Source organism: Leopardus geoffroyi, chromosome B4 (genome assembly GCF_018350155.1).
Source record: "Leopardus geoffroyi isolate Oge1 chromosome B4, O.geoffroyi_Oge1_pat1.0, whole genome shotgun sequence".
Classification (NCBI taxonomy): Eukaryota; Metazoa; Chordata; class Mammalia; order Carnivora; family Felidae; genus Leopardus; species Leopardus geoffroyi.
Window position 1 is genome coordinate 44429189 of NC_059341.1, and position 129067 is coordinate 44558255.

Here is a 129067-nt window from a genome sequence, read left to right on the forward strand (position 1 = left end):
GCATGTGGATGATCATTACTTTGAACTGGTTATCAGGTAGGTGGCTTATCTCCGTGTTATGTCCATCTTCTTCTGAGATTTTATCTTTTTTTTCATTTGGAACGTATTTCTCTATCTCCTCGTTTTGTTTGACTGCTTCTTTCTGTATATAGGTAGGATTAATCCAAAGCATTCATCAATGATGCCAAATCATGTAAAATTCACTAATGTCTTCTGAAGTTGGAGGTACTTATATCTATTATTCCTGTATTGATACACACTTAACTTTTAAATTAAACAATTTATATTCTCCTTTGTGACACGTAGACACATGGGTTCCCATTTTTGGTGTTTAACTGTAATGAAATCTATGCCTAGCAGTATAAAAAACACCACGCGCAAAATGACTCAAAATAATCTGGGTAATTAGAGTTTACTTTTTATGATATCAAGTATCTAACTATTTCTAATAATGGCAAACCAGGTGACCTAGGTACAACGGATGAACTGATATGAAAATATCTTTGGAATATGATGGCAAGGTGAATTATTTTCAAGGACTCTTTTTAAAATAACTTCATTTATTTTGAGGGCAAGAGAGGGAGAGAGAGAAAAGAGGGAGAGGCAGAGAGAGGGAGAGACAAAATCTCAAGCAGGCTCCATGCTGTCAGTGCAGAGCCTGATGTGATGTGAGGCTCAGTGTCATGATCCAGGAGATAATGAACTGAGCCAAAATCAGGAGTCAGACACTAAACCGACTCAGCCACCCAGGTGCCCCTAGAGATTTATCTCCACCTTACACCCATTAATTACCAGAACACAAAATTTTCATATTAGTAAATTTGGGACAAGAGATTCTGGATACACAGCTCAGTCCTTTCTGCATTATGGGAGCCAAAGTAAGGAGCCCAATATGTACAATCCTATGCATAATCTCACAAGGTAGACACAGAGAAAATTACCAATTTGATTTTGATATCCCTGACTTCTGTGTGATTCTTTCTATTCTCAATTTATTCTTAATGATCATCTCCCTAATAATGTTCCATATTTATATATCTCCAGTGGTGTTGGTGGATCCCCTAACCCAAGCTCATAAATAATTTCCATGGCTTCTGATGGGTATAGGTAATATTTTTTGCACTGTTTTATGCATGTATGTAGAAATGTAAAAAATGCTTTGGGAGAAAACTGGGAGGGGTTCTACATCAGAATATATTTAGCAGTGTCTCTTATTTTTCTCCATTCTTTATGATAGCAGATGCATATGTGTGGATGGGATACTCCAACAATGGAAGGGAAAGGACATTTCAATCCCTTCTTCACCTTGGACACTGTAGGATCTCCAAATCTACTAATCAAACAGGCTATAGTGTCACAGCTTGAAAATCCCCTTCAAATTCTTCAAATCCAAAGGAGACAGTCTTTACATATGTCCAAATAACAGACTTTGTGAGGAGTCTGGGGTTCTTGGCTGATAAGGGAAAAAACAGTAATTGCGACTTGATTTCAAACTATGAAACACATATAGGGAAGAAATTACTCTAGTGTCCATACATGATGTGTCTTGAATTTCTCACCTTTTTGGATGCAGATGTCTTTGGTGTATATGGTCAAAATGGTTGTCAGATTACATTTCTGATGTCCTGCTATTTCACTGGGGGAAGGAAGAAGACAGAGCATCAGTTTTCTTGGAAAATGTCCTTTAGTGAATATTGGGAAAAGCACAGTACGAAGAGATCACAGACAGGAAGAACTTAATGGACTTAGGCTTTATTTCAAGGATCTATAGGCATCATATTGTTTATTTTTATTTATTCCTAGATAAGTTGTTACAATTAAGATCATCATGTCACAGGTGATGACACAAAAGCATCAAGCTCTTAAGCCAAAACGACTGAGATCTAGTGAACACTCATGGGCCAAGAGGTACTGTTCAAATACTCTTCAAGTAACTCTGAATATGACACTATTTCTTCCATAATTTCTAGCAGAGGAAACTGAACCAGAGCAGTTACATAACTGAGCCCCAGGACTACAAGTGTGCACTTAGAAATTTCATGAAGTGACCGCGTTCACTGCCAATGTCCTTACTTTACACCTTTATGCTTATACCTTATTTGAAAGTTGATCAAGGACCGTGGTGAAAGCACCTATACCATTATGTCTCTCATTGTAGAAAACTGCTTTATGAGGATTTTCAGCACAGAAGAAAAAGACCCAGTTGGGAAGTTAAGAAAGTACTAAATTTTTAATCCATTTCCCCATCATTAACTTTTGCCAACATATCTTTTAGAAACTACCCATTTTTTATTTTACAAACTTATCTAAATCAAGCAATATAAAAAAAAAACATTCCTATGGCTATAATGGTAGATTAGATTATATTCAGTGAATCTACATTTCTTCCCTCTGACAACTTTGAAAAGAGTATACTCTACAGACAACCATGAGAAGTAGGCCCATGTGACTTGTTTTCACAATATAATGTAAGGATGTGATCACTTGTTTTCACAATGTAATGTGAGTGGGAATGTGATAGCTCATGACTTCAGAGACCAGGCACTAAGAGACACATTTCTGCTAGCTGTTATCTCTGCTATAAAATCATAGACCAGGCAGCCCGGTCTTCTCAAAATGAAATCTATACAGGGATCTGAGCTGAACGTGTATGCAGTCCGGAGTAAGGTCCAGCCTCGATCAGCTATAACATGTAGTCTGGAGTCAAGTCCAGCCTTGATGAGTTAGAACATAGCCAAACCACAAACAGGTAAATGAAAAATTAATGTGTAATTTTCAATGTCATTGCAAACTTGGGTACTATGAAACACAACTTTAGTAATTAGTTACAGTTCCCATTAACAACTATATTCAATTCAGTTTGAATAGTCATATAATTTTTCTAGAAGACTATGGGGATTATGTACAGAGAATATAAAGAATATGTTGGGCGCCTGGGTGGCGCAGTCGGTTAAGCGTCCGACTTCAGCCAGGTCACGATCTCGCGGTCCGTGAGTTCGAGCCCCGCGTCGGGCTCTGGGCTGATGGCTCAGAGCCTGGAGCCTGTTTTCGATTCTGTGTCTCCCTCTCTCTCTGCCCCTCCCCCGTTCATGCTCTGTCTCTCTCTGTCCCAAAAATAAAAATAAAAACGTTGAAAAAAAATTAAAAAAAAAAAAAAGAATATGTCTATCATCACAGATATAAGTATATGTGATGTATGAATTCGGTTTGCATGTAATAATAGAGTTTAATCTCTTTCCCTCTTATAATTGAATTAGGGTAGAAATATCTCTGAATCATCATCAGTTTACTCAAGTTAGTCTTGAATTCTGGCAATAACTAAACGTTTGACCCACACTAATTTTGGTAGATTTTAATTTTTTGTTTTCTCTATTATTAACATTTCATTTTTTTTTTTTTTGCCTCAAAGTATTTTTTAGCAGGGTTGTAAAGACTGACAGAGGTGTGTGCATTAAAACATTAAAAAAATAAATCTTTTCCAAAATATTTGAATCCATGTAAGGAAAACAACAAATAAGACACCGGTTATTATCCAACTAGAAAGCAATCTCTACCTCAAAATGAGTTTAACCTTTGAGAGTGTAGTACCAAGAGAGATTTGGAGAGTACACTTTGGTTCCATCATCGGAGGAAGTGGGCCCATCTGAATGGCTCTTATACAACAACCCTGTGGTTGTTCCATGATAACCCCGAGGGGCCGTTCATTTAGTCCTCTCAGTTCCAAATCCACCCTCTGTGCCCTGTTCTCAGATAATAGTGGAAGATCCTATCCATTTTCTCTCTTGTCATCTCACATGAAGTTGACTTTTGTCAGTTAAAGACAATGGAGAGACAGTGCAGCAGAAAGGGATCTTCTTCCTGGCTTCATGGTGCTGTCTCTCCTTTGGCCGCCATGGCTTGGTTGCCGGTTGCAGTCTTGCAGGAAGTCACGTGTTTTCGTCCTCCAGCAAGTTCTTGTAGGCAATCTGTCAGTTTCCTGTCTTCTGGTCTTTCCTCCTGATGCTGTGACAGGGAGCTCTTCCTGTTTGCCAGTCACAGCCTGAGATCCTTCCTCACCAAGTTCACCCGTGGAGTGTGGAGCTGATCTGTCCCAGGCCAGTCCAGTGAGCCTGTCATCCGTGAAGCTGTGTGTAGCCACATCGTCTTCAATGACATCTGAATCCCATCTTCAGAGAGTAGATCTGGCTTCAGTGATCTGTCCTTTAATTCTAGGATATTCTTTGTAATTTTCTTTAACGAGTATCCTTTCCTCTTAGTAAGCTTTCTCTTATAAGTAGATAATTGTTTACTTCAAGTGTCCCCTTCTTTCTGTCTCCTGACTCATTTCTGACTGATAACCTCGTCACCCTGGGTAGTTCAATCCTCATTTGAGGTCCATTAAGGGTTAGGACAAATTTATTACCTTGGAAATACAAATGGAATTATTCACTTTGTTGAGAATTTTTACAATAATATCATGATTTGTAATATATATGTATATATATATATTTACAGACATATACATATAATTAATGTTACTAAATAGCAAAAGCGTAAGAAAAAAATAATATATACCTCAGTATATATTTTTTACATTAATATAATTAAATTTGAAAAACAGTTCTATACCACAAAGAATGAAACCTCAGGTAAACGTTGGACTTTGGGTGATATATATGCATTGATACGGATTCATCCTTGATAAAAAATGAAACGTTCTAGTGAATGATGGTGATAATGGAAGACCCCATGCACGTGTGCAGACAGGGGCAATAGAGGGTTCTCTGGAACTTCCTCTTAGTTTTGTTATGAATCTAAAATTACACTAAAAAACATTATCTTCAAAATGTGCAATGAAAACAATTGTATGGCTGTTGACGTAATGAGTGATGGATTCCTTATCAATGGTGAAACAGCATTACACCAAAATGAGGTAACTAAAATGCCTGGTGCTTACAAACACATCGTCTTCTTACTGAGCACGGTTCAAAATAAAAGTTTTTTGTATCAAAACTGATATATGGACAATTCTTGTCAATCTCTGAAGATACTGACAACCTGAAATACAGAGAATTAAATCTCATTAATCTTACCATAAGATTACTTATATCTCTCACTATGTACCACAGTATTTTGATGAATAAACCATCCATTTTGACTCATACTTATATATCTCAATTTCAAGGTTTCCCATACCATTTTTCTCTGGAAAACCTTCAACTACTGTGTTTATCTGATTGTTCAAAAAATTGCTGTTTTTGTTTCTAAGAACAATTCTTGTGAGGCATAAAATAAAAAGTTATCATGGGACTTACACTTCGGAAGAAAATGTTAATGCTTTTGGCTGCACAGATGAACTACGATTGCTTCTCTGGGAGACTCTAATCCATGTAGTAGTAGAGATTAAATTCAACAAAAACTGTGAGAAAATAAAATTTATTGGGAGTCAAATACAAGCTCTTATACTCATTTGAATTCTGTAATAACACAAAAAATTCATCCTTTCTTCCTTTAGACACTTTCAAATTATAATACAATGTTACACAGTGGACACGAAAGTATAAAATTACCTTAGTAGGACTAAGTGAAGAGGACAAACTGACCGTGAAAACAATTTCAGAGTTTAGAAAATGGATCAAAGTTTAGTAACTTATGAAATATGGAAAGTGGAGATTCAAGTCAGATGCACATTTGTCATCTTCTCGCCTAGGATGCTCCCGTGTCTCCCCACCTGCCTACCCCTGGCTCAGTGATAAGAAGACTGAAGGTGTTACAACTGGAAGAAACTGAAAAGAGCAAGGGTGCTGGTGCCACAGGGGGACACCTGATCAGCACTGGGGATGGGGACGGGTACCCATTGAATTTCAGCTCCAAGTGCTGATATCTCTCAGTAATGACAAAGAAAACCCATACTTGTGCTGGTCAGAGGTTGAGGTGTTTGTGTCAAGCACTGTGACCCCCATAAATATAATGGAAAGATACTGGATGTGAGAAAGAATCGGAAGAGTTGACATTGGCTCTCTAACACTCTTAGCTTATGGAATAAATAGACACACATGGAGAGGAGACCAAGAGGAACCCAGGAGAAAGTAAGAGCACAAGGACACTTGGGAACTGAGAGTAAAGGTCTGAACAGTCCCCTCCCGCATTCACACACAGGCACTGAGGTCACACTGCAGAACGTGGAAGCTGTACTGACCTGCAGTGTTTGAACACATCCTTTCTTAAAAAAACAAACAAACAAACAAAAAACTAGTAATTAACATCAAGGCTTCAAAGTCACAAGGTCATAAATGTAAGCAATAAGAACACCGAAAAATTGAAGAAAACTATCAGCAAACAGACTTCAGTGGAGAAGATGCTGCCATAAAATTTTTACAACAAAAAAACATAGTAAATCTAGGAGAAATGAAACAGAATGCATATATACTAAGATGTATTTTAAGAAGTGTCTACATAAAAAGTTAAAAAATGTGAAGCGAAATTGGAAAATATCTTCCAACAAAGGGAAAGCATACGTCATAGAAACTTCTAATGGGGTAAATGTTGCACATATTAGAAAAAAGATTGAAAAGTCCTACTTATAAAGATATGTAAACTATACAGAAAACTTAGTTGAAATAATTACAGGAGCATGTGATGGCAGTATATTAGCAAGTAGGAAATATCAATAGACAAATAAAAGTATATGAAGGAATCACAGAGAATCTGAGTGAACAAATACATACCTGAAATGGAAAATTCACTAAATTGTCTACAGAAAATCTGGGATGCGATAGAAAAGAACTGATGACATTGGAGGGGTAACAAAATTTATTTATATCTTAGGTTGAGACAGAAAAAAGAGAAGAATTTACAGAATTCAGAGACTTTCAAAACAGTGTCAGGAAAGCCACTTTCAGGCTAAGTAGAACGTGAGAAGAAAAGAGGCAGAAAACAAAAAACCAGGACAACAATCGTAAGGTACGACGAATGAACAGCTTACTAATATCATTTAAAATATTTATAGACACCGGAGATGTAGCAACTGCTAACAAAATAAGCACGTACAAATCCACGTCTCATGACATCATAATGAAATGACCAAAGAACACTGGCAAATACAGACAAAGAAATAGTCTTGAGGGAACAGAGTGGATTGTGAAGTGACTTAAGTCAGTGTGAAACTCAGGGATGGGTGACACGTCTTCCACCTCCATCAGCCTTACACCACATTATCTACCACAGAATCCATACCCCTGCCCTGCACAATAGTTCCAACTGCAACAGGATACAAGCAGCAAGATGAAGGAAAAGAAAGACACAGATCTTAAATCCCCCATGGAAACAATCCCTTAAAAATATCCAGATACAAACCCACGTATAATCGGTCTAATCAGGTTTGATAAGGAGGCCAGAATGATTCAATAGGGAAACAATGGACCTTTTCAAAGGGTGTTTGGAAACTGACTACCCACATGCAGAAGAATGAAGTTGGATGTTTACATTTACACTGTATACTAAAATTAACTCCAAATGAACTAAAGACATCAATGTAAGATGTAAAACTATAAAGTTCCTCAAAGAAAGAAGGGGGGATATTAAACAGCATTGTATTTGGCAATGATTTCTTGGCTATGCCACCAAAACCACAGAGCCAAGAGGAAAAGTCCATTGTAGATAAGTGGGCAATATCAACCTGAAACATTTCTGTGCATTAAACGGCATGATCAGCAATGAAAATACAGAGTGGAAAAAAAACACTTACAAATCATATATCAAACAAGGGAAACATATCTAAAATACATAAGGAATCTACAAGTCAGTAATGACTACAGCAAACACCAGAAACACAATTAAAAAATAGGTAAAGAAATGAAATACACAATGTTCCAAAGAATATCTACAAATGGTAAAAATCATATGAAAAGATGCTCAATATAGCTAATGAGTAGAGAAATGCAAATCAAATTCACGATGAGTTATCACCTTATACTCATTGTGATGGATGCAACATACACACACACACACACACACACACACACAAACACACACACGTGTCGGGGCACCTGGGTGGCTCAGTTGGTAAAGTCCGAATCTTGGTTTTGGTTGAGGTCATGATCTCACAGTTTGTGGGTTTAGCCCTGCATCGGGCTTTTGTTGATGGCGTGGATCCGGTTTCAGATGCTCTCTCTCTCCCTCCTTCGGCACCTCCCCTGCTTGCTCTCTCTATCTCTCTCTCAAAATAAATAAATAAACATTTCTTAAAAATGTGTCAGTGAGGAGGTCGAAAAGGAGGAAACTCACACACGGTTGTTGGGAATGTAAATTGGTCAGCCCCTATGAAGACGTGTATGGAGCTTCTTCAAAAATTAAAAATACAATTACCACATGAATCAGCAATCCGAAATGTAGGAAACTATCTAAAAGAATTGAAAGCAAGATCTCAAAGATATACATACATCCGTGTTCACTGCAGCATTATTCCTTAGAGCCATGGGGTAGAAGCCACCCAAATTTCCACTAAGGGATGAATGGAGAAAGAAAGCGTGGTATACACATAACACTGTAGTATTATTCAGCTGTAAAAAGGAAGGAAATCCTATCACCTACTACAGTATGGATGAAACTCCAGGACATTATGCTAAGTGAAATAAGCCAGTCATACATACGAAGTAAAAAATAAAACTGTATGATTCCACTTATATGAAGTATCCAAAGTAGTAAAAGTGATAGACAGAGCAAGTAGAAGAGTGATTGCTCAGGGTTGAGGGGAAAGAGGAGAAGGGGAATTATTGTTCAGTGAGTTGAGTTCCAGTTCTACAAGGTGAAATTTCTAGATATCTTTTGGGCAACAATGTGATAGTTAACACTCCTAACATGTGTGCTTACGCTGGTTAAGATGCATGATCTAGTGAAATGCAATGTAAGATGTGAGACTGTATGATTCCCACTATATGACCATCTGGAAAAAACAAAATTATGGAGACAGTAAAGAGATCAGTGGTTGACAGGGTTTAGGGGGAAGGAAGAATGGATAAGTGGAGCACAGAGCATTTTGAAGGACAGGAAACTATTCTGTGTAACTCCATACGTGTCGTTATATATTTTTGCAAACATTTAAAATTCATAACATCAAGAGTAAACCTGACAGTAAACAATGGACTTTGGGTGATAAAGAGGTGTCAGTACAGGTTTATCAGTTGTAGCAAGTGAACCGCCCACGGAGGGATTTTGAAAATGCGAGAGTCTACGAACTGCTTGTGCCTTGACACACAGACAGTAGGGGAATGCAGAAAACCTCTGTGCTATGTCTGAGTTTTGCTATGAAACTGAAACTTCTCTAACAAAGTAGTCTATTTTTTCAACATGGGTAATCTGGTAAATGTTGTTTTGTTGTGTTTTGGTTTTTTTGCAACAGCTTAAGAATAACATGAAAGGCAAGCCAGCAAAAATAGGTGATCATAGCAAGAGAAAGAGAAAAACAACTCATTATATTTAGGAAAATAACAATATGATTAATAGATAAGTTTCACCAGGAAAATACTTAAAAAAACAAAACAACAACAACAACAACAAAACCAACTCCCCGCACACACACATAAAAACCCAAAACAAAAGAAAACAAAGCTAAAAGACCTGTCAAACAAGAATTATAATTCAGCAGTGCTGTCTTTCAGAAAGAAAAGATGCCTAAAGACCCCACATCGAACACAAAACTTAACCATTTTTCTTAGTACACTTGCCTTTCAGAAATGTTCTTCAAGCTAAAAGTAACTGATGTAGATGGTAATGCATACCCACAAGGAGGAATAGAGATCAGCAGAAACGATAGATGTGTCAGTAAATTTCAAAACCTGTGCATTTTTCTCTCTGAATTATGTTGAGAAAGAAGATTATCAAGGCCATTCTTATAACACCGTAAGGTCGGATGAATACCATATGCCTTATATTTTTTAGCAGTTACGAATATTTGTGTTGCAAAGTCACCACGAATGCTTCATTTCAGGTCTCTAATGTGACATCATGAAAGCGGAGAAGGTACGTTGACGAGTAACTGGTGTTCAGTAACCAGGGCTAGCTGGTCTCATTACAACGTGGGTAGAGGGATGGATTTCCCGTTCTCTCTGAAAGCAGATTGTTCCTAGGAAAGCTTTCCGAAGCTTAAATGGTGTAAAGTGAAAAGCAAATAACATTGATTTACATGGAAAAATGATTGAGCGTTTCCTGATATAAAAAACAACCACCCCCAAAAAACCCATAACACATATAACCTCCTTAGGCTCTCTGACACCTCAAGACACGCCTTGTGAGTGGCGTGTCTTGAGATGAAGCACACACACTCAAAAATACAGTTTCAACCTATGCTTGATACTGATATACAGAGTATACAGTTTCTGAGAAATGAACTTGACAGGACGAATCTTGCTGCTTGGGGTGTGAGCTGACACTAAACAGTAAAACTAGCCCTGAACACAATTTTCACTTTTCGCCTTTTGTCCTAAACACAAAAATCCCCTTCAGATTTCTGTTGTTCAGCAAAAACTGGTATTAGTGTAGGGCTTTCAGAGAAGCAAAGTGAGGTAATCCAAATTTTTGGAAAGTTGAGGCATACCTATAATAGGTGGTGGAAAGGAGCTTGTTAGTGCTAATTTAATATATTTTATCGGAAATTAGTCAGGATTCATGGGGCGTAGGTGACAATCAGTTAATTGTATATGTGTAAAGAGTGCCATGAGCAAGATGGAGACTAGGAGGTCATAATGCTCATCTGCCCACAAAATCAGTCAGAACAGTAACTAAACAACTTCAAACTAAAAACAGCTCAGGGAAAGCTCTAGACAACAAAGAAACACCAAAAATCTGGTGCCGATCAAAAATCCAGGATGGTCCCATGGAAAGCAAAGGAATCATTTGGCCTGCATCACCCAACCCTGCAGCTGAGAGCCACTTGGCACCTGGAGGAATCCCCTCATGGAGAGTCACCTCATGGAAAGAAGGGGAGCAGGAGAACCCACTAAGCTTCAACTATGGGGATGTCTGCAGCTTTTGCAACAGAAGGGGCCCATCCATTCTAATCCCAGTTGTTGGAGCAGCCCAGAGTGTGCCCTCTACACCTCCTCCCAGAGGCTGGAGGTGTTGCTATGATGAGACTTGCCTTCAAGGGCTCCAATTCTGCTCTTAGGGATTGGTGGCCATAGCACGTCGTGTATACAAGACTAGAACTGCGTCTGGTTTTTGCCCACTCTTGGTCCCAGGTTAGGGCATTGTGTCACATTACTGGGGCTGTTTCCTGAGACCTGACCCCAGATCCTAAGGTATGCATTAACTGCCACTATGGGTGCAGATATTTGCTGCCTTGAACCCCACTCACCACGTTCCATTTAATGACCCTGTGTCTTCATTGCAAAGGATGCTCTTGCTATTTGGAACCCCAAAACCTCCCAGGCCTAGACTCTGAACCGCCATAGCTAACACCTGAAGACTTTTCTCCACCTACGGTAGCTTAAGGCTCTGACCCTTCATTGGTAGGCCAAGTCACCACTGCCTTGAGTCTCTTCTCTCCGGTCCAGCTGTAGGGCTCTGAATCCTCATTGCTGCTGCTACACAGCTACATCCCCAGACACACTTTCAGCTTCCACACTAAAGCCTTAGCTGTCATTGGATACCAAGAATCTACAGGTCTGTGTCCAGATCCCTGGGTCCTGACACATGGCTTTCACAAGCCACCACTGGATCATGCTGCTGCTATCTTGGAACTGCCACTTGGGAAAGATGGAAACGTGGACTCCCCATCCCCAGCATATGCTACTACCACACACTGCCCATCGCCCCAGTCACCAATGAACCTTGTCATCCAGGGCCTATGTACTTGCTACAATCCTCTGCTCGCCAGAGTCGCAATGGTGAGCCCCTGAGACACAGGTACAGTTTGCGTGGAATATCTACACATGTCTCTAACCGAGACCCCAGTGCCACAGCTACAACAAATGAACCTATGCATCAAAAGCCAGTTTCTTTGGTAGTTCCATCTGTGCCTGATCTTGGGCAACAGATCCAATACTGCTATGAAGGGTCTGCGGTCAGCTTGCCATACCAGACCCCAAAAAGGATCATCTCACAAGATCTTCTTCCTGTAGAAAGCAGGAGACAATGGGATGACATTCTGAAAGTGGTCAAAGGGGAAAAAAAAAAATCAACCAAGAATGCCTTACTCAGCAAATTGTCATTCAGAAATGAAGAAGAAATAAAGACTTTCCTGGCATCCTAGAAGATGGTGTATCAAAGTTTCAACTCTTGCCACTGATGGCAGTCAGGGGAAAGCAGCAGCATGACTCCAGTGGTGGTTTGTAAAGCCATGTGGCAGAAGAAATTAGACGTGCCCTACAGAAATGCTAAAAGGAATTCATTCAATTCGAAACAAAAAGACAAAAATTGGTAACATTAAAATATATAACAAATAGAAAATCATTGGTATAGGCAAAAGGAAAAAGACCCTTGACTTTGGTGTAGGTAATGATTTCAGGGATAAGTCAGTAAAATCACAGCAAATCTAAAAGAGAAAAGAGGGACTGCATTAAACTAGAGACCTTCTGCCCAGCAAAGGAAAGAATCAAATAGTTGAGAGATCATGGAGATAAGAGAAGAAAATATCTGTAAACCAATATCAGATAAAGGACTAATATCCAATATATATAAAGAACTCATACAACAGAATAAAAACAAAGAGAGAAATCCAATGTAAAAAATGGGCTAAGTGCCTCAGTATACATGTTTTTGAAGACACACAAATGGCCAATAAGTACATGAAAGTTGTTCAATATCAAGAATCATGGATATGCAATCCTTTGGGATTGCATTTCCTCCAGTCCTTTGGAGGAAATGTAAATTGGTTCTGCCCCAGTGGAAAATAGTACGTCATTCTTACATATGTGTTTACAGGAAGTGATCAATGGGGCACCTGGGTGGCTCACTCGGGAGAGTGTTCAACTTCAGCTCAGGTCATGATCTCCTTGTTCATATGAATGAGCCCCACATTGGGCTCTGTGCTGAAAGCTCAGACCTATAGCTTCCTTTAGATTCTGTGTCTCCCTCTCTCTCTGCCCCTCCAGACCTCAAAAATAATAAACATTAAAATTTTTTTCAAAATAAACAGAGTAAGCCATCAGCATCTCAAAGGTATAGCTGTACACCCATGCTCATTGCAACATTATTTGCAATAGCCAAGAAATGGAAGGAGCCTGAGTATCTGGCAACTGGCATAAAGTTAAAGAGGGTGATATATATACACGTACAAACACACAGACACACACATACACTCACAGTGAAATATTATCTAGCCAGGTGAAAGAAGGAAATCTTGCCATTTGGAACAAATGGATGGACCTTGAAGGCATTATGGTAAGGGACGAAAATCACACAGAAATAGACAAATATTGTATTGTCTTTCGCATGAAATCTGATAGACTGAACTGGTAAAAACAAAGATTAGAGTGCATTTATCAAGGACTGTGAGTTGGGGGTTTTTGAAGATGTTTAAGAATACAAATTTACAGGAATCCTGGGTGGTTTAGTCGGTTAAGCATCCGACTTCGGTTCAGGTCACGATCTCATGGTTTCTGAGTTTGAGCCCCACGTCGGGTTCTGTGCTGACAGCTTAGAGCCTAGAGCCTGCTTCAGATTCTGTGTCTCCCTCTCTCTCTGACCTTCCACCGCTCATGTCTGTCTCTCTCCCTCTTTCTCAAAAAATAAACATTGAATTTTTTTTAAAAAGGAATACAAATTTATAGCTAATAGATAATTTTTGGAGGTGTAATGTACAACATATGATTACAGACAACATTGCTGTATTATACACTTCAAAGTTGCTAAGACTAATTCTTAGCTTCTCTCAACACATACAAAAAATGATAAATATGTGACATGAAACAGTGTTATCTAACATGGCCATAGTAATCATATGGCAATACATAACTTTATCAAATGAACAGATTGTCAGCATTAAATGTATGAAATGTGAGATGCCAACATCATCTCCACAAAAACAAACAAAAGATAGATTTGTAATACCTACAACAATTGCTAAGGAAATAACTTAAGAATATACTAAAGACAACATTAGAGGAAGTAAAATGGAACACTAATATAGCATATGTTCAATACAAAAGATGTGAGGTAAAGTGGAAGAGGAAAACAAGACATAAGTATAGAACAAATAGCAAATGGGATACCTAAATCCAAATATCCCAGTAATTATACTCATGTGAATTAAATAAATATTCCAATTATAAGATAGAAAGTGTCATCCTGAATAAGAGAGTAATATCCGTCTATATACTGTCTGTAACAGACACACTGTACATTCAGACACAAAGAGGTGAAAATAAAGGGATAACAAAAAGTACACCCTACTACCAGTAAGCGAAGATGTGAGCAGAAATGGCTGTTCGAATATCAAAGCAGCTGTTAAAACAAGAAACTTTAATAGAAAATAAAAGAAACATTTCCAGATGTTAAGCCTGTCAATATAAGAGGAAGATCAAACAATTATACATTATTTACCTAAGAACAGAACCCTTAAACACAGGAAATAGAAACTGACAGAATTGGAAGGGTAAATAAACAATTCAATGAGTATAGCTGAAGACTGAAATCTCTTCCTTCAGTAAGTAAGACCAGCTTGTCACAAAAGCGGGAGGACTGTAGAAGACTGTCAAAACAGTGGAACCAGCTTGACTTAATTAACATATATAGAAAGCGTTCTAGGTCATCCATAGGGATCAAAAAGTTTAAGGATGGAAGCATGGAAATATTCAAAGTGTTTCCTCTGAAGACAAGGAAACAAATGAGAAGAAACAATGGAAAGACATCTGGGAAATTTCCTAACATGTGGAAAGTGAGAGACTTCTGAAACTTGTACAGTTCAAAGACGAAATCTTGGAAAGTATCTTGTACTGGATGAGAGAAATTACCTTGTACTGGATGATAGTAAACTGAAAATACACCAAAGCTTTTAGGATGAAGCTAAAGTAGTGTTTACAGACAATGGGTACCTTTGTCAATCACACACAAAGGAAGAATGTTATCAGTGAGCCATCTCAATTGCTTCCCTCTCAAGCAGCTATAAGAGAGGAGCCAGGTAAGGTTATAGAAGGAAGAAATGACACACACACATTTAGCTAAAAGCTGATCGTGAAGAATGTATAGTAGAATAACTCAAAGCAGCCCCAAATGGCCAACACCCAAATATCCAAGAGCATCTGCAATAGAATGGGCGAATGCAAGGTAGAACAATCCGACAACAGAACAGCAAAGAGATGTGGACCATTGACAACTACATGCGGCTACATATGGATGAACCACACAAGTTTGGCTTCGCCTGAAAATGCTAAACATAAAATATGCATACTCTATGATTCTATTTCTATAAACTGTTTTTAAAAGGCAGATATGAAGTTGGTAGGGACATTTCACAGTGTTGGTAATACTCATTTTCTCATTCCACGCAGTGGTGACACTGAAAACTCGGCCATCTGTTGGCACGTGTACCATGTGACCCATCTGTATGTGCCTTGTACCACAGTAAAAGTATCAGAGGACGATATTATGAAGAAATGCGAATATATTTAAAACTAGACGGAATATTGGGAAAAACCCTACCAAATACAACGTGTGAACCAAAAGAAATAGATATAAAAATATCAGAAGTGTCTTAAAATTTCTAATACAGGGGGCGCCTGGGTGGCTCAGGCTGTTAAGCATCCGACTTGGGCTGAGGTCGCGATCTCGCGGGTGCGTGAGTTCGAGCCCTGCGTCGGGCTCTGTGCTGACAACTCAGAGCCTGGAGCCTGTTTCCGATTCGGTGTCTCCCTCTCTCTGTGCCCCTCCCCCGTTCATGCTCTGTCTCTCTCTGTCTCAAAAATAAATAAACGTTAAAATATTTTAAAAAATATAAAATTTCTAACAATTTTTTCTGTAATTCAGAAAATTTTTCACAGTCAGAAAGTATTTAGATGTTTATGAATAAAAAAAATGTAATGCCAGTTTAAAAAGCAAAAAGAAATCATTGTAGGGTCAGAAAAGGAGGCTAATGAAATATGTGTCATATACATTTTGATGGGAATACTCAAAAAAGAAGGAAATTACATATCAGGACAATCATAAGTAGATTTATTGAAGTAGTGCCCTGTTGTATTTACATTTGAAATGCCATAAATAATCTGAATTTATCACATTAGCATGAAGATCAATTGATGTGATTTCCGTGATATAGAAGGTAAATGATAAAACTAATATTTCTTTTTATGTTTAAAAAACCTTTCTAAAGGGGTTCCTGGGCGGTTCATTGGTTGAGTGTCCAACTCTTGATTTGGGCTCAGGTCATGATGTCAGGGTTTGTGAGTTTGAGCTCCGCATTGGGTTCTGCACTGACAGAGCAGAACCTGCTGGGAAGTTATTCTGTCTCCATCTCTCTCTCTCTCTCTCTCTCTCTCTCTCTCTCTCTGTCTCTGTCTCTCTCTCTCTGTCCCTCTCCCATGCACGTTCTCTGTCACACAAAATAAATAAATAAAAAATAAACATTAAATAAAACCTTTAGAAAGATAGAAATGAATAGGAAACATCCATGCAACGATCCTGAATAGGTAGCATAACTCTGAAAATGAACTTGAATAAATTCACAGTTTAAAAAAGGACAATTTTGTGGGCACCAGGGTAGATCAGTCATTTGTGCCTCTGACTCTTGATTACTGCTCATGGTTCCTGAGATGGAGCCCTAAGTCAGGCTCTGTGCTGACACCATGGACCCTGCTTGGGATTCTCTGCCTCTCCCTCTCTCCCTGCCGCTCCCTCTGCTGGCGTTCTCACTCTCTCAGAATAAATTAAGAAACATTTAAAATAAAAAGGACGATTTTTAAAATACAAAACAGACATAAAAATACATAAGAACATTAATTAAACAGATGAGAAAGGGCAACATTTGTACCCACACAATACGAAATGCACAATTGCACAAAAATGCAAAGTCATTCAGTGGAGAAAGTAGAGTCTTTTCAACAAATGTTCTGGAAACAATGGACTATCAAATATGATTAATGATTATATACTTTATACTACACTAAAGTGCTCAAAATTCATCACACATAAAAAAGTTCCAATGTTTTATTAAAAACGCATGACCTACAGTTGGCCAGAGATTTGATAGAGCACCAAAACCACGATCCATAGAAGAAGATATTGCTGAAGCGTAGTTCGTCAAGATAATATCTGCTCTTGGGGCGCCTGGGTGGCACAGTCGGTTAAGCGTCCGACTTCAGCCAGGTCACGATCTCGCGGTCCGTGAGTTCGAGCCCCGCGTCGGGCTCTGGGCTGACGGCTCAGAGCCTGGAGCCTGTTTCCGATTCTGTGTCTCCCTCTCTCTCTGCCCCTCCCCCATTCATGCTCTGTCTCTCTCTGTCCCAAAAATAAATAAACGTTGAAAAAAAAAAAAAAAAAAAAGATAATATCTGCTCTTGGAAGAGAAAAGAGAGTCATAAACTTGTGAAGAAACATTTAGAAACCATACATCTAATAAAAGACTTGCCGCCAGGGTACATAAAGAATTCTCAAAATACAATGAAACAAAAGTAAAACTATTAGCAAAATATTTCAATAGATACGTCACAAAACACCTTGTATAGATGGCAAGTGAGTACAGGAAAATAGGTCCAACACTATTCATCTTAGGAGCATTCAAATGAAAGCCACCGCAGACCAGACTTTCTGTTCTGGAAAGATGGAATGGATAGACTTTTCCCTACTCCTGCCACCAATACAGCTACAATCCCTGAGCGTTACACATAAGATGACATAAGATTCAGAAAGCTAATGAGAAAGCTGACAGATCCCAGCCCTGGAGACCCGAGGAATGACGTGGTGGTGAACTCCCCGCAATTTCCCTCTACCTCACGTAGACTGGTGTCAGAGAGCCTAGCAAACCACAGACATCAACAGGTACACACCCAAGTCTCCAAAATATTTTTTCTCTCTGGTCAAAATAACAGAAAAAAAGGCGTGCTAGGAAGACAGAAAATTTTAGACACGAACTGCGTGATTCTAATAAAAAAAAAAAAAACACTGTTTTTTTATTAAAAAATAAAAAAATAAAAGGCATTGACTATCCACCAAAAAAATCAACAGGCACGCAGGGGGAAATCAAGACATTCTCTGATAAAGGAAAACCGAGAAAATGTATCACCACCAGACCTGCTCTGACAGAACTCCTAAACAGAAAAATTGGTAAAAGAAGGCCTCTTGAATCATCAGGAAGAAAATGAGAACAAAAGAAAGAATAAAACTCTCATTAGGTCTAATGGACTTTCCTTCACTGGGTTTTCTAAATTGTTTGATATTTGAAGCAAAATTATCAGTTGAAGCAAAATTGTAACATCCATGTGATTCTCAATGTAAGTAGAGAAATACTTAGGGCACTTATAGTATAAATAGGACACGGTAAGGGTCCATAGAGGCAAATAAGTCTCTGTGTTTTACTCAAACTGCCGTGAGTTGTGATGGGCTGTATAGACTGTGATCTATGAATATACAATTATCTGTATAAAGATATATAATATCTATATTCTTTATATAAAGGAGATTAGATCATGTGTGTACCTATATACAACTTTAGGTATATGAAGTTGTTTATGAAGAAAAGACCTACTTTGCTATATGATGCTCTGTCAATAAGATCATAATTTAGAAAAATATAACCTTCACTTTTATCTCACAGCATCAGAAATATAGCATCACTAAAAATAATTTCTAATTGGATCATAAACCATAATTAAAACCATAAAGCATCCTTAAAACCATAAAGAAATACAGAAAAAGGTAAATCAAGGAAAGTAATAAAGGAAATCATATTCATGAAATTTGGCTAACTTCTGAAATAGATCCCTAATAATCATGTTAAGACACAAAACGCTAAGTAGGACCATGGGAACATTAAAATTCTGATCATTAAAAGACTCCAATATGAAAGCAAAAATGCATGTCACAAGTATTTGCATCTTAAAATCTCAAAAAGAGCTCGTATCTAAAATATGACAGCGACTTTTAAGAAGAGAAAAGAAGACACTGCCCTGGAGAAATGGGCAAGAGACACAACCCAGCATTTCTTATCCCATAAAACAGAATCGCCTTAAGCTTTACAACCCAGGTAAATGGCATTGTTTATAACCATCAGAACTTACTAATTAATTTTATGGAGTTTGGGATCAAAGGATGATTTGCTATAATGTACATTTACACAATAAAATAGAAAAATGTAGAGATAATTCAATATATTGAAATATACACATATCCATGACTGTACAAGTTCATACTAATGGTTACAAGGTAGTGTAGTATGAACATATGTAAATACAATTATGGTATATTTATACACTTTTATTTTATTATGAAACCCATAACATTTATATAACATAAATATACTATGTAATATGTCGCTATGTGTAATCAATGATTTTAAATATGATAGGTGGAGGAAGACAAAGAAAAGACTTTTCCTAACATAATTATTCATAATACCCACATGCGAAAAAGGAACTAAATTTCTGAGAATGGTTTTTAAAATCTCATATTCATAGGAGAGCAGTGAAAATTCTCAAACTATAGACAAATGTGTTAATATAGATGGATTACAAGTAGCACCTGGGAGAGAAGGGAGACACACATAAAAATGCACCCTGAATGATTCCATTGATATACAGCCCCAAAAGAAGCAGAGATATTTCATAAAATGAAAATGGGCAGGCCTCATAAAGGCTTTAAACTTCTGTCTCATGATGTAATTTAGAATTGTGTGATTCTAAGTCTATTGTAATCAATGTGCACAATCATACGCCTAGTTTCCCTGATGTGTTGTAAAATGAAATAGTAAAGTTAATTTCAGACAAAAGAGCATTTCCAGAAGAACAGGTTTCTATGAAAAGCAAGAACTGGAAATTATCAAATGTACATTCAAGGTATAAAAGTATAAATAATGTGTCAGAAAGTCAAACCATGGGATATTAAAGACTTTAAAAGAAATAAACTACAAATACATATAAAACTATTGATGAATTCTGGAAGCATAATATTAACTGACAAGCTTTAAAAAATTTTTTTTAATGTTTATTTATTTCTGAGAGACAAAGAGAGAGCATGAGCAGGGGAGAAGCAGAGAGAACAGGGAACTCAGAATCTGAAACAGGCTTCTGGCTCTGAGCTGTCAGCCTGACAGAGCTTGATCTGGGACTCGAACTCACCAACCTGAGATCATGACCTGAGTAGAAGTCAGATGTTTAATAGACTGAGCCATCCAGGCGCCCCATTAACTAACAAGCTTTTAATAGAATCTGGAAACATTTGAAAACTTACCTTGTCCTCTTCATCATCATAGTAGAGCAGGTTAGAGTTCTTAGAAGCACAGGTCGTCAAACTCTCATTCCACGATTTTCCCTCAGTGCTAATGTAATAGCAATTGTTGGAATACGTAAACCACTCTTTCGGACAATGACAACAGAGACACGCTGGAGAGAGATTGTGAGATATTATCCAAAAAGCTTTGAATATTACAAAATGAAACTTTACATAGTGTATATGGATACACATATGTGTACATAACATTCGTAGACCCTCACAAGCTGGTAAAATTAAAACAAAACACACACACACACACACACACACTCAGAGAACAGTCAGGCTTTCATCCCCTAATTTATGTCCCCATATAAAGCAACCAGAAAAATGTCCATCAATACATGTCCTGAGAGTCACTGAACAAAATCAGCTTTATGGAATGATTTATCTTTTATCATGTTATAGGAGGAGGAAATGTGAAGCAATTGGTAACAATGGCTATGGTGATTTTCAATGAGTATTTCTTCATATTGTTGTCTAAGAAGTAATACTCTCCTATCATCATTATTACCTACCTTAAGACAGAAATAGAAAGACACTAAACTAATAGTAGAATTTTGCAAGGGATATTGTACCTTTCTGGATCATTGTTTCCAGGGATGTTTTGTTCTGCTCTGGTCCTTCAGTAGCTAGAACATTAAAGCAATTCTCAAAAAACATAATATTAAATAAAATAAATCATAATAAGTTGAGTTTCTTAGTTTAACATTGGGTGTGCTATTTTACCAGACAAATTTAATAAAGTAATGAACATGGGGGGGAAACAATTCAAAAGCTTAAAGAACGAAACCTCACCATCTCTTACAATATTTGGTTTAAGCAATCTCAAGAATTAATGCATATTTCACCATAAAGTCTCTTGTGTGAGTTGCCTTTGAGTTATTAAATACAAATATATGTTTAATTCTCCCTGTATTTATTCTCTTATTTCTACTTTAGATAACCTCTAAATGATCATTCCACACTTAGAGCACACATGCATTAAAATGAGATAATAAATTCAAAGTGCTATACAATATGTCGAGAAACTAATAATCAGTAAAGTGAAAAATTCCCTTTTAGTCATTCAAACACGTACTTACAGGAGATAACAGCTATTGTTACCACAGTGGACATCAAGACGAGGCAGAGAATTCCCAAGAGACCAGCAATGAGCTTCTCTGGACATGATGGTTAGTAGTAGGAAGAGAAATGCAAGCACTGAGAAAGGATGCCTGGAAACAATCATTTACGAGATATACAAGCAAGAGAACCCACAATGCACAGGGAATCACATACAATAACCTGCACCTCAAACCCATCACTATCATTGGAATCTTCTCTCAGAATATACCAATGCGTTCAATTACAATACCATATTCCAACCTCCAGCTCTGGTCCTCATAAATGAAAACTATGTGAGATCACTTCCTACTCTTTCCCTACACCCCTACACCCCAACTTCAAATCCTAAAACAGACATACTTGTCTGCATTAAATGTTTTTTACCTTTGCAGGGAGAGTTCTTGCCATTCCCTTGAAGGTCCCGAGAAGCATTTTGAAGATTCAATTCTGCATAGGTTATCTCCTCCTCAGTTACTGAAATGGAACTTTTCGTGCCCTTAGGTTGCACTTGCTGTCTTTTTGAGCCCTTAGCATGATGGAGTTCCGCATAAGTCACGCCTTGGTTGTTCATGTCTGCAGCTGAGTAGTGTCAGCTACAATGTGGATGAAACTGCCCTGAAGGTCTTGATCAAGAGTGTGTGTCATGTGTTGACGACATTGCTAGTACAGTGACACCGTGTGGGGTGCAGGGTGAGGGATACTCCTCATTTGCAGTTGAATAATGTAAAATCTGGTACTAACTTCCACAGAGCTTGAAATAAGTGTTTCATGATAGCATAAATGTTTTTTTTTTACAATAATAGCGTAATAATACTGATTGGAAAACATGTAAGGCACTAAATTAGTGAAGAAAGGAATTCATGAATAATACTGTCCTCGTGAATGTAAGGAGTTTCCACAGACATATTTCAACAGTATTAGAATATTCAGGTTAAAATTAAAATGTTGTATGAGAAACAAAAGTGTTGCACCAATTTTTTGACAATGTTAAAGCCATTATTGGTTAAAAATTAAATGCTCTAGACGGGAGAATATTATTTTTAGCATATACTGGAATTTCCTGTTGCAAAAGCCTTTGATTTAGATATCTTTACTAAAATATTGGATCAAAGCAATATTTTATTTTGAACATCTATGGAGTCGTGAGAATCGTTAAATTTTAGAAGAAATGTCTTATATGTTGCAAAATGTTACATGACACACTAAAATTACCCAAAGCAGGAACAATGGTGAAAACAGAAAGAAACAAAGCATTTTTTAAAAGCAGACTTAACATCAGAAAGTGACAACTGATTTAGTGGCAAAGATATGAAATCATAAAATGATAAATAAAAGGGTAGATCATTTATGAAAGCACACATTTGTCACAAGCTTCTAGAAAGTTCTATGTTTTCAAAGGCAGTGATGGCAGCTCTAGGTGTATAGTTATGCTAATAAATCACAGAAATGTGTTTTCAGACTTCAGTCAAGGAGCTGTGCAGTCAGCGAACTCTGGAATTACTCCTGTCTCTCCAAGTACAAAGTACCACCTTTAAAAATTATTTCCTGTCTAGCTATCTGGTTTACTAATCTAAAATAGGAAATAAAATATGTAAAATATAATGCATATAAAGCAGTTAACCTCAATCTCTCTGTTGTAGGGTCTCAATAATATATTAGTTATTTTATTTTTTTAACACCATAACCATTCATCATTACTGATTCACATCGTTAGACCATGGAAGATAATTCATCACACAGGAGTGTCTTTCATTATTGAGTAACTTTCTTGGCCAAGTTTTGTTCAATTTTATAAAAATTCTTTGGATTCTTTACAGTGAAGTTTAAATTAACATTTTACAGAGAGTACCTCACTTGCATTTTATGAAAAATCAAACTGCTTTCTTTTATCGAAGTGAATGTGTGAGGCATTACATTTGACCATAAAGGTCATAAAGATATATCATAAAGATATAACGGATTCATTTTAAGAATCTATTTTTGAAGACTGGGTAAACATTGAATAATGTGTAACACATCCTTGATGACAATTGATGACAAATCCAAATTAAGTGTCCTTTGTCATGATGCTTATGTGACCGCACCCAAAATTCTCTTGACATGCAAACCCATTTGCATATGCATATGCTCTTCACAACTTCTCTACAGGTAAGAATTTATATCAGATCTCTGATATATTTCATGCTCATTCTTGTTTGTTACCCTGAATTGTTGGAATACAGATACCAATGTTCTCTGTGATTTCATTGTATATTAGCTGTGCCTCAGGTGCATCCCACCAGCATTTATAATCTCCCACTCACTGGGGTGACTACTAGAAAGGCAGGACCGTGGTGACACATACCTTCCGCTGGCCAGTCACGCATCGTCCAGAGGGAACCAGGTTCCTCTTGTAAACAGAAAATATCTGTGGCCTTCACAGACTGCTGGCCCTGTGGGACCTCCGAGTGAGGCAATAGTGGAAAAAGTAGATTTCACATCAATGTGTCACTTCAAATTTGAACAGGAAATTCTTACCCTTGGGCTATTTTGAAGACACTTTATCTCCTCACACACCTCCAGAAGCTTTGAGCTTGCAGTGTGTCATTTAGTTTGTGCCTCAGCAAAGGCCTCTGACAAATTTTATGTTCCACAAGACATTGGGGTCAGAGACTTGACCCCCAGGTTGTTCCCTTGTTTCCACCTGCATGACAAACACTGCGCATTTAGGTAGGCCTTGTGTAAAATATCTTTGATGTTTAAGTTTTATTTTTAGGCAAGGTTGCTACATCTCTATACTATGTGCTTCTTTTTCTTATGCCCTTGATGTGTCATTTCTATTATACTGAAAATATTCTAAAATCATCAACCTGTCCACAGGCATTTAATTATATTTGACACTAATAGTGAAGAATGACGACATTTTCAATCTTTTTTAACTGCCATAAAGACACCAATTTCTGGATTTATCTGCTCAATTTTTCTACCTTTGTTTTTAATATATCTACATTCTATTTATATTGTATGTAAATAAGATATTGAAGCTTCTGCTGGAAAAAATAAATGCCTGTGGGAAGGATAAAACATAAAATAATATTGAGCAGCAGCACCATGCCAGAGATTTGAATATTAAATAATTATTCATGCTATTTACTTATTCATTCTCCAATGCTAACTAGGTGTCTGTATTTAAATAGGAATATTTGTTATAAATAAAAAAAGCCTAAGTCTTACTATGTAGGGGAAAATTTAATGAATGTTTAACAATTTCACTTAACTCAAAATACTGGGGCAGGGCAGAGAAAATACTTTTAAAAGACAATTAAATAACATGAACATCCAAGCAATAAAACTTTATATCTAAATTACCTACTTTGCATCAATGGAATTATTTTGCTTTTTGCCATTGTTGGATTTGATATGCTAATAATTGTGGGCATATTTACCTGTATGTTTCTTTTGGTCTGTAGTTCTGTTCTGTTTTGTTCTTTGTAAAATGGGTTGACAATACTATTTTCATTTTCATGTATTTATTTTTCATGCTGTATAGTTAACATGGGATATTACATTAAGTTCAGGTGTAGACATAATCATTCATCATTTATACACATTATGCTATCATCATCGTGATAAATCAGCATGATCACCCATCACCATACAAAATTATTATAAGAGTATTGACTATATTCTCTACGTTGTGATTTACTGTGGGAAATAAGCTTAGGAATCCCCTGGGCTTACACCAATGGGTTAACAAGGCATAAAGAAATACAAAGCCAAAGGACGCTCGCACGTGAGTTTGGGTAAACAAGACAAGGCAACCATGAATAGGGAGGTGCAAAGGCAACCCAGAATAGAGAGGGGGTGCAGAGCCCCCGGAATAGAGAGGGAGGGGCAAAGGCACCAATAGAGAATGTAGGTATATGAAATAAACAAGATTACATATTCAGGGTGGAAACACCCCCAATTTAGTACTAGAGCAGGAAGATGCTTTCACAAGAAGAAAGGGCCAAGTTAGGTAAACAGGTAAGTTGGGTTATAGATCGCAGTGCTCCAGGTGAAGCAGCCCAGAGCAGAGATGATTAACAAAAAAAAAGGTGCCTTGTTAACTCTGAGGGTATTTCCCCTCCTGCCTCATCCCCTAGACTAGCTAAGATATACAGAGGTGATGCCTCATGTCCGCTGTAAACAACCTTCCTCCCGACTGCCAGGCGCCCAGATTTTGTTTTGTTTTAACCCAAACCCCTAACCCCAAATATCTTCAAGAATCCCTTTCCTTTCCCTCACGTCCACAAGTTAATGTTCCCAGATTCATTGTCTCTTTGTGCACATCCGTCACCATGTTTGTAAGCCTTCTGATTGTAATACAAATGGGGCAAGGACCCTTATTCGGAGCTCTTGTGTTTTCCTGGACATTAGCCATCTCTCATTTTCCATCCCGTGTCCCCCTCTCTTGTTAGAAAAGAGAGAACTTTAGACCCAGAGTCTACAACAATTTACATCCCTGTGAATTATTTATTTTACAGCTGAAAGTTTGTGCCACTTACTTTCTTTCATCCCCCCTATGGAAATCAACAGCTTTGGTCTCTCTGTATGTGAGTCTATTTATTTTGCCTGTTTATTTGTCTGTTTCTTTGTTTTTGATTAGACATCATTAGGTAAATCATATGGTATTTGCTTTTCTCTGTCTGCTTCATTTCATTTAGCATAAAACCCTCTTGGTCCATCAGTGGTGTCAAAAAATGAGAAAAGTTTTTGAGGAACATCCATATTGTTACCCATTGTGACTATTTCAATTTAAAATCCCACCAACAGTCCGTACGATTCCCATTCTCCACATTCACACCAATATTTGTTATTTCGTGTGTTTTTGATTCAGACATGTGTGAGGTGCTATCTCATGATGGTTTTGATTTAATTTTCCTGATGATAAGTGATACTGAGCATCTTTTCACATGTCTGTTGGTGATCTGCATGTCTTCTTTTAGGAAATATCTATTCAGGTCCTTGGTCCATTTTTTAATCACATGTTTATATTCCTTTTGTGTTAAGATGTAGGAATTCTTCATAGATTTTGGATATTAACCCCTTGTCCAATATATCATTTGCAAATATGATCTCCCATTCAGTAGGTTGCCTTTTTGTTTTGTTGACAGTTTCCTTGGCTGGGCAAATGCCTTGTGGTTTGTCATATTGTTTATTTTTCATTTTGCTGCCATTCTCTATGAAAACAGAACCAAAAGAATAATGATGACAACTATCTCCATGAGTTTATTGCCTATGCTTTCTTTAGGAGTTATTGTTTCTGGTCTTACCCCTACCTCTTTAATTCATTTTAGGTTTCTTTTGGGTTTGGTATAAGCAAGTAGTCAAGTTTGATTCTTTAACACGTATTTTTCCAGTTTTATAAACACTATTTACTGAAGACTCTCTTTTCCCTTGTGTCCCTTCTTGCCTTCTCGTCACATTTAATTGATCACATAGACACAGATTTATTTCTGGGCTTTTTACTCCATTCCTTTGATCTATGTGTCTATTGTTGTCCCATACTGCTTGGATTGCTAGAGCCTTGTAGTAGACTTTGAAATATGTTTCTTCCAGTTTTGTTCCTCTTTCTGATGATTGCTTTGGGTATTCAGAGTTTCTTGTAGTTCCATACAAACTTTGAGGTATTTAATCTAGTTCTGTGAAAATGCTATTAGTATTTTCATAATGGTTACCCTGAATCTGTACATCATTTTGCATAATATGGGTATTTTCACAATATCATATCTTCCATTCCATAAGCACAGTATATATCATCTTATTTATTTCTTTGTGGCATCCTCAAATTTCTTCTAACAATAGCTTCAACTTTCAGCGTGTAAGAATTTCACCTCCTTGGGTAAAATATTCTTTGGTAATTGATTCTTATAAATGCAATTATAAATGCAATTGTTTTAATTTCGCTTTCTCATAGTTTATTACTACTGTATAGAAGTGCAACAGATTTCTCTTTATTTTGTATCCTGCAATTTAACTGATTTCATTTATTAGTTCTAATATGTTTCTTTGGCATAGTCTCTCAGTATTTTTTTTTTCTAGAGAATTATGTCATCTGCAAATAGTGACTGCTGAGTACTTTCTTTATCAGCATGGGTGTCTTTTACTTATTCTTCTCAGATTTCTGTGTCTAGGACCTCCAGTGTCAAATAAAAGTTGAACAAATGCTGTAAGAGTGGACTTGCTCATCTTGATCCTGACATGAAAGGAAAAGCTTTTGGCTTTTCACTGTTGCAAATGATGTTAGTTGTGGGTTTGTAAAATATGAACTTTATTTTATGGTGGGACATTCCTTCTCCACACACATTCTGGGAAGTATTTATTATAAATGAATGTTGAATTTTGTCAAGTGCTTTCTCTCCATCTATTGAGATTATCATATGAGTTTGATTTTCAGTCAGTTAATGTGGTGTGCCAAGTTGATGGGTTTGCAGGTCTTGAACCATCCTTGCATAAGTGGAATAAACCCATGTAATCATGGTGTAAGATCCTTTTCTTGTATCGTGGAATTCAGTTTGTTAATATTTGGGTGGGGATTGTTGCATATTGATCAGGGATATTGGCGTATAATGTGGGGTGTGTGTGTGTGTGTGTGTGTGTGTGTGTGTGTGTGTGTTGTGTCCTTGTTTGGTTTTGATTTCAGGGTAATGCTGTCCATATGGAATGGATTTGGAAACTTTCCAGTGTCATCAGTTTTGACTAATTTAAGATGAAGTTGTATTAACTCACTTTAAAAGTTTTGTAGAATTGAGGCACTGGGGTAGCTCACTCAGTTGAGACTCTAACTCGTGATTTGAGCTCAGGTCATGATCCCAGTGTCAAGGGATCAAGCCTCACATCTGGCTCTGCACTGAGCATGGAACCTGCTTCAGATTCTCTTCCTCTTTCTCTCTCTCTCTCTCTCTCTCTCTGGCCTGTCCCTCTGCCTATTCATGCATTCTTTTTCTCTCTACACAATAAAAGTAAATAAAAATAAAATAAAATATAATTAATTCTTTGTTATTGTTCTGTTTGCATGATTTCTACTACCTTGTCTTCCAGGTAGATGATCCTTTCTGCATCACCTAATCTGTTATAGATTCATTCTAGTGTATTTTTAAACTTCCATCATTGTACTCTTCAAGTCTGATTGGTTCTTTATTTCTATTTTCCATTTCTTTGTTGAAGTTCTCACTGTGTTCATCTACCCTTTTCTTGGGTTTGGGGAACATGTTTATGATCCTTCCTTTGAACTGGTTATCAGGTACGTTGCTTGTCTCCATGTTATTTCAATCTTTTTCTGAGATTTTATCTTATTCTGGCATTTGGAACATAGTCTTCTATCTCCTCATTTTGCTTGACTGTTTCTTTCTATGTATGGGTAGGATTCGAACAAAACATTCATTAATGATGCCAAATAATGTAAAAGTCACTAATGTCTTCTGAAGTTGAATGTCTTATATCTATTATTCCTGTATTTGTACACACTTATGCTTTTCATTACATAATTGATAATGTTCTTTGTTACATGTAGCAATGTGGGTACCCATTTTTGGCATTTATCACTAATGAAGGTCTATGCCTAGCAGTATAAAAGACAACACACTCGGGGCGCCTGGGTGGCGCAGTCGGTTGAGCGTCCGACTTCAGCCAGGTCAGATCTCGCGGTCCGTGGGTTCGAGCCCCTCGTCGGGCTCTGGGCTAATGGCTCAGAGCCTGGAGCCTGTTTCCGATTCTGTGTCTCCCTCTCTCTCTGACCCTCCCCCGTTCATGCTCTGTCTCTCTCTGTCCCAAAAATAAATAAACATTGAAAAAAAGAAATTAAAAAAAAAAAAGACAACACACTCAAAATTACTCAAAATAATATGGGTAGTTAGAATTTACTTTTTATGATATACAGGTATATGTTTAACTATTTCTAATAATGGCAAACCAAGTGACCTAAGAGAGATGGATGAATTGGAAGTCAAAAAAAGTGAAAATATATTTGAAATATGATGGCAAAGTGAATTTGTTTTCAAGGATTATTTTTTATTTTTTTTTTAAATTTTTTTTTTCAACGTTTATTTATTTTTGGGACAGAGAGAGACAGAGCATGAACGGGGGAGGGGCAGAGAGAGAGGGAGACACAGAATCGGAAACAGGTTCTAGGCTCTGAGCCATCAGCCCAGAGCCCGACGCGGGGCTCGAACTCACGGACCGCGAGATCGTGACCTGGCTGAAGTCGGACGCTTAACCGACTGCGCCACCCAGGCGCCCCAAGGATTATTTTTTAAAATGAATATATTTATGCTGGTGGGGGGAGAGGCAGAGGGAGAGGGAGAGAGAGAAAGGAAGAGAGAGAGAATCCCAAGCAGGCCCTGTGCTGTCAGCGCAGAGCCTGACGAGCTACTCGATATCATGATCCATGAGATAGTGAACTGAGCCAAAATCAAGTGTCAGACACTAAACCGACTGAGCCACCCAGGTGTCCCTCGAGTTTCCTCTCCAACTACAGGCATTAATTACCAGAAAACAGAATTTTCAGATTAGTACCTTTGGTACAAGAGATTACGGATACACGGCTGAGTCCTTCCTGCATTCTCCTTGGCAATGGCTGCCTGCAAAGAATACATTGTCTGCTCTGTTCCAACAAAAGTAGCTTTTAAAAGGGCACCATCTTCCTCTGAATTTATTACTAAATGGGTAATTTAATTCTGGAATCCAAAATAACGAGTCCATTATGTTTGATAACTATGGATATTCTCACAAAGGTAGACACAGAGAAAATTACCAATTTGATCTTAAATCCCTGACTTCTCTGTGACTCTTTCTATTCTCAATCTATTCTTGATTAGCAGCTCCTTAATAATGTTCCATATTTATATATCGCCAGTGGTTTTTGTGGATCCCCTAACCCAAGCTCAAGAATAATTCCCATGGTTTCTTATGGGTATAGGTAATAATTTAGGCACTGTTTTATGTATGTATTCAGACATGTAAAACATGCTTTGGAAGAAAACGGGAGGTGTTCTACATGAGAACGTATTTAGCAGCATCTCTTAAATTTCTCCATTCTTAGTGGTAATAGATGCATATGTGTGGATGGGATACTCCAACATTGGAAGGGAAAGGACATTTCGGTCCTTTCTTCTGCTTGGACCCTGAAGGATCCCTGAATCTAGGAATCAAACAGGTTATCATGTCACAGTTTAACAATCCCTTTCAAATTCTTCAATTCCAAAAGAGACAATCTTTGCATATGCCCAGATAACACACTTTGTGAGGAGACTGGGGTTCTTGACCAATAAGGGAAACAACAGTAATTGCAACTTGATTTCAAAACAGGAAACACAGATACAGAAACAATTGCTCTAGTGCACATACATGATGTGTATTGAATTTCTCACTTTTTTTAAGTGCAAATTTCTTTAATGTATATGATCAAAATCGTTGTCAAATTACATTTCTGATGCCTGGCTCTTTCACTGGCTGGAAAGAAGAAGACAATTATATGGCTTTGGTTTTATTGGAAAATGGCCTTTATTGAACATTGGGAAAAGCAAAATATGAAGAGATCACAGACAGCAAGAACTTCATGTGCTTGGGCTTTATTTTAAGGATCGGTAGGCATTATATTATTATTATTATTTGTTCCTCAGAACAGCCTATGAAAGTGTTATAATTCAGATTATCACAACACAGGTGATGGCACAAAAGCATCAAGATCTTAAGCCGAAATACCTGAGAGATAGTGAATACTTATGGGCCAAGAAGTACTGTTCAAATAATCTTCAAGTAACTATGAATAAGATCCTCTTTTTATCATATTTTCCCTCAGAGGGACCTGAGCCAGAGCAGTTCTGTACCTGAGCCCCAGGGCTAAGAGTGTGCACTTAGAAATTACATAAAGTGACCAGTTTCACTGCCAATGTCCTTAGACTTTATTTCATTCTGCTTATACCTTATTTGATCAAGGACCATGGTGAAAGCATCTATGCCCCCATGTTTGGCACTGTACAAAACTGCTTTACAAGGATTTTGGGCACAGAAGCAAAAAATCCAGATGGGAAGGGAAGAGAGTACTAAATTTTAAATCTGTTTCCCAGTAATTTTCTTTTACAAACTTATCTATCTCATGAAATGTAATTAAAAAAATCCCTATGGCTACAATGTTAGATTAGGTTATTTTCAGTGAATCTACATTTCTTCCCTCTGACCACTTTGAAAAGAGTATACTCTACAGACAACCATGAGAAGTTGGCCCATGTGATTTGTTTTCACAATATAATGTAAGGATGTGATCACTTGTTTTCACAATATAATGTAAGTGGGAATGTGATATCTTATGAATTCAGAGACCGGGCAACAAGAAACCCATTTCTGCTAGCTGTTACCTCTGGTATAAAAGATCATATACCATGTAGCCTGGTCCTCTAAGAATGAAATCTATAAAGAGATCTGAGCTGAATCTGTATGTAGTCTGCAGTCAAGTGCATGCACGCCCAGCCTCAATCAACCCTATCATAGCCCGACCACAAACAGGTGAAAGAAAAAGAAATGCTTAATTTTCAATGTCATTGTAATCTTGGGTTGTATGAAACACGACTTTAGTAATTAGTTACAGCTACCATTAACAATTATTCAATTCATTTTGAATGTTCATATAATTTTTCTAGAAGAGCATAAGGATTGTGTACAGGGAAAATAAAGAATATGTCTATCTCCACAAACAAAAGTATATATGAAATACGAATTTCTTTTGCAAGTAATAATCAAGTTTAAACTCTCTCCTTCTTGTAATTGATTTGGGCTGGAAATTTCTCTGACTCATTATCAAATTACTCAAGTTTACCTTGAATTCTGGCAATAACTAGCTGTTGGACCCATGCAAATATCTGTCGATTTTAGTTTTTTGTTTTCTCCATTATTTAGCATTTTATATTTTGCATTGTTGTAAAGACTGACAGAAGTGTGTGCATAAAAACATTAAAAAAACTGAATCTCTTCCAAAATATCTGAACCCAGGTGAGGAAAACAACATATAAGACACTGGTTATGATCCAATTAGAAACCAGTCTCTACCTTGAAATGAGTGTAACCTTTGATCATGTGGCACCAAGACAGATTGGGAGAGTACACTTTGGTTCCATTCTCGGAGGAAGTGGGGCCGATCTGAATGGCTCTTATACACCAACTCTGTGGTTGTTCTATGATAATCCCGAGGGGCCGTTCATTTAGTCCTCTCAGCTCCAAATCCACCCTCAGTGCCCTTTTCTCAGATAACGGTGTAAGATCCTATCCATTTTCTCTCTGGTCATCTCACATGAAGTTGACTTTTGTCAGTAAAAGACAATGGAGAGACAGTGCTGCAGAAAGGGCTCTTTTTCATGGCTTCATGGTGCTGTCTCTCCTTTGGCCACCATGGCTTGGTTGCCAGTTGCAGTCTTGCAGGAAGTCCTGTGTACTGGTCCTCCAGCAACTTTCTGTAGCCAGTCCGTCAGTTTCTTGTCTTCTGGTCTTTCCTCCTGATGTTCTGACAGGGAGTTCTTCCTGTTTGCCAGTCACAGCCTGAGATCCAGCCTCACCAAGTTCAGGCCGAGGAGTGTGGAGCTGCCCTGCCCCAGTACAATCCAGTGAGCATGTCTGCCACGAAGCTTTGTGTAGTCACATCGTCCTTGATGACATCTAAATCCCATCTTCAGAGAGCAGACCTGGCTTCCCAGTGATCCCTCCTTTAATTCTAAGATATTCTTTGTAATTTTATTGAACTTAGCAGCCTTTCCTCTTAGTAAGCTTTCTTCTACAAGTAGATAATAATTGTTTACCTCAACTTCCTTCTTTGTTTCTGTCTCCTGACTCAATTCTGACTCATACCCTTGTCACCCTGGAGTGTTCAATCCTCATTTGGGGCCCTTAAACGGCTAGAACAAATCAGCTAATTTGGAAATATAAATGGAATTATTCACTGTTTTGAGAATTTTACACTAATGTTATGATTTGTAATTAATATATATTTTATTCTACTAAATAACAAAGCATAAGAAATAAATAACATATACCAAGTATATTTTTTTTTACACTAATATAATTAAATTTGAGAACAGTTCCGTATCACCAAGAATGAAGCCTCAAGTACTCTTTGGGCTTTGGGCGATATATATGCATTGATGTGGATTCATCCTTGGTAAGAAATGAAACATTCTAGTGAGTAATGTTGATAATGGGAGAGGCCATGCACATGTGCAGACAGGGACAATCCAGGAAGTCTCAGGAGCTTCTTCTTAATTTTGTTGTGAGCCTAAAATTACACTAAAAATATTATCTTAAAAATATGCAAAGAAAATAATCATATGGGTTTGAAATAATGAGGGATGTATTCTTTATAAATGGTGAAATAACATTATACCAAAATGAGGTAACTACAATGCCTGGTGCTTACAAACATATGGTCTTATTACTGAGCAGGGTGCAAAATAAGTTTTTTTTGCAAGAAAATCGAAATATGGACAATTCTTGTCACTCTCTGAAGATACTGACAACCTGAAATACAGAGAATTATATCTCATTAATCTTACCATAAGGTTGCTTACATCTCTTACTAGGTTCCATAGTATTTTAATGAATAAACCATCCATTTTGACTCATATATCTCAATCTCCATATTTCTCATACCATTTTTCTCTGGAAAGACTTCAACTACTATGTTTATCTGATTGTTCACACATTGCTGTTTTTCTTTCTAAGAACAATTCTTGTGAGGCATAAAATAAAAAGTTGTCAGGAGACTTACACTTCAGAAGAAAATGTTAAGGCTTTTGGCTGCACAGATGAACTATGATTTCTTCTCCGGGAGTCTCTAACCCATGTAGTAGCAGAGAGTAAATTCAACAAAAACTATGAGAAAATAAAATTTATTGGGAGTCAAATACAAGCTCTTATACTCACTTGAATTCTGTAATAACACATAAAAGTTCATCCTTTCTTCCTTTGTAGACACTTTCAAATTATAATATAATGTTACACGGTGGACACAGAAGTATAAAATTACCTTAGTAGGACTAAGTGAAGAGGACAAACTGACTGTGAAGACAATTTCAGAGTTGAGAAAATGGATCACAGGTTAATAACTTATGAAATAGGCACATTGGAAAAAATCCTGGAGATTCAAGGAGGAAGCACATCCATCATCTTCTCGCCTAGGATGCTCAGTGTCTCCTCACCTGCCCACCCCTGGCTCAGCGATCAAGAAGACTGAAATGTTACAACTGGGAGAAGCTGCAAATAGCAAGGGTGCTGGTGCCATAGGTGGAGACTTGATCAGCAGTAATTAACATCAAAGGTAAAAGTCACAAGGTCATAAAAATAAGCAATAAGAATTTGGAAAACATTGAACAAAACTATCAAGACAGGCTTCAGCGGAGAAGATTCAGCCATAAATGTTTGGCAACAAATAATAGTAAATCTAGGAAAAATGACATGCAATGCATGTTTACTGAAGTATATGTTTAAAAAGTGTCTACCTAAGAAGTAAAAAAAATATAGACAAATTTAAAAATGTCTTCCAACGAAAGGAAAGCGTAGGTCAATAGAAAAGTCTGCTGGGATAAGTTGTTCCACATATTAGAACAAAAGTAATTAAAAGTAATATTTAGGGGGACCTGGTTGGCTCAGTCTGTTGGGCGTCTGACATTAGCTCAGGTCATGATCTCACAGGCCATGAGTTTCAGCCCCGCATCTGGCTCTGTGCTAACAGCTCAGAGCCTGGAGCCCGCTTCCCAGTCTGTGTCTCCCTCTCTCTCTGCTCCTCACCTGCTCATGCTCTGTCTCTCTCTCTCTCTCAAAAAATAAATAAAAGCATTCAAATTTTTTTTAAATAATAAAAATAAAATTCATATCTATAAATATATGAAAACTATAAAGAAAACTTAGTTGAAATAATTGCATGAACATGTGATGGCAGCAATTTAGCAAGTAGGAAATATCAATAGAGAAATAAAACTATATGAAGAAACCACAGAGAGTCTCAGTGCATAAATCCATACCGGAAATGGAAAATCCACTCAAGTAGAAAAGAAACTGATGAATTTGAAGGAGGAACAAAATTTATTTATACCTTGGGATGAGAGAGAAAAAAGAGAAGAATTTACACAATTCAGAGACTTTCAAAACAGTATCAGGAAAGCCAGTGTAAGTCTGGCTTACAGAGGCAGAAAAAAACAGGACAACAATCTTAAGGCACGATGAGTGAACAGGTTGCTAATATCATTTAAAATATTTAGATACCATATGTTTTCACTCTTATGTGGATCCTGAGAAACTTAACAGAAACCCATGGGGGAGGAGAAGAAAAAAAAAGAGGTTAGAGTGGGAGAGAGCCAAAACATAAGAGACTGTTACAAACTGAGAACAAACTGAGGGTTGATGGGGGGTGGGAGGGAGAGGAGGGTGGGTGATGGGTATTGAGGAGGGCACCTTTTGGGATGAGCACTGGGTGTTGTATGGAAACCAATTTGACAATAAATTTCATATATTGAAAAAAATAAATAAAATATTTATAGACAGCAGAGACTTAGCAAACTGCTAACAGAATGAGCACGTACAAATCCATGTCTCATGACATCATAATGAAACGACCAAAGAACACTGGCAAATACAGACGAAGAAATACATTTGAGGGAAGAGAGTGGATTGTGAAGTCACTTAAGTCAGTGTGAAAATCAGGGAGGGGTGACACGTCTTCCACCTCCATCAGCCTTATGCCACATTATCTACCACAGAATCCATACCCCTGCCCTGCACACTAGTTCTGACTGGAACGGGATACAAGCAGCAAGATGAAGGAACAGAAAGACACAGACCCTAAATCCCCCATGGAAACAATCCCTTAAAAATATCCAGACACAAACCCATGTGTATTCAGTCTAATCAGTTTTGATAAAGGTTCCAGGACCATTCAATAGGAAGAGACAGCATCTTTTACACAAGGTGTTGGGAAACTGACTTCCCACATGCAGAAGAATGAAGCTGGATGTTGACATTTACACCGGATACTAAAATTAACTCCACCAAAACCAGACCACAAAGGAAAAGTTCTTGTAGGTAAATGGGGTATATCAACCTAAACATTTCTGTGCACTAAAGGGCATGATCAATGATGAGAAGAAAGAGTGGAAAAAAACACTTGCAAATCATATATCAAACAGGGAATCATATCTAAAATATATAATTAGTCTACAATTTAGTAGCAACAGCATCAAACACCAAAACACAATTAAAAAATGGACAGAGAAATTCAAAAGACATACTTCCAATGACAATATATATTGTGAAAAATCATATGGAAAGATGCTAATGATCAGAAAACTGCAAATCAAAATCACGATGAGTTATTACCTCATACTCATTACGATTGATGGTATAAAAAATCTCGGGGTGCCTAGGTGCCTTAGTTGGTTAAGTTTCCAACTCTTGGTTTTGACTCAGGTCATGATCGCACATTTGTGGGTTTGGGCCCCGCATCAGGCTCTGTGTTGACAATGCAGAGCCAGCTTCAGATGCTCTCCCTTTCCTTCCATCTCCCCCTCCCCTGCTTGCTCTCTCTCTTTCTCTCTCTCTCAAAACAAATAAATAACATTTTTTAAAAAAGGGTCAGTGAGGAGGTCGACCAGGAGGAGACTACACACTGTTGTTGGGAATGTAGATCGGTCACCGTTATGAAGAAGGGAATGGAGCTTCTTCAAGAAATTGAAAATACAATTACCACATGAATCAGCAATCCCACATGTAGGAAACTATCTAAAAGAATTGAAAGGAAGGTCTCAAAAATATATATATACCCATGCTCACTGCAGCATTATTCATTAGAGTCACAAGGCAGAAGCCACCCAAATGTCCTCTGATGGATGAATGGAGAAAGAAAGCGTAATATACACATAACACTGTAGTATCATTCAGCTGTAAAAAGGAAGATTTCAATCCTATTACCTACTACAATATCCATGAAATTCCGGGACATTATGCTAAGTGAAATAAGCCAGTCATACACATGAAAAAAAAAAAAAACTGTTTGATTCCACTTATAGAACGGATCCAAAGTGGTAAAAGTGATAGAAACAAGTAGAATAGTGGTTGCTCAGGTTGAGGGGAAAGTGTTGAAGGAGAAATATTGTGCAGTGAGTTGAGTTCCAGTTTTACAAGGGGAGAGCTCTAGATATCTTTTGCAACAATGTGATAGTTAGCACTCCTAACTTAAACTGGGTGCTTCAACTGGTTACGATGGATGATCTAGTTAAACGCAATGTAAGATGTGCGAGAGTATAGGATTCCCGTTATATGACGCTCTGGAAAAAACAAAATTCTGGAAACAGTAAACTGATCAGTGGTTGACAGGGTTTAGGGGGAAGGAAGGATGGATAGGGGGAGCACAGAGGATTTTGAAGGACGGGAAACTGTTCTGTAGAACTCCATAATGTTTGATACATGTCACTAGATACTTTTCCAAACGCATAAAATGCCCAACCTCAAGAGTAAGCTTTGAAGTAAACTATGGTCTTTCGCTGATAAAGATGTGTCAATACAGGTGTATCAGTTGTAGCAAGTGAACCACCCCACTGAGGGCTTTTGAAAATGAGACAGTCTATGAACTGCTCCTGCAGTGACACATAGACAGTAGGGGAATACAGCATATATCGGTGCTATGTCTGAATTTTGCTATGAACCTAAAACTGATCTAAGACACTAGGCTATTTTTTTAACATGGGTAATGTGTTAAATTCTATATTATGGGGTCATGGTATTTTCTGCAACACCTTAAAAAATAAAATCAAAGTCAAACCCACAAAAAGAGGTGATCTTGACAAGGGCAGGAGAAAAACAACTCATTATATTTAGGTAAATAACAATATGATTAAAAGATGAGTTCTCACCAGAAAAATAGTTGGAAAAAAAAATAATGAAAGAAACCCACTACCTGTGCATGCTCGCGCGCACACACACACACACACACACACACACACACACACACAACAAATAAACAAACAACCAAAACAAAGCAAAAATACCTGTCAAACAGGAATTATACATTCAGAAAATAGTTTTTCAGAAAACAAGATGCATAAAAACCCCACATCAGACACAAAAACAAACAGAATATTTTCTTACTACACCTGCCTTTCAACAATGTTCTTCAAGCTACAAGTAAAGTGACACTAGATGGTAACGCATATCCGCAAGAAGGATTAGAGATCACCAGAAATGATAAATAGGTTGGTAAATGTTTAGATCTGCGTATGAATTTTCCTCTCTGAATTTCTTGAAAAGATAAGATATTTGCAGCCATAATTATAACACTGTATGGTGGGATCTATACTACAAACCTTATTATTTTTAGCATTTGTTAATGTGTGTGGTACAAAGTCTCCACGAATGCTTCCCTTGAGGTTTCCAATGTGAAAGCATGAAAGCAGAGAAGGTAAAGAGATGCATAGTTTGTGTTCAGAAACCAGTGTGAGCTGGCTTCAGTACAGCACTGTCAGAGGTACAGATTTCCCCTCTCTCTGACAGTAGGTTGTTCCTATGAAAACTTTCCTAAGCTGAAATAGTGTAAATTGAGGAGGCAAATAGCATTAATTTACACGGAAAAATTGCTGAGCATCCCTGTTCCAAACATTCACCACCACCCTCAAAACACAAAACACAAAAAATAACCTCCCTTAGGCTTTTCTGATACTTCAAGACAAGCCTTGTGAATGGAGAGGTACAGAAAATAAATTGAGATGAAGCACAGACACTCAAAAATACAGTTCAAACCTACGCCTGATACTGATATACAGAGTGTACTGTTTTTTGAGAAATGAACTTGACAGGAACAGTCTTGCTCCTCGGGCTGTGAGCTGCTTCTCTAACATTAAACTAGCCCTGAACACAATGAAAGAATTGCTATGGAGAATACATGGTAAAAGAAGGCATTTTGGATCATAAGGAAGAAACAAAGGACAAACGTAAGAATAACATTCTTACCAGGTATAATGGACTTTCCTTCATCTCCTGTGTTTTCGAAATTGATATTTGAAGCAAAAGTGTCAGTTGAAGCAAAGTTATAACATGCATGATTTAGGACACTTATAGTATAAATGGGACACGGTAGTGGACCATAAAAGCAAGTAAGTCTCTACATTTTACTCGAAGTGCTGTGGGTTGTGATAGACTGTGTAGACTGTGATATGAATATACAATCATCTATATAAAGATATATAATATCTATATTACTTCTATCAAGGAGATTAGAGCACATCTGTACATATATATATATATATATGTATATAACTTTATATATATAAAGTTACTGATGAAGAAAAGACCTACTTTGCTATAAATGATGCTCCGTCAATGAGGTTATGATGTAGAAATATACAACTTTCACTCTTATCTCACAGCCTCAGACATAAACATCACAAAAAATAAATTCTAACTGGATCATAAATCATCATGGAAAGTTAAAATACAAAGAAATAAAAAAAGGTAAATACAGGAAAATAATACAGGAAATTCTATTCATGAACTTTGGGTAACTTCTGAAATAGGTCCAATAATACTCATTGTAATGTACAAAATGCTAAGTACGACCCTGGTAACATTACATTTCTGATCATTAAAAGACTCCAATAGGAGAGTGAAAATGCAGATGCAGGTATTTGCATCTTAAAAGCTCAAAAAAGAGCTCAGGTCTAAAATATGACAAAGACTTCTGAGAAGTGGAAAGAAGACACCGTCCTGGAGAAATGGGCAAGAGACACAACCCAGCACTTCTCATTCTCACAAAGGAGAATAGCCTTGAGATTTACAGCCCAGGAAAATGGTACTGTGAATAACCATCAGAACTTATTAATAAATTTTTCTGAGACTACTGATCAAAGGGCTTTTAGATAAAAGGCCTATTTGATACAATGTATTTTACACAATAAAATAAAAAAAATGTAGGCATAAATTTTTATATTGAAATATACACATATCTATGACTATGCAATTGCATACTAATGCCTACAGAGAAATGTAGCATAATTATATATGAATACAATTATGTTATATTTATATATTATTATTTTATTATGAAAACCATACATTTATGTTACATAAATATATAATATGTCACTATGTGTAATAAATGATTATAAATATGATATGTGGAGAAAGACATAGTAAAGACTTTTCCTAACATAATTATTCATAATACCCACATATGAAAAAGGAACTAAATTTCTGAGAGTGGTTTTTAAAACCTCATATTCATATGAGAGCAGTGAAAGTTCACAAACTATAGACAAGTGTGTTAATATAGATGGATTACAAGTAGCACCTGGGAGAGAAGGGAGACACATAAAAGCGCACCCTGAATGATTCCATTGGTACGCAGCCCCAAAATAAGCAGAGATATTTCATAAAAGGAAAATGGGCAGGCCTCATAAAGGCTCTAAACTTCAGTCTCATGATGTAATTTAGAATTGTGTGATTCTAACTACATTGTAATCAATGTGCACAATCATATGCCTAGTTTCCTTGATGTGTTGAGAAATTCAATAGTAAAGTTAATTTCAGACAAAAGAGCATTTCTAGAAGCACAGGATCCTATGAAAAGCAAGAACTGGAAATTATCAAATGTACAGTCAAGGTATAAAACTATAAATAATGTGTCATAGAGTCAAACCATGGAATATTAAACACTTTAAAAAATAAACTACAAATACATATAAAACTATGGATGAATTCTACAAGCATAATATTAATTGCAAGATTTTTCTTTTTATTTTTTAACATTTATTTATTTTTGAGAGGCAGAGAGAGAACATGAGCAGGGGAGATTTAGAGAGAGAGGGAGACACAGAATCTGAAGCAGACTCCAGGCTCTGGGCTGTCAGCACAGAGCCTGCTGTGGGGCTCAAACTCACGAAACTTGAGATCATGACCTGAGCCGAAGTCGGAGGCTTAATCCACTGAGCCACTCAGGAGCCCCATTTAATGACAAGCTTTTAATAGAATCTGGAAACATCTGAAAACTTACCTTGTCCTCTTCATCATTATAGTAGAGCAGGTTAGAGTTGTTAGAAGCACAGGACGTCAAACTCTCGTTCCATGATTTTCCCTCAGTGCTAATGTAATAGCGATTGTTGGAATACGTAAACCACTCTTTCAGACAATGACAACAGAGACACGCTGGAGACAGATTATGAGATATTATCCAAAAAGCTTTGAATATTACAAAATGAAACTTTACATAGTGTATATGGATACACATATGTGTACATAACATTCGTACACCCTCAAGCTGGTAAAATTATACAAAACACACACACACTCAGAGAAGAGTCAGGCTTTCATCCCCTAATTTATGTGCCCATATAAGCAGCCACAAAAATGTCCAACTCTACATATCCTGAGAATCACTGAACACAACCATCTTTATGGAATGATTTACCTTTTATCATGTTGTAGAAGGAGGAAATGTGAGGCAATTGTTAACAACCGGTGCGGTGATTTTGAATGAGTATTTCTCCATCATTGCTGAAAGTTCATTAAGCGATTTCTGAATTCACTTTTTCCCAAAGAATCTGTGATCATCTTTGCCTTCTTGAAGATAGAGCTCAAAGAGACACGGAAGTAATAACAGAATTTACAAGGGATGTTGTACCTTTCTGGATCCTTGTTTCCAGGGACGTTTTGTTCTGCGCTGGTCCTTCAGTAGCTAGAACATTAAAGCAATTCTCAAAAACATAATATTCAATGAAATAAATCAATAATTTGAGTTTCCTAGTTTAAAATTGGGTGTGCTATTTTACCAGAAAAATTGAATAAAGTAATGAACATGAGGGGGAAAATACTTCAAAAGCTTAACAAACCAAACCTCACCATCTCTTACAATATTTCCTTTAAGCATTCTCAAGAATTAATGTGTATTTCACCATAAAGTCTCTTGTATGACTTGCCTTTGAGTTACTAAATCCAAATATGTGTTTAATTCTCCCTAAATGTATTCTGTTATTTCTACTTTAGATAAACTCTAAATAATCATTCCACACTTAGAGCATGCATTAAAAATGCATTAAAATGAGGTAATAAATTCAAAGTGTTTACACACTATGTCGAGGAACTGATGATCAGTAAGGTGAAAATTCCTTTTTAGTCATTCAAACACGTACTTACAGGGGATAACAGCTATTGTTACCACAGTGGACATCAAGACGAGGCAGAGGATTCCCAAGAGAACGGCAATGAGCTTCTCTGGACATGAAGGTGAGTAGTAGGAAGAGAAAGGCAAACACTGAGAAAGGATGCCCGCAAACAATCATTTAGGAGATTTACAAACAAGAGAACCCACAATGCACAGGGAATCACATACAATAACCTGCACCTCCAACCCATCACTATCATTGGAATCTTCTCTCAGAATATACCAATGCGTTCAATTACAATACCATATTCCAACCTCCAGCTCTGGTCCTCACAAATGAAAACTATGTGAGATCACTTCCTACTCTTTCCCTACACCCCTACACCCCAACTTCAAATCCTAAAACAGACATACTTGTCTGTATTAAATGTTTTTTACCTTTGCAGGGAGAGTTCTTGCCATTCCCTTGAAGGTCCCGAGAAGCATTTTGAAGATTCAATTCTGCATAGGCTATCTCCTCCTCAGTTACTGAAATGGAACTTTTCGTGCCCTTAGGTTGCACTTGCTGTCTTTTTGAGCCCTTAGCATGATGGAGTTCCGCATAAGTCACGCCTTGGTTGTCCATGTCTGCACCTGAGTAGTGTCAGCTACAATGTGGATGAAACTTCCCTGAAGGTCTTGATCAAGAGTGTGTGTCATGTGCTGACGACATTGCTAGTACAGTGACACCGGGTGGGGTGCAGGGTGAGGGATGCTACTCATTTGCAGTTGAACAATAGAAAGTCTGGTACTAACTTGTGTAGAGATTGAAATAAGCGTTTCATGATAGAATAAATGTTTTTTATTTACAATAATAGCAGAATAGCATTGGTTGGAAAACATGTAAAGCACTAAATTAGTGAAGAGGAATAATGAATAATAGTGTCCTCATTAACGTAAGGTCAGATTCCACAGACATATTTCAACACTATTAGAATAACCAGGTTAACTAAAGTGCTGTATTACAAAAAAGTGCTGTATCAATTTTGACAATGATAAAGCCCATTACTGGTTGAAAATTAGGTGCTCTAAGATTGGAGAATATTGTTTTTAGTACATATAGGAATTCCCTGTTGCAAACGACTTTTATTTGTGGTTTGAAATTGTGTTTCTAAAAAGTAATGCAGTGCTATCAAAGTGATATTTTATTTTGAACATCTAGGGAGTTCTGAGAATTGTTAAATTTTAGAAGAAATATTTCATATGTTGCAAAATGTTACAAGACACACTAAAATTGCCCAAAGCAGGAACAATAGTGAAAACAAAAGGAAACAAAGCATTTTTTAAAAGAGGACTTACCATCAGAAAGTGACAATTGACTTAACGGCAAAGATATGAAAGCATAAAATGATAAATAAAAGGACAGATCATTTATGGAAGAACACAGTTGTTACAAACACCTACAAAGATCTATGATTTCAAAGGCAGTTAGGGTAACTCCAGTTGTTTAGTTGTACTAAAACTCACATAAATATAATTTCAGACCTCAGTCAAGGAACTGTGCAGTCAGTGAACTCTGGAATTACTCCTGTCTCTCCAAGTACAAAGTATCAGCTTCAAAAATTATTTCGAGGGGCACCTGGGTGGCTCAGTCAACTGAGCGTTTGGTTGAGCTACCAACTTTTGCTCAGGTCATGATCTCATGGTTCGTGAGTTGAACCCCACGCGGGGCTCTGTGCTGACAGCTCATAGTCTGGAGCATGCTTGAGATCTGTGTCTCCCTCTCTGTGTCCCTCTCCTGCTCATTCTGTGTCCTTCTCTGTCTCTCCAAAATAAATAAACATGAAAAATTTAAAAAAAATAAAAATTAAAAAGATTTATTTCATGTCTAGCTATCTAGTTTAGGAATCTAAAATACGAATTAAAAGACGTACACTATAACGCATATAAAGCACTTAAACTCAATCTGAGTGGTCTAAGTTCTCAATAATGTGTTAGTGATTTTAATAATTTTTATTAAAACAATTTTGTTGTTTCCTCTTTAGAGAGAGAGAGACAGAGAGTAAGACAGAGTGTGAGTGGGCGAGGTTTAGAGAGAGCAAGACACACAATCTGAAGCAGACTCCAGGCTCCGTGCTGTAGCACGGAGTCTGAGGTAGAGCTCGAACACAGACCGTGAGATCATGACCCCCACAGACTTTGGACGCCCCACCGACTGAGCCACCCAAGCGCCCCAATTTTAATTATTTGTAACACAGTAACCATTTATCATTACTGATTCATAGCATTTACACCATGTAACAATTCATTACACAAGAGCGTCTTTCAGTATTGAGTATCTTTCTTGGCCAAGTTTTGTTCCATTTTATAAAAAGTCTTTGGATTGTATATAGTTAAGTTTAAATTAGCATTTTTACACAAGGTACCTCATCTTGAATTTTAGGAAGAATCAAACTGCTTTCATTTATTGAAATAACTGTATCAGGAATTCCATTTCACCTTTATGGTATAATGGATTCACCTTAGGGATTTATTTTTAAAGACTGGACCAATTTCGAATATATATAATATATTCTTGATGACAACTGATGACAAATCCAAATCATGTGTTCTTTGTCCTGATGCTTCTGTGATCTTACCTTAAATTATATTGATTTGCAAACCCATAGGTATATGCATATGTTCTTAATGACTTCTCCACAGGCAAGAATTTGAATATTGTAAGGTCTAATGTATCTCATACTCATTCTTGTTTGTTACCCTGAATTGTTGGAATGCAGATGCCAATGTTCTCTGTGATACCATTGTATAGTAGCTGTGCCTCAGGTGCATCCCACCAGCATTTATAATCTCCTATTCACTGGGGTGACTACTAGAAAGGCAGGACCGTGGTGACACATACCTTCTGTTGGCCAGACAGTCATGCATCGTCCAGAGGGAACCAGGTTCCTCTCGTAACCAGACAGTATCTGTGGTCTTCACAGCCTGCCGACCCTGTGAGCGCTGAGAGTGATGCAGTAGTGGAAAAAGTAGATATCTCATCAATGTGTCACTTCAAATTTGAACAGGAAATTCTTGCCCTTGGGCTATTTTGAAGACACTTTATCTCCTCACACACCTCCAGAATGTAGAGGCTTTGAGCTTGCAGTGTGGCATTTCCTTTGTCCTTCAGCAAATGCTTCTGACAAATTTTATGTTCCACAAGATGCTGGGGTCAGAGACTTAACCACCCAGGCTGTTCACTTACTTCCATCTGAATGACAAACACTGAGGACTTAGGCCTTGTGTAAAATATCTTAGAAGTTTATGTTTTACTTTTAGGCAAATTTGCTACATCTAGATATTATGTGTTTCTTTTTCTTATGCCCTTGATATGTCATTTCTATTTCACTGAAAATATTCTAAAATCATCAACCCGTAGACGGGTGTTTAATTATATTTGACACTAAGAGTGAAAAATGACTATGTTTTCAATTTTTTTGCGACTGCCATAAAGACATCAATTTCTGAATGGAACTTCTCAAATTCTACCTTCATTTTTAATATACCTACATTCCATTTGTATTATTGTAAATAGGTTATTAAAGTTTTTGCTGGAAAAGATAAATGCCTGTAAGAAACATAAAACATTGAATAATATTCAGCAATAGCACCATTCCAGAGATTTGAATGTTAAATAATTATTCATGCTATTTACTTATTCATTCTCCAATGGTAACTAGGTGTCTGTATTTAAATAGGAATATTTGTTATCAACAAACAAACAAACAAAGCCTAAGTCTAACTCTGTAGGGGAAAATTAATGAGTGTTTAACAATTTCACTAAAAATATTAGTGTAGGGCAGAGAAACTACTTTTAAAAGTACTTTTAAAAGACAATTAAATAAGATGAACATCCGAGCAATAAAAGTTTCTATCTAAATTACCTACTGTGCATCACTGGAATTCTTTTCCTTTGTTTTCATTGTTGGATTTGAATTGGTAATAATTTTGGGCATATTCACGTGCATGTTTCCTTTGGTCTGTAGTTCTGTTTTGTTTTGTGTTTGGCAAAATGGGTTGACAATACTATTTTCATTTTCATGTATTTATTTTCCCCGAGGTATAGCTGACATATGACATCACATTAAGTTCAGGTGTAGACATGATGATTCATCATTTATACACATTATGCTATGATCAACATGATAAATCATCGTGATCACCCATCACCATACAAATTTAATACAATGGTATGGACTCTATTCTCCATGCTGTAATTTACATCCCTGTGAATTATTTATTTTATAATGGAAAGTTTGTACCAACCACCTACTTTCTTTTGTTTCTTCCAGCCATCCCTCGTCCCCACTCCCCTACAGAAATCACAAAGTTGGTCTCTCTGCATGTGAGTTTATTGTTTATTTGTTTGTTTCTTTTTGTTTTGACATCATAAGGTAAACATATGGTATTTGCCTTCTATGTCTGACTCATTTCATTTAGCATAAAACCCTCTAGATCCATCAACTGTGTCAAAAATGAGGAAAATGTATGGAGAAACCTCCATCCTGTTGCCCATTGTGACGACACCAATTTAAATTGTCACCAACAGTGCATAAGATTTCCTTTTCTCCACATGCACACCAAAATTTGTTATTTCATGTTTTTTTGGATTCAGACATGTGGGAGGTGATATCTCCTTGTGGTTTTGATTTATGTATTCCTGATGATTATTGATACTGAGCATCCTTTCACATGTCTGTTGGCGATCTGCATATCTTCTTTCAGGAAATATCCATTCAGGTCTTAGGTCCAATTTTTAATCATGCGTTTGCATTCCTTTTGTGTTAAGATGGAGGAATTCTTCATATATTTTGGATATTAACCCCTTGTCAGATACATCATTTGCAAATATCATCTCCCATTCAGTAGGTAGCCTTTTTCTTTTATTGACCGTTTCCTTGGCTGGGGAAATGCCTTGTGGTTTGTCATATTGTTTATTTTTCATTTTGCTGCCATTCTCCATGAAAACAGATCCAAAAGAATAATGATGAGAATGATCTCCATGAATTTATTGCCTATGCTTTCTTTAGGAGTTATTGTTGCTGGCCTTACCCCTACCTCTTTAATTCATTTTAGGTTTCTTTTGGGTTTGGTATAAACAAGTAGTCCAGTTTGATTCTTTAACACATAGTTTTCCAGTTTTATAAACACCATTTACTGAAGACTCTCTTTTCCCTTGTGCCCCATCTTGCCTTCTTGTCACATTTAATTGATCACATAGACACAGATTTATTTCTGGGCTTTTTACTCCATTCCTTTGATCGATGTGTCTCTTGTTCTATACTGCTTGGATTGCTAAAGCTTTGTAGTAGACTTTGAAATGTAAGAGCATGTTACTTCCAGTTTTGTTCGTCTTTCTAATGGTTGCTTTGGGTATTCAGAATTTCTTGTGGTTCCATACAAATTTTCAGGTAATTTATTCTAGTTCTGTGAAAATGCTATTGGTATTTCTTAAGGATTACATTGAATCTATAGGTCATTTTGCATAACTGGGGTATTTTCACAATATTATATCTTCCATTCCATAAGCACAGTATATATCTTCCTATTTATTTATTTGTGTCATCCTCACATTTCTTCCAACATTAGCTTAAATTTTCGGTGTGTAAGAATTTCCCCTCCTTGGTTAAAATATTCTTTAATAATTGATTCTTATAATTGTAATTACAAATGGGATTGTTGTGATTTCTCTTTCTCACAGATTATTACTACTGTATAAAGTCCAAAAGATTTCTATATATTAATTTTGTTTCCTGTAACTTGACTGATTTCACCTATTAATTCTAATAGGTTACTTTGGTGTAGTGTCTCATTTTTTTTTCAAGAAAATTAAGTCATCTGCCTATAGTGACTGTTTTGCATTTTCTTTATCAGCATGGATGTCTTTGATTGATTTTTCTTTTCAGATCTCTGTGTCTAGGACCCCCAGTACTGTGTTGAATAAAGTGGTAAGTGTGGACTTCCTGGTCTTGATCCTGATCTGAAAGGAAAAGCTTTTGGCTTTTCCCTGTTGAGAACGACGTTAGTTGTGGGCTTGCAATATATGAACTTTATTATATGAAGGGAAATTCCTTCTCTACACACTCTGGGAAGTTTTAACTATAAATGAATTTTGAATTCTGTCAAGTGCTTTCTGTGCATCTATTGAGACGACCACAAGATTTTGATGTTTCAGTCAGTTAATGTGGTGTGACAGGTTGATGGATTTGCAGGTCTTGAAGCATCCTTGCATAAGTGGAATAAACCCATGCAATCATGGTGTTTGAACCTTTTCTTGTATTGTGGAATTCAGTTTGCTAATACTTGAGTGAGGATTGTTGCATGTGATCAGGGATATTGGCATATACTGTGGGGTGTGTGTGTGTGTGTGTGTGTGTGTGTCTGTGTGTGTTTGATTTCCTTGTTTGGTTTGGTTTCGGGGTAACGCTGTCCATATGGAATGAATTTGGAAACTTTCCATTGTCTTCAGTTTTGAGACTAATTTAAGATGCAGAGGTGTCAACTCCCTTGAAAAATTTTGTAGAATTAGGACGCCTGGGTAGCTCCGTCAGTTGAGACTCTAACTCGTGATTTCAGCTCAGGTCATCATCCCAGGATCAAGGGTAGGAGCTCCACGTCCGGCCCCGCACTGAGTGAACCAGCTTGAGATCCTCTGTCTCAATCTCTTCTGTCCCTCTCCCTTTTCAAATGCTCTCTCTCTCTCCCCAAGATAGAAATAAATAACAATAAAATAAAATAAAATAAAACTAATGTTTTCTTGCTGTTGTTCTGCTTGCATGATTTCTACTACCTTGTCTTCCAGGTAGATGATCCTTCTGCATCACCTAATCTGTTATTGATTTATTCTAATGTGGTCTTTAATTTGCATCATTGTACTCTTCAGGTCTGATTGTTTGTTTGCTTAAATTTTCCATTTCTTTGTTGAGGTTTTCACTGTGTTCATCTACCCTTCTCTTGGGTTTGGTGAGCATGTGGATGATCATTACTTTGAACTGGTTGTCAGGTAGATGGCTTATCTCCGTGTTATGTCCATCTTCTTCTGAGATTTTATCTTTTCTTTCATTTGGAACATATTTCTCTATCTCCTCGTTTTGTTTGACTGCTTCTTTCTATATAGAGGTAGGATTAATCCAAAGCATTCATCAATGATGCCAAATCATGTAAAATTCACTAATGTCTTCTGAAGTTGGAGGTACTTACATCTATTATTCCTGTACTTATACACATTTAAGTTTAAATTAAACAATTTATATTGTCCTTTGTTACACATTTAGACATGGGTTCCCATTTTTGGTGTTTAACTTTAATGAAATCTATGCCTATCAGTATAAAAAACACCACGCGCGAAATGACTCAAAATAATCTGGGTAATTAGAGTTTACTTTTTATGATATCAAGTATCTAACTATTTCTAATAATGGCAAACCAAGTGACCTAGGTACGAAGGATGAACTAGATATGAAAATATCTTTGGAATATGATGGCAAGGTGAATTAGTGTTCAAGGACTCTTTTTAAAATAACTTCATTTATTTTGAGGGCGAGAGAGGGAGAGAGAGAAAAGAGGGAGAGGCAGAGAGAGGGAGAGACAGAATCCCAAGCAGGCTCCATGCTGTCATTGCAGAGCCTGATGTGATGTGAGGCTCAGTGTCATGAACCAGGAGATAATGAACTGAGCCAAAATCAGGAGTCAGACACTAAACCGACTCAGCCACCCAGGTGCCCCTAGAGATTTATCTCCAACTTTACACCCATTAATTACCAGAACACAAAATTTTCATATTAGTAAATTTGGGACAATAGATTCTGGATACACAGCTCAGTCCTTTCTGCATTATGGGAGCCAAAGTAACAAGCTCAATATGTACAATACTTATGCATAATCTCACAAGGTAGACACAGAGAAAATTACCAATTTGATCTTGATATCCCTGACTTCTGTGTGATTCTTTCTATTCTCAATTTATTCTTAATGATCATCTCCCTAATAATGTTCCATATTTATATATCTCCAGTCGTGTTGGTAGATCCCCTAATCCAAGCTCATAAATAATTTCCATGGCTTCTTATGGGTATAGGTAACAATTTATGCACTGTTTTATGCATGTATGTAGAAATGTAAAAAATGCTTTGGGAGAAAACTGGGAGGTGCTCTACATCGGAATGTATTTAGCAGCATCTCTTATTTTTTTCCATTCTTTATGGTAATAGATGCATATGTGTGGATGGGATACTCCAACATTGGAAGGGAAAGGACATTTCAATCCCTTCTTCACCTTGGACCCTGTAGGGTCTCTAAATCTACTAATCAAACAGGCTATCGTGTCACAGCTTGAAAATCCCCTTCAAATTCTTCAAATCCAAAGGAGACAGTCTTTACATATGTCCAAATAACAGACTTTGTGAGGAGACTGGGGTTCTTGGCCGATAAGGGAAAGAACAGTAATTGCGACTTGATTTCAAACTGTGAAACACACATAGGGAAGAAATTACTCTAGTGTCCATACATGATGTGTCTTGAATTTCTCACCTTTTTGGATGCTAATGTCTTTGGGTGTATGGTCAAAATGGTTGTCAGATTACATTTCTGATGTCCTGCTATTTCACTGGGGGAAGGAAGAAGACAGAGCATCAGTTTTATTGGAAAATGTCCTTTAGTGAATATTGGGAAAAGCACAGTACGAAGAGATCACAGACAGGAAGAACTTAATGTACTTAGGCTTTATTTCAAGGATCTATAGGCATCATATTGTTTCTTTTTATTTATTCCTACATAAGTTGTTACAATTAAGGTCATCGTGTCACAGGTGATGGCACAAAAGCATCAAACTCTTAAGCCAAAACGACTGAGATCTAGTGAACACTCATGGGCCAAGAGGTACTGTTCAAATACTCTTCAAGTAACTATGAATAAGATACTATTTCTTCCATAATTTCTAGCAGAGGAAACTGAGCCAGAACAGTTGCATAACTGAGCCCCAGGACTACAAGTGTGCACTTAGAAATTTCATGAAGTGACCGCGTTCACTGCCAATGTCCTTACTTTCCACCCTTATACTTATAGCTTATTTGTAAGTTGATCAAGGACCATGGTGAAAGCACCTATACCATTATGTCTGTCACTATAGAAAACTGCTTTATTAGGATTTTCAGCACAGAAGAAAAAGACTCAGTTGGGAAGTTAAGAAAGTACTAAATTTTTAATCCATTTCCCCATCATTTACTTTTTCAAACATATCTTTTAGAAACTACGCATTTTTTCTTTTACAAACTTACCTAAATCAAGAAATGTAATAAAAAAAAAAACATTCCTATGGCTATAATGGTAGATTAGATTATTTTCAGTGCATATACATTTCTTCCCTCTGACAACTTTGAAAAGAGTATACTCTACAGACAACCACGAGAAGTTGGCCCATGTGACTTGTTTTCACAATATAATGTAAGGATGTGATCACTTGTTTTCACAATGTAATGTGAGTGGGAATGTGATAGCTCATGACTTCAGAGACAAGGCACTAAGAGACACATTTCTGCTAGCTGTTATCTCTGCTATAAAATCATAGAGCAGGCAGCCCGGAGTTCTCATAATGAAATCTATACAGGGATCTGAGCTGAACGTATATGCAGTCCAGAGTAAGGTCCAGCCTTGATCAGCTATAACAAGTAGTCTGGAGTCAAGTCCAGCCTTGATGAGTTAGAACATAGCCAAACCACAAACAGGTAAATGAAAAATTAATGTGTAATTTTCAATGTCATTGCAAACTTGGGTACTATGAAACTCAACTTTAGTAATTAGTTACAGTTCCCATTAACAACTAAATTCAATTCATTTTGACTATTCATATAAATTTTCTAGAAGACTATAAGGATTATGTACAGAGAATAGAAAGAATATGTCTCACTTCACAGATATAAATACATGTGACATATGAGTTTGGTTTGCAAATAATAATCAAGGTTAATCTTTCCCTCTTATAATTGAATAAGGGTAGAAATATCTCTGAATCATCGTCAAATTACTCGTTTGTCTTGAATTCTGGCAACAACTAAACATTTGACCGACACTGATTTCTGTACATTTTAATTTTTTGTTTTCTCTATTATTGAACTTTTTTGTTTTTGCCTCAAAGTATTTTTTAGCACGGTTGTAAAGACTGACAGAGGTTTGTGCATGAAAACATTAAAAAAATAAAGTTTCCAAAATATTTGAACCCATGTAAGGAAAACAACAAATAAGACACCGGTTATTATCCAACTAGAAAGCAATCTCTACCTCAAAATGAGTTTAACCTTTGATAGTGTGGTACCAAGAGAGATTTGGAGAGTACACTTTGGTTCCATCATCGGAGGAAGTGGCCTGATCTGAATGGCTCTTATACAGCAACACTGTGGTTGATCTATGATAATCTCAAGGGGCCGTTCGTTTAGTACTCTCAATTCCAAATCCACCCTCTGTGCCCTGTTCTCAGATAACAGTGGAAGATCCTATCCATTTTCTCTCTTGTCATCTCACATGAAGTTGACTTTTGTCAGTAAAAGACAATGGAGAGCCAGGGCAGCAGAAAGACCTCTTCTTCTTGGCTTCATGGTGTTTTCCCTCCTTTGGTCGCCATGGCTTGGTTGCCAGTTGCAGTCTTGCAGGAAGTCACATGTATTCATCCCACAGCAAGTTCTTATAGGCAATCTGTCAGTTTCCTGTCTTCTGGTCTTTCCTCCTGTCGCTCTGACGGGGAGCTCTTCCTGTTTGCCAGTCACAGCCTGAGATCCTTCCTCACCAAGTTCAGCCCGTGGAGTGTGGAGCTGATCTGTCCCAGGCCAGGCCAGTGAGCCTGTCAGCCGTGAAGCGGTGTGTAGCCACATCGTCCTCAATGACATCTGAATCCCATCTTCAGAGAGTAGATCTGGCTTCAGTGATCTGTCCTTTAATTCTAGGATATTCTATGTAATTTTCTTTAACTAGTATCCTTTCCTTTTAGTAAGCTTTCTCTTATAAGTAGATAAATGTTTACTTCAAGTGTCCCCTTGTTTCTGTCTCCTGACTCATTTCTGACTGATAACCTCGTCCCCCTGGGTGGTTCAATCCTCATTTGAGGTCCTTTAAGGGTTAGGACAAATTAATTACTTGGAAATACAATGGAATTATTCACTTTGTTGAGAATTTTTACAATAATATTATGATTTGTAATATATATATATATATATATATACACACACATTTAATGTTACTAAATAGCAAAAGCTTAAGAAACAAATAATATATACCTCAGTATATATTTTTTACATTAATATAATTAAATTTGAGAAACAGTTCTATACCACAAAGAATGAAGCCTCAGGTACACGTTGGACTTTGGGTGATATATATGCATTGATACGGATTCATCCTTGATAAAAAATGAAACGTTCTAGTGAATGATGGCGATAATGGAAGACCCCATGCATGTGTGCAGACAGGGGAAATAGAGGATTCTCTGGAACTTCCTCTTAGTTTTGTTGTGAATCTAAATTACACTAAAAACATTATCTTCAAAATGTGCAACGAAAACAATTGTATGGCTATTGAAGTAAGGAATGATGGATTCCTTATCAATGGTGAAACAGCATTATACCAAAATGAGGTAACTAAAATGCCTGGTGCTTACAAACATATCGTCTTCTTAATGAGCACGGTGCAAAATAAATTTTTTTTGTACGAAAATCGATATATTGACAATTCTTGTCAATCTCTGAAGATACCGACAACCTGAAATACAGAGAATTATATCTCATTAATCTTACCATAAGATTGCTTATATCTCTTACTATGTACCACAGTATTTTGAGGAATAAACCATCCATTTTGACTCATACTTATATATCTCCATCTCAAGATTTCCCATACCATTTTTCTCTGGAAAACCTTCAACTACTGTGTTTATCCGATTGTTCACACATTGCTCTTTTGGTTTCTAAGAACACTTCTTGTGAGGCATAAAATAAAAAGTAGTCATGGGACTTACACTTCGGAAGGAAATGTTAAGGCTTTTGGCTGCACAGATGAACTATGATGGCTTCTCTGGGAGCCTCCAATCCATGTACTAGCATGGAGTAAATTCAACAAAAACTATGAGAAAATAAAATTTATTGGGAGTCAAATACAAGCTCTTATACTCATTTGAATTTTGTAATAACACATAAAAGTTCATCCTTTCTTCCTTTGTAGACACTTTCAAATTATAATATAATGTCACACAGTGGACACGAAAGTATAAAATTAACTTAGTAGGACTAAGTGAAGAGGACAAACTGACTGTGAAACAATTTCAGAGTTTAGAAAATGGATCACCGGTTAATAACTTATGAAATATGTACATTGGAAAAAATCCTGGAGATTCAAGTCAGAAGCACATTTGTCATCTTCTTTCCTAGGATGGTCCCGTGCCTCCCCACCTACCCACCCCTGGCTCAGTGATAAGAAGACTGAAGCTGTTACAACTGGGAGAAACTGCAAAGAGCAAGGGTGCTGGCGCCACAGGGGGAGACCTGATCAGCGCTGGGGATGGGGACGGGTACCCATTGAATTTCAGCTCCAAGTGCTGATATCTCTCAGTAATGACAAAGAAAACCCATACTTGTGCTGGTCAGAGGTTGAGGTGTTTGTGTCAAGCACTGTGACCCCCATAAATATAATGGAAAGATACTGGATGTGAGAAAGAATCGGAAGAGTTGACATTGGCTCTCTAACACTCTTAGCTTATGGAATAAATAGACACACATGGAGAGGAGACCAAGAGGAACCCAGGAGAAAGTAAGAGCACAAGGACACTTGGGAACTGAGAGTAAAGGTCTGAACAGTCCCCTCCCGCATTCACACACAGGCACTGAGGTCACACTGCAGAACGCGGAAGCCGTAGTGACCTGCAGTGTTTGAACACATCCTTTCTTAAAACAAAAACAAAAAAAAAAAAAAACCAACAAAAACAAAAAAAAGCTAGTAATTAACATCAAGGTTTCAAAGTCACAAGGTCATAAACGTAAGCAATAAGAACATGGAAAAATTGAAGAAAACTGTCAGCAAACAGACTTCAGTGGAGAAGATGCTGCCATAAAGTTTTTACAACAAAAAAACAGAGTAAATCTAGGAGAAATGTAAGAGAATGCATATTTAATAAACTGTATTTTTAAAAATGTCTCCATAAAAAGTCAAAAAATGTGAAGAGAAATTGGAAAATATCTTCCAACAAAAGGAAAGCATATGTCAATAGACCTTCTAATGGGGTAATTGTTGCACATATTACCAAAAAACCATTGAAAAGTCCTACGTATAAAGATATGTAAACTATACAGAAAACTTAGTTGAAATAATTACAGGAGCATGTGGTGGCAGTAATTTAGCAAGTAGGAAATATCGATAGACAAATAAAAGTATATGAAGAAACCACAGAGAATCTGAGTGAACAAATACATACCTGAAATGGAAAATTCACTAAATTTTCTCTGCAGAAAATTTGGGATGCGGTACAAAAGAACTGATGAAATTGGAGGAGTAACAAAATCTATTCATATCTTAGGATGAGACAGAAAAATGAGAATTTTATATACGAATTTACAGAATTCAGAGACTTTCAAAACAGTATCCAGAAAGCCAACTTAGGTCTAAGTAGAATATGAGAAGTACAACAGAGGTAGAAAATAAAATAGGACAACACTCTTAAGGCACGATGAATGAACAGCTTACTAACATCATTTAAAATATTTTAGACACCGGAGACATAGCAAACTGCTAACAGAATGAGCACGTACAAATCCACGTCTCATGACATCCTAATGAAAAGACCAACAACAGTGGCAAATACAAAGAAATACTCTTGAGGGAAGAGAGCGGATTGAGAAGTGACTCAAGTCAATGTGAAAATCAGGGATGGGTGACACGTCTTCCACCTCCATCAGCCTTACGCCACATTATCTACCACAGAATCCATACCCCTGCCCTGCACAATAGTTCGACTGCAACAGGATACAAGCAGCAAGATGAAGGAAAAGAAAGACACAGATCTTAAATCCCCCATGGAAACAATCCCTTAAAAATAACCAGATACAAACCCACGTATAATCGGTCTAATCAGGTTTGATAAGGAGGCCAGAATGATTCAATAGGGAAACAATGGACCTTTTCAAAGGGTGTTTGGAAACTGACTACCCACATGCAGAAGAATGAAGTTGGATGTTTACATTTACACTGTATACTAAAATTAACTCCAAATGAACTAAAGACATCAATGTAAGATGTAAAACTATAAAGTTCCTCAAAGAAAGAAGGGGGGATATTAAACAGCATTGTATTTGGCAATGATTTCTTGGCTATGCCACCAAAGCCACAGAGCCAAGAGGAAAAGTCCATTGTAGATAAGTGGGCAATATCAACCTGAAACATTTCTGTGCATTAAACGGCATGATCAGCAATGAAAATACAGAGTGGAAAAAAAACACTTGCAAATCATATATCAAACAAGGGAATCATATCTAAAATACATAAGGAATCTACAAGTCAGTAATGACTACAGCAAACACCAGAAACACAATTAAAAAATGGGTAAAGAAATGAAATACACAAAGTTCCAAAGAATATCTACAAATGGTAAAAATCATATGAAAAGATGCTCAATATACCTAATGAGTAGAGAAATGCAAATCAAATTCACGATGAGTTATCACCTTACACTCATTGTGATGGATGCAACATGCACACACACACACACACACACACACACACACACACACACACACACAAATGTGTCGAGGCACCTGGGTGGCTCAGTTGGTAAAGTCCGAATCTTGGTTTTGGTTGAGGTCATGATCTCACAGTTTGTGGGTTTAGCCCTGCATCGGGCTTTTGTTGATGGCGTGGATCTGGTTTCAGATGCTCTCTCTCTCCCTCCTTCGGCACCTCCCCTGCTTGCTCTCTCTATCTCTCTCTCAAAATAAATAAATAAACGTTTCTTAAAAATGTGTCAGTGAGGAGGTCGAAAAGGAGGAGACTCACACACAGTTGTTGGGAATGTAAATTGGTCAGCCCCTATGAAGACGTGTATGGAGCTTCTTCAAGAAATGAAAAATACAATTACCACATGAATCAGCAATCTCACGTGTAGGAAACTATCTAAAAGGATTGAAAGCAAGATCTCAAAGATATACATATACCCATGTTCCCTGCAGCATTATTCTTTAGAGCCACGAGGTAGAAGCCACCCAAATGTCCACTAAGGGATGAATGGAGAAAGAAAGCGTGGTATACACATAACACTGTAATATTATTCAGCTGTAAAAAGGAAGGAAATCCTATCACCTACTACAGTATGGATGAAACTCCAGGACATTATGCTAAGTGAAATAAGCCAGTCATACATACGAAGTAAAAAATAAAACTGTATGATTCCACTTATATGAAGTATCCAAAGTAGTAAAAGTGATAGACAGAGCAAGTAGAAGAGTGATTGCTCAGGGTTGAGGGGAAAGAGGAAAACGGGAATTATTGTTCAGGGAGTTGAGTTCCAGTTTTACAAGGTGAAATTTTTAGATGTCTTTTGGGCAACAATGTGATAGTTAACACTCCTGACATGTGTGCTTACATTGGTTAAGATGCATGATCTAGCGAAATGCAATGTAAGATGTGAGACTGTATGATTCCCACTATATGACCATCTGGAAAAAACAAAATTATGGAGACAGTAAAGAGATCAGTGGTTGACAGGGTTTAGGGGGAAGGAAGGATGGATAAGTGGTGCACAGAGCATTTTGAAGGACAGGAAACTATTCTGTATAACTCCATACGTGTCGTTATATATTTTTGCAAACTTTTTTTTTTTTTTTTTTTTTAAATTTTTTTTTTTTCGTTTATTTATTTTTGGGACAGAGAGAGACAGAGCATGAACAGGGGAGGGGCAGAGAGAGAGGGAGACACAGAATCGGAAACAGGCTCCAGGCTCCGAGCCATCAGCCCAGAGCCTGACGCGGGGCTCTAACTCACGGACCGCGAGATCGTGACCTGGCTGAAGTCGGACGCTTAACCGACTGCGCCACCCAGGCGCCCCTTTTGCAAACTTTTAAAATGCACAACATCAAGAGTACCTGAAAGTAAACGATGGACTTTGGGTGATAAAGAGGTGTCAGTACAGGTTTATCAGTTGTAGCAAGTGAACCACCCACGGAGGGATTTTGAAAATGCGAGAGTCTACGAACTGCTTGTGCCTTGACACACAGACAGTAGGGGAATACAGAAAACCTCTGTGCTATGTCTGAGTTTTGCTATGAAACTGAAACTTCTCTAACAAAGTAGTCTATTTTTTCAACATGGGTAATGTGGTAATGTTGTTTTGTTGTGTTTTGGTTTTTTTGCAACAGCTTAAGAATAACATGAAAGGGAAGCCAACAAAAATAGGTGATCATAGCAAGAGAAAGAGAAAAACAACTCATTATATTTAGGAAAATAACAATATGATTAATAGATAAGTTTCACCAGGAAAATACTTTAAAAAACAAAACAACATCAACAACAACAAAACCAACTCCCCGCACACACACATAAAAACCCAAAACAAAAGAAAACAAAGCTAAAAGACCTGTCAAACAAGAATTATAATTCAGCAGTGCTGTCTTTCAGAAAGAAAAGATGCATAAAGACCCCACATCGAACACAAAACTTAACCATTTTTCTTAGTACACCTGCCTTTCAGAAATGTTCTTCAAGCTAAAAGTAACTGATGTAGATGGTAATGCATACCCACAAGGAGGAATAGAGATCAGCAGAAACGATAGATGTGTCAGTAAACTTCAAAACCTGTGTATTTTTCTCTCTGAATTATGTTGAGAAAGAAGATTTTCAAGGCCATTCTTATAACAACGTATGGTCGGATGAATACCATATGCCTTATATTTTTTAGCAGTTACGAATATTTGTGTTGCAAAGTCACCACGAATGCTTCATTTCAGGTCTCTAATGTGACATCATGAAAGCAGAGAAGGTACGTTGACGAGTAACTAGTGTTCAGTAATAGAGGGCTAGCTGGCTTCCTTACAACGTGGGTAGAAGGATGGATTTCCCGTTCTCTCTGACAGCAGATTGTTCCTAGGAAAGCTTTCCGAAGCTTAAATGGTGTAAAGTGAAAGAGCAAATAACATTGATTTACATGGAAAAATCATTGAGCATTTCCTGATATAAAAAACAACCACCCCAAAAAACCCATAACACATATAACCTCCTTAGGCTTTTCTGACACCTCAAGACACGCCTTGGGAGTGGATACAAAAAATAAATTGAGATGAAGCACAGACACTCAAAAATACAGTTCCAACCTATGCCTGATACTGATATACAGAGTATACAGTTTCTGAGAAATGAACTTGACAGGACGAATCTTGCTGCTTGGGGTGTGAGCTGATACTAAACAGTAAAACTAGCCCTGAACACAATTTTCACTTTTCGCCTTTTGTCCTAAACACAAAAATCCCCTTCAGATTTCTGTTGTTCAGCAAAAACTGGTATTAGTGTAGGGCTTTCAGAGAAGCAAAGTGAGGTAATCCAAATTTTTGGAAAGTTGAGGCATACCTATAATAGGTGGTGGAAAGGAGCTTGTTAGTGCTAATTTAATATATTTTATCGGAAATTAGTCAGGATTCATGGGGCGTAGATGACAATCAGTTAATTGTATATGTGTAAAGAGTGCCATGAGCAAGATGGAGACTAGGAGGTCATAATGCTCATCTGCCCACAAAATCAGTCAGAACAGTAACTAAACAACTTCAAACTAAAAACGGCTCAGGGAAAGCTCTAGACAACAAAGAAACACCAAAAATCTGGTGCCGATCAAAAATCCAGGATGGTCCCATGGAAAGCAAAGGAATCATTTGGCCTGCATCACCCAACCCTGCAGCTGAGAGCCACTTGGTACCTGGAGGAATCCCCTCATGGAGAGTCACCTCATGGAAAGAAGGGGAGCAGGAGAACCCACTAAGCTTCAACTATGGGGATGTCTGCAGCTTTTGCAACAGAAGGGGCCCATCCATTCTAATCCCAGTTGTTGGAGCAGCCCAGAGTGTGCCCTCTACACCTCCTCCCAGAGGCTGGAGGTGTTGCTATGATGAGACTTGCCTTCAAGGGCTCCAATTCTGCTCTTAGGGATTGGTGGCCATAGCACGTCGTGTATACAAGACTAGAACTGCGTCTGGTTTTTGCCCACTCTTGGTCCCAGGTTAGGGCATTGTGTCACATTACTGGGGCTGTTTCCTGAGACCTGACCCCAGATCCTAAGGTATGCATTAACTGCCACTATGGGTACAGATATTTGCTGCCTTGAACCCCACTCACCATGTTCCATTTAATGATCCTGTGTCTTCATTGCAAAGGATGCTCTTGCTATTTGGAACCCCAAAACTTCCCAGGCCTAGACTCTGAACTGCCATGGCTAACACCTGAAGACTTTTCTCCACCTATGGTACCTCAAGGCTCTGACCCTTCATTGGTAGGCCAAGTCACCACTGCCTTGAGTCTCTTCTCTCCGGTCCAGCTGTAGGGCTCTGAGTCCTCATTGCTGCTGCTATACCGCTACAAACCCCGACACACTTTCAACTTCCACACTAACCCTTAGCTGTCATTGGATACCAAGAATCTACAGGTCTGTGTCCAGATCCCTGGGTCCTGACACATGGCTTTCACAAGCCACCACTGGACCATGTTACTGCCACTTGGGAAAGAGTGGAAACTTGGACTCCCCTTCCCCAGCATATGCTACTACCACACACTGCCCATGGCCTCAGTCACCAATGAACCTTGTCATCCAGGGCCTCTGTACTTGCTACAATCCTCTGGAAGAGGAAAACAAGACATAAGTATAGAATAAATAGCAAATGGGATACCTAAATCCAAATTTCCCAGTAATTATACTCATGTGAATTAAATAAATATTCCAATTATAAGATAGAAAGTGTCATCCTGAATAAAAGACTAATACCCACCTATACGCTGTCTGTAACAGACACACTGTAGATTCAAAGACACAAAGAGGTGAAAATAAAGGGATAACAAAAAGTAGACCCTACTACCAGTAAGCAAAGATGTGAGCAGAAATGACTGTTCGAATATCAAAGCAGCTATTAAAACAAGAAATATTAATAGAAAGTACAAGAAACATTTCCAAATGTTAAGACTGTCAATATAAGAGGAAGATCAAACAATTATAAACGTATATTATTTACTTAAGAACAGAACCCTTAAACACAGGAAATAGAAACTGACAGAATTAGAAGGGTAAGTAAACAATTCAATGAGTATAGCTGAAGACTGAAATCTCTTCCTTCAGTAAGTAAGACCAGCTTGTCACAAAAGCAGGAGGACTATGGAAGACTGTCAAAATAGTGGAACCAGCTTCACATAACGGACATATATAGAAAGTGTTCTAGGTCATCCATAGGGATCAAAAAGTTTAAGGATGGAAGCATGGAAATATTCAAAGTATTTCCTCTGAAGACAAGGAAACTAATGAGAAGAAACAATGGAAAGACATCTGGGTAATTTCCTAACATGTGGAAAGCGAGAGACTTCTGAAACATGTACAGTTCAAAGATGAAATCTTGGAAAGTATCCGTACTGGATGAGAGAAATTACCTTGTACTGGATGATAATAAACTGAAAATACATCAAAACTTTTAGGATGAAGCTAAAGTAGTGTTTACAGACAATGGGTACCTTTGTCAATCACACACAAAGGAAGAATTTTATCAATGCACGATCTCAATTGCTTCCCTCTCAAGCAGCAATAAGAGAGGAGCCAGTTAAGGTTACAGAAGGAAGAAATGACACACATACATTTCGCTAAAGCTGATTGTGAAGGATGTATAGTAGAATAACTCAAAGCAGCCCCTAATGACCAACACCCAAATATCCAAGAGCATCCGCAATAGAATGGGCGAATGCAACGTAGGACAATCCGACAACAGAACAGCGGAGATGTGGACCACTGACAACTTCATGCAGCTACATATGGATGAACCACACACGTTTGGCTTCGCCTGAAAATGCTAAAAACAAAATATGCATACTCTATGATTCTATTTCTATAAAGTGTTTTTAAAAGGCAGACAAGAAATTGATAGGGGCATTTCGCAGTGTTGGTAATATTCATTTTCTCATTCCATGCAGTGGTGACACTGAAAACTCGGCCACCTGTTGGCACGTGTACCATGTGACCCATCTATATGTGCCTTGTCCCACAGTAAAAGTATCAGAGGATGATATATGGAGAGATGCGAAAATATTTAAAACAAGACGGAACATTGGGAAAAAATCCTACCAAATAGAATCCTACCAAATCCTACCAAATACAATCCTACCTATACAAAGAACTAGAAAAAAATATCAGAGTGTCTTAAAATTTCTAATACAAGGGGCGACTGGGTGGCTCAGTCGGTTAAGCGTCCGACTTCAGCTCAGGTCGCGATCTCGCGATGTGTGAGTTCGAGCCCCACATTGGGCTCTGTGCTGACAGCTCAGAGCATGGAGCCTGTTTAGGATTCTGTGTCTCCCTCTCTGCCCCTCCCCCGTTCATGCTCTGTCTCTCTCTGTCTCAATAATAAATAAACGTTAAAAAAAATAAAAAAAATAAAATTTCGAATACAATTTGTCTGTAATTCAGAAAACTTTTCACACTCAGTTAGAAAGTATTTAGATGTTTATGAATAAAGAAAAATGTAATGCCAGTTTAAAAAGCAAAAAGAAATCATTGTAGGGTCAGAAAAGGAGACTAATAAAATATGTGTCATATACATTTTGATGAGAATACTCAAAAAAGAAGGAAATTACATAGCAGGCCAATGATAAGTAGATTTATTGAAGTAGTGCCATGTTGTATTTACATTTGAAATGCCATAAAGAATCTTCATTTATCACATTAGCAAAGAAGATCAATCGATGTGATTTCCGTGATACAGAAGGTAAATGATAAAACTAACATTTCTTCTTATGTTTAAAAAACCTTTCTAAAGGGGTGCCTGGGCGGTTCATTGGTTGAGTGTCCAACTCTTGATTTGGGCTCAGGTCATGATGTCAGGGTTTGTGAGTTTGAGCTCCGCATTGGATTCTGCACTGACAGGGAGGAACCTGCTTGGAAGTTTTTCTATCTCCATATCTCTCTCTCTCTCTCTCTCTCTGTCCCTGTCCCATGCACTTTCTCTCTCACACAAAATAAATAAATAAATAATAAACATTAAATAAAACCTTTAGAAAGATAGAAATGAATAGGAAACATCCATGCAACGATCGTGAATAGGTAGCACAACTCTGAAAATGAACTTGAATAAATTCACAGTTTAAAAAAGGACAATTTTGTGGGCACCAGGGTAGATCAGTCATTTGTGCCTCTGACTCTTGATTACTGCTCATGGTTCCTGAGATGGAGCCCCAGGTCAGGCTCTGTGCTGACACCATGGACCCTGCTTGGGATTCTCTGCCTCTCCCTCTCTCTCTGCCCCTCCCTCTGCTGGCAGTCTCACTCTCTCAGAATAAGTTAAGAAACATTTTAAATAAAAAGGACGATTTTTAAAGTACAAAACAGACATAAAAATACATAAGGACATTAATTAAACAGATGAGAAAGGGCAACATTTGTACCCACACAATATGAAATGCACAACTCCACAAAAATGCAAAGTCATTCAGTGGAGAAAGTAGAGTCTTTCCAACAAATGTTCTGGAAACAATGACTATCAAATATGATTAATGATTATATGCTTTATACTACATTAAAGTGCTCACAATTGATCACACATAAAAAAAGTTCACATGTTTTATAAAAAAACGCATGACCTACAGTTGGTGAGAGATTTTTTAGACAGAATGTCAAAAGCATAATCCAGAAAAGAAGAATTGATGAAATGTAGTTCATCAAGATAATATCTGCTCTTTGAAGAGATAAGAAAGTCATAAACTTATGAAGAAACCTTTACAAAGGAAACATCTAATAAAAGACTTGCCACCAGGGTACATAAAAAATGCTCAAAATACAATGAAAAAAAGTAAAATTATTAGCAAATGTTTTCAGGAGATACTTCACCAAACACCATGTATAGATGGCAATTGAGTACAGGAAATGATGCTGAACACTATTAACTTTAGGAGCATTCAAAATAAAACCACCACAGACAAGATTCCTGTTCTGGAAAGAACAGGTGGGGAAAAAGAAAAGAAAAGAAGATTGACCAGACAAAGAAACCATGCGGGTTAAGGTATTATGCTGAGTGAAATAGTCAGGGAAGGACAGAAATCATATGTTTCCACTCATACTTGGATGTTGAGAAACTTAATAGAAGACCAAGGTGGAAGGGAAGGGGGAAAAAATAGTTACAAACAGGGAGGGAGGGAGGCAACCCACAAGAGACTCTTAAATCCAGAGAACATAGTAGGGGTGGGTAGCGGGGTGGGGGAGAGAGGAAAATGGGTGATGGGCATTGAGGAAGGCACTTGCTGGGATGAGCACTGGGGGGTTGTATGTAAGCAATCAATCACGGGAATCTATGCCCAAAACCAAGGGCACACTCATACAATGTATGTTAGCCAACTTGACAATAAATTATATCAAAAAATAAATAAATACAATCCTGATCATTAAAGACTCCATTATGAGAGTAAAAATGCATGTCACAAATATTTTCATCTTAAAAACTCGAGAAAGAGCTCGTATCTAAAATATGAAAAAGGCTTTTAAGAGGTGAAAAAAAGGCACCATTCTGGAGAAACGGGCAAGAGACACAGCCCAGTACTTCTCTTTCTCACAAAGGAGAATAGCCTTAAGATTTACAACCCAGAAAAATGGTACTGTGTATAACCATCATATATTATTAATTAATTTTACTGCGACTACTGAGATTTGGATCAAAAGACTAGTTGGCACAATGGATATTTACATATACAATAAAACATGTAGGGAAAATTTAATATATTGAAATTTCCACATGTCAATGACTGTGCAATTTCAGACTAATGCTTACAGGGAAGTGTATTACAATTACACATAAATATAATTATGGTGTATTTATAGGTTATTATTTTAATATGAAAACCATAACATTTATATAACATAAATATGCTCGGTAAGATGTAGTTATATATAATAAAGGATTATAAATATGATATGTAGAGGAAGATATAGGAAAGACTTTTCATAACACAATTATTCATAATACCCACATAATAAAAAGGAACTAAATTACTGAGAATGGTTTTGAAAATGTCATATTCATATAAGAGGGTGGTGAAATTTCACAAACTATAGACAAATGTGTGAATATACATGGATTACAAATACCCTCTGACAGAGAAAGGAGACACATGTAAAAATGCACACTGAATGATTCCATTGATATAAAGCCCCCAAATAGGCAGAAATATCTCATAATATGAAAATAGGCAGGCCTGGTAAAGGCTGTAAACTTCTGTCCCATGATGTGATTAGTATTTGTGTAATTCTACATATTTTGTAATCAATTTGCACAAATGCCTGATTTCCTTGATATGTTGTCAAATTAAATGTAAAGTTTGTTTCAGGAAAAAGAGCATTTCTAGAGACACAGGGTTCTATGAAAAGTAAGAACTGGAAATTATAAAATGTACATTCAAGGTATAAGAATATAAATAATGTGTCATACAGTCAGCATGTGGAATATTAAAGACTTTAAAATAAATAAACTACAAATACATATGTCACTATGGATGAACTCTACAAGCATAATAGTCACACACAAGCTTTTAATAGAATCTGGAAACATCTGAAAACTTACCTTGTCCTCTTCATCATCATAGTAGAGCAGGTTAGAGTTCTTAGAAGCACAGGACATCAAACTCTCATTCCACAATTTTCCCTCAGTGCTAATGTAATAGCAATTGTTGGAATACGTAAACCACTCTTTCAGACAATGACAAGAGAGACACGCTGGAGAGAGATTATGAGATATTATCCAAAAAGCTTTGACTATTACAAAATGAAAATTTACGTACTGTATATGGATACACATATGTGTACATAACCCTCACAAGCTGGTAAAATTAAAGCAAAACACACACACACACACACACACACTGAGAGAAGAGTCAGGCTTTCATCCCCTAATTTATATGCCCATATAAAGGAACCACAACAATGTCCAACTCTACATGTCCTGAGAATCACTGAACACAACCATCTTTATGGAATGATTTATCTTTTATCATGTTATAGAGGAGAACATGTGAGGCAATTGTTAACAACGGGTGCGGTGATTTAAATGAGTATTTCTTCACATTGTTGCCTAAGAAGTTATACTCTCCTAGAATCCTTAATTCTGAAAGTTCATTAAGCGATTTTCTAATTCACTTTTTCCAAAAGAATCTGTTATCATCTTTGCCTACTTGGAGATAGAGCTAGAATAGACACTAAACGAATAACAGAATTTTGCGAGGGATGTTGTACCTTTCTGGATCTTTGTTTCCAGGGACGTTTTGTTCTGCTCTGGTCCTTCAGTAGCTTCAACATTAAAGTAATCTTCAAGAAACATAACATTAAATTAAGTGATCACAATAAGTTGAGTTTCTTAGTTTGAAATTTGGTATATTATTTAGAATTGGAAAACGCTGCAATAAAATTGATTTTACCAGTAAAAAATTAATAAAGTAATGAACATGAGGGGGGAACATAATTCAAAAGCTCAATGAACCCAACTTCACCATCTCTTACAGTATTTGGTTTAACCAATCTCAAGAATTCATTTCTACCTATCAATAAAGTCTCTCAAATAACTTGCCTTTAAGTTACAAAAATTCTGAAAAGTGTTTAATACTCCCTTAAACATCATGTGGTATTTTTACTTTAGATAAATTCAGAATAACTATTCCACATTTAGAGCATGCGTCCATTAAAATTGGATAATACAATTCCATATGTTATATAATATTTCAAAGGACTGATGATATTAACGTGAAAAACTCCCTATCAGTCATTCAAGCACTGACTTACAGGGAATAACGTTTATTTTTACCACAGTGGACATCAAGACAAGGCAGATGATTCCCAGAACCTCAGCAATGTACCTCCCTGGACACAAGAGAAATGAAAACACTGACAAAAGATGCATGGAAATAATCATTTAGGAAATTTACAAACAAGACAAGCAACAACCTGCAGGGAATCAAATGTAAACCCTTGGACCCCAAACCCATATCTACCATTGTAATCTTCTCTTAGAATATACCACTGCATTGGCAGTCAACATACTACTCCATAACAGGTTGGCAAACACTATGGATTGTAACACCGGAACAAAGTGAGTCCCCAGACTTCAAGGACACTAACATATTCCGACTTCCAGTTTTGATCCTCACAAATGAAAACTACGTGAGATCATTTCCTACTCATTCCCTACAATCCTGCACCCCAAATTCACATCCCGGAACAGATATACCTGTCTGCATTTAATGTTTTACCTTTGCAGTGGTAGTTCTTGTCAGTCCCTTGAAGCTCCTGAGAAGCAACTTGAAGACTGAATTCCGCATGGGCCATTTCCTGCTCAGTTACTGAAATGGATGTATTAAAGCTCTCAGGTTTCCTCGCCGTCTTTGTGACTCCTTAACTTGACTGAGTTCTGCCCAGGTTAGTCTTGGGTTGTTCCTCTCTGCAGCTGAGTAGTGTCAGGCACAGTGCTGAATGGAACTGCCCTGAAGGTCTTGATCAAGAGTGTGTGTCACGTGCTGATGACATTGCTAGTACAGTGACACCGGGTGGGGTGCAGGGTGAGGGATACTGCTCATTTGAAGTGGAACAATGTAAAATCTCGCTCCACTTCCCTTAGAGCTTAAATAAGTATTTCGTGACAGAATAACAGGGTTTTACAGTGACACAATGTTTGACACTGTAGTGATGGTTGGGAAAGTGTAAACAATACATAAGTGAAGAAGAAAAGAATTCAAGACTAATAGTGACCTCATTACTGTAAGGTCAGATTCCAGGGACACCTTGCGACGCTATTAGAATAGCCAGATTAAAATTAAAGGCTGTGTTAGAGAAATACTGTTGCATCAATTTTTGTGACGATTGAAAATCCATTATTGGTTAAAATTAGAGTGCTGTAAGACTAGGAAATACTAGTTTAGCACATATAGGAATTTCCTGTAACAAGTGACTTTTCTTTAGGGATTTAATTTTCTTTACTAAAGGGTAATATAATGCTATCAAGTGATATTTTATGTTGAAAATTGTGGAATTCTGAGATTTGTTGAATTGTAAAAGGACTACTTTATATGTTGCAAAACATAATGTGACACATTAACTTATCCAAAGCATGAACAATGGTGAAAACAAACAAACAAAACAACAACAACAACAAGAACAAAACCCGTATTTTTAAAAAGCACTTATTTAACATCTGAAAAAGGATGTTGATTTCATGGCAAAAAAATGAAAGTATAAAATGATAAATAAAAGCCTAGGTCATTTATGGAAGAACACACTTGGTGCAAACTTCTAGAAAGATCTATGATATCAAAGGCAGTGAGAGTAGCTTTAGTTCTAGAGGAATGGTACCGAATCACATAAATGTAATTTCATACTTCAGTCAATGAGGTCTGCAGTCCATCAACTCTGTCATTACTCCTGGCTCTCAAACTTACAAAGTATCACCTTTTAAAAGTTACTTCATGGGTGGGAAGGGGTTAAGGTGTTGGATGGTATGGAGACTCTGAGTTTGTCTCATCCATGAAATGCAGCTAGAGAAGCACCAGACCTTTTAGAACACCTAGGAAATTGATCTTAATGCAACAATCTGCATAACCTGAGACACAGAATCGGCGGTTATGCAGGCCAGAGAGGTGAACTGAGGGGAGAAAAGATGAACAGAGTAGGGAGCCATTTTCATGGAGAGAAGACAGACAGAAAGAAAGGGGGAGAATGTGGTGCATTGGGATCCTGCAAGAAAAGCACTCCCCCCTGAAAGTAGCTGGAAAAAAGAGACAGAAAGAGTGACAATACTCGTAGGGGACTGAACAAGAAATCTGTCCCCCAAAGCCACTGACAGGGGGAAAGGAGAGGTAGTCAGTACTGCCAGGTTTCTATAAACAGTAGAGCGGAGTCTGCCGTTTCAGAGCTCAGAGCCTGGTGGTGCTCTGGTGAGGAAGTGGGGCGAATCCCTAGGAGCAGGCAGTGCTGTCTGAATGGTCTATGTGCTGTAGAGAGAGAAGCTGTTCCCCTGCTTGGAGTGTAGTTGGTAGTGGCCATATAGCTTCACAGTGGGCAAAGGTCCCAGTGGACCTCAGAGAAGACCTACATTTGCTAGTAATGGGACAAAGATGCCAGAGTGCAACAAAAACCTGGAGCTAGCTGTGTGTTATGATTTCCCGTAATCTTTGAACCTCTGCCGCTGTGCAATCACATGAACATTTTCTGAGGCAAGCCGGCACCTGGCCATTGCTCAGCAACACCCTCTTCCAGAGACTCAGTGCAGATCGAAGGAAGGGGTCTCTGAAACGTGGGGTTCTGAAACACAACCATATCTGAGATAAAACTCTGGAGAGAGATTTGACCTGGAAGGTGGACAGCTTAGACATGGACAGGGTAGAGGTGTAGAGTGGGCAGAGGTCTGCAGCCAAGGAGGGGTGCTTGCTAGTGGGGCAGTGAGAGAAAAGTCCCTGTGCCAAAGACTAAGACACTGGGTGAACCCATTTCCACCTCTCCCACACATGCACATGGGTGCTACCCTGATGCACCACCGTAACCTAAGCACTGACACCTAGTGGAGAATGGAGCCATTACACCAAGCCCTGCCCAACTGTGCCCTCCAAGCACACCCCCCAGAAAACCAGCACAAGTCACTCCACCTGCTTAGTGCATGAAATAGAGGAGGCTTCATCCTTTCAGTTCTAAGGGTCACTGGATGTCACTTCATTCGGGTTTCATTCTGTTTGCTGATTCACTTATTTACTCATTTTCATTGTTTCTGTTATAGCTTAAATTTGTTTCCCCTTTATTTTTTTCTTTTCTTGGATACAGAAAAAAAATAGTTCTATTTTTAATTTGTTTTTTTTTTATTTTTTAAGTTCCTATTTTATATCGTTTTGCATTTTATTTTATTCTACTTTATTTTATATTTTTTTAATTTCTAAATTTTTTTCTTACTTTTTCTCCTTTCCTTTCCCTTTCTTCTCTATTCTACCGAGATTTTTTTCAACACGCAGATCAAAACACACCTAGGATCTAGCTTCCTTCTTTGGCTTTTTGTTTTCTTTTCAAATTTTAATTTTAATTTTTTATTTTCTCAATTTTTTTCTTCCTTCAAAGTGACAAAACAAAGGACTTAACCCCAAAAGAGAGAACAGGAAGATATGGCAGCCACAGACTTAGTCAACACACACAAAAGTAAGATGTCTGAACTAGAATTAAGAACCACGATAATGTGAATACAAGCTGGGGTTGAAAAAGCATAGAAGACATTTGAGAATCCTTTCTGCAGAGATAGAAATAAATCCTAGTCAGGCTGATAGTAAAAATGCTACAACCGTGATTCAAAATGAATGCATGCCACGATGGCAAGGCTGCGTAAGGCAGTGAAGCGAATCAGTGACATACAAGATAGAATTATGGAGGATCATGAAGCAGAAGAAAGAGAGAACCAAGGCAATGAGCAGGATACAAGACTTGGAGAGCTCAGTGACTTAGTAGAAAGTAATAACATCCAAAACAGAAGAGTCCCAAAACATGAAGAGAGAGAGAAAGGGGCAGAAAGTTTAGATGAGCAAAATACCAGAACACTTTGCTAATTTGGGAAGGACACAGATGTCAAAATCCAGGAAGCACAGAGACCTTCCATTAGATTCCACAAAAACTGACCATCACCAAAGCATATCTTAGTAAAATTCACGTAATACACTGACAAGGAAAGAATTGTGAAAGCAGCAAGGGAAAAAAGTCCTTACCCTATCTCGAAGACAATTCCAGTTTGCAGCTGACGTATCCACATAAAGTCTGCAGACCCAGAAGGACTGATGGGATGTATTTAATGTGGTGAATCAGAAAAATATGCAGTCAATACTTCTTTATCCAGCAGGACTGTCATTCAAAATAGAAGGAGTGATAAAGAGTTTCCCAGAGACACAAAAAATAAGAGTTCATGACAACTAAATCAGCCCTGCATGAAATTTTAAGCGGGACTCTTTGAGTGGAGAAAAGACAAAGCAAAACAAAAAAGACCAAAAGCAACAAAGACTAGAAAAGACCAGAGAACATCACCAACACCATCAACTCTAGAAGGAACACAATGGTACTAAATTAATATCTTTCAGGACTCACTCTAAATAAAAAGGACTAAGTGCTCGAATCACAAGACATAGGGTATCAGAATGGATAAGAAAACAAGGAATATGCTTCTTACAAGAGACTCATTTTAGACCTAAAGTCATCTACAGATAAAATAAAGGGATGGAGAACCATCTATCATGCTAATTAATGGTCATCAAAAGAAGCCTGGAGTAGCCGACTTACATCAGACAAACTAGATTTGAAAATAAAGACTGTAACAAGAGTTGAAGGGCATTAAACCATTATTAAGGGGTCTATCCACCAAGAAGATCGAACAATTATAAGTGCATATTCCCATAATGTGGGAGCACCCGAATATATAAATCAATTAATTACAAACATAAATTTCATTGGCGATAATACCATAAGAGTAGGGGACTTCAACACCCACATCTTACACTGATAAACAAATCACGTAAGCAGAAAATCAACAAGGAAACACTGGCTTTGAATGACATGCTGGACCAGATGGGCTTAACAGATACATTCAGAACATTTCATCCTAAAGTAGCAGAACACACATTCTTCTCGAGTACACATGGAACATTCTCCAGAATACATCTCAGCCCGGGTCACAAGTCAGCCCTCAACAAGTACAAAAACAATGAGACCATACTGTGCATATTTTCAGACCACAACACTAGGAAACTTGAAATTGATCATAAGAAAAACTTTGAAAAGACCATACATACTTGGAGATTAAAGACCATCCTACTAAAATATGGATGAGTTACACAAAATTAAAGAGAAAACTAAAAAGTACATGGAAGACAATGAAAATGAAAACAAGATATTCCAAAACCTCTGCGATGCAGCAATGGTTATAAGAAGGAAGTACATAACAACCCAGGCCTTCCTGAAGGAGGAAGAAAGGTCTTAAATATACAACCTAAAGTTACACCTAAAAGGCTGGATAAAGTACATCAAATAAACTCCAAAAGCAGTGGGAGAGGGGAAATAAAAAAGATTAGAGCAGAAATCCATGATATTGACTTAAAAAAAAAGAACAGATCAAGGAAAGCAGGAAATTGTTCTTTGAAGGATTAACAAAATTGATAACCCCGTAGCCAGACTGGTCAAAAAGAAACACGGAAAGAACCCAAATAAAATCACAACTGGAAGAGGAGATATTACCACCAACACCACAGAAATACAAACAATAATGAGAGAATATTATGAGCAATTATATGCAAACAAATGGGACAACCTAGAAGAAATGGACAAACACCTAGAAATATTTAAACTACCAAAAGTGAAACAGGAAGAAATGAAAATTTTGAACAGACCCATAAGCAGGAAAGAAATTGATTCAGTAATCAAAAATTTCTCACAAACAAGATTCCAGGACTGGCTGCAAAATATTAAAGAAGAGTTAACCCTTATTCTTTTAATCTGTTCCAAAAAGTAGAAATGGAAGGGAAGCTTCCAAACTCATTCTACAAGGCCAACATTACCTTGATGCCAAAACCAAAGACCCCTCTAAAATGAAGAAATCCCGACCAATTTCCTTTGTGAACGTGGATGCAAAAACTCTCAGCGAAATACTAGCAAATTGGATCCAGCAATACATTAAAAGAATTGTTCACCCTGATCAGCTGGGATTGATTCCTGGATGCAGGTCTAGTTCAATACTGCAAGTCAATCAATATTTTACATCACATTAATAAAAGAAAGGATAAGAACTGCAAGATCCTCCCATAGATGCAGAAAAAAACCTTTCACAAAATGCAGCTCCCATTCTTGATATAAGCCCTCAAAAATATAGGGATAGAAGGAACATACCTGAAAATTGTAAAGGCCATATTTGAAAGACCCACAGCTAATATTGTTGTCAATGTGGGAAAAACTGAGAGCTCTTCCCCTAAGGTCAGGGAGACGACAATGATGTCCACGGTCACCACTGTCATTCACTATAGTGTTGGAAGTCCTAGCTTCAGCAGACAGCAAAAAGAAGTAAAATCATCAAACTAGGCAAAGAGGAAGTTAGACTTTCACCCTTCTCAGCTGAAATGATCCTTTGAGAAATCCAAAAAATGCCACCCAAAAACTGCTAGAACTGATACATGAATTCAGCAAAGTGGCAGGATATCAAATCAATGGATCTCTAATATATTGCATATTCATTCTGGTTTGTTACCCTGAGTTGTTGGAATAAAGATACCAATGTCTCTGTGATGGGATTGCTGATTAGTTGTGCCTCAGGTGCATCCCACCAGCATTTGTAATCTCCCACTCACTAGAGAGACAGGACAGTGGTGACACATGCCTTCTTATGGGTATAGGTAATGATTTTTGCACTGTTTTTTGTATGTATTTAGAAACGTAAAATATACTTGGGGAGAAATGGTAGGTGTTCTACATCAGATTGCATTTAGCAGCATCTCTCACTTTTCTCCATTCTTTATGGTAACAGACGCATATGTGTAGATGGGATATTCCAACATTGGAAGGGATAGGGCATTTCAGTCCCTTCTTCACCCTGGACCCTGTAGGATATCCAAATCTAGAATTCAAACAGTCTATCTTGTCACAGCTCGACAATCCCCTGTGTATTCTTCAATTCCAAAAGACACAGCCTATACAGATGCCCTAATAACACACTTTGTGAGGAGACTGGGTTTCTTGAGCATTAAGGGAAGGCACAGTAATTGCACCTTGAATTCAAAACACGAAACACAGACACAGAAAAAATTACTCTAGTGTTCACACATGATGCGTATTGAATTTCTCCCCTTTTTTAAATGCAAATTTCTTTGATATATGATCAAAATGGTTGCCAGACGGCATTTCTGATGCTTGGCTGTTTCACGGGGTGAAAGGAAGAAGACAGTTATAGGGCTTGGTTTTATGGAAAATGGCCTTTATTGGACATTGGGAAAAGCAAAATATGAAGAGGTCACAGACAGCAAGAATGCCATGTGCTTGGGCTTTATTTTAAGGATCTGTAGGCATTATATCATTTATTATTATTTATTCCTCAGAACAGACCTATGAAGTTGCTACAATTAAGACCATCATGTCATAGGTGATGATGCAAAAACATCAATTTCTTAAGCCAAAACCACTGAAATCTAGTGATTACTTGTGTCAAGAGGTACTGTTCAAACACTCTTCAAGTAAATATGAATAAGATACTATTTCCATCATACATTCCAGCAGAGAAAACAACCAGAGCAGTTATGTAACTGAGTCCCAGGGCTAGGAGTGGGCACTTAGAAATTATGTGAAGTGACCAGTTTCAATGCCAATGTCCTTACACTTTATAATTTTCTGCTTATAACTTATTTCCTCAAAGACCATGTTGAAAACATCTATACTATCATGTCTGTCACTGTATAAAACTGATTTACAAGGATATTTGGCACAGAAGACAAAAAAAACCAAATGGGAAGTTTAGAGAGTACTAAATTTTTAATCTATTTCCATACAATTTCGTTTACAAACTTATCTATCTCATGAAGTATTATTAAAAAAAATTCCTATGGCTATAATGGTAGATTAGGTTACTTTCAGTGAATCTACATTTCTTCCCTCTAACCACTGTGAAAAGAGTGTAGTCTACAGGCAACAAATGATAAATTTGCCCCCGTGACTTGTTTCACAATATAACGTGTGTGGGAATGTGATAGTTTATGAGTTCAGAGAATAGGCACTAAGAAACACATTTCTGCCAGTTGCTATCTCTGCTATGCAAGCTCATATACCAGGACTTGAGCTGCATCTGTATGTAGTCTGGAGTCAAATCCATAAAGGCCCAGAATTGATCAACCCTAACAGAGCCGAACCACAAACAGGTGAATGAAAATTAGATGCTGAATTTTCAATGTCAGTGCAACCTTGGGTTGTATGAAACACAACTCTAGCAATTAGTTACAGCTACCATAAACAATTATATTCAATTCCTTTTGAATATTCACATAATTTTTCTAGAAGAGTGTAGGGAATATGTAGAGAGAATACAAAGAATATGTCTATCTTCACAGATATAAATGCATATGAGATATGAATTTATTTTGCAAGTAATAAGCGAGTTTAATTTCTTTCCCTCTTATCATTGAATTAGGGTAGGGATATCTGTGAATCATTTTCTAATTACTCACGTTTGTCTTGAAATCTGGCAATAACTAGCCATTTGACCTACACAAATATCTGTAGCTTTTAATTTTTGGTTTTCTTATGTAACACTTTATGTTTTGCATCAAAGTGGTTTTTATTTTTTAATTTATTTTTATTTTTTTAATGTGAAATTTATTGTCAAATTGGAAGCTAGGTGAAATAAGTCACACAGAGAAAGACAACAAAGTGTTTTCAGCATGGCTGTAAAGACTGACAGAAGTGGGTACATAAAAAATTGAAAAAAAAACTAAAGGTCATTCAAAATACATGAACCCAGTTGAGGAAAACAACATATAAGAAAAGGTATCACAGGACACTGGATATTATCCAATTAGAAACCAATCTCTACCTCGAAATAAATCTAATCTTTGATAGTGTTGCACTAAGACAGATTCAGACAGTACACTTTGGTTCCATTCTCGGAGGAAGTGGGCCAATCTGAATGGCTCTTATACAGAAACACTGTGGTTGTTCCATGATAACCCCGAGGGGCCATTCATTTAGTACTCTCAGCTCCAAATCCACCCTCACTGCCCTGTTGTCAATAATGGTGCAAGATCCTATCCATTTTCTCTCTGGTCCTCTCACATGAAGTTGACTTTTGTCGGTAAGAGACAATGGAGAGCCAGTGCAGCAGAAAGGGCTCTTCTTCCCGGCTTCATGGTGTTGTCTCTCCTTTGGCTACCTTGGCTTGGTTTCCAGTTGCAGTCCTACAAGAAGTCCTGTGTACTGGTCCTCCAGCAACTTTCTGTAGGCAGTCCATCAGTTTCTTGTCTTCCAGTCTTTCCTCCTGATGTTCTGACAGGGAGTCTTCCTGTTTGCCAGTCACAGCCTGAGATCCAGCCTCACCAAGTTCAGCCCGAGGAGTGTGGAGCTGCCCTACCCCAGAACAATCCAGTGAGCATGTCTGCCATGAAGCTGTGTGTAGCCACATCGTCCTCGATGACATCTAAATCCCATCTTCAGAGAGCAGACCTGGCTTCCCAGTGATCCCTCCTTTAATTCTAAGATATTCTTTGTAAATTTATTGAACTTAATAGCCTTTCCTCTTAGTAAACTTTCCTTTGCAAGTAGATAATAATTGTTTACCTCAACTTCCTTCCTTGTTTCTGTCTCCTGACTCAATTCTGACTCATACCCTTGTCACCCTGGAGTGTTCAATCCTCCTTTGAGGCCCTTAAAGGGCTAGAACAAATCAGAAAATTTGGAAATATAAATGGGATTATTCACTGTATTGAGAATTTTACACTAATGTTATGATTTGTAATTAATATATATTTTATTCAACTAAATAGCAAAGCATAAGGAATAAATAATATATACCGAGTATATTTTTTTTACACTAATATAGTTAAATTTGAGAACAGTTCCATATCACCAAGAATGAAGCCTCAAGTACTCTTGGTCTTTCGGCGATATATATGCATTGATGTGGATTCATCCTTGGTAAGAAATGAAACATTCTAGTGAGTAATGTTGATAATGGGAGAGGCCATGCACATGTGCAGACAGGGACAATCCAGGAAGTCTCAGGAGCTTCTTCTTAATTTTGTTGTGAGCCTAAAATTACGCTAAAAATATTATCTTAAAAATATGCAAAGAAAATAATCATATGGGTTTGAAATAATGAGAGATGGATTCTTTATAAATGGTGAAATAACATTATACCCAAATGAGGTAACTAAAATGCCTGGTGCTTACAAACATATGGTCTTATTACTGAGCATGGTGCAAAATAAGGCTTTTTTGCACGAAAATCGAAATATGGACAATTCTTGTCACTCTCTGAAGATACTGACAACCTGAAATACAGAGAATTATATCTCATTAATCTTACCATAAGGTTGCTTATATCTCTTACTAGGTACCACAGTATTTTAATGAATAAACCATCCATTTTGACTCATATATCTCAATCTCCATATTTCTCATACCATTTTTCTCTGGAAAGACTTCAACTACTGTGTTTATCTGATTGTTCACACATTGCTGTTTTTCTTTCTAAGAACAATTCTTGTGAGGCATAAAATAAAAAGTTGTCAGGAGACTTACACTTCAGAAGAAAATGTTAAGGTTTTTGGCTGCACAGATGAACTATGATTTCTTCTCCGGGAGCCTCTAACCCATGTAGTAGCAGAGAGTAAATTCAACAAAAACTATGAGAAAATAAAATTTATTGGGAGTCAAATACAAGCTCTTATACTCACTTGAATTCTGTAATAACACATGAACGTTCATCCTTTCTTCCTTTGTAGACACTTTCAAATTATAATATGATGTTACACAGTGGACACGAAAGTATAAAATTATCTTAGTAGGACTAAGTGAAGAGGACAAACTGACCGTGAAGACAATTTCAGAGTTTAGAAAATAGATCACAGGTTAATAACTTATGAGATAGGTACATTGGAAAAAATCCTGGAGATTCAAGGCAGAAGCACATCCGTCATCTTCTCGCCTAGGATGCTCAGTGTCTCCCCACCTGCCCACCCCTGGCTCAGCGATCAAGAAGACTGAAATGTTACAACTGGGAGAAGCTGCAAAGAGCAAGGGTGCTGGTGCCATCGGTGGACACTTGATCAGCAGTAATTAACATCAAAGGTAAAAGTCACAAGGTCATAAAAATAAGCAATAAGAATTTGGAAAACATTGAACAAAACTATCAAGACAGGCTTCAGCGGAGAAGATTCAGCCATAAATGTTTGGCAACAAATAATAGTAAATCTAGGAAAAATGACATGCAATGCATGTTTACTGAAGTATATGTTTAAAAAGTGTCTACCTAAGAAGTAAAAAAAAATATAGACAAATTTAAAAATGTCTTCCAACGAAAGGAAAGCATAGGTCAATAGAAACGTCTGCTGGGATAAGTTGTTCCACATATTAGAACAAAAGTAACTAAAAGTAATATTTAGGGGGACCTGGTCGGCTCAGTCTGTTGGGCGTCTGACATCAGCTCAGGTCATGATCTCATAGGCCATGAGTTTGAGCCCCGCATCTGGCTCTGTGCTGAGAGCTCAGAGCCTGGAGCCCGCTTCCCAGTCTGTGTCTCCCTCTCTCTCTGCTCCTCACCTGCTCATGCTCTGTCTCTCTCTTTCTCAAAAATAAATAAAAGCATTAAAATTTTTTTAAATAATAAAAATAAAATTCATATTTATAAATATATGAAAACTATAAAGGAAACTTAGTTGAAATAATTGCATGAACATGTGATGGCAGCAATTTAGCAAGTAGGAAATATCAATAGAGAAATAAAACTATATGAAGAAACCACAGAGAATCTCAGTGCATAAATCTATACCGGAAATGGAAAATCCACTGAAGTAGAAAAGAAACTGATGAATTTCAAGGAGGAACAAAATTTATTTATATCTTAGGATGAGAGAGAAAAAAGAGAAGAATTTACACAATTCAGAGACTTTCAAAACAGTATCAGGAAAGCCAGTGTAAGTCTAAGTAGAATATGAGAAGAACGACAGAGGCAGAAAAAAGCAGGACAACAGTCTTAAGTCACGATGAGTGAACAGGTTACTAATATCATTTAAAATATTTATAGACAGCAGAGACTTAGCAAACTGCTAACAGAATGAGCACGTACAAATCCATGTCTCATGACACCATAATGAAATGACCAAAGAACACTGGCAAATACGGACGAAGAAATACTCTTGAGGGAACAGAGTGGATTGTGAAGTGACTCATGTCAGTGTGAAAATCAGGGATGGGTGACACGTCTTCCACCTCCATCAGCCTTATACCACATTATCTAGGACAGAATCCATATCCCTGCCCTGCACACTAGTTCCGACTGGAACAGGATATAAGCAGCAAGATGAAGGAACAGAAAGACACAAACCCTATCCTCCAAAGAAACAATCCCTTAAAAATATCCAGACACAAACTCATGTGTATTCAGTCTAATCAGTTTTGATAAAGATGCCAGGACCATTCAATAAGGAGAGACAGAATCTTTTCCAAAAGGTGTTGGGAAACTGACTTCCCACATGCAGAAGAATGAAGCTGGATGTTTACATTTACACCGTATACTAAAATTAACTCCACCAAAACCAGACCACAAAGGAAAAGTCCATTGTAGACAAATGAGCTATATCAACCTAAACATCTGTGCACTAAAAGGCATGATCAATGATGAGAAGAAAGAGTGGAAAAAACACTTGCAAATCATATATCAAACAGGGAATCACATCTAAAATATATAATTAGTCTACAATTTAGTACCAACAACATCAAACACCAAAACACAATTAAAAAATGGACAGAGAAATTAAAAAGACATATTTCGAAAGACAATATATATTGTGAAAAATCATATGGAAAGATGCTAATGATCAGAGAAATGCGAATCAAAATCATGATGAGTTATTACCTCATACTCATTAGGATCAATTTTATATATAAAAAAAAAAAGCTTGGGGTGCCTGGGTGGCTTAGTTGGTTAAGTTTCCAACTCTTGGTTTTGACTCAGGTCATGATCTCACATTTGTGGGTTTGAGCCCCACATGAGGCTCTGTGTTGACGATGCAGAGCCAGCTTCAGATGCTCTCCCTTTCCTCCCTCTCCACCTCCCCTGCTTGCTCTCTTTCTCTCTCACAACAAATAACAGTTTTAAAAAAAGGGTCAGTGAAGAGGTCGACAAGGAGGAGACTACATACTGTTGTTGGCAATGTAAATCAGTCAGCCGTTTGAAGACATGTATGGAGCCTCCTCAAGAAATCGAAAATACAATTACCACATGAATCAGCAATCCCACATGTAGGAAACTATCTAAAAGAATTGAAAGCAAGGTCTCAAAGATAGATATACACCCGTGCTCACTGCAGCATTATTCATTAGAGCCACGGGGCAGAAGCCACCCAAATGTCCACTGATGGATGAATGGAGAAAGAAAGCGTGGTATACACATAACACTGTAATATTATTCAGTTGTAAATGGAAGGAAATCTTATCGCCTGCCACAATATGCATGAAATTCCAGGACATTATGCTAAGTGAAAGAAGGCAGTCATACACATGAAAAAAAAAAAAAAAAAAAAACCTGTTTGATTCCACTTATAGAAAGTATCCAAAGTAGTAAAAGTGATAGAAACAAGTAGAATAGTGGTTGTTCAGGTTGAGGGGAAAATGTTGAAGGAGAATTATGGTGCAGTGAGTTGAGTTCCAGTTTTACAAGGGGAGACTCTAGATATTCTTTGCAACAATGTGATAGTTAGCACTCCTAACTTAAACTGGGTGCTTCAACTGGTTACGATGGATGATCTAGTTAAACGCAATGTAAGATGTGCGAGAGTATAGGATTCCCGCTATATGACACTCTGGAAAAAACAAAATTCTGGAGACAGTAAATTGATCAGTGGTTGACAGGGTTTAGGGGGAAGGAAGGATGGATAGGGGGAGCACAGAGGATTTTGAAGGTCGGGAAACTATTCTGTAGAACGCCATAATGTTTGATACATGTCACTATATACTTTTCCAAAGCATAAAATGCCCAACCTCAAGAGTAAGCTTTGAAGTAAACTATGGTCTTTGGCTAGTAAAGATGTGTCAATACAGGTGTATTAGTTGTAGCAAGTGAACCACCCCACTGAGGCTTCTGAAAATGAGAGAGTCTATGAATTGCTCCTGCATTGACACATAGACAGTAGGGGAATACAGCATATATCGGTGCTATGTCTGAATTTTGCTATGAACCTAAAACTGATCTAAGACACTAGGCTATTTTTTTAACATGGGTAATGTGTTAAATTCTATGTTATGGGGTCATGGTATTTTCTGCAACAGCTTAAAAAATATAATCAAAGTCAAACCCACAAAAAGAGGTGATCTTGACAAGGGCAGGAGAAAAACAACTCATTATATTTACGTAAATAACAATATGATTAAAAGATGAGCTATCACCAGGAAAATAGTGGAAAAAAAAAAGAAAGAAAGAAACCCACTACCTGTGCGTGCACGCACACACACACACACACACACACAACAAATAAACAAACAACCAAAACAAAGCAAAAATACCTGTCAAACAGGAATTATACATTCAGAAAATAGTTTTTCAGAAAACAAGATGCATAAAGACCCCACATCAGACACAAAAACGAACAGAATTTTTTCTTACACCTGCCTTTCAACAATGTTCTTCAAGCTACAAGTAAAATGACACTGGATGGTAACGCATATCCGCAAGAAGGATTAGAGATCACCAGAAATGATAAATAGGTCGGTAAATGTATAGATCTGCGTATGAATTTTCCTCTCTGAATTTCTTGAAAAGATATTTGCAGCCATAATTATAACACTGTATGGTGGGAGCTATACTATGAACCTTATATTTTTAGCATTTGTTAATGTGTGTGGTACAAGGTCTCCATGAATGCTTCCCTTCAGGTTTCCAGTGTGAAAGCATGAAAGCCGAGAAGGTAAAGAGATGCATAGTTTGTGTTCAGAAACCAGTGTGAGCTGGCTTCAGTAGAGCACTGTTAGAAGTACAGATTTCCCTTCTCTCTGACAGTAGGTTGTTCCTATGAAAACTTGCCTAAGCTGAAATAGTGTAAATTGAGGAGGCAAATAGCATTAATTTACATGAAAAAATTGCTGAGCATCCCTGTTCCAAATATTCACCACCACCCCCAAAACACGAAACACAAAAAATAACCTCCCTTAGGCTTTTCTGATACCTCAAGACATGCCTTGTGAATGGAGAGGTACAGAAAATAAATTGAGATGAAGCACAGACACTCAAAAATACAGTTCAAACCTACGCCTGATACTGATATACAGAGTGGATTGTTTTTTGAGAAATGAACTTGACAGGAACAGTCTTGCTCCTCGGGCTGTGAATGCTTCTCTAACAGTAAAAGTAGCCCCGAACACAATGAAAGGATTGCTATAGAGAATACATGGTAAAAGAAGGCATTTTGGATCATAAGGAAGAAAGAGAGGACAAACGTAAGAATAAAATCCTTACCAGGTATTATGGACTTTCCTTCACCTCCTGTGTTTTTGAAATTGTTTGATATTTGAAGCAAAAGTATCAGTTGAAGCAAAGTTATAACATGCATGTGATTCTCCATGTAAGCAGAGAAATATTTAGGCCACTTGTAGTATAAATGGGACACGGTAATGGACCATAAAGGCAAGTAAGTCTCTACATTTTACTCGAACCGCTGTGGGTTGTGATAGACTGTGTAGACTGTGATCTATGAATATACAATCCATCTATATAAAGATATATAATATCTATATTGCTTATATCAAGGAGATTAGAGCACATGTGTACATATATATATAACTTTATGTATATAAAGTTACTGATGAAGAAAAGACCTACTTTGCTATAAATGATGCTCCGTCAATGAGGTTATGATGTAGAAATATACAACTTTCACTCTTATCTCACAGCCTCAGACATAAAGCATCACAAAAAATGAATTCTAGTTGGATCATAAATCATCATGGAAAGTTAAACATAAAGAAATAAAGAAAAAGGTAAATGCAGGAAAATAATACAGGAAATTCTATTCATGATTTTGGCTAACTTCTAAAATAGGTCCATAATACTCATTGTAATGTACAAAACACTAAGTAGGACCATGGTAACATTAAAATTCTGATCATTAAAAGACTCCTATATGAGAGTGAAAATGCAGATGCAGGTATTTGCATCTTAAATGCTCAAAAAAGAGCTCAGGTCTAAAATATGACAAAGACTTCTGAGAAGTGGAAAGAAGACACCGTCCTGGAGAAATGGGCAAGAGACACAACCCAGCACTTCTCATTCTCACAAAGGAGAATAGCCTTGAGATTTACAACCCAGGAAAATGGTAGTGTGTCTAACCATCAGAACCTTTAATGAATTTTTCTGAGACTGCTGAGTTTTGGATCAAAAGCCTATTTGGTATAATGTATTTTACACCATAAAATAGAAAAATGTAGGGATAATTTACTATAGTGAAACGTACACATATCTATGTCTGTGCAATTTCCTACTAATGCTTACAGGGAAGTGTAGTATAATTATACATGAATATGATTATGTTACACTTACACATTATTATTTTATTACAAACACCATACATTTATTTTACATAAATATATAATATGTCGCTATGTGCAATAAATGATTATCAATGTGATATGTGGAGGAAGACATAGAAAAGACTTTTCCTAACATAATTATTCATAATACCCACATACGAAAAAGGAACAAAATTTCTGAGAAAGGTTTTTAAAATCTCATATTCATATGAGAGCAGTGAATATTCACAAACTGTAGACAAGTGTGTTAATATAGATGGATTACAAGTAGTACCTGGGAGAGAAGGGAGACCCACATAAAAGTGCACCCTGAATGATTCCATTGATATACAGCCCCAAAATAAGCAGAGATATTTCATAAAAGGAAAATGGGCAGGCCTGATAAAGGCTCTAAACTTCAGTCTCATGATGTAATTTAGAATTGTGTGATTCTAAGTCTATTGGAATCAATGTGCACAATCATACGCGTAGTTTCCTTGATGTGTTGTAAAATTAAATAGTAAAGTTAATTTCAGACAAAAGAGCATTTCTAGAAGCAAAGATTCCGTTGAAAAGCAAGAACTGGAAATTATCAAATGTGCATTCAAGGTATAAAACTATAAATAATGTGTCATAGAGTCAAACCATGGAATATTAAAGACTAAAAGTAATAAACTAAAAATACATATAAAAACATGGATAAACTCTACAAGCATAATATTAATTGCAAGCTTTTCCTTTTTAATTTTTTTTAACATTTATTTATTTTTGAGACACAGAGAGAGAGCACAAGCAGGGGAGAATTAGAGAGAGAGGGAAACACAGAACCTGAAGTAGACTCCAGGCTCTGAGCTATCAGCCCAGAGCCCGATGTGGGGCTCATACACAGGAACCTTGAGATCATGACCTGAGCCGAAGTTGGAGGCTTAATCCACTGAGCCACTCAGGAGCCCCATTTAATGACAAGCTTTCAATAGAATCAGGAAACATTTGAAAACTTACCTTGTCCTCTTCATCATCATAGTAGAGCAGGTTAGAGTTCTTAGAAGTACAGGACGTCAAACTCTCCTTCCATAATTTTCCCTCGGTGCTAATATAATAGCAATTGTTGGAATACGTAAACCACTCTTTCGGACAATGACAACAGAGACATGCTGGAGAGAGATAATACGAGATGTTATCCAAAAAGCTTTGAATATTACAAAATGAAAATTGACATACTGTATATGGATACACATATGTGTACCTGCCATATTCATATACCCTCACAAGCTGATAAAGTTAAAACAAAACACACACACACTCAGAGAAGAGTTAGGCTTTCATCTCCTAATAAGTGCCCAAATAAAGCGACCACAAAAATGTCCATCTCTACATGTCATGAGAGTCAGTGAACAAAACCATCTTCATGGAATGATTTATGTTTTATCATGGTATAGAAGGAGGAAATGTGAGGCAATTGTTAACAGCAGGTATGGTGATCATTAAGCGATTTTTGAATTCACTTTTTCCAAAAGAATCTGTTATCATCTTTGCCTACTTGAAGGTAGAGCTAAAATAGACACTAACCTAATAACAGAATTTTGCAAGGGATGTTGTACCTTTCTGGATTGTCGTTTCCAGGGATGTTTTGTTCTGCGCTGGTCCTTCAGTAGCTAGAACATTAAAGCAATTCTCAAAAAAACATAATATTAAATGAAATGAATCATATAATAAGTTGAGTTTCCTAGTTTAAAATTGGGTGTGCTATTTTACTAGAAAAATTTAATACAGTAAGGAACATGAGAGAGAAAATAATTCAAAAGCTTAAAAAACCAAACCTCACCATCTCTTACAATATTTGGTTTAAGCAATCTCAAGAATTAATGCGTATTTCACCATAAAGTCTCTTGTGTGACTTGCCTTTGAGTTATTAAATCCAAATATGTGTTTAATTCTCCCTAAATGTATTCTGTTATTTCTACTTTAGATAAACTCTAAATAATCATTCCACACTTAGAGCATGCATTAAAAATGCATTAAAATGAGGTAATAAATTCAAAGTGTTTGCACACTATGTCAAGTAACTGATGATCAGTAAGGTGAAAATTCCCTTTTAGTCATTCAAACACGTACTTACAGGGGATAACAGCTATTGTTACCACAGTGGACATCAAGACGAGGCAGAGGATTCCCAAGATACCAGCAATGAGCTTCTCTGGACATGATGGTTAGTAGTAGGAAGAGAAAGGCAAACAGTGAGAAAGGATGCCCGCAAACAATCATTTAGGAGATTTACAAACAAGAGAACCCACAATGCACAGGGAATCACATACAATAACCTGCACCTCAAACCCATCACTATCATTGGAATCTTCTCTCAGAATTTACCAATGCGTTCAATTACAATACCATTTCCAACCTCCAGCTCTGGTCCTCACAAATGAAAACTATGTGAGATCACTTCCTACTCTTTCCCTACACCCCTACACCCCAACTTCAAATCCTAAAACAGACATACTTGTCTGTATTAAATGTTTTACCTTTGCAGGGAGAGTTCTTGCCATTCCCTTGAAGGTCCCGAGAAGCATTTTGAAGATTCAATTCTGCATAGGTTATCTCCTCCTCAGTTACTGAAATGGAACTTTTCGTGCCCTTAGGTTGCACTTGCTGTCTTTTTGAGCCCTTAGCATGATGGAGTTCCGCATAAGTCACGCCTTGGTTGTCCATGTCTGGAGCTGAGTAGTGTCAGCTACAATGTGGATGAAACTGCCCTGAAGGTCTTGATCAAGAGTGTGTGTCATGTGCTGACGACATTGCTAGTCCAGTGACACCGGATGGGGTGCAGTGTGAGCGAGACTCCTCATTTGCAGTTGAACAATAGAAAGTCTGGTACTAACTTGTGTAGAGATTGAAATAAGTGTTTCATGATAGAATAAATGTTTTTTGTTTACAATAATAGCAGAATAGTATTGGTTGCAAAACATGTAAAGCACTAAATTAGTGAAGAAGAAAGGAATTCATGAATAATAGTGTCCTCATTAACGTAAGGTCAGATTCCACAGACATATTTCAACACTATTAGTATAACCAGAGTAATTAAAATAGTGTATTAGGAAAAAAGTGTTGTATCAATTTTGACAATGTTAAAACCCATTACTGGTTAAAAATTAAGTCCCCTAAGATGGGAGAATATAATTTTTAGCACATATAGGAATTTCCTGTTGCAAATGACTTTTATTTGTGGTTTGAAATTGTGTTTCTAAAAAAGGACTGCAGTGCTATCAAAGTGATATTTTATTTTGAACATCTGAGGAGTTCTGAGAATTCTTAAATTTAAGAAGAAATGTTTCATATGTTGCAAAATGTTACATGATGCACTAAAATCGCCCAGAGCAGGAACAATAGTGAAAACAAAAAGAAACAAAGCAGTTTTTACAAGAGGACTTAACATCAGAGTGACAACTGATTTAATGGCAAAGATATGAAACCATAAAATGATAAATAATAGAGTAGATCATTTATGGAAGAACACAGTTGTTACAAACTTCTAGAGAGATCTCTGATTTCAAAGGCAGTTAGGGTAACTCTAGTTGTATAGTTATACTAGAACTCACATGAATGTAATTTCAGACTTCAGTCAAGGAGCTATGCAGTCAGTGATCTCTGGAATTTTTGTCTCTCCAAGTACAAAGTATCACCTTCAGAAATTATTTCGTTGGGCACCTGGGTGGCTCAGTCAGTTGAGCGGTTGGTCGAGCGACCAACTTTTGCTCAGGTCATGATCTCGTGGTTCGTGGGTTCGAACCCCACGCGGGGCTTGTGCTGACAGCTCATAGTCTGGAGCATGCTTCAGATTCTGTGTCTCCTTCTCTCTGTCCCTCTCCTGCTCATTCTGTGTCTCTCTCTGTCTCTCCAAAATAAATAAACATGAACAATTAAAAGAAAATAAAAATTAAAAAGATTTATTTCATGTCTAGCTATCTAGTTTAGTAATCTAAAATACGAATTAAAAGACGTACCCTATAACGCATATAAAGCACTTAAACTCAATCTGAGTGGTCTATGTCCTCAATAATGAGTTAGTGATTTTAATAATATTTATTAAAACGATTGTTTTGTTTCCTTCTGAGAGAGAGAGAGACAGAGAGTAAGACAGACCGTGAGTGAGGGAGGTTTAGAGAGAGTAAGACACACATTCTGAAGCAGGCTCCAGGCTCCGTGCTGTCAGCACGGAGTCTGAGGTAGGACTCGAACTCATAGACCTTGAGATCATGAGCCCGCAGACATTGGACGCCAAACTGACTGAGCCACCCAAGCACCCCTATTTTAATTATTTTTAACACAGTACCCATTTATCAATACTGATTCATAGCATTCACACCAGTAACAATTCATTACACAAGAGCGTCTTTCAGTATTGAGTATCTTTCTTGGCCAAGTTTTGTTCCATTTTATAAAAAGTCTTTGGATTGTATATAGTTAAGTTTAAATTAACACTTTTACACAAGGTACCTCATGTTGAATTTTATGAAGAATCAAACTGCTTTCATTTATTGAAATAACTGTATCAGGAATTCCATTTCACCTTTATGGTATAATGGATTCATTTTAGGGATTTATTTTTAAAGACTGGACCAATGTCGAATATATATAATATATTCTTGATGACAACTGATGACAAATCCAAATCCTGTGTTCTTTGTCCTGATGCTTCTGTGATCTCACCTTAAATTATATTGATTTGCAAACCCATAGGTATATGCATATGTTCTTAATGACTTCTCCACAGGCAAGAATTTGAATATTGTAAGGTCTCTAATGTATCTCATAGTCATTCTTGTTTGTTACCCTGAATTGTTGGAATGCAGATGCCAATGTTCTCTGTGATTTCATTGTATAGTAGCTGTGCCTCAGGTGCATCCCACCAGCATTTATAATCTCCCACTCACTGGGGTGACTACTAGAAAGGCATGACCATGGTGACACATACCTTCTGTTGGCCGGACAGTCATGCATCGTCCAGAGGGAACCAGGTTCCTCTCGTAACCAGACAGTATCTGTGGTCTTCACAACTGCCAGCCCTGTGAGCGCTGAGAGTGATGCAGTAGTGGAAAATGTAGATTTCTCATCAATGTGTCACTTCAAATTTGAACAGGAAATTCTTGCCCTTGGGCTGTTTTGAAGACACTTTATCTCCTCACACACCTCCAGAATGTAGAGGCTTTGAGCTTGCAGTGTGGCATTTAGTTTGTGCCTCAGCAAATGCCTCTGACAAATTTTATGTTCCACGAGATACTGGGGTCAGAGACTTAACCACCCAAGCTGTTCACTTGATTCCATCTGAATGACAAACACTGAGGACTTAGGCCTTGTGTAAAATATCTTAGAGGTTTATGTTTTATTTTAGGCAAATTTGCTACATCTACATATTATGTATTTCTTTTTCTTATGCCCTTGATATGTCATTTCTATTTCACTGAAAATATTCTAAAATCATCAACCCGTAGACGGGTGTTTAATTATATTTGACACTAAGAGTGAAAACTGACTACGTTTTCAATTTTTTTGCGACTGCCATAAAGACATCAATTTCTGAATGGATCTTCTCAAATTCTACCTTCATTTTTAACATACCTACATTCCATTTGAATTATTTGTAAATAGGTTATTAAAGTTTCTGCTGGAAAAAATAAATGCCTGTGGGAAGGATAAAACATTGAATAATATTCAGCAATAGCACCATTCCAGAGATGTGAATGTTAAATAATTATTCATGCTATTTACTTATTCATTCTCCAATGGTAACTAGGTGTCTGTATTTAAATAGGAATATTTGCTATAAACAAACAAACAAACAAAAAGCCTAAGTCTAACTCTCTAGGGGAAAATTAATGAGTGTTTAACAATTTCACTTAACTCAGAATATTGGTGTAGGGCAGAGAAACTACTTTTAAAAGTACTTTTAAAAGAGAATTAAATAACATGAACATCCAAGCAATAAAACTTTCTATCTAAATTACCTTCTTTGCATTACTGGAATTCTTTTCCTTTGTTTTCATTGTTGGGTTTGAATTGGTAATAATTTTGGGCATATTCACGTGCATGTTTCCTTTGGTCTGTAGTTCCGTTTTGTTTTGTGTTTGGCAAAATGGGTTGACAATACTATTTTCATTTTCATGTATTTATTTTCCCAGATGTATAGCTGACATATGACATCACATTAAGTTCAGGTGTAGACATAATGATTCATCATTTATACGCATTATGCTATGATCATCATGATAAATCATCGTGATCACCCATCACCATACAAAATTAATACAATGGTATGGACTCTATTCTCCATGCTGTAATTTACATCCCTGTGAATTATTTATTTTATAACGGAAAGTTTGTTCCACGTACTTTCTTTGTTTCTTTCAGCCATCCCTCTCCCCACTCCCCTACAGAAATCACAAAGTTGGTCTCTCTGTATGTGAGTTTATTGTTTGTTTGTTTCTTTTTGTTTTGACATCATAAGGTAAACATATGGTATTTGCCTTTCTCTGTCTGACTCATTTCATTTAGCATAAAACCCTCTAGATCCATCAACTGTGTCAAAAATGAGGAAAATGTTTGGAGAAACCTCCATCCTGTTGCCCATTGTGACGACACCAATTTAAATTGTCACCAACAGTGCATAAGATTTCCTTTTCTCCACATGCACACCAATATTTGTTATTTCATGTTTTTTGGATTCAGACATGTGGGAAGTGCTATCTCATTGTGGTTTTGATGTATGTTTTCCTGATGATTAGTGATACTGAGCATCCTTTCACATGTCTATTGGCGATCTGCATATCTTCTTTCAGGAAATATCTATTCAGGTCCTTGCTCCATTTTTGAATCACGTGTTTGCATTCCTTTTGTGTAAGATGGAGGAATTCTTCATATATTTTGGATATTAACCCCTTGTCAAATATATATCATTTGCAAATATCATCTCCCATTCAGTAGGTAGCCTTTTTCTTTTATTGACCGTTTCCTTGGCTGGGGAAATGCCTTGTGGTTTGTCACATTGTTTATTTTTCATTTTGCTGCCATTCTCTATGAAAACAGATCCAAAAGAATACCGAGGAGAATGATCTCCATAAGTTTATTGCCTAGGCTTTCTTTAGGAGTTATTGTTGCTGGTCTTACCCCTACCGCTTTAATTCAGTTTAGGTTTCTTTTGGGTTTGGTATAAACAAGTAGTCCAGTTTGATTCTTTAACACATAGTTTTCCAGTTTTATAAACACCATTTACTGAAGACTCTTTTTTCCTTTTGTCCCTTCTTGCCTTCTTGTCACATTTAATTGATCACATAGACACACGTTTATTTCTGGGCTTTTTACTCCATTCCTTGGTCTATGTGTCTCTTGTTCTATACTGCTTGGATTGCTAAAGCTTTGTAGTAGACTTTGAAATGTAAGAGCATGTTTCTTCCAGTTCTGTTCCTCTTTCTAATGATTGCTTTGGGTATTCAGAGTTTCTTGTGGTTCCATACAAATTTTCAGGTAATTTATTCTAGTTCTGTGAAAATGCTATTGGTATTTCTTAAGGATTACATTGAATCTATAGGTCATTTTGCATAACTGGGGTATTTTCACAATATTATATCTTCCATTCCATAAGCACAGTATATATCTTCCTATTTATTTATTTGTGTCATCCTCACATTTCTTCTAACATTAGCTTAAATTTTCAGCGTGTAAGAATTTCACCCCCTTGGTTAAAATATTCTTTAATAATTGATGCTTATAATTGCAATGACAAATGGGATTGTTGTGATTTCTCTTTCTCACAGATTATTACTACTGTATAAAGTCCCAAAGATTTGTATGTATTAATTTTGTTTCCTGGAACTTGACTGATTTCACCTATTAATTCTAACAGGTTACTTTGGTGTAGTGTCTCATATTTTTTTTTAGAAAATTAAGTCATCTGCCAATAGTGACTGTTTTGCATTTTCTTTATCAGCATGGATGTCTTTGATTGATTTTTCTTTTCAGATCTCTGTGTCTAGGACCTCCAGTACTGTGTTGAATAAAGTGGTAAGTGTGGACTTCCTGGTCTTGATCCTGATCTGAAAGGAAAAGCTTTTGGCTTTTCCCTGTTGAGAATGACGTTAGTTGTGGGCTTGCAATATATGAACTTTATTATATGAAGGGAAATTCCTTCTCTACACACTCTGGGAAGTTATTGATTTATTCTAATGTGGTCTTTAATTTGCATCATTGTACAAACTGATTGTTTGCTTACATTTTCCATTTCTTTGTTGAGGTTTTCACTGTGTTCATCTACCCTTCTCTTGGGTTTGGTGAGCATGTGGATGACCATTACTTTGAACTGGTTATCAGGTAGATGGCTTATCTCCGTGTTATGTCCATCTTCTTCTGAGATTTTATCTTTTCTTTCATTTGGAACATATTTCTCTATCTCCTCGTTTTGTTTGACTGCTTCTTTCTATATATAGGTAGGATTAATCCAAAGCATTCATCAATGATGCCAAATCATGTAAAATTCACTAATGTCTTCTGAAGTTGGAGGTACTTACATCTATTATTCCTGTACTTATACACATTTAAGTTTAAATTAAACAATTTATATTGTCCTTTGTTACACATTTAGACATGGGTTCCCATTTTTGTTGTTTAACTTTAATGAAATCTATGCCTATCAGTATAAAAAACACCACGCACGAAATGACTCAAAATAATCTGGGTAATTAGAGTTTACTTTTTATGATATCAAGTATCTAACTATTTCTAATAATGGCAAACCAAGTGACCTAGGTCCGACGGATGAACTAGATATGAAAATATCTTTGGAATATGATGGCAAGGTGAATTAGTTTTCAAGGACTCTTTTTAAAATAACTTCATTTATTTTGAGGGTGAGAGAGGGAGAGAGAGAAAAGAGGGAGAGGCAGAGAGAGAGAGAGACAGAATCCCAAGCAGACTCCATGCTGTCATTGCAGAGCCTGATGTGATGTGAGGCTCAGTGTCATGAACCAGGAGATAATGAACTGAGCCAAAATCAGGAGTCAGACACTAAACCGACTGAGCCACCCAGGTGCCTCTAGAGATTTATCTCCACCTTACACCCATTAATTACCAGAACACAAAATTTTCATATTAGTAAATTTGGGACAAGAGATTCTGGATACACAGCTCAGTCCTTTCTGCATTATGGGAGCCAAAGTAAGGAGCCCAATATGTACAATACCTATGCATAATCTCACAAGGTAGACACAGAGAAAATTACCAATTTGATCTTGATATCCCTGACTTCTGTGTGATTCTTTCTATTCTCAATTTATTCTTAATGATCATCTCCCTAATAATGTTCCATATTTATATATCTCCAGTCGTGTTGGTAGATCCCCTAATCCAACCTCATAAATAATTTCCATGGCTTCTTATGGGTATAGGTAACAATTTATGCACTGTTTTATGCATGTATGTGGAAATGTAAAAAATGCTTTGGGAGAAAACTGGGAGGTGCTCTACATCGGAATGTATTTAGCAGCATCTCATATTTTTCCATTCTTTATGGTAATAGATGCATATGTGTGGATGGGATACTCCAACATTGGAAGGGAAAGGACACTTCAATCCCTTCTTCACCTTGGACCCTGTAGGATCTCCAAATCTACTAATCAAACAGGCTATCGTGTCACAGCTTGAAAATCCCCTTGAAATTCTTCAAGTCCAAAGGAGACAGTCTTTCCATGTGTCCAAATAACAGACTTTGTGAGGAGTCTGGGGTTCTTGGCCGATAAGGGAAAGAACAGTAATTGCGACTTGATATCAAACTATGAAACACATATAGGGAAGAAATTACTCTAGTGTCCATACATAATGTGTCTTGAATTTCTCACCTTTTTGGATGCAGATGTCTATGGTGTATATGGTCAAAATGGTTGTCAGATTACATTTCTGATGTCCTGCTATTTCACTGGGGGAAGGAAGAAGACAGAGCATCAGTTTTATTGGAAAATGGCCTTTAGTGAATATTGGGAAAAGCACAGTACGAAGAGATCACAGACAGGAAGAACTTAATGGACTTAGGCTTTATTTCAAGGATCTATAGGCATCATATTGTTTATTTTTATTTACTCGTACATAAGTTGTTACAATTAAGATCATCATGTCACAGGTGATGGCACAAAAGCATCAAGCTCTTAAGCCAAAACGACTGAGATCTAGTGAACACTCATGGGCCAAGAGGTACTGTTCAAATACTCTTCAAGTAACTATGAATAAGATACTATTTCTTCCATAATTTCTAGCAGAGGAAAGTGAGCCAGAACAGTTACATAACTGAGCCCCAGGACTACAAGTGTGCACTGAGAAATTTCATGAAGTGACCGCGTTCACTGCCAATGTCCTTACTTTCCACCCTTATACTTATAGCTTATTTGTAAGTTGATCAAGGACCATGGTTAAAGCACCTATACCATTATGTCTGTCACTATAGAAAACAGCTTTATGAGGATTTTCAGCACAGAAGAAAAAGACCCAGTTGGGAAGTTAAGAAAGTACTAAATTTTTAATCCATTTCCCAATCATTTCCTTTTGCAAACATATCTTTTAGAAACTATCCATATTTTCTTTTACAAACTTACCTAAATCAAGCAATGTAATAAAAAAAAACATTCCTATGGCTATAATGGTAGATTAGATTATTTTCAGTGCATATACATTTCTTCCCTCTGACAACTTTGAAAAGAGTATACTCTACAGACAACCACGAGAAGTTGGCCCATGTGACTTGTTTTCACAATATAATGTAAGGATGTGATCACTTGTTTTCACAATGTAATGTGAGTGGGAATGTGATAGCTCATGACTTCAGAGACCAGGCACTAAGAGACACATTTCTGCTAGCTGTTATCTCTGCTATAAAATCATAGAGCAGGCAGCCCGGTCTTCTCAAAATGAAATCTATACAGGGATCTGAGCTGAACGTATATGCAGTCCAGAGTAAGGTCCAGCCTTGATCAGCTATAACAAGTAGTCTGGAGTCAAGTCCAGCCTTGATGAGTTAGAACATAGCCAAACCACAAACAGGTAAATGAAAAATTAATGTGTAATTTTCAATGTCATTGCAAACTCGGGTACTATGAAACTCAACTTTAGTAATTAGTACAGTTCCCATTAACAACTAAATTCAATTCATTTTGACTATTCATATAAATTTTCTAGAAGACTATAAGGATTATGTACAGAGAATAGAAAGAATATGTCTCACTTCACAGATATAAATATGTGAAATATGAGTTTGGTTTGCAAATAATAATCAAGGTTAATCTTTCCCTCTTATAATTGAATAAGGGTAGAAATATCTCTGAATCATCGTCAAATTACTCGTTTGTCTTGAATTCTGGCAACAACTAAACATTTGACCGACACTGATTTCTGTACATTTTAATTTTTTGTTTTCTCTATTATTGAACTTTTTAGTTTTTTGCCTCAGAGTATTTTTTAGCACGGTTGTAAAGACTGACAGAGGTGTGTGCATGAAAACATTAAAAAAATAAAGTGTCCAAAATATTTGAACCCATGTAAGGAAAACAACAAATAAGACACCGGTTATTATCCAACTAGAAAGCAATCTCTACCTCAAAATGAGTTTAGCCTTTGATAGTGTGGTACCAAGAGAGATGTGGAGAGTACACTTTGGTTCCATCATTGGAGGAAGTGGGCTGATCTGAATGGCTCTTATACAGCAACCCTGTGGTTGATCTATGATAACCTCAAGGGGCCGTTCATTTAGAACTCTCTGCTCCAAATCCACCCTCAGTGCCCTGTTCTCAGATAACAGTGGAAGATCCTACCCATTTTCTCTCTTGTCATCTCACATGAAGTTGACTTTTGTCAGTAAAAGACAATGGAGAGCCAGGGCAGCAGAAAGAGCTCTTCTTCTTGGCTTCATGGTGTTTTCCCTCCTTTGGCCGCCATGGTTTGCTTGCCAGTTGCAGTCTTGCAGGAAGTCACATGTATTCGTCTCACAGCAAGTTCTTGTAGGCAATCTGTCAGTTTCCTGTCTTCTGGTCTTTCCTCCTGACGCTGTGACGGGGAGCTCTTCCTGTTTGCCAGTCACAGCCTGAGATCCTTCCTCACCAAGTTCAGCCCGTGGAGTGTGGAGCTGATCTGTCCCAGGCCAGTCCAGTGAGCCTGTCAGCCGTGAAGCTGTGTGTAGCCACATCGTCCTCAATGACATCTGAATCCCATCTTCAGAGAGTAGATCTGGCTTCAGTGATCTGTCCTTTAATTCTAGGATATTCTATGTAATTTTCTTTAACGAGTATCCTTTCCCTTTAGTAAGCTTTCTCTTATAAGTAGATAAATGTTTACTTCAAGTGTCCCCTTGTTTCTGTCTCCTGACTCATTTCTGACTGATAACCTCGTCACCCTGGGGGGTTCAATCCTCATTTGAGGTCTTTTAAGGGTTAGGACAAAGTAATTACTTGGAAATACAATGGAATTATTCACTTTGTTAAGAATTTTTACAATAATATTATGATTTGTAATATATATATATATATATATATATATACACACACATTTAATGTTACTAAATAGCAAAAGCGTAAGAAACAAATATTATATACCTCAGTATATATTTTTTTATATCAATATAATTAAATTTGAGAAACAGTTCTATACCACAAAGAATGAAGCCTCAGGTACACGTTGGACTTTGGGTGATATATATGCATTGATACGGATTCATCCTTGATAAAAAATGAAACGTTCTAGTGAATGATGGCGATAATGGAAGACCCCATGCATGTGTGCAGACAGGGGCAATAGAGGATTCTCTGGAACTTCCTCTTAGTTTTGTTGTGAATCTAAAATTACACTAAAAAACATTATCTTCAAAATGTGCAACGAAAACAATTGTATGGCTGTTGAAGTAATGAGTGATGGATTCCTTATCAATGGTGAAACAGCATTATACCAAAATGAGGTAACTAAAATGCCTGGTGCTTACAAACATATCGTCTTCTTAATGAGCACGGTGCAAAATAAATTTTTTTTGTACGAAAATCGATATATTGACAATTCTTGTCAATCTCTGAAGATACTGACAACCTGAAATACAGAGAATTATATCTCATTAATCTTACCATAAGATTGCTTATATCTCTTACAATGTACCACAGTATTTTGAGGAATAAACCATCCATTTTGACTCATACTTATATATCTCCATCTCAAGATTTCCCATACCATTTTTCTCTGGAAAACCTTCAACTACTGTGTTTATCCGATTGTTCACACATTGCTCTTTTTGTTTCTAAGAACAATTCTTGTTAGGCATAAAATAAAAAGTTGTCATGGGACTTACACTTCGGAAGAAAGGGTTAAGGCTTTTGGCTGCACAGATGAACTATGATGGCTTCTCTGGGAGCCTCTAATCCATGTACTAGCACGGAGTAAATTCAACAAAAACTATGAGAAAATAAAATTTATTGGGAGTCAAATACAAGCTCTTATACTCATTTGAATTTTGTAATAACACATAAAAGTTCATCCTTTCTTCCTTTGTAGACACTTTCAAATTATAATATAATGTCACACAGTGGACACGAAAGTATAAAATTAACTTAGTAGGACTAAGTGAAGAGGACAAACTGACCGTGAAAACAATTTCAGAGTTTAGAAAATGGATCACCGGTTAATAACTTATGAATTATGTACATTGGAAAAATCCTGGAGATTCAAGTCAGAAGCACATTTGTCATCTTCTTGCCTAGGATGGTCCCGGGCCTCCCCCCCTGCCCACCCCTGGCTCAGTGATAAGAAGACTGACGCTGTTACAACTGGGAGAAACTGCAAAGAGCAAGGGTGCTGGCGCCACAGGGGGACACCTGATCAGCGCTGGGGATGGGGACGGGTACCCATTGAATTTCAGCTCCAAGTGCTGATATCTCTCAGTAATGACGAAGAAAACCCATACTTGTGCTGGTCAGAGGTTGAGGTGTTTGTGTCAAGCACTGTGACCCCCATAAATATAATGGAAAGATACTGGATGTGAGAAAGAATCGGAAGAGTTGACATTGGCTCTCTAACACTCTTAGCTTATGGAATAAATAGACACACATGGAGAGGAGACCAAGAGGAACCCAGGAGAAAGTAAGAGCACAAGGAGACTTGGGAACTGTGAGTAAAGGTCTGAACAGTTCCCTCCCGCATTCCCACACAGGCACTGAGGTCACACTGCAGAACGTGGAAGCCGTAGTGACCTGCAGTGTTTGAACACATCCTTTCTTAAAAACAAAACAAAACAAAAAAAAAAACCAACAAAAACAAAAAAAAGCTAGTAATTAACATCAAGGCTTCAAAGTCACAAGGTCATAAACGTAAGCAATAAGAACATGGAAAAATTGAAGAAAACTATCAGCAAACAGACTTCAGTGGAGAAGATGCTGCCATAAAGTTTTTACAACAACAACAACAACAAAAAACAGAGTAAATCTAGGAGAAATGAAAGAGAATGCATATTTAATAAACTGTATTTTTAAAAATGTCTCCATAAAAAGTCAAAACATGTGAAGAGAAATTGGAAAATATCTTCCAACAAAAGGAAAGCATATGTCCATAGACCTTCTAATGGGGTAATTGTTGCCCATATTACAAAAAAACCATTGAAAAGTCCTACGTATAAAGATATGTAAACTATACAGAAAACTTAGTTGAAATAATTACAGGAGCATGTGATGGCAGTAATTTAGCAAGTAGGAAATATCAATAGACAAATAAAAGTATATGAAGAAACCACAGAGAATCTGAGTGAACAAATACATACCTGAAATGGAAAATTCACTAAATTTTCTCTGCAGAAAATTTGGGATGCGGTACAAAAGAACTGAGGAAATTGGAGGAGTAACAAAATCTATTCATATCTTAGGATGAGACAGAAAAATGAGAATTTTATATACGAATTTACAGAATTCAGAGACTTTCAAAACAGTATCCAGAAAGCCAACTTAGGTCTAAGTAGAATATGAGAAGTACAACAGAGGTAGAAAATAAAATAGGACAACAATCTTAAGGCACGACGAATGAACAGCTTACTAACATCATTTAAAATATTTTAGACACCGGAGACATAGCAAACTGCTAACAGAATGAGCACGTACAAATCCACGTCTCATGACATCCTAATGAAAAGACCAAAGAACAGTGGCAAATACAAAGAAATACTCTTGAGGGAAGAGAGCGGATTGTGAAGTGACTCAAGTCAATGTGAAAATCAGGGATGGGTGACACGTCTTCCACCTCCATCAGCTTTACGCCATATTATCTAGGACAGAATCCATATCCCTGCCCTGCACACTAGTTCCGACTGGAACGGGATACCAGCAGCAAGATGAAGGAACAGAAAGACACAGACCCTAAATCCCCCATGGAAACAATCCCTTAAAAATATCCAGGCACAAACGCAGGTATAATCAGTCTAATCAGGTTTGATAAGGATGCCAGAACGTCAATAGGGAAACAACGGACCTTTTACAAAGGGTGTTTGGAAACTGACTACCCACATGCAGAAGGATGAAGTTGGATGTTTACATTTACACTGTATACTAAAATTAACTCCAAATGAACTAAAGACATAAATGTAAGATGTAAAACTATAAAGTTCCTCAAAGGAAGAAGGGGGGATATTAAACAGCATTGTACTTGGCAATGATTTCTTGGCTAGGCCACTAAAACCACAGAGCACAAAGGAAAACTCCATTGTAGACAACTGGGCAATGTCAACCTGAAACAATTCTGTGCATTAAAAGGCATGATCAGCAAAGACAATACAGAGTGGGAAAAACACTTGCAAATCATATATCAAACAAGGGAATCATATCTAAAATATACAAGGAATCTACAAGTCAGTGACGACTACAGCAAACAGCAAAAGAGACAATGAAAAAATGGGCAAAGAAATGAAATACACAAATTTGCAAAGAATATATACAGATGGTGAAAAATCCTATGAAAAGATGCTCAATATCGCTAATGAGCAGAGAAATGCAAATCAAATTCACGATGAGTTATCACCTTATACTCATTACGATGGATGCAACACACACACAAAAACGCACACACACACTCACACACACACACAAATGTGTCTGGGCGCCTGGGTGGCTCAGTTGGTTAACATCCGAATCTTGGTTTTGGTTCAGGTCATGATGTCACAGTTTGTGGGTTTAGCCCCGCCTGGGGCTTTGTGTTGATGGCGTAGATCTGGTTTCAGATGCTCACTCCCTCCCTCCTTCGACACCTCCCCTGCTTGCTCTCTCTCTGTCTCTCTCTCTCTCTGTCCCTCTCCCATGCACTTTCTCTTTCACACAAAATAAATAAATAAATAATAAACATTGAATGAAACCTCTAGAAAGATAGAAATGAATAGGAAACATCCATGCAAAGATCCTGAATAGGTAGCATAACTCTGAAAATGAACTTGAATAAATTCACAGTTTAAAGAACGACAATTTTGTGGGCACCTGGGTAGATCGGTCATTTATGCTTCTGACTCTTGATTACTGCTCATGGTTTCTGAGATGGAGTCCCAGGTCAGGCTCTGTGCTGACACCATGGACCCTGCTTGGGATTCTCTGCCTCTTTCTCTCTCTCTGTGCCCCTCCCTCTGCTTGCGTTCTCACTCTCTCAAAATAAATTAATAAACATTTAAAATAAAAAAGATGATCTTTCAAGTACAAAACAGACATAAAAATATGTAAGGAAATTAATTAAACAGATGAGAAAGGGCAACATTTGTACCCACACAATATGAAATGCACAATTGCACAAAAATGCAAAGTCATTCAGTGGAGATAGTAGAGTCTTTCCAACAAATGTTCTGGAAACAATGACTATCAAATATGATTAATGATTATATGCTTTATACTACATTAAAGTGCTCACAATTGATCACACATAAAAACGTTCAAATATTTTCTAAAAAACGCATGACCTACAGTTGGCCAGAGATTTGATAGAGTACCAAAAACACGATCCATCGAAGAAGAAATTGATGAAGTGTAGTTCATCCAGATAATATCTGCTCTTGGAAGAGAAAAGACAGTCATAAACTTGTGAAGAAACATTTACAAACCATACAACATACAACAACCAAACATACAACATACTACATACGACATACAAACATACAACAACCAAACATTTACAAACCAGTACAAACCATACTGATAAAAGACTTGCTGCCAGTGTACATAAAGAATGTTTAAAATACAATGAAAAAAAGGTAAAACTATTAGCAAAATATTTCAATAGATATGTCACCAAACACCACGTATAGACGGCAAGTGAGGACAGAAAAATAGGACCAACACTATTAATCTTAGGAGCATTCAGATGAAAGCCACCCCACACCAGACTTTCTGTTCTGGTAAGATAGAGTGGATAGCCTTTTCCCTAGTCCTCCCCCCAATACAGCTACAATCCCTGAACATTATACATAAGATGACATAAGATTCAGAAAGCTAACGAGAAAGCTGACAGATCCCAGCCCTGGAGACCCGAGGAATGACATGATGGTGAGCTCCCTGGAATTTCCCTCTACCTCACATAGACTGGTGTTAGAGAGCCTAGCAACCACAGACATCAACGGGTACACACCCACGTCTCCAAAATATTTTTTCTCTCTGGTCAAAATAACAGAAAAAAAAGGCATGCTTGATGAACAGAAAAGTTTTAGACACTAACTGGGTGATTCTATTAAAAAACCATGGACTACCCACCAAAAGAATCAACAGGCATGCAAGAAAATCAAGACATTCTCCGATCAAGGAACACTAAGAAAATGTATGACCACCAGACCCACTCTGAAAGAACTGCTAGAGAGAATACATGGTAAAAGAAGGCATTTTGGATCATAAGGAAGAAAGAGAGGACACACGTAAGAATCAAATTCTTACCAGGTCTAATGGACTTTCCTTCACCTCCTGTGTTTGTGAAATTGTTTGATATTTGAAGCAAAAGTGTCAGTTGAAGCAAAGTTATAACATGCATGTGATTCTCCATGTAAGCAGAGAAATATTTAGGCCACGTGTAGTATAAATGGGACACGGTAATGGACCATAAAGGCAAGTAAGTCTCTACATTTTACTCGAACTGCTGTGGGCTGTGATAGACTGTGCAGACTGTGCTCTTTGAATATACAATCATCTATATAAAGATATATAATATCTATATTACTTATATCAAGGAGATTAGAGCACATGTATATATATATATTTATATATATATGTATATATAGAAAACTTTATGTATATAAAGTTACTGATGAAGAAAAGACCTACTTTGCTATAAATGATGCTCCTTCAATGAGGTTATGATGTAGAAATATACAACTTTCACTCTTATCTCACAGCCTCAGACATAAAGCATCACAAAAAATAAATTCTAATTGGATCATAAATCATCATGGAAAGTTAAAACATAAAGAAATAAAGAAAAACGTAAATATAGGAAAATAATATAGGAAATTCTATTCATGAACTTTGGCTAACTTCTGAAATAGGTCCAATAATACTCATTGTAATGTACAAAACGCTAAGTAGGACCATGGTAACATAAAAATTCTGATCATTAAAAGACTCCAATAGGAGAGTGAAAATGCAGATGCAGGTATTTGCATCTTAAAAGCTCAAAAAAGAGTTCAGGTCTAAAATATGACAAAGACTTCTGAGAAGTGAAAAGAAGACACCGTCCTGGAGAAATGAGCAAGAGACACAACCCAGCACTTCTCATTCTCACCAAAGAGAATAGCCTTGAGATTTACAACCCAGGAAAATGGTAGTGTTTCTACCATCAGAACCTTTAATTAATTTTCCTGAGACTGCTGAGTTTCGGATCAAAGGCCTATTTGGTACAATGTATTTTACACCGTAAAATAGAAAAATGTAGGGATAATTTAGTATAGTGAAATATGCACATAATTATGACTGTGCAATTTCCTACTAATGCTTACAGAGAAGTGTAGTATAATTATACATGAATACAATAATGTTACATTTACACATTATTAGTTTATTACGAAAACCATACATTTATTTTACATAAATATATAATATGTCGCTATGTGCAATGAATGATTGTCAATATGATATGTGGAGGAAGACATAGAAAAGACTTTTCCTAACATAATTATTCATAATACCCACTTACGAAAAAGGAACAAAATTTCTGAGAATGGTTTTTAAAATCTCATATTCATATGAGAGCAGTGAATATTCACAAACTGTAGACAAGTGTGTTAATATAGATGGATTACAAGTAGCACCTGGGAGAGAAGGGAGACACACATAAAAATGCACGCTGAATGATTCCATTGATATACAGCCCCAAAAGAAGCAGAGATATTTCATAAAAGGAAAATGGGCAGGCCTCATAAAGGCTCTAAACTTCTGTCTCCTGATATAATTTAGAATTGTGTGATTCTAAGTCTATTGTAATCAATGTGCACGATCGTATGTCTAGTTTCCTTGATGTGTTGTAAAATTCAATAGTAAAGTTAATTTCAGACAAAAGAGCATTTCTAGAAGCACAGGCTCCTATGAAAAGCAAGAAGTGGAAATTATCAAATGTACATTCAAGGTATAAAACTATAAATAATGTGTCAGAGAGCCAAACCATGGAATATTAAACACTTTAAAAGAAATAAACTACAAATACATGCAAAACTATGGGTGAATTCTACAAGCATAATATTAATTGCAAACTTTTTCTTTTTCTTTTTTTAACATTTATTTATTTTTGAGACACAGAGAGAGAGCACGAGCAGGGGAGAAGCGGAGAGAGAAGGAGACACAGAATCTGAAGCAGACTCCAGGCTCTGAGCTGTCAGCACAGAGCCCGCTGTGGGGCTCAAACTCACAAAACTTGAGATCATGACCTGAGCCAAAGTCGGAGGCTTAATCCACTGAGCCACTCAGGAACCCCATTTAATGACAAGCTTTTAATAGAATCTGGAAACCTTTGAAAACTTACCTTGTCCTCTTGATCATCATAGTAGAGCAGGTTAGAATTCTTAGAAGCACAGGACGTCAAACTCTCCTTCCATAATTTTCCCTCGGTGCTAATATAATAGCAATTGTTGGAATACGTAAACCACTCTTTCAGACAATGACAACAGAGACATGCTGGAGAGAGATAATACGAGATGTTATCCAAAAAGCTTTGAATATTACAAAATGAAAATTGACATACTGTATATGGATACACATATGTGTACCTGCCATATTCATATACCCTCACAAGCTGATAAAGTTAAAACAAAACACACACACACTCAGAGAAGAGTTAGGCTTTCATCTCCTAATAAGTGCCCAAATAAAGCGACCACAAAAATGTCCATCTCTACATGTCATGAGAGTCAGTGAACAAAACCATCTTTATGGAATGATTTATGTTTTATCATGGTATAGAAGGAGGAAATGTGGGGCAATTGTTAACAACAGGTATGGTGATCATGAAGCAATTTTCGAATTCACTTTTCCAAAAGAATCTGGTATCATCTTTGCCTACTTGAAGATAGAGTAAAATAGACACTAAACTAATAACAGAATTTTGCAAGGGATGTTGTACCTTTCTGGATTGTCGTTTCCAGGGATGTTTTGTTCTGCGCTCGTCCTTGAGTAGCTAGAATATTAAAGCAATTCTCAAAAAAAACCATAATATTAAATGAATGAATCATAATAAGTTGAATTTCTTAGTTTAAAATTGGGTGTGCTATTTTACCAGAAAAATTTAATACAGTAATGAACATGAGAGAGAAAATAATTCAAAAGCTTAAAAAACCAAACCTCACCATCTCTTACAATATTTGGTTTAAGCAATCTCAAGAATTAAGGCATATTTCACCATAAAGTCTCTTGTGTGACTTGCCTTTGAGTTATTAAATCCAAATATATGTTTAATTCTCCCTAAATGTATTCTGTTATTTCTATTTTAGATAACCTCTAAATAATCATTCCACACTTAGAGCATGCATTAAAAATGCATTAAAATGAGATAACAAATTCAAAGTATTTACACACTATGTCGAGGAACTAATGATCAGTAAGGTGAAAATTCCCTTTTGTTCATTCAAACACGTACTTACAGGGAATAACAGCTATTGTTACCACAGTGGACATCAAGACGAGGCAGAGGATTCCCAAGATACCGGCAATGAGCTTCTCTGGACATGAAGGTGAGTAGTAGGAAGAGAAAGGCAAACACTGAGAAAGGATGCCCGCAAACAATCATTTAGAAGATTTACAAACAAGAGAACCCACAATGCACAGGGAATCACATACAATAACCTGCACCTCAAACCCATCACTATCATTGGAATCTTCTCTCAGAATATACCAATGTGTTCAATTACAATACCATATTCCAACCTCCAGTTCTGGTCCTCACAAATGAAAACTATGTGAGATCACTTCCTACTCTTTCCCTACACCCCTACACCCCAACTTCAAATCCTAAAACAGACATTCTTGTCTGTATTAAATGTTTTACCTTTGCAGGGAGAGTTCTTGCCATTCCCTTGAAGGTCCCGAGAAGCATTTTGAAGATTCAATTCTGCATAGGCTATCTCCTCCTCAGTTACTGAAATGGAACTTTTCGTGTCCTTAGGTTGCCCTGGCTGTCTTTTTGAGCCCTTAGCATGATGGAATTTCGCATAAGTCACGCCTTGGTTGTCCATGTCTGCAGCTGAGTAGTGTCAGCTACAATGTGGATGAAACTGCCCTGAAGGTCTTGATCAAGAGTGTGTGTCATGTGCTGATGACATTGCTAGTCCAGTGACACCGGGTGGGGTGCAGGGTGAGGGAGACTCCTCATTTGCAGTTGAACAATAGAAAGTCTGGTACTAACTTGTGTAGAGATTGAAATAAGTGTTTCATGATAAAATAAATGTTTTTTATTTACAATAATAGCAGAATAGTATTGGTTGCAAAACACGTAAAGCACTAAATTAGTGAAGAAGAAAGGAATTCATGAATAACAGTGTCCTCATTAACGTAAGGTCAGATTCCACAGACATATTTCAACACTATTAGAATAACCAGAGTTATTAAAACAGTGTATTAGGAAAAAAGTGTTGTATCAATTTTGACAATGTTAAAACCCATTACTGGTTAAAAATTAAGTCCCCTAAGATGGGAGAATATAATTTTTAGCACATATAGGAATTTCCTGTTGCAAATGACTTTTATTTGTGGTTTGAAATTGTGTTTCTAAAAAAGGACTGCAGTGCTATCAAAGTGATATTTTATTTTGAACATCTGCGGAGTTCTGAGAATTGTTAAATTTAAGAACAAATGTTTCATATGTTGCAAAATGTTACATGACACACTAAAATTGCCCAGAGCAGGAACAATAGTGAAAACAAAAGGAAACAAAGCAGTTTTTACAAGAGGACTTAACATCAGAGTGACAACTGATTTAATGGCAAAGATATGAAACCATAAAATGATAAATAATAGAGTAGATCATTTATGGAAGAACACAGTTGTTACAAACTTCTAGAAAGATCTATGATTTCAAAGGCAGGGTAACTCTCGTTGTATAGTTATACTAAAACTCACATGAATGTAATTTCAGACTTCAGTCAAGGAGCTATGCAGTCAGTGATCTCTGCAATTATTCCTGTCTCTCCAAGTACAAAGTATCACCTTCAGAAATTATTTCGTTGGGCACCTGGGTGGCTCAGTCAGTTGAGCGGTTGGTCGAGCGACCAACTTTTGCTCAGGTCATGATCTCATGGTTCGTGGGTTCGAACCCCACGCAGGGCTTGTGCTGACAGCTCATAGTCTGGAGCATGCTTCAGATTCTGTGTCTCCCTCTCTCTGTCCCTCTCCTGCTCATTCTGTGTCTCTCTCTGTCTCTCAAAAATAAATAAACATGAACAATTAAAAGAAAATTAAAATTAAAAAGATTTATTTCATGTCTAGCTATCTAGTTTAGTAATCTAAAATAGGAATTAAAAGACGTACACTATAACACATATAAAGCACTTAAACTCAATCTGAGTGGTCTAAGTTCTCTATAATGTGTTAGTGATTTAACAATTTTTATTAAAAAATTGTTTTGTTTCCTTCTGAGAGAGAGAGAGACAGAGAGTAAGACAGACCGTGAGTGGGGAGGGTTAGAGAGAGTAAGACACGGAATCTGAAGCAGGCTCCAGGCTCCGTGCTGTCAGAACAGTGTCTGATGTAGGGCTCGAACTCACAGTGAGATCATGACCCCCGCCGAATTTGCACGCCCAACCGACGGAGCCACCCAGGCGCCCCAATTTTAATTTTTGTAACACAGTACCCATTTATCATTACTGATTCATATCATTTAGACCATGTAACAATTCATTGCACAAGAGCGTCTTTCAGTATTGAATATCTTTCTTGGCCAAGTTTTGTTCAATTTTATAAAAAGTCTTTGGATTGTTTGTAGTTAAGTTTAAATTAGCATGTTTACACAAGGTACCTCGCATTTTATGAAGAATCAAACTGCTTTCATTTATTGAAATGAATATATGAGGAATTCCATTTGACCTTTATGCTATAATGGACTCATTTTCGGGATTTATTTTTAAAGAGTGGAACAATGTCGAATATATATAATATATTCTTGATGACAACTGATGACAAATCCAAATCATGTGTTCTTTGTCCTGATGCTTCTGTGATCTCACCATAAATTATATTGATTTGTTGGGGCGCCTGGGTGGCGCAGTCGGTTAAGCGTCCGACTTCAGCCAGGTCACGATCTCGCGGCCCGTGAGTTCGAGCCCCGCGTCAGGCTCTGGGCTGATGGCTCAGAGCCTGGAGCCTGTTTATGATTCTGTGTCTCCCTCTCTCTCTGCCCCTCCCCCGTTCATGCTCTGTCTCTCTCTGTCCCAAAAATAAATAATCGTTGAAAAAAAATTTAAAAAAAAAATAAAAAAAATTGTATTGATTTGCAAACCCATAGGTATATGCATATGTTCTTAATGACTTCTCCACAGGCAAGAAATTGAATATTGTAAGGTCTCTAATGTATCTCATACTCATTCTTGTTTGTTACCCTGAATTGTTGGAATGCAGATGCCAATGTTCTCTGTGATACCATTGTATAGTAGCTGTGCCTCAGGTGCATCCCACCAGCATTTATAATCTCCCACTCACTGGGGTGACTACTAGAAAGGCAGGACCGTGGTGACACATACCTTCTGTTGGCCAGACAGTCGTGCATCGTCCAGAGGGAACCAGGTTCCTCTCGTAACCAGACAGTATCTGTGGTCTTCACAGCCTGCCGGCCCTGTGAGCGCTGAGAGTGAAGCAATAGTGGAAAAAGTAGATTTCTCATCAATGTGTCACTTCAAATTTGAACAGGAAATTCTTGCCCTTGGGCTATTTTGAAGACACTTTATCTCCTCACACACCTCCAGAATGTAGAGGCTTTGAGCTTGCAGTGTGGCATTTAGTTTGTGTCTCAGCAAATGCCTCTGACAAATTTTATGTTCCACGAGATACTGGGGTCAGAGACTTAACCACCCAAGCTGTTCACTTGATTCCATCTGAATGACAAACACTGAGGACTTAGGCCTTGTGTAACATATCTTAGAGGTTGATGTTTTACTTTTAGGCAAATTTGCTACATCTACATATTATGTATTTCTTTTTCTTATGCCCTTGATATGTCATTTCTATTTCACTGAAAATATTCTGAAATCATCAACCCGTAGATGAGTGTTTACTTATATTTGACACTAAGAGTGAAAAATGACTACGTTTTCAATTTTTTTGCGACTGCCATAAAGACATCAATTTCTGAATGAATCTTCTCAAATTCTACCTTCATTTTTAACATACCTACATTCCATTTGTATTATTTGTAAATAGGTTATTAAAGTTTCTGCTGGAAAAAATAAATGCCTGTGGGAAGGATAAAACATTGAATAATATTCAGCAATAGCACCATTCCAGAGATGTGAATGTTAAATAATTATTCATGCTATTTACTTATTCATTCTCCAATGGTAACTAGGTGTCTGTATTTAAATAGGAATATTTGTGATCAACAAACAAACAAACCAAAGACTAAGTAACTCTGTAGGGGAAAATTAATGAGTGTTTAACAATTTCACTTAACTCAAAATATTGATGTAGGGCAGAGAAACTACTTTTAAAAGTACTTTTAAAAGAGAATTAAATAACATGAACATCCAAGCAATAAAACTTTCTATCTAAATTACCTACTGTGCATCACTGGAATTCTTTTCCTTTGTTTTCATTGTTAGATTTGAATTGGTAATAATTTTGGGCATATTCACGTGCATATTTCCTTTGGTCTGTAGTTCTGTTTTGTGTTTGGCAAAATGGGTGGACAATACTATTTTCATTTTCATGTTTTTATTTTCCCAGATGTATAGTTGACACGTGATACTACATTAAGGTCAGGTGTAGACATAATGATTCATCATTTATACACGTTATGCTATGATCACCATGATAAATCTTCGTGATCACCCATCACCATACAAAATTAATACAATGGTATGGACTCTATTTTCCATGCTGTAATTTACATCCCTGTGAATTATTTATTTTATAACAGAAAGTTTGTACCACCTACTTTCTTTCGCTTCTTTCAGCCATCCCTCGTCCGCGCTCCCCTACAGAAATCACAAAGTTGGTCTCTGCGTGTGAGTCTATTGTTTTGTTCACTTGTTGGTTTGTTTTTGTTTTGACATCATTAGGTAAATCCTATGATATTTGCCTTTCTCCGTCTGACTCATTTCATTTAGCGTCAAACCCTCTAGATCCATCAACTGTGTCAAAAATGAGAAAAATGTTTGGAGAAACCTCCATCCTGTGGCCCATTGTGACAACACCAGTTTAAATTCTCACCAACGGTGCATAAGATTTCCTTTTCTCCACATGCACACCAATATTTGTTATTTCATGTTTTTTGGATTCAGACCTGTGGGAGGTGATATCTCATTGTGGTTTTGATTTATGTTTTCCTGATGATTAGTGATGCTGAGCATCTATTCACATGTCTGTTGGCAATCTGCATATCTTCTTTCAGGAAATACCTATTCAGGTCTTAGGTCCAATTTTTAATCATGCGTTTGCATTCTTTTTGTGTTAAGATGGAGGAATTCTTCATATAGTTTGGATTTTAACCCCTTGTCGGATATATCATTTGCAAATATCATCTCCCATTCAGTAGGTAGCCTTTTTCTTTTATTGACCGTTTCCTTGGCTGGGGAAATGCCTTGTGGTTTGTCATATTGTTTATTTTTCATTTTGCTGCCATTCTCTATGAAAATAGATCCAAAAGAATAATGATGAGAACTATCTCCATGAGTTTATTGCCTATGCTTTCTTTAGGAGTTATTGTTGCTGGCCTTACCCCTACCTCTTTAATTCATTTTAGGTTTCTTTTGGGTTTGGTATAAACAAGTAGTCCAGTATTATTCTTTAGCACATAGTTTTGCAGTTTTATAGACACTATTTACTGAAGACTCTCTTTTCCCTTGTGTCCCTTCTTGCCTTCTTGTCACATTTAATTGATTACATAGACACACATTTACTTCTGGGCTTTTTACTCCATTCCTTTGATCTATGTGTCTATTGTTGTCCCATACTGCTTGGATTGCTAGAGCTTTGTAGTAGTCTTTGAAATGTAAGAGAATGTTTCTTCCAGTTTTGTTCCTCTTTCTAATGATTGCTTTGGGTATTCAGAGTTTCTTGTAGTTCCATACAACTTCAGGTAATGCATTCTAGTTCTGTGAAAATGCTATTAGCATTTTTATAACGAGTACATTGAATCTATAGGTCATTTTGCATAATTGGGATATTTTCACAATATTATATCTTCCATTCCATAAGCACAGTATATATCTTCCTATTTATTTATTTGTGCCATCCTCAAATTTCTTCTAACAATAGCTTAAATTTTCGGTGTGTAATAATTTCACCTCCTTGGTTAAAATATTCTTTGTTAATTGATTCTTATAAATGCGATTATAAATGGGATTGTTTAATTTCTCTTTCTCACAGACTATTATTACTGTATAAAGTCCAAAAGATTTCTGTATATTAATTTTGTTTCATGCAACTTGACTGATTTCACGAATTCGTTCTAATATGTTACTTTGGTGTAATGTCTCATTTATTTTCTAGAAATTTAGTCATCTGCCAATAGTGAGTGTTTTGCATTTTATTAGCATCGATGTCTTTGACTGATTTTTTTTTCATATTTCTGTGTCTAGGACCTCCAGGACTGTGTTGAATAAAGTGGTAAGTGTGAATTTCCTGGTCTTGATCCTGATCTGAAAGGAAAAGCTTTTGGCTTTTCCCTGTTGAGAATGATGTTAGTTGCGGGCTTGTAATATATGAACTTTATTTATGGAGGGAAATTCCTTCTCTACACTGGGAAGTTTTTTCTATAAACGGATGTTTAATTCTGTCAAGTGCTTTCTCTGCATCTCTTGAGATGACCACATGATTTTGATGTTTCAGTCAGTTAATGTGGTTGACAGGTTGATGGAGTTGCGGGTCTTAAAGCATCCTTGCATAAGTGGAATAAACCCATGTAATCATGGTGTAAGATCCTTTTCTTGTATTGTGGAATTCAGTTTGCTAATACTTGAGTGAGGATTGTTGCATGTGATCAGGGATATTGGCATATACTGTGGGGTGTGTGTGTGTGTGTGTGTGTGTGTGTTTGATTTCCTTGTTTGGTTTTGGTTTTGGGGTAACGCTGTCCATATGGAATGAATTTGGAAACTTTCCATTGTCTTCAGTTTTGAGACTAATTTAAGATGCAGAGGTGTCAACTCCCTTGAAAAGTTTTATAGAATTTATAGAATTAGGACGCCTGGGTAGCTCAATCAGTTGACTCTAGCTCGTGATTTCAGCTCAGTTCATGATCCCAGGAAAAAGGGTCGGAGCCCCACGTCCGGCTCTGCACTGAGTGTGGAACCTGCTTGAGATCCTCTTTCTCTCTCTCTCTCCTGGCCCTCTCCCTTTTCAAATGCTCTCTCTCTCTCTCCCCAAGATAAAAATAAATAACAATAAAATAAAATAAAACTAATGTTTTCTCGCTGTTGTTCTGCTGGCATGATTTCTACTACATGGTCTTCCAGGTAGATGATCCTTCTGCATCACCTGTTATTGATTCATTCTAATGTAGTCTTAATTTCCATCATTGTACTCTTCGGGTCTGTTGTTTCTTTGGTTAAATTTTCCATTTCTTTGTTGAGGTTCTCACTGTGTTCATCTACCCTTCTCTTGGGTTTGGTGAGCATGTGGATGATCATTACTTTGGACTGGTTATCAGGTAGATGGCTTATCTCCGTGTTATGTCCATCTTCTTCTGAGATTTTATCTTTTTTTTCATTTGGAACGTATTTCTCTATCTCCTCGTTTTGTTTGACTGCTTCTTTCTGTATACAGGTAGGATTAATCCAAAGCATTCATCAATGATGCCAAATCATGTTAAATTCACTAATGTCTTCTGAAGTTGGAGGTACTTACATCTATTATTCCTGTATTGAAACACATTTAAGTTTTAAAATCAACAATTTATATTCTCCTTTGTGACACGTAGACACATGGGTTCCCATTTTTGGTGTTTAACTGTAATGAAATCTATGCCTAGCAGTATAAAAAACACCACACGCAAAATTACTCAAAATAATCTGGGTAATTAGAGTTTACTTTTTTGATATCAAGTATCTAACTATTTCTAATAATGGCAAACCAGGTGACCTAGGTACAACGGATGAACTGATATGAAAATATCTTTGGAATATGATGGCAAGGTGAATTAGTTTTCAAGGACTCTTTTTAAAATAACTTCATTTATTTTGAGGGTGAGAGAGAGAGAGAGAGAGAGAGAGAAAAGAGGGAGAGGCAGAGAGAGGGAGAGACAGAATCCCAAGCAGGCTCCATGCTGTCAGTGCAGAGCCTGATGTGATGTGAGGCTCAGTGTCAAGAACCAGGAGATAATGAACTGAGCCAAAATCAGGAGTCAGACACTAAACCGACTCAGTCACCCAGGTGCCCCTAGAGATTTATCTCCACCTTACACCCATTAATTACCAGAACCCAAAATTTTCATATTAGTAAATTTGGGACAAGAGATTCTGGATACACAGCTCAGTCCTTTCTGCATTATGGGAGCCAAAGTAACGAGCCCAATATGTACAATACCTATGCATAATCTCACAAGGTAGACACAGAGAAAATTACCAATTTGACCTTGATATCGCTGACTTCTGTGTGATTCTTTCTATTCTCAATTTATTCTTAATGATCATCTCCCTAATGTTCCATATTTATATATCTCCAATGGTGTTGGTGGATCCCCTAACCCAAGCTCATAAATAATATCCATGGCTTCTGATGGGTATAAGTAATATTTTTTGCACTGTTTTATGCATGTATGTAGAAATGTAAAAAATGCTTTGGGAGAAAACTGGGAGGGGTTCTACATCATAATGTATTTAGCAGTGTCTCTTATTTTTCTCCATTCTTTATGGTAACAAATGCATATGTGTGGATGGGATACTCCAACATTGGAAGGGAAAGGACATTTCAATCCCTTCTTCACCTTGGACCCTGTAGGGTCTCTAAATCTACTAATCAAACAGGCTATCGTGTCACAGCTTGAAAATCCCCTTCAAATTCTTCAAATCCAAAGGAGACAGTCTTTACATATGTCCAAATAACAGACTTTGTGAGGAGACTGGGGTTCTTGGTCGATAAGGGAAAGAACAGTAATTGCGACTTGATTTCAAACTGTGAAACACATATAGGGAAGAAATTACTCTAGTGTCCATACATGATGTGTCTTGAATTTCTCACCTTTTTGGATGCAGATTTCTTTGGTGTATATGGTCAAAATGGTTGTCAGATTACATTTCTGATGTCCTGCTATTTCACTGGGTGGAAGGAAGAAGACAGAGCATCAGTTTTATTGGAAAATGGCCTTTAGTGAATATTGGGAAAAGAAAAGTACAAAGAGATCACAGACAGGAAGAACTTAATGGACTTAGGCTTTATTTCAAGGATCTATAGGCATCATATTGTTTCTTTTTATTTATTCCTACATAAGTTGTTACAATTAAGATCATCATGTCACAGGTGATGGCACAAAAGCATCAAGCTCTTAAGCCAAAACTACTGAGATCTAGTGAACACTCATGGGCCAAGAGGTACTGTTCAAATACTCTTCAAGTAACTCTGAATAAGACACGATTTCTTCCATAATTTCTAGCAGAGGAAACTGAGCCAGAGCAGTTACATAACTGAGCCCCAGGACTACAAGTCTGCACTTAGAAATTTCATGAAATGACCACATTCACTGCCAATGTCCTTACTTTACACCGTTATGCTTATACCTTATTTGAAAGTTGATCAAGGACTGTGGTGAAAGCACCTATACCATTATGTCTGTCACTGTAGACAACTGCTTTATGAGGATTTTCAGCACAGAAGAAAAAGACCCAGTTGGGAAGTTAAGAAAGTACTAAATTTTTAATCCATTTCCCAATCATTAACTTTTGCAAACATATCTTTTAGAAACTACGCATTTTTTTCTTTTACAAACTTATCTAAATCAAGCAACATAATAAAAAAAAAACATTCCTATGGCTATAATGGTAGATTAGATTATTTTCAGTGAATCTACATTTCTTCCCTCTGACAACTTTGAAAAGAGTATACTCTACAGACAACCACGAGAAGTTGGCCCATGTGACTTGTTTTCACAATATAATGTAAGGATGTGATCACTTGTTTTCACAATGTAATGTGAGTGGGAGTGTGATAGCTCATGACTTCAGAGACCAGGCACTAAGAGACACATTTCTGCTAGCTGTTATCTCTGCTATAAAATCATAGAGCAGGCAGCCCGGAGTTCTCGTAATGAAATCTATACAGGGATCTGAGCTGAATGTGTATGCAGTCCGGAGTAAGGTCCAGCCTTGATCAGCTATAACAAGTAGTCTGGAGTCAAGTCCAGCCTTGATGAGTTAGAACATAGCCAAACCACAAACAGGTAAATGAAAAATTAATGTGTAATTTTCAATGTCATTGCAAACTTGGGTACTATGAAACACAACTTTAGTAATTAGTTACAGTTCCCATTAACAACTATATTCAATTCATTTTGAATAGTCATATAATTTTTCTAGAAGACTATGAGGATTATGTGCAGAGAATATAAAGAATATGTCTGTCATCAGAGATATAAATGTATGTGATATATGAATTTGGTTTCCATGTAATAATAGAGTTTAATCTCTTTCCTTCTTATAATTGAATTAGGGTAGAAATATCTCTGAATCATTATCAAATTACTCAAGTTTGTCTTTAATTCTGGCAATAACTAATTGTTTGACCCACACTAATTTCTGTAGATTTTAATTTTTTGTTTTCTCTATTATTAACATTTCATTTTTTTTTTTTGCCTCAAAGTATTTTTTAGCACGGTTGTAAAGACTGACAGAGTTGTAAAGACAAAGATGCATGAAAACCTTAAAAATATAAATCTTTTCCAAAATATCTGAATCCATGTAAGGAAAAAACAAATATGACACCGGTTATTATCCAACTACAAACCAATGTCTACCTCGAAATGAGTGTAACCTTTGATAGTGTGGCACCAAGACAGATTTGGAGAGTAAACTTTGTTTCCATTCTTTGAGGAAGTGGGCCAATATGAATGGCTCTTATACAGCAACCCTGTGGTTGTTCTATGATACCTCAAGGGGCCGTTCATTTAGTCCTCTCAGCTCCAAATCCACCCTCTGTGCCCTGTTCTCAGATAACAGTGGAAGATCCTATCCATTTTCTCTCTTGTCATCTCACATGAAGTTCACTTTTGTCAGTAAAAGACAATGGAGAGCCAGGGCAGCAGAAAGGGCTCTTCTTCCGGGCTTCATGGTGTTTTATCTCCTTTGGCCCCCATGGCTTGGTTGCTGGTTGCAGTCTTGCAGGAAGTCAAGTGTTTTCGTCCTCCAGCAAGTTCTTGTAGGCAATCTGTCAGTTTCTTGTCTTCTGGTCTTTCCTCCTGTCGCTCTGACGGGAAGCTCTTCCTGTTTGCCAGTCACAGCCTGAGATCCTTCCTCACCAAGTTCAGCAGGTGGAGTGTGGAACTGATCTGTCTCAGGCCAATCCAGTGAGCCTGTCAGCCATGAAGCTGTGTGTAGCCACATCGTCTTCAATGACATCTGAATCCCATCTTCAGAGAGTAGATCTGGCTTCAGTGACTTGTCCTTTAATTCTAGGATATTCTTTGTAATTTTCTTGAACGAGTATCCTTTCCTTTTAGTAAGCTTTCTCTTATAAGTAGATAAATGTTTACTTCAAGTGTCCCCTTGTTTCTGTCTCCTGACTCATTTCTGACTGATAACCTCGTCACCCTGGGGGGTTCAATCCTCATTTGAGGTCCTTTAAGGGTTAGGACAAAGTAATTAATTTGGAAATACAAATGGAATTATTCACTTTGTTGAGAATTTTTACAATAATATCATGATTTGTAATATATATATATATATATATATATATATATACAGACATATACATATAATTAATGTTACTAAATAGCAAAAGCGTAAGAAACAAATATTATATACCTCAGTATATATTTTTTACATTAATATAATTAAATTTGAGAAACAGTTCTATACCACAAAGAATGAAGCCTCAGGTACACGTTGGACTTTGGGTGATATATATGCATGGATACGGATTCATCCTTGATAAAAAATGAAACGTTCTAGTGAATGATGGTGATAATGGAAGACCCCATGCATGTGTGCAGACAGGGGCAATAGAGGGTTCTCTGCAACTTCCTCTTAGTTTTGTTGTGAATCTAAAATTACACTAAAAACATTATCTTCAAAATGTGCAACGAAAACAATTGTATGGCTGTTGACGTAATGATTGATGGATTCCTTATCAATGTTGAAACAGCGTTATACCAAAATGAGGTAATTAAAATGCCTGGTGCTTACAAACATATCGTCTTCTTATTGAGCACGGTGCAAAAGAAAAGTTTTTTGTATCAAAATTGATATATGGACAATTTTTGTCAATCTCTGAAGATACTGACAACCTGAAATACAGAGAATTAAATCTCGTTAATCTTACCATAAGATTACTTATATCTCTTACTATGTACCACAGTATTTTGAGGAATAAGCCATCCATTTTGACTCATACTTATATCTCCATCTCAAGATTTCCCATACCATTTTTCTCTGGAAAACCTTCAACTACTGTGTTTATCCGATTGTTCACACATAGCTCTTTGTGTTTCTAAGAACAATTCATGTGAGGCATAAAATAAAAAGTTGTCAGGAGACTTACACTTTGGGAGAAAATGTTAAGGCTTTTGGCTGCACAGATGAACTATGATGGCTTCTCTGGGAGCCTCTAATCCATGTAGTAGAGAGTAAATTCAACAAAAACTATGAGAAAATAAAATTTTGGGGAGTAAAATACAAGCTCTTATACTCATTTGAATTCTGTAATAACACAAAAAGTTCATCCTTTCTTCCTTTGTAGACACTTTCAAATTATAATATAATGTTACACAGTGGACACGAAAATATAAAATTATCTTAGTAGGACTAAGTGAAGAGGACAAACTGACCGTGAAAACAATTTCAGAGTTTAGAAAATGGATCACCGGTTAATAACTTATGAAATATGGACAGTGGAGATTCAAGTCAGATGCACATTTGTCATCTTCTCGCCTAGGATGCTCCCGTGTCTCCCCACCTGCCCATTCCTGGCTCAGTGATAAGAAGACTGAAGGTGTTACAACTGGGAGAAACTGAAAAGAGCAAGGGTGCTGGTGCCACAGGGGGACACCTGATCAGCACTGGGGATGGGGACAGGTACCCATTGAATTTCAGCTCCATGTGCTGATTTCGCTTGGTAATGATGAAGAAAACCCATACTTGTCCTGGTCGGAGGTTGCAATTTTGTGTCAAGAACTGTGACCCCCATAAATATAATGGAAAGATACTGGATGTGAGAATATAATGGAAGAGTTGACAATGGCTCTCTCTAACACTCTTAGCTTATGGAAAAAAATAGATACACATGGAGAGGAGACCTAGAGGAACCCAGGAGAAAGTAAGAGCACAAGGAGACTTGGGAACTGAGAGTAAAGGTCTGAACAGTCCCCTCCCGCATTCACACACAGGCACTGAGGTCACACTGCAGAACGTGGAAACTGTACTGACCTGCAGTGTTTGAACACATCCTTTCTTAAACAAACAAACAAACAAACGAACGAACAAACAAAAAACTAGTAATTAACATCAAGGCTTCAAAGTCACAAGGTCATAAATGTAAGCAATAAGAACACCGAAAAATTGAAGAAAACTATCAGCAAACAGACTTCAGTGGAGAAGATGCTGCCATAAAGTTTTTACAACAAAAAAACATAGTAAATCTAGGAGAAATGAAACAGAATGCATATATACTAAGCTGTACTTTAAAAAGTGTCTACATAAAAAGTTAAAACATTTGAAGAGAAATTGGAAAATATCTTCCAACAAAGGGAAAGCATATGTCATAGAAACTTCTAATGGGGTAATTGTTGCACATATTAGAAAAAAGCATTGAAAATCTCACGTGTAGGAAACTATCTAAAAGAATTGAAAGCAAGATCTCAAAGATATACATACATCCGTGTTCACTGCAACATTATTCTTTAGAGCCACGGGGTAGAAGCCACCCAAATTTCCACTAAGGGATGAATGGAGAAAGAAAGCGTGGTATACGCATAACACTGTAATATTATTCAGCTGTAAAAAGGAAGGAAATCCTATCACCTACTACAGTATGGATGAAACTCCAGGACATTATGCTAAGTGAAATAAGCCAGTCATACATACGAAGTAAAAAATAAAACTGTATGATTCCACTTATATGAAGTATCCAAAGTAGTAAAAGTGATAGAGCAAGTAGAAGAGTGATTGCTCAGGGTTGAGGGGAAAGAGGAGAAGGGGAATTATTGTTCAGGGAGTTGAGTTCCAGTTTTACAAGGTGAAATTTCTAGATATCTTTTGGGCAACAATGTGATAGTTAACACTCCTGACATGTGTGCTTACGTTGGTTAAGATGCATGATCTAGCGAAATGCAATGTAAGATGTGAGACTGTATGATTCCCACTCTATGACCATCTGGAAAAAACAAAATTATGGAGACAGTAAATAGATCAGTGGCTGACAGGGTTTAGGGGGAAGGAAGAATGGATAAGTGGAGCACAGAGCATTTTGAAGGACAGGAAACTATTCTGTATAACTCCATATGTGTCGTTATATATTTTTGCAAACTTTTAAAATGCACAACATCAAGAGTACCTGAAAGTAAACGATGGACTTTGGGTGATAAAGAGGTGTCAGTACAGGTTTATCAGTTGTAGCAAGTGAACCGCCCACGGAGGGATTTTGAAAATGAGAGAGTCTACGAACTGCTTGTGCCTTGCTTGACACACAGACAGTAGGGGAATGCAGAAAACCTCTGTGCTATGTCTGAGTTTTGCTATGAAACTGAAACTTCTCTAACAAAGTAGTCTATTTTTTCAACATGGGTAATCTGGTAAATGTTGTTTTGTTGTGTTTTGGTTTTTTTGCAACAGCTTAAGAATAACATGAAAGGCAAGCCAACAAAAATAGGTGATCATAGCAAGAGAAAGAGAAAAACAACTCATTATATTTAGGAAAATAACAATATGATTAATAGATAAGTTTCACCAGGAAAATACTTAAAAAAACAAAACAACAACAACAACAACAAAACCAACTCCCCGCACACACACATAAAAACCCAAAACAAAAGAAAACAAAGCTAAAAGACCTGTCAAACAAGAATTATAATTCAGTAGCGCTGTCTTTCAGAAAGAAAAGATGCATAAAGACCCCACATCGAACACAAAACTTAACCATTTTTCTTAGTACACCTGCCTTTCAGAAATGTTCTTCAAGCTAAAAGTAACTGATGTAGATGGTAATGCATACCCACAAGGAGGAATAGAGATCAGCAGAAACGATAGATGTGAGAGTAAATTTCAAAACCTCTGTATTTTTCTCTCTGAATTATGTTGGGAAAGAAGATTATCAAGGCCATTCTTATAACACCGTATGGTCGGATGAATACCATATGCCTTATATATTTTAGCAGTTACGAATATTTGTGTTGCAAAGTCACCACGAATGCTTCATTTCAGGTCTCTAATGTGACATCATGAAAGCAGAGAAGGTACGTTGACGAGTAACTGGTGTTCAGTAACCAGGGCTAGCTGGCCTCATTACAACGAGGGTAGAGGGATGGATTTCCCGTTCTCTCTGAAAGCAGATTGTTCCTAGGAAAGCTTTCCGAAGCTTAAATGGTGTAAAGTGAAAAGCAAGTAACATTGATTTACATGGAAAAATGATTGAGCGTTTCCTGATATAAAAAACAATCACCCCCAAAAAACCCATAACACATATAACCTCCTTAGGCTCTCTGACACCTCAAGACACGCCTTGTGAGTGGCGTGTCTTGAGATGAAGCACACACACTCAAAAATACAGTTTCAACCTATGCTTGATACTGATATACAGAGTATACAGTTTCTGAGAAATGAACTTGACAGGACGAATCTTGCTGCTTGGGGTGTGAGCTGACACTACACAGTAAAACTAGCCCTGAACACAATTTTCACTTTTCGCCTTTTGTCCTAAACACAAAAATCCCCTTCAGATTTCTGTTGTTCAGCAAAAACTGGTATTAGTGTAGGGCTTTCAGAGAAGCAAAGTGAGGTAATCCAAATTTTTGGAAAGTTGAGGCATACCTATAATAGGTGGTGGAAAGGAGCTTGTTAGTGCTAATTTAATATATTTTATCGGAAATTAGTCAGGATTCATGGGGCGTAGATGACAATCAGTTAATTGTATATGTGTAAAGAGTGCCATGAGCAAGATGGAGACTAGGAGGTCATAATGCTCATCTGCCCACAAAATCAGTCAGAACAGTAACTAAACAACTTCAAACTAAAAACAGCTCAGGGAAAGCTCTAGACAACAAAGAAACACCAAAAATCTGGTGCCGATCAAAAATCCAGGATAGTCCGATGGAAAGAAAAGGAAGCATTTGGCCTGCATCACCCAACCCTGCAGCCGAGAGCCACTTGGCACCTGGAGGAATCCCCTCATGGAGAGTCACCTCATGGAAAGAAGAGGAGCAGGAGAACCCACTAAGCTTCAACTATGGGGATGTCTGCAGCTTTTGCAACAGAAGGGGCCCATCCATTCTAATTCCAGTTGTTGGAGCAGCCCAGAGTGTGCCCTCTACACCTCCTCCCAGAGGCTGGAGGTGTTGCTATGATGAGACTTGCCTTCAAGGGCTCCAATTCTGCTCTTAGGGATTGGTGGCCATAGCACGTCGTGTATACAAGACTAGAATTGCGTCTGGTTTTTGCCCACTCTTGGTCCCAGGTTAGGGCATTGTGTCACATTACTGGGGCTGTTTCCTGAGACCTGACTCCAGATCCTAAGGTGTGCCTTAACTGCCACTATGGGTGCAGATATTTGCTGCCTTGAGCCCCATTCACCATGCTCCATTTAATGACCCTGTGTCTTCATTGCAAATGATGCTCTTGCTATTTGGAACCCCAAAACCTCCCAGGCTTAGACTCTGAACCGCCATAGCTAACACCTGAAGACTTTTCTCCACCTACGGTAGCTTAAGGCTCTGACCCTTCATTGGTAGGCCAAGTCACCACTGCCTTGAGTCTCTTCTCTCCGGTCCAACTGTAGGGCTCTGAATCCTCATTGCTGCTGCTACACAGCTATATCCCCAGACACATTTTCAGCTTCCACACTAAAGCCTTAGCTGTCATTGGATACCAAGAATCTACAGGTCTGTGTCCAGATCCCTGGGTCCTGACACATAGCTTTCACAAGCCACCACTGGATCATGCTGCTGCTATCTTGGAACTGCCACTTGGGAAAGATGGAAACGTGGACTCTCCATCCCCAGCATATGCTACTACCACACACTGCCCATCGCCCCAGTCACCAATGAACCTTGTCATCCAGGGCCTATGTACTTGCTACAATCCTCTGCTCGCCAGAGTCGCAGTGGTGAGCCCCTGAGACACAGGTACAGTTTGCGTGGAATATCTACACATGTCTCTAACCGAGACCCCAGTGCCACAGCTACAACAAATGAACCTATGCATCAAAAGCCAGTTTCTTTGGTAGTTCCATCTGTGCCTGATCTTGGGCAACAGATCCAATACTGCTATGAAGGGTCTGCGGTCAGCTTGCCATACCAGACCCCAAAAAGGATCATCTCACAAGATCTTCTTCCTGTAGAAAGCAGGAGACAATGGGATGACATTCTGAAAGTGGTCAAAGGGGGAAAAAAAAAATCAACCAAGAATGCCTTACTCAGCAAATTGTCATTCAGAAATGAAGAAGAAATAAAGACTTTCCTGGCATCCTAGAAGATGGTGTATCAAAGTTTCAACTCTTGCCACTGATGGCAGTCAGGGGAAAGCAGCAGCATGACTCCAGTGGTGGTTTGTAAAGCCATGTGGCAGAAGAAATTAGACGTGCCCTACAGAAATGCTAAAAGGAATTCATTCAATTCGAAACAAAAAGACAAAAATTGGTAACATTAAAATATATAACAAATAGAAAATCATTGGTATAGGCAAAAGGAAAAAGACCCTTGACTTTGGTGTAGGTAATGATTTCAGGGATAAGTCAGTAAAATCACAGCAAATCTAAAAGAGAAAAGAGGGACTGCATTAAACTAGAGACCTTCTGCCCAGCAAAGGAAAGAATCAAATAGTTGAGAGATCATGGAGAGAAGAGAAGAAAATATCTGTAAACCAATATCAGATAAAGGACTAATATCCAATATATATAAAGAACTCATACAACAGAATAAAAACAAAGAGAGAAATCCAATGTAAAAAATGGGCTAAGTGCTTCAGTATACATGTTTTTGAAGACACACAAATGGCCAATAAGTACATGAAAGTTGTTCAATATCAAGAATCATGGATATGCAATCCTTTGGGATTGCATTTCCTCCAGTCCTTTGGAGGAAATGTAAATTGGTTCTGCCCCAATGGAAAATAGTACGTCATTCTTACATATGTGTTTACAGGAAGTGATCAATGGGGCACCTGGGTGGCTCACTCGGGAGAGTGTTCAACTTCAGCTCAGGTCATGATCTCCTTGTTCATATGGATGAGCCCCACATTGGGCTCTGTGCTGAAAGCTCAGACCTATAGCTTCCTTTAGATTCTGTGTCTCCCTCTCTCTCTGCCCCTCCAGACCTCAAAAATAATAAACATTAAAATTTTTTTCAAAATAAACAAAGTAAGCCATCAGCATCTCAAAGGTATAGCTGTACACCCATGCTCATTGCAACATTATTTGCAATAGCCAAGAAATGGAAGGAGCCTGAGTATCTGGCAACTGGCATAAAGTTAAAGAGGGTGATATATATACACGTACAAACACACAGACACACACATACACTCACAGTGAAATATTATCTAGCCAGGTGAAAGAAGGAAATCTTGCCATTTGGAACAAATGGATGGACCTTGAAGGCATTATGGTAAGGGACGAAAATCACACAGAAATAGACAAATATTGTATTGTCTTTCGCATGAAATCTGATAGACTGAACTGGTAAAAACAAAGATTAGAGTGCATTTATCAAGGACTGTGAGTTGGGGGTTTTTGAAGATGTTTAAGAATACAAATTTACGGGAATCCTGGGTGGTTTAGTCGGTTAAGCATCCGACTTCGGTTCAGGTCACGATCTCATGGTTTCTGAGTTTGAGCCCCACGTCGGGTTCTGTGCTGACAGCTTAGAGCCTAGAGCCTGCTTCAGATTCTGTGTCTCCCTCTCTCTCTGACCTTCCACCGCTCATGTCTGTCTCTCTCCCTCTTTCTCAAAAAATAAACATTGAATTTTTTTTAAAAAGGAATACAAATTATAGCTAATAGATAATTTTTGGAGGTGTAATGTACAACATATGATTACAGACAACATTGCTGTATTATAAACTTCAAAGTTGCTAAGACTAATTCTTAGCTTCTCTCAACACATACAAAAAATGATAAATATGTGACATGAAACAGTGTTATCTAACATGGCCATAGTAATCATATGGCAATACATAACTTTATCAAATGAACAGATTGTCAGCATTAAATGTATGAAATGTGAGATGCCAACATCATCTCCACAAAAACAAACAAAAGATAGATTTGTAATACCTACAACAATTGCTAAGGAAATAACTTAAGAATATACTAAAGACAACATTAGAGGAAGTAAAATGGAACACTAATATAGCATATGTTCAATACAAAAGATGTGAGGTAAAGTGGAAGAGGAAAACAAGACATAAGTATAGAACAAATAGCAAATGGGATACCTAAATCCAAATATCCCAGTAATTATACTCATGTGAATTAAATAAATATTCCAATTATAAGATAGAAAGTGTCATCCTGAATAAGAGAGTAATATCCGTCTATATACTGTCTGTAACAGACACACTGTAGATTCAGACACAAAGAGGTGAAAATAAAGGGATAACAAAAAGTACACCCTACTACCAGTAAGCGAAGATGTGAGCAGAAATGGCTGTTCGAATATCAAAGCAGCTGTTAAAACAAGAAGCTTTAATAGAAAATAAAAGAAACATTTCCAGATGTTAAGCCTGTCAATATAAGAGGAAGATCAAACAATTATACATTATTTACCTAAGAACAGAACCCTTAAACACAGGAAATAGAAACTGACAGAATTGGAAGGGTAAATAAACAATTCAATGAGTATAGCTGAAGACTGAAATCTCTTCCTCCAGTAAGTAAGACCAGCTTGTCACAAAAGCGGGAGGACTGTAGAAGACTGTCAAAACAGTGGAACCAGCTTGACTTAACTAACATATATAGAAAGCGTTCTAGGTCATCCATAGGGATCAAAAAGTTTAAGGATGGAAGCATGGAAATATTCAAAGTGTTTCTTCTGAAGACAAGGAAACAAATGAGAAGAAACAATGGAAAGACATCTGGGAAATTTCCTAACATGTGGAAAGTGAGAGACTTCTGAAACTTGTACAGTTCAAAGACGAAATCTTGGAAAGTATCTTGTACTGGATGAGAGAAATTACCTTGTACTGGATGATAATAAACTGAAAATACACCAAAGCTTTTAGGATGAAGCTAAAGTAGTGTTTACAGACAATGGGTACCTTTGTCAATCACACACAAAGGAAGGATGTTATCAGTGAGCCATCTCAATTGCTTCCCTCTCAAGCAGCTATAAGAGAGGAGCCAGGTAAGGTTATAGAAGGAAGAAATGACACACACACATTTAGCTAAAAGCTGATCGTGAAGAATGTATAGTAGAATAACTCAAAGCAGCCCCAAATGGCCAACACCCAAATATCCAAGAGCATCTGCAATAGAATGGGCGAATGCAAGGTAGAACAATCCGACAACAGAACAGCACAGAGATGTGGACCATTGACAACTACATGCGGCTACATATGGATGAACCACACAAGTTTGGCTTCGCCTGAAAATGCTAAACATAAAATATGCATACTCTATGATTCTATTTCTATAAACTGTTTTTAAAAGGCAGATATGAAGTTGGTAGGGACATTTCACAGTGTTGGCAATACTCATTTTCTCATTCCACGCAGTGGTGACACTGAAAACTCGGCCATCTGTTGGCACGTGTACCATGTGACCCATCTGTATGTGCCTTGTACCACAGTAAAAGTATCAGAGGACGATATTATGAAGAAATGCGAATATATTTAAAACTAGACGGAATATTGGAAAAAACCCTACCAAATACAACGTGTGAACCAAAAGAAATAGATATAAAAATATCAGAAGTGTCTTAAAATTTCTAATACAGGGGGCGCCTGGGTGGCTCAGGCTGTTAAGCATCCGACTTCGGCTGAGGTCGCGATCTCGCGGGTGCGTGAGTTCGAGCCCTGCGTCGGGCTCTGTGCTGACAACTCAGAGCCTGGAGCCTGTTTCCGATTCGGTGTCTCCCTCTCTCTGTGCCCCTCCCCCGTTCATGCTCTGTCTCTCTCTGTCTCAAAAATAAATAAACGTTAAAATATTTTAAAAAATATAAAATTTCTAACAATTTTTTCTGTAATTCAGAAAATTTTTCACAGTCAGAAAGTATTTAGATGTTTATGAATAAAAAAAATGTAATGCCAGTTTAAAAAGCAAAAAGAAATCATTGTAGGGTCAGAAAAGGAGGCTAATGAAATATGTGTCATATACATTTTGATGGGAATACTCAAAAAAGAAGGAAATTACATATCAGGACAATCATAAGTAGATTTATTGAAGTAGTGCCCTGTTGTATTTACATTTGAAATGCCATAAATAATCTGAATTTATCACATTAGCATGAAGATCAATTGATGTGATTTCCGTGATATAGAAGGTAAATGATAAAACTAATATTTCTTTTTATGTTTAAAAAACCTTTCTAAAGGGGTTCCTGGGCAGTTCATTGGTTGAGTGTCCAACTCTTGATTTGGGCTCAGGTCATGATGTCAGGGTTTGTGAGTTTGAGCTCCGCATTGGGTTCTGCACTGACAGAGCAGAACCTGCTGGGAAGTTATTCTGTCTCCATCTCTCTCTCTCTCTCTCTCTCTCTCTGTCTCTGTCTCTGTCTCTCTCTCTCTGTCCCTCTCCCATGCACGTTCTCTGTCACACAAAATAAATAAATAAAAAATAAACATTAAATAAAACCTTTAGAAAGATAGAAATGAATAGGAAACATCCATGCAACGATCCTGAATAGGTAGCATAACTCTGAAAATGAACTTGAATAAATTCACAGTTTAAAAAAGGACAATTTTGTGGGCACCAGGGTAGATCAGTCATTTGTGCCTCTGACTCTTGATTACTGCTCATGGTTCCTGAGATGGAGCCCTAAGTCAGGCTCTGTGCTGACACCATGGACCCTGCTTGGGATTCTCTGCCTCTCCCTCTCTCCCTGCCGCTCCCTCTGCTGGCGTTCTCACTCTCTCAGAATAAATTAAGAAACATTTAAAATAAAAAGGACGATTTTTAAAATACAAAACAGACATAAAAATACATAAGAACATTAATTAAACAGATGAGAAAGGGCAACATTTGTACCCACACAATACGAAATGCACAATTGCACAAAAATGCAAAGTCATTCAGTGGAGAAAGTAGAGTCTTTTCAACAAATGTTCTGGAAACAATGGACTATCAAATATGATTAATGATTATATACTTTATACTACACTAAAGTGCTCAAAATTCATCACACATAAAAAAGTTCCAATGTTTTATTAAAAACGCATGACCTACAGTTGGCCAGAGATTTGATAGAGCACCAAAACCACGATCCATAGAAGAAGATATTGCTGAAGCGTAGTTCGTCAAGATAATATCTGCTCTTGGAAGAGAAAAGAGAGTCATAAACTTGTGAAGAAACATTTAGAAACCATACATCTAATAAAAGACTTGCCGCCAGGGTACGTAAAGAATTCTCAAAATACAATGAAACAAAAGTAAAACTATTAGCAAAATATTTCAATAGATACGTCACAAAACACCTTGTATAGATGGCAAGTGAGTACAGGAAAATAGGTCCAACACTATTCATCTTAGGAGCATTCAAATGAAAGCCACCGCAGACCAGACTTTCTGTTCTGGAAAGATGGAATGGATAGACTTTTCCCTACTCCTGCCACCAATACAGCTACAATCCCTGAGCGTTACACATAAGATGACATAAGATTCAGAAAGCTAATGAGAAAGCTGACAGATCCCAGCCCTGGAGACCCGAGGAATGACGTGGTAGTGAGCTCCCCGGAATTTCCCTCTACCTCACGTAGACTAGTGTCAGAGAGCCCAGCAAACCACAGACATCAACAGGTACACACCCAAGTCTCCAAAATATTTTTTCTCTCTGGTCAAAATAACAGAAAAAAAGGCGTGCTAGGAAGACAGAAAATTTTAGACACGAACTGCGTGATTCTAATAAAAAAAAAAAAAACACTGTTTTTTTATTAAAAAATAAAAAAATAAAAGGCATTGACTATCCACCAAAAAAATCAACAGGCACGCAGGGGGAAATCAAGACATTCTCTGATAAAGGAAAACCGAGAAAATGTATCACCACCAGACCTGCTCTGACAGAACTCCTAAACAGAAAAATTGGTGAAAGAAGGCCTCTTGAATCATCAGGAAGAAAATGAGAACAAAAGAAAGAATAAAACTCTCATTAGGTCTAATGGACTTTCCTTCACTGGGTTTTCTAAATTGTTTGATATTTGAAGCAAAATTATCAGTTGAAGCAAAATTGTAACATCCATGTGATTCTCAATGTAAGTAGAGAAATACTTAGGGCACTTATAGTATAAATAGGACACGGTAAGGGTCCATAGAGGCAAATAAGTCTCTGTGTTTTACTCAAACTGCAGTGAGTTGTGATGGGCTGTATAGACTGTGATCTATGAATATACAATTATCTGTATAAAGATATATAATATCTATATTCTTTATATAAAGGAGATTAGATCATGTGTGTACCTATATACAACTTTAGGTATATGAAGTTGTTTATGAAGAAAAGACCTACTTTGCTATATGATGCTCTGTCAATAAGATCATAATTTAGAAAAATATAACCTTCACTTTTATCTCACAGCATCAGAAATATAGCATCACTAAAAATAATTTCTAATTGGATCATAAACCATAATTAAAACCATAAAGCATCCTTAAAACCATAAAGAAATACAGAAAAAGGTAAATCAAGGAAAGTAATAAAGG

At 37.2% G+C, this 129067-nt stretch overlaps 2 protein-coding genes and 2 long non-coding RNA genes across 4 annotated transcripts; all 4 read right to left on the reverse strand.

Moving 5' to 3' along the window:
- Nucleotides 1-33834: 33834 nt before the first annotated feature.
- LOC123591391 lies at nt 33835-34547 on the reverse strand. Its single transcript, XR_006709296.1, has 2 exons — nt 34274-34547; nt 33835-34023 (listed from the first exon to the last, which is right to left on the reverse strand). It is a non-coding gene; the product is annotated as an uncharacterized LOC123591391 (long non-coding RNA).
- Nucleotides 34548-41427: 6880 nt separating this feature from the next.
- LOC123590710 (NKG2-A/NKG2-B type II integral membrane protein-like) lies at nt 41428-86918 on the reverse strand. The gene is made up of 4 exons (XM_045464146.1): nt 86684-86918; nt 86281-86358; nt 85763-85816; nt 41428-41691 (listed from the first exon to the last, which is right to left on the reverse strand). The coding sequence occupies exons 1-4, from the start codon at nt 86868-86870 to the stop codon at nt 41438-41440; spliced, it is 573 nt and encodes a 190-aa protein (XP_045320102.1). The 5' UTR covers nt 86871-86918; the 3' UTR covers nt 41428-41437.
- On the reverse strand, nt 54363-54735 carry LOC123590711. Its single transcript, XR_006708940.1, has 2 exons — nt 54669-54735; nt 54363-54412 (listed from the first exon to the last, which is right to left on the reverse strand). It is a non-coding gene; the product is annotated as an uncharacterized LOC123590711 (long non-coding RNA).
- Nucleotides 86919-96824: 9906 nt separating the features above from the next.
- On the reverse strand, nt 96825-105891 carry LOC123591785 (NKG2-A/NKG2-B type II integral membrane protein-like). Its single transcript, XM_045466456.1, has 6 exons — nt 105705-105891; nt 105301-105378; nt 104784-104837; nt 104187-104338; nt 97522-97625; nt 96825-97265 (listed from the first exon to the last, which is right to left on the reverse strand). Exons 1-6 carry the CDS (start codon nt 105889-105891, stop codon nt 97145-97147), a joined length of 696 nt encoding a protein of 231 aa, XP_045322412.1. The 3' UTR covers nt 96825-97144.
- Between the last annotated feature and the right edge of the window lie 23176 nt (nt 105892-129067).

Coding starts and splice junctions, on each gene's coding strand:
- LOC123590710 (XM_045464146.1), bottom strand. CDS start 86,870: ATGGACAACCAAGGCGTGACTTATGCGGAACTCCATCATGCTAAGGGC. Junction 86,359..86,683: donor CAAGAACTCTCCCTGCAAAG/GTAAAACATTTA, acceptor CATCATGTCCAG/AGAAGCTCATTGCTGGTATC. Junction 85,817..86,280: donor AACAATAGCTGTTATCCCCT/GTAAGTACGTGT, acceptor TTAATGTTCTAG/CTACTGAAGGACCAGCGCAG.
- LOC123591785 (XM_045466456.1), bottom strand. CDS start 105,891: ATGGACAACCAAGGCGTGACTTATGCGAAATTCCATCATGCTAAGGGC. Junction 97,626..104,186: donor ATGATGATCAAGAGGACAAG/GTAAGTTTTCAA, acceptor ATTTTCTCATAG/TTTTTGTTGAATTTACTCCG. Junction 97,266..97,521: donor TTAACCCTTTCTTCCGAAGT/GTAAGTCCCATG, acceptor TCTGTATTTCAG/GTTGTCAGTATCTTCAGAGA.